Genomic DNA, 131,250 nt, shown 5'->3' on the forward strand with positions numbered 1-131,250 from the left:
GCCGCTACAGTTGGTGACCCCGACGGGTTCAAACATCTTTGAATCCATCATGAGTGGTCTGGGATCAGCGCTATAGCCGTGAAACTGCCAGAATTCTGGGTTCAGGAGCCGGAGACCTGGTTCGACCACACGGAGGCTCAGTTTCACCTCCGCCAAATTTCATCTGACACGACCAAATTCTATCATGTGGTCACTGCCCTGGATCAGGCCACCGCCAGACGCGTGCTGCACCTTGTTCAACACCCACCCACCAAGGACAAATACAAGACCATCAAGCGAGTGCTTACCGGGTCCCTCGGACTATCCAGACACCAGCGTGCCACTCAGATGCTGCACCTCAATGCCCTGGGGCACAAGTCCCCGATGGAACTGATGGACGAGATGCTCGTGCTCATGGGTGATCACACCAACTGCCCACTTTACAAGCGCATCTTCCTCGAACATATACCCGGGGACATCCGCCCGCTGCTGACCCAAGGAAGGTCGCCCAGAAGGCCCGAGAGCTATGGCTCCCATGATTCTCGGAAGGCTCAGTGGTCCAGCAGGTCACGAGGCACGGGCATGGGCACGGCCACGCCAAGCCTGCCCCTAGTGCTGCAGAAGAGCACCTGGCCCCTGCAGGGGCCCCCAAGAGCATGACCAAGGCCACAGCATCCGATTCAGGCTTCTGCTTCTACCACCAGCGCAGGGGAGCCAAGACTTGTCATCAGCCCTGCTCATTACAGGGGAATAACCAGGTTGGCTGCTGTTAATGGCTGCGGCGGCTGGCCAAGGATACAGCCTCCTCTACCTGCGGGACTCAGTCAGTGGCTGGCAGTTCCTCATTGACACTGGACCAGATTAGCATCTTCTCAGCCACGGCCGTCGAGTCCAGGAACCGACCTCGTGGACCTCCCCTCCGTGCGGCCAATGCAATGGCAATCCGGACGTATGGATACAAGACAGTCCACTTCCAGATTGGCCAACAGAATTTCGCGTGGAGGTTCACCGTCTCGTCCCTCCCAACTGCCATCCTGGGTGCAGACTTCCTCCTCACACATGGGCTTCTGGTGGACATTTGAGGTAGGCGCCTGGTGGACACCCATACCTTCCAGGCCATTCGCCTCGACGGCTCCTGCTCAGAGCAACCGCAGATGGCCATGATCAACACATCCAGAGATGAGTTTCAGCGAATCCTGGACGAGTTCCCGACACTCCTCAAGACACAGTTGTCTGCTGCCTCGCCGCGCAACATGGTGTTCCACCACATCCCCATCCAGGGCCCACTGGTTCATGCCAAGGCATGCCAGCTCCCGCCTGACAAGTTCCAGGTAGCACCACCTGTCCCGAAACCCTCCAGTGGCTGGCGTCCCTGCGGAGACTATCGACAGCTCAATGAGGCAATCGTTCCTGACTGTTACTCCATTCCTCACATCCAAGACTTTACAGCCAACCTGCAGAGTGCGAGGGTTTTTTCCAAGGTTGACCTGGTGCGTGGATATCACCAGATTCCAGTGCAACCTGAGGACATACCTAAGATGGCCATCATCTCCCCCTTTGGCTTGTTCAAATCCTGCGCATGCTATTCAGGCTCAAGAACGCTGTTCAAACCTTCCAGCACCTCATGGACTCTGTGGGCAGGGATTTGGATTTCGTCCTTATCTATTTGGACAACATCCTTGCCGCCAGCAAGGACCGGGCGCAACACAAGGCCCACCTACGTGCCCTTCTCTCCTGGCTGGTTGACCGGCCTTACCATCAACCCAGCCAAGTCCCAGTTCGGGAAAGAGTCCATGCAGTTCCTGGGCCATATCATCAATCGCCACTGTGAAGGTTGCCGCCATCAGGGAGTTCCCACGCCCGGACAGCCTCAAGGGGCTGCAGGAGTTCGCGGGTATGGTCAACATTTACAACTGCTTCATCTCGGAAGCTGCACACATCATGCAACCACTATTCGCCCACATCGCGGCCAAACACAAGACACTCGCTTAGAACCCAGAAGTCTGCACCGCATTCAAGGTCACCAAGGAGGCCCTCGCGAAGGCCACCATGTTCGCCCACCCACACACCGACACAGACACAGATACACAATCGGACACTCTCTGTCGATGCCTCTGCCACAGCCGTCAGTGCCGTCCTGGAGCAGCAGGTGAATGGACATTGGAAACCACTGCCATTCTTCAGCCTTCGACCGCAAGTTACTGGGCATGTACCTGGTGGTGCAGCATTTCCACTATTTTTTTGGAGGGGAGGACTTTTATCATCTTCACCAACCACAAATCCCTCGCGATGGCAAAGGATCCCTGGTCAGCCCGCCAGCAGCGTCACCTCTCCTTCGCGTAGGAGGTTACCACCGACCTTCAGTATAAGGCGGGAAAGGACAATGTGGTTGCCGATGCACTCTTGCGACTGGCCATCTGCACGCTGATGCCCGGCCTCGACTTTGACCAGCTCGCCCGGGAACAGGAATCTGATGAGGAGACGAGGGCCTTCAAGACCGCCATCATGGGCCTGCAGTTCCGAGACCTCCCAACTCCGAGCGGCAAAGGCACCATCCTGTGCGATATCTCCTTGGACACCCTGCGGCCAGTGGTTCCCCAGCAGTGGGGCAGGCAGGTCTTCCATCACATCCATGACTTTTCACATCCGTCCATCAGGTCCATGGTCCGAATGATGGCAGAACAGTTCGTATGGCATGGGCTGTGGAAGCAGAATATGCACCCATTGCCAGACATCCAAGGTGCACAGGCACACCAGGGCACCCGTACAGGAGTTTGAGTAGATCCGGGAACGGTTCACCCACATTCACGTGGACATCGTCGGGCCCTTGCCCATTTCCCGGGGAAACCGTTACCTGTTTACGATGGTGGACTGCACCACTTGCTGGCCCAAGGTGATCCCAATGCCAGACGCCTCCACCAACTCCTGCTCCCGAGCACTGTTGCATGATTGGGTCACCCAGTTCAGCATCCCGGGTCACCTCACCAATGATCGGGGTGCCCAGTTCACATCTGCGCTCTGGGCACAGGTCGCCAACAGGTTGGGGATCCAGCTACACCGCACCACGGCCTACCACCCGCAGGCCAATGGACTGGTCGAACATCTGCACCGCCACCTTAAGTCGGCACTCATGGCCTGCCTCACCAGTCCCAACTGGGCGGACGAACTGCCTTGTGTGCTCCTGGACATCTGCTCCACTCCTAAGGAAGATCTGCAGGCGTCATCTGCTGAGCTGGTCTATGGTGCGCCTTTGGCACTACCTGGTGAGTTCGTCAATGCACCTCACAATCCCCAGCGGTCACTGCATGAACTACTTCCTCACCTCAGGGCACGCTTGGACTCATTCGAACCCCCACCCCAGCCCAGGCGTGGCACCTGCCCGTTTCACGTTCCCGGCAAACTGTTTTCTGCGGAGTACGTTTTCGTTCGACCAACCCGACCACGACACCTCTGCAGCGACCGTATGAGGGGCCGTACAAGGTTGTATAGCATTCCAGCTCTATGTTAATGCTGGACATTGGCGGTAAGTGTGAGCTGTTTACCGTGGCCAGGCTGAAGCCAACGCATCTCAATCCCACTGAGCCCGTGGTCATAGCCCAGCCCAAGAGGCAAGACTGCCTGGCAAAAAAGGACATTGGTGCCGGTTCTGAGGGAGCTGTGTAGCAGCTCACCACTAGGCAGGCGAACCGGCCCCGATTGTAAGCCATGCGGTGGGGCAGCCAGCCAAAATGGCACCGTCAGGGGTGTTCCCTTCCTCCCAGCACGGGGCTCAGAAGCCCGCGCTGAGGGATCACGTGACGCCCGAGTGACATCAGCGCCCTCCAGCGCAGTTCTCAGCCAGGTCCGGGCTGGGAGTATAAGTACAGCCCAGCAGCCTGCAATAAACTAGTCTGCTCACTAAGTTCAACCCGTCTGGTGTGTGTGTGTTATTGCAGGAGCATGGAATTGGCTGCTGGCGGTGGAGACAAGAACAATAGGATCTTTGAATAGACATGGAGGTACATGGAGCTGAGTAAAATGAAAGGCTGTAGGGAAATTCGGGAAATTAGGAGTCGGTAAGGAAAAGTAAAACATGGAAAATCTGTAGGTGCTGCGGTTGAAGTTAAAACACAATGCTGGAGAAATTCAGCTGGTCAAGCAGTGACATTTACATGTCTGACTTCGGGCTTGAGAAGACTGTCCTTCTCGAAATGTGTGTAAATCCTGTCCTTAAGAGTCCTTTGCCTGCCACTGATGTAAGACTCACTTGTCTATAACTCCAACGATTCTCCCTTTTCCCTTTTTAAACAAGGGGACCATTCTCCCCATCCCCTGTAACCAAAGAGGATGCAAATATCATTGCTAACGCTCTAGAAATCACTTCCCTCCCTTCCCAACCTTGGGTATATCTCAACCAGTTCTGGGGCTTATCATTTCTAATGTTTTTTTAAGAAGAACCCCCACTCTTTCTTGAAAGAAAGAACTCTTTCTTCATCTCAACATGGTCCAGCACATAAGCTCATTTTATTCTGACCTCACCTTGACCAAGTTCCTTTTCTCTGGTGAATACTGAAGCAAAGTTGGTGGTATGGTTGACGTAGTGGTTAGCGCAATGTGGTTACAGCGTCAGCGATCGTGACCAGGGTTTGAAACCAGTCTCTCTGTAAGGAGTTTGTGCATTCTCCCCATGTCTGTGTGGGTTTCCTCCCACTGTGCGAAACATACTGGAGATTGCAGGTCAATTGGGTATAAATTGGGTGGCATGGGCTCGTGGGCGAAAATTACTGTGCTGAATGTCTAATTTTTTTTTAAACGTAGGACCTACCCAACCTCTGCCTCCAGGTACTTCTGTTCTTCACGGAAGCATAGAGCGCCTTGGAGTTTTTCTTAACCCTACTTGCCAGGGCCTTCTCATGCCCCCTTCGAGTTCTCCTCAATCCTCTTTTAAGTTCCTTCATGGCTACCATATAATTCTCATGATCCTTTCCAGTTGTTTTTGCTTCGTAAATCTAAATTTTCTTCCTCTTACATAGATTCCTAACCTGCTTTGTCAACCACAGTTCCCACAGTATGACTAAGGTTATAAATGTATGATATAGATTGGTACAATATAATTTTTTACATCAATTTTATTTAACTCCTCAAAAATTAAAGAAATTTGAATTAAGTTCCTCAGATTTGTGCTTTAGATGTGGAGAAGAGATAGGTACTTTTTTTCATTCGGACTTGTTCTAAAGTTAATAATTTTTGGTTACAAGTTAAATCATTTTTGGAGCAGGTATTGAAAGTGAGTTTACTGTTTAATCCAGTTATTTTTATTAGGGGATATTAAGTTGATTGCTTTAGGATTGAGATTCACTATGTACCAAATTGAATTTTTATGTTTGGCTGTTTCTAAAAAAACATTTGGCTATTACTTGGAAATCAGATTTAGTTTTAGGAATGCAAAGAAGGCATGCTGGAATAAATCCTGTATCCTTTAGAAAAGAAAACATATAATTTGAGGGATAAATATCATTTTTTTGTAAAAGTATGGAGCCCATACTTGGTATTAAAATTTAATCTCCCAATCTGCTCTGGTGGATGTCTCCGTTTCCACAGCTAAGAAGTTGATTATTGTTGTTTTGAGTGATGATCTTCTTCTTTCTTTCTTCGTAGGTGGGCAGGGGAGGAGGGAGAGTGATATTGGGGTGAATGAGGGAGGTTGTGGGGGGGGGGGTGTTAATTTATTATATCATGTTTGGATTGATACATTATAACTAATATATGATTTAAAATTGTAAATTAAATATTTTTTAAAAACCTCAGTTCCCTTTTCAGGTTCCATTTGGGCAAACCTTACCAGAACCCCACACAAGGGCCTGTATGTTTTATGTACTTTACAACTGCAGGAAATCTGGAAACACAGTATCTACAGAAAATAAAGTCTGGAGGTGGAGTACCTTGGTGTGATTTGACAATGCTGGGGTGAATGGCTGTACATTAACCTCTGATCTGAATGAAATTGTCAAGCACTGATGGTTTAGACTGATAACACTAGACAACAAAGATTTTTCTTCCTGAACACTTTTGGGTGTTTTTAATGGATTTTGGACTGCTGATCACAAAAATCACCTTAGAGTGTGCCAACCACATAACCACTTTTTGTGATTTCCTATCATATTTTTAGTCTACTTCAAGCATTCTCCATTTCCCCTTGGACACCTTCCCTGCTAATCTTGGTGCAGTCAGTGATGAACATGGTGAAAGGTTTCACCAGGACATTGTGACCATGGAAAAGTGGTATCAGGTCAACTGGAATCCATCAATGCTGGCCGACTATTATTGGACACTGACACGAGAGGCATCAGATGCTGAGTACAAACGAAAATCAGGGACAACACAACTTCCTACGTGATGCAGCAAATCTGCAATTACCTTTGTGTTCAGCTTGAAGTTGTCTATCACAATCCCCAATTTTTTTTCAGGAAGCAAATCTTTTGAAAAAATTTGTTGTCCAGTGTAATTATTTTCTCCTCAGAAACTTTGCATCATTACCTTGCTCACTATTCTGTGTACATCTGTCACTTCTGAGAGTAAATAGTAATAATGAAAAATTGCACTCATCACTTAACAAGTCATCTGTTGACCACAATTAGATTTCCTGTGATTATATCCCAGTTCCTGTCCAAGCAAGTATGAGGAACTTACACCTCCGCCCAAGAATACCATTGGATTTCTATAGATGTACTACTGAGAGCGTGCTGACATACAGTATTTTGGCATGGTTCGGGAATTGTTCTGTTCAAAGTAGGAAGTCACTCGAGTGGGGAGTGAAAAATGCCCAACGGATTGATGGAATGCAATTGCCTACTATCGAATCGATGTTTGGTCAGGGCGAGGAATATCATTAAAGATGCAACACACCCTAACGATGAACTATTTACTCTCCTGCCATCAGGCAAACATTATAGGAGCTTTCACTCGTGAACTAACAGACGTAAAAAGGGCTTTTTTCATGAAGTTGTGATAATGTTAAAAATCAATTCACGGCGTTGAGTGGCATTGCACTTCCACTTCAGAATCAGTTATTTTTTAACCATTTATTTTAGAATATTGCAGTCTTATTGAACATGGTTTATTGTGTGCGTTTTTATTGTATGTGTTTATTGTATTGTGTTCTATTTTATATTCCGGTCGATGCTAATCATGTTTCATTGGGTGGTAAAGCAGTATAATGGCAATAAAGTGCATCTCTTCACATCAACATGGTATCATCAGGAACAAAAGGAGGCAATTCCACTGCTCTGTCCTGCTACGGCTTTCAGCATGTATCTGAGCCTCCATCTGAACGACCTTTCGTGCCATTTCTTCTGAGGACATCGCAAAGCAAATCTGCTGAGGGGCAATCTTCTCTCTATAATAATTGATGAGATTTGATTTTGTGCCGGGAAACTTGCAAGCCTTGAATAATCTTTAATGACAACGTACCTGTCGGACTATGCAAATTGACGGAGGAGGTCTTCATGGGCATCCTCAATACTTCACTGTAGGTGTCAAGACAGCAACCATCATCCTGGTGCCCAAGTGGGGACAATAACAGGCTTCAATGACTACACCTTTTTTGGACTGACCTCATCAATTATGAAATGCTTTGAGCAGAGAGATGGTAGGCCCATCTCAATTTGCCTATAGAAAAAGCTGTTCTTCTGACAATGCTATAATCTTATCCCTTCACTCCATCCTCACCCACCTGGAGAACAGTGCCTCATTTGCCACGCTGCTGTTCATTGCCCATTTAATAGGATCATTCCCGGTCTTCACTGGGACACAACACATCCCTCTCTGTAACTAGATTGTGGACTTCTTAATGGAAAGACTGTCCAGGTTAGTAGCAGAAGATCGAGGACTGTCACACTGACCACTGGCGCACATCAGGGTGCACATCATCCTGCTCCTGTCCTCGCTACTGACCCACAACTGCACCGCCAGATCCAGATCCAACAGTGTCACCAAATTTGCAGATGACACAACAGTCGTCAGCTTCATCAGCAACAATGATGAGTGGCCCTGCAGAGAAGAGGTGGAAAATCTCGTGATATGGTGTAAGACCTGAGTTTCAAAGTGGACAAGATGAAGGAGATGATCATGAACATCAGAAGTGACCACCCTCCACTATACATCAATAAATCTGTAGTGGAGAGCAGCAGATTCCTTGGAGTCCACTAAACTAGTGATCTATCATGGACACACTTGTCAGAAAGGCTCAACAGCAAATGCACATCCTGAGAAGACCGAAGTAGACAAGGCTGTCGGCTACCATCAAGTCAACCTTATACAGAAGCTCTATTGAGAGCATCCTGGGCAGCTGCATCACAGTGTGGCACGGTTTCTGCAGAGAAATGGATTGGACATCAATCCACAGGACCATGAGAGTGGCAGAGAGGATCACTGGAATCTCCCTACCCCCTATCAGGATCATTGTCTGAAGAGGGCTCGTAAAATCGTTGAGGATCCCTTCCACCCTGTGATAGTACAGATTCTATCACCAATGTGTATATGTACATATGTACAGATGGTAGTGTAGGATGACTGTGATTGGCTGAGAGTGTAGCCACACCTACTGGCAGGTCTTAAAGGATTGCTCCTAGCCAGACCAGGTCATTCTGGACTGGTTGACCTACTTGTGATATGCTCCAGTCTTTTAGTTAATAAAAGCCTTGGTTTGGATCAACAAGTCTTTGGTTCTTTCGACGCGCTCTACACACCCCACACATAGCATGTTTCAAATACTCCCGATGAGGAAAGAGATACAGGAGTCAGCACCACCAGGCTGAGATACAGCTTCTTCCCATGGGCAGTGACAATGATGAACGACCAAAGGAACTGCTCACACTGACCACCCGAGACTCTCATATTAACGGAACAAGGTTTATTTATTTCTTTGTATATAGGAATACTTGTCCTGCAGATGTATTGTTTGTCTGTATGTGTGTTATGTCTGGTTGTGTTTTGCACCGAGGACCGGTGAACGCTGTTTCGTCGGGTTGTACTTGTGCCATTAGATGATAATAAACTTGACTTGACTGATGGGACTTAATCAGGTAATAAGCTAAGATTATGTGAATGTCTCCCAACCCAGCAACACTTGACTTTAAAATTCACATCTATTAAATCTTCCATCCCTGTAGATTTTACAGGTTATATAGGCCATCAGTATTTCCACAATTCTCCAATTCTGGCCTCTTATGCCACCCTAAACTCATTTATAGTTAACTCTGATCTCCTACCTTAACTGGTCCGGACAATGCCATTCTAAATCTCACCTACTCTTTCTTCTCCATCTCATTATCTTCGTAATATTTCCATTAACAGTGCCAAATTTTGTGAAGCATCTTGGGACGTTGAAGATGCTATATAAATACAAGTCACTACCATGGAACTCCTTGTAGTACAGTACTAACATCCGACTGTATGCCCTCCCCCCCCCCCCCTTTATATCAATAAGAACACTCTGCATGTGCAGCTCACTAACCTGTTGATCCTGTTTGATTGCTGGGATTTGAAGAGCTCTGTGAATAACTGCACAGTATGAATGGATAACAAACTGGTTGCAGAGTACACTCAAAGAAGGGAGGAATGATTAGTGAGTGTTGGATGATGGAAATCCACGGGATTTGTTGCTCAGACACATTTCATCCAGGCAATTTCAAATACAGTAAAACCCCTGTTATCCAGATTTCAAGATACTGGAAGCCTCAGGCAATGGCAAAACAAAAATTGCAGAAAATAAATAGGTAAAAAATAAACAAGTTTAAAATTGGCTGTTAGTTCACCAATCACACAATACGCAATCTCAAGCAACCGGTAAATTCACTTATCCGGAATCTACCAAATCCCCTAGGTGCTGGATAACTCTATCTCAAAGGAGAGCAGGACTAACTTCTCCAACCTATTCACAATAGCGTGCCTCTCATCCCAGAAGTCAACTCGCCAATCCTTTTCTGCACTCTCCATGAAGCTGTCAAATTCCCGCCATTGAGTTGGCTGAAGGATAGGGGGGATCTTTTCTTTTCTTTTTTTTTATATGTATAAAAAAAATGTTCATGTTCATGTTTAATTGCTGTATATGTTTTTTGAACGAATAAATAACGTTTTTTTTTTAATTCCCGCCACTGGACACAGCGTTGTCGAAGCACGGAATCATACAGCATGGGAACGGACTCTTCAGCCCATCACTTTTACATTGACCATCAAAGACCCATCCTCCCCCCATTAACTCTACTCATCCGCATTACAACTACTGACATCTTGTTCTGTCACTCATTTTCACAAGGGGCAGTTAACACTGACCTACTCCACGTCTTTGTCATGTCAGAAGAAAACCAGAGCACTTGGAGGAAGCCCATAACTTGAAGATAACAGTCAAATACTGCCACTGAGGCAATTTTGGATCCAGTCTGCCACTGTTTTATTATTGCTATTTTAACAAGACTTCTTATGGGCAATATTAAAAAAAAAATCTTCCTAAAATCCATATAGGCTAGATCAAAATTTCTCTTCTTGTTAACAAATGAATTTCAACAATTTAATCAAGTTGCTCAGACGCAGTAACCCTGAATAAATGCATGCTGACAAGTTAAAAGAACATGTATATTGTCCATGAGAATGGATTCCACTAACCTGCCCATGACAGAAGTTAAACTAATTTGACCTGTCATTACTTGCATTGGTCCTTCCAAGGACTAGCCACTCATTGTTGATTAATTTAAAAAAAAAGTTTAGACATATAGGTAACAGGCCTTCCAGCACAATTACACCCTGGTGACCTTTACCGCTGGATTGCAATGTCTAGAATACGGAGAAAGATTGAGTAGGCTGGGTCTTTATTCATTGGAGCGTAGAAGGTTGAGGGGGGATTTGATAGAGGTATTTAAAATTATGAGGGGATGTAGTGCGCGTCGAAAGAACCAAAGACTTGTTGATCCAAACCAAGGCTTTTATTAACTAAAAGGCTGGAGCATATCACAATTAGGTCGACCAGTCCAGAATGACCTGGTCTGGCTAGGATCAATCTTTTAAGACCTGCCAGTAGGTGTGGCTACACTCTCAGCCAATCACAGTCATCCTACACTACAATCTGTACATATACACATTGGTGATAGAATCTCTACTATCACAGGGGAATAGATAGAGTAGAGATTCACTCTCCTCGGATTCACTCTCCTGAAGGCTGCACACGCATTATCCTTAGATGCAGATGGGATCATCAGGGGACATGGGGTTGCAGAGGGCTGGTTCTTTCCCCTTTCCTGTACGTACTGACACCTGCTGAATTACACTCTCCACTGACTGTATCTCCTATCCCTTGCCAGGCCACTGAGACCAATTATTCAACACTCTCTCACCCCCCTCCCTCTGGATCAGGCTGGGCTCTGCACCATGGGAATCGCTAACCTTTTGATCAATGTATCATTGGGTGTTGGTGTTAGCGGGCTGTGCTATGTTGACCCAGTGTTGGGGTTGGAAGAATAGTTTCTGTATAAATGTGAGCTCAAGAGACCATTTCACACTTATTTACAGTCCAAATTAATCAATGGTGGCACACATTCAATTCTATTTTCAGGTTAAAACCAACCAGGCACATTTAGCTTAATGCTGGATTTAAATTCCCCATTCTGAGCTTTAATGGCTAACGATAATAGCATCACTGTTAGTTATTAATGCCCAGTTCAAGGTGAAAACTGCAACATAAGGCAATAGCAGAAACGATGCTTCCAGTCATCCCAGATTGTTCAGTTGACTGAAACATCAATTTTTTCCTGCTGTCTCCAATCCAACCTTTTTAATGAAGGCTCTTAGACCTGAAACTCTAACGCCCTTTCCACAGAGGCTGAGTGTCTCCATTTTCTGTCGGGGCTGTGATGTCAACTATCTCCTGACTTGCACCACACTTTAAAGAAACGTGATTTTATGAGGAGGTTTCATGAAGCAAGGATATCTCAATACTTTGTCTTCTGTAATGCCATAACCTCCATAGTCAATACCCTTTCAGAACAGCATCAGGTATGGCTGTAACATCAGAATGCAGTAAAATCCCTGGCATCTGGCATATTTGGGGATTGATGATGCCAGATAAGTTTATTTGCCGGTTGCTTGAGATTGCGTGTTACATGATTGGTGAGTTATCTGCTAGGGGGCACAGATTTTAAACTTACATATTTATATTCTGTGATTTTTTTTTTGCCAGTTACTGCTGGTTGCTTGAATTCCAGATAATGGGGATTTTTATTGCATCATAGTTTATTACCATATACTTAAGAACCATGTACAGATGCACTAAAATTCTTACTTCAGTGCACTTGTACATTGTACGCATGTATTTGACAAAGGGAGGCACAGTTGGTGTAACGGTTAGCACAATGCCTTTGCAACGCCAGCAATTGGGACCGGTCCGGGGTTAGAATCCTGCCCTGTCTGCAAGGAGTTTGTACGTTCTCCCTGTGTCTGCGTGGGTTTCCTCCCGGGGGCTCCGGTTTCCTCCCACCGTTCAAAACATACCAGGGGTGTAGGTTGATGGGATGTAAATTGGGCATCAGATAACCACAACCCCTTCTCCTTCCCGGAGTTGCCAACTTGAAAACTGAACAAAGAGCTGAAATTTTATTTTTAAACAAGGAAGTCTGCAGATGCTGGGGTCACGTGCAATATGCAAAAGTGCTGGAGAGTATTTGTATATTTCATTGAAAAATTCTTAGAGTTACAGGTAAATTGACTGAAAGAAACAATATGTGAACACACCCTTCCTTCCCATTTGGCTCGCTTGCACAACACCACCAATCGGTATCTGTACATAGGAAACACTGTGTGAAACACCTGAATGCAATTTGGGAGATCTCAAAGAATTGGTTCCAGGGGATTTAAATTTAAACATGTAACAAGGTATCAGGCCCTATCAGCCTACAAGCCCGAACATTCTCCCCGTGTCTGCGTGGGTTTCCTCTGGGTCCTCTGGTTTCCTCCCACCCTTCAAAACGTACCAGGATTGTAGATCAATTGGGTGTGATTGGGATAGCAGGGGCTTGTTGCTGTGGTGTATGACTAAAGTTAAAAAAAAAAACATAAATAAAGAAAAAAAACACTGATATTTTCTCAAGCTGCCTTTTGTGTTTTTCTGGAGAGGCCCAGTGCAGAGGTCACACTCCTTCAGGGTAGTGTAACTGGGAAATCATGGCCTACTAATGATGGTACCTTCTGCTTATTACTTTGCCCAAGGTCAACATCACATTACAGTTCATAAACTAATCATTCCAATCACCTCTGAGGCTAATGCACGGTAATAACTAACATTCTTAGGAATACTAATAGCTTACTAATTCTAATAATGAACATTCCAGCATTTTTAATGCTGCAATGAAGCAATTCAGACAGGTTAAATGACTCATTTCCACTCTCCCAGCACATTGTTCAGCTCCAGTCCCAGTGCAAGATGTTCACTCGCATCTCCCAGCCATGGCATAACGGGTGAATGTATCTTCAAGATGCCTTTGAACAGAAAACGTTACAGCATAGTTAATTGAATTTTTTAAAAACCGAAATCCTCCCTACCACATAACTCTCTATTGTTCTTTTATCCATGTGCCTGCCTAAGAGTCTCTTATTTGTCCTTATTGTTCCAGCCTCCACGATCATTCCAGGCACCCACAACTCCCTGCGTAAAAACACTTAGCCTAATGTCTCCCCTAAACTTTTCTCCCTTCACTTTGTGTTTGCTGTTCCTGCCCTGGGAAAGAGATGTTGTCTGCCTGCCCAAACCATGCCTCTCATAATCTTGAAGATCTCTATTAAGTTACCTCTCATCCTTCTTTGCTTTACTTTGCTTTGCTTCTCCTACTTTACAATCCAGGCAACATTCTGGTAAATGTCCTCTGCTCCCTCTCCACAGCTTCCATTTCCTTCCTGTAATGAGGTGACCAGAAATGAGCAAAGTGTGGTCTCACCAGAGATTTGTGGCAACATTACCTCATAATTCCTGAATGCAATCCCCCCGATTAATGAAGCCAGGCATACCATAGTGATACGAGCCCAGAGGACCCCAAAACCCAGCAGCAATAGATATTCACCAAGACAAATGGTTACTTAAGCAAAGGTTGCTTTTAATTATCTTTAAACATGAAAATAGAATCAAACTTTAACTTATCACTAACTTACTTAACCCCCTTCTCATTCTCAGCACACATGTATGTAATGTGTGTGTAAGTTCAGAAAAGTTCTTTGGTTCACAATCCAATCTCACTTCTCATTCCTCCAAGTTCACTGGTTGCAGGCAATTCTTATACTGTGCACAGAATTTAATGTTTATAAAGTTCATCAGGCTTTGGTGCTTGAAAGGTCATAGTTACCACTCAGGAAGGTTCTTGTCAGTGTTCAGAGAGAGAGATGTGTTGTTCCAGGACATCCATAACTGATGTACTTCCATCAGTCATCTTAGTGTCTTGCTGACAAAACTTGCCCCTTCAGGGTTCCCCAGATGATAACCTCTTTCTTTCAGGTCACCATCGAGTTCCTTTTAGTTTCACTTATTCCAGTCCTCTCACTGCTTCCAAAACCACATGACCCTCTCAGAACAACAAGTTCTCTTCCAGACATAGCAGCACCGACATGCTATTTCATACGTTGCCTTTGGTAAATAACAATCCATTAGTGAAGTCACTTGAGCACTCTTCATAGCTCTTGCAAAAGGTCTGAGTAGCCAATATGTCTCGCATGTGGCAGAGCTCCAGTATTTCAAATAAGATCGGTTTTAAAGTGTTTGTATGTGACCCTACTCCAATAAACCTTTCTCAATTTATCTCCCAAAAACTTATCTATATACTCTGTCACTGTAGGCCTTCTTAACTCTTCTATCAACCTGCACGACAACCTTGGCCTTGGACGCAAGGTGCCTGTATTCTACCAACACTGTTCAGAATTCTACCTTTACTATGTACTCTGCCTTCAGGTTTGACCTACCAAAATGCATCATCTCACACTTGTCTGGACTGAACTCCATCTGCCCCTTTTCCGTCCAACTCTGCATCCTTGCAATATTCTGTTGTAACCTGCAGCAGCATACAACACTATCCACAACTCCTCCAACCTTCATATCATTTCAAACTTACTGACCCATCCCTCAACTTCTTCGGCCAGGTCATTTATAAAAATCACAAAGACCAGGGGTCCCAGAACTGATCCCTGTGGAACTCCACTATTCACAGGCCTCCAGGCAGAATATTTTCTGTCCACCACAACTCTCAGCTTTCTACAGGAAAGCCATTTCTGAATCAGCACAGTCAAGGTTCCATGGATCCTATGCTCATGAGTTTTTGAACAAGTCTCTCATGGGTGGCCTTGTCAAATGCCTGAACAAAATCCATATACACCACATCTACTGCCCTGCCTTCTTTTGTTACTTCTTCATAAAAAAACAATTAGGCTTATGATGCGCAACCTTCTCCTCACAAAGCCACGCTGACTATCCCCGAGAAGAATGTACTTCTCTAAATGCTCGTAAATCATCTCCTTAATAATCCTCTCTAATCGTTTGCTCACCTCTGATTAAGACTCACCAGTCTATAATTTCCAGGATTCTCCCACCTTTTTTAAAAAAGGGAACCACATTTTCAATTCTCCAATCTTACCCTGTAGCCAAAAGGATGCAAAGGGCATCACCAATGCCACAGCAATCTCTTCCCTCCATTCCCTAGCAACCTGGGGTATATCTCGTCCAGCCCCAGGGACTTATCAATCCTAATGTTTTTAAGCAGATCCAGAAATTCCTCCTTCTTAATCTCAAAATGGCCCATCATATAAACTTGTTCTATTCTGACCTCGCCTTGACCAAGGTCTTTATATGGTGAATATTCACAAATTAAAGGAGCAGAAGCAACCCATTAGGCCCATTGAGTCTGTTCCATGACTCTACACTAAGCAGAATTATGCTCATACCTACTTCCAATTTCCAGCCTTTTCCTCATATCCCTTAATACCCTTACTAATGAGATACTTATCCTTTTCCTATTTAAATACTCTCAGTGATCTGGCCTCCACTGCTTTGTGCGGCAGAGAGTTCCACAGATCCACGACCATCTGACTAAAGAAGTTCTTCTTCCCCTCTAATTGGATGACTTCTAATTTTAAGACTGTGACCCCTTGTCCTTGATTCACCCACCAAGGGAAACATCTTGTCTGCATTCACTCTGTCAAAACCGTTCAATACTCAAAATGCCTCTATGAGATCCCCCCTCACTCTCCTATATTTCAACGAATACAACCCAAGAGCTATCAAACGCTCACCATACACCAGCCCCTGCATTCATCTAAGTAAATCTCCTCTGCACCCTCTCCAACCACATTACATCCTTTCTAAGATAGGGGGCCTAATACTGAAGCAAAGTATTCACTTAGGACCTCCCCAACTTCCTCCGCCTTCAGGCACGTTGCCTACTTTATCCTCAACCGGCCCTACTTTCACTTTTGTTATGCTTCTGTTCTTCACATAAGCGTAGAGTGCCTAAGGATTTTTCTTCATCCTACTTTCCATGGCCTTCTCATGCCCCCTTCTAGCTCTCCTGTCCTTCCTGGTTACTTTGTCCATCAGGGAGACGTGGTCACCAAAATGGTCCTCACCAAGAGTTCTTTCACCTGACCAGTTTCATTGCCCAGTCCTATATCTAGTATGGCCTCTCCTCTAGTTGGCTGCTCCACAAATTTTGTCAGGAATCCTTCTTGGACATACATGACAAAATCCCTCTCACAGTAAGTTGGGCCAGTCAATATCTGGGAAGTTGGTCCTCATATGAAAACAACCCTGTTATTTCTGCTCCATTCCAAAAGCCTGCTAATGTTCCCTGGTGTCCCAATGTCTATTTCTTCCTATTTCTGACTTCTACTCACACCGACTCAGTAGACCCTTCCCTCCACAGTGTCCTCCTTTTCTACAGCTGTGAAATATCCTTGACCAGTAATCCTATTCATCCCCCCTCATTTACCCCCCTCATCCTATCCCTTTTAACATATCTAAAACCCAAGTACCTGCATCAGCCAATCATGTCCTTGCTTCCACCATGTTTCAGTAAGGCCACAATATCAAATCCATGATCTAAGTTCATATCACTTATTCCTAATACTCTTTGCAGTGAAATAGAAATATTTCAGACCCTCTAAATGACCCTAAATGCCTCGTCCCCTGCCTGTCCTCCCACATAAACCCACAATATGATCCTTTCCATCTTCTGCTCTATTCTCTACACTTACATTCTGATTCTCATCCCCCTACCAAACTAGCTTAAGCCCTCCCCAACATTTCAAGCAAACCTGCGCACCAGGATATTGCTCCTTCCCCAGCCCAGGTGCAGCCCGTCCTTTTTGTGCAGGTTAGACCTTGCCCAGAAGCGATCCCAATGATCCACAAATTTTGCACGAACTCTTTTGCCACAATTTCCTATTCTTACCCACACACTGGAATAGGCAGAAATCCTGAGGTTACCACCCTTGAGAGCCTGCTTCTAAGCTCCCTATATTCCCTCTTCTGGACCTCATTCCTATTGTCTGTCAGGATGGAGGCCGGTAATGAGCGATGTGCCTCAGGGATCGGTGTTGGGTCCCTTGTTGTTCGTCATTTATATTAATGATTTGGATGATGGGGTGGTAAATTGGGTTAGTAAATATGCGGACGATTAGTACCAAGGTGGACCATGCTCTCCCTCCCACTTGAGAATGTAGTGGACTTGATCAGAGACATCCCTAACCCTGGAACCTGAGAGACAACATACCATCCAGGAGTTTTGATCTTGTTCACAGAACCTCCTATCTATTCACCTATCAAAACCCTAATCACTAGAGCTCTCTTCTTCTACCCCTTTCCCTTCTTGGCCGAAACTCCCCACCAAGAGTATCCAAAACAGTATACCTATTGTGAGGGGAACAGTGACAGGAGTGCTCTACACTGTCCACCTATTCCCCCTTCCCTCTCTTAATATTCAACCAGTTACCTGCCCCTTGCCTTTTGGGTGTGATTGGCTCCATATAGATTTTGTCTACTACCCTCTCTGCCACCCGAATGATCTGGTTTAACCAGCTTCAGCTCCAGTTCCCTAACTAGTCCTGTAGGTGTACTCATCAGGGTCAATTGTGTTCCCTTAGGTATCCCATGGCCTCCAATTGAAGTATTCCATGGCCCGTGTTACCACCCCCTGCCAAGATCTTACCTGACCTTAGCTGTTGTACATCCATTGCCTCTGCTCTTCGAATCCACTTGAGCCAAAGCCTCTACATCCCCACTCCTACATGGGCCACTCACAAACTGAGCTATCCTTTTTATTGGCTGCAGCCAAATGACCAATGGAGAGATTGAAACAAGCACCCACCTCTCCCTTTGTTTGTCTCAAAGGCTTCTCCTCCTCTGAATTGAACGGGAGAATTTAGAATGAGCAACACTGAAGTGGTGGAATAATTAAACCAATATTTTGGTTCTATCTTCACGGAATAAATGCCAATAACTATGTCCCTAGTTTTGGGGGAAGATAAAAGCTTAATAGGAAGGAGGAACTGAAAGAAATTAGCATTAGTTAGGGTTAGGAGGGTAAGGAAAAGGAGTGGCCAGATGGGTTCAACAGTGGCTAGAAGATAGGCACCAGAGAGTCATGGTGGACAACTGTCTGTCAGGATGGAGGCCGGTAATGAGCGATGTGCCTCAGGGATCGGTATTGGGTCCCTTGTTGTTCGTCATTTATATTAATTATTTGGATGATGGGATGGTAAATTGGGTTAGTAAATATGCGGACGATACAAAAATAGGGTGAGTTGTGGATAGTGAGGATGGTTTTTTGGGACTGCAGAGGGATTTGGACAGCTTAGAAGAGTGGGCTGAAAGATGGCAGATGGAGTTTAATGTAGATCAGTGTGAGGTGCTTCATTTTGGGAAGAACAATCAAAACAGGACATGGGCAGTGAAAGGGAGGGCAATGATGAAGGCAGAGGAACAGAGGGATCTTGGAATAATGGTTCAGTGTTCTTTGAAAGTGGATTCTCACATAGGAGAGATTGGATTGAGGGGTCATAAGTTACATAAGAGGCAGCTTCTTCACTCAGAGAGTGGTGGCTGAGTGGAATGACCTTCCAGAAGAGGTAGTTGCAGCTCTTATGTCATTTAAGAGGAGGTTGGATGAGTACATGAATATGAGGGGGTTGGAGAGTTATGGGGAGGGAACAGGTAGGTGGAACTAGTGGAGTTCACTTAAATCAGTGCAGACTAGAAGGGCCAATATGGCCTGTTTTCATACTGTAATTGTTATATGGTTATATGGTTAATAGATGGTACTGGAGAAAGGAAAATGCTTGTATCTCCATGGCCTGATAATCTGTGACCAAGAATTCTAAAAGTGATTTATTTCCTTGTTCAAAGTTCCATGGACAGTTATAGAAGTTCTGAAGTAAGAGGATGGCCATCCTTATCTTACTCTTTGCCCTTACAAAGGAGATGAGAACCAGGCATCAAAATCAATGAGGATCATTCAAGGAAAATCTTGCTTGGCAAATGCATTGGAGGTCATTTATGAGGAGGAAACTGGTGGAATAAGCAAAGGAGAACCATTGGATGTGGTATATTTGCATTCCCAGATGCTTTTTGATAAAGAGGTTAATGTGAGAACAGGCATCATCAGTAAGTGGTATGTCCCCTCCACAACCTTGGTGAGACCATATCCAAAACTTTGTGTCGAACAAGAAAGTCTGCAGACGCTGTGATTTTAGTTCAATATATAAAAGTGCTGGAAAAACTCAGCAGGTCATGCAGTGTTCCTTATGTAACTAATTTTGTGGGCTCAGGGCCTCAGGCCCGAAACTTTGATCACATATCTTTCTGCATAAAGAATGCTATTAGTCTGCTTTTGTGCTTTGAGATCCAAAATATTGCATGCAGTTTTGACTTCCTCATCAAGGAAAGGACATCCTGTCCACCAAGTGAATGCCGTGCCAGTAGATCGGTGTAATTCCAGGCATTGCGGGACTGTGATACAAGGAGAGATCACATCAGCTGAGTTTATATACACTAGGTAAAGAAAAATTAGAACAAATCTCATTTCTACATCATCCCATTGTCAGGCATGGCAAGGTTTCCCCAGTTGGAGGGTTGAGAACCGAGAGCCAATGTGTTGGGATATGGGGAATAATATTTAGAACTGAATTCGAAGAAATGTCTTCTCTCTCAGGGATGGTGAACCTGGTGCAGTGACAAAATTGCTGCATAAATGTAAATATATAAATAGATTCTGGATACAAAAGGTATCAAGGTGACTGGGGAAAAGACCTACTGCCGATAATATGGTATGGTAAGGCATCCAGCAAACATGAGGAATGTGTGATACCTCCATATTAATATGGTATGTTTACCAGTGCAGGATATCAATATATAACACTTGGGAATACAGATACATAATTTGCTGAAGGTGGCATCACATGTGGATAAGGTTGTAAAGAAAGCTTTTGGCATATTGGCCTTCATAAATCAGAGAATTGAGTACAGGAGTTGGGATGTTATGTTAAAGTTATATAAGATATTGGTGAGGTCAATTTTGGAGTATTGTGTGAAGTTTTGGTCACCGAACCTCAGAAAGGATATCAATAAGATAGAAAGAGTGCATGGAAAATTTACTAGGATGTTGCCCAGACTTCAGGGACTGAGATCCAGGGAAAGCTTAAACAGGTTAGGACTTTATTCCTTGGAGCGTAGAAGAATGAGGGGTGATTTGAGTGAGGAATTTAAAATTATGAGGGGGGGAACTGTAGATAGGCTTTTTCCATTGAGATTAAAATAAAAGAGGACATGGCTGAAGGGTGAAAGGAGAAAAGTTTAGGTGAAACATGAGGGGGAACTTCACTCAGAGAGTAGTGGGAGTCTGGAACGAGCTATCAGTGAAGTGGTCGATGCAGGCTCAATTTTAACATTTAAGAGAAATTTGTACATGGGTGGGAGAGGTATGGAGGGCAATGGACTGAGTCCAGGTCAGTAGGACTAGGCAAGAAAAAGTGGTTTGGCAGACTGGAGGGGCCGAAGTGGCCTGTTTCTGAGCTGTAGCAAACAACCACAAGAATACTTCAAATAGAATAACACATGACAACAACATTTTCAAAAGGTTTATATTCTGAAAAGAAATTGGGGATTATGATAGACAACTCCAAACTGAACACACATCATGTCAGATTTGCTGTATCACGTAGGAGAAAAATTAAATCAACTTTTATTGGATTTAGCATGTTTAATCGCATAATGATACTGACACATTGTATTAGTTCAACTGACCTAAAAGTGTTTTGCCGCTTATTTTCATTTGTACTCAGCATCTGATGCCGCTCGAGTCAGTGTCCAACAATAGTCGGCCGGCATTGATGGATTCCAGTTGCCCTGATACCACTGGATGAAAGATGAAACCTTTCACCGTGTTCATCACTGACTGCACCAGAATCAGCTGGGAAGAAGTTCAAGTGCAAATGCAGAAAATGAATTTACAATGACATGTTGCCCTTTATGCTTGAAGACCTAAAATATGACAGGAAATCACACAAATGGGTTATACCTATGAACAGTGGTACATGTTAGGAAATTTTTAACGTGATTTTTGTGATCAGCAGCCCAAAATCCATAAAAGTGTTCAGGAAACAAAATCTTTGTTGTCCGGTGTAATTTGTAATTGTAGATTCCATAAGGGGAGATTAAGTGGGGACACATTGGATCATCAAAGCTCCTGTTTCACTGAGGCAGGTTCTTTTCCCATGCAAGGATATTGGGGCTATTTCTTCCATGCTCTTATAAATGGGTTACTAGCACAACGGCAGGCAAAATTATTTATGAAAGAGCAAATTTGGTATCCATTTAATTTTATTATCATCAGACTGTACACAGACAACAGTGAAACAGCATTTCTCTGGACCATGGATCATACATATTCACATGCAATACACAGTACAGGTAAACCCTGCTTTACAAATACTGGAATTACAAAAATTCCTTATATGAAGAAACCCGTGTTCATTTTTACGAAGAAATTACTGACTGCACCAGAATTGATGTGTTTTTGCTTTTACAAAAATTGCCTTTGATAGAAGTCAATGGGTTGTGGCTTAACAAATTTTCAGCTTGCGAACGATTTCTCAGGAATGCTCTGCCTTCGTAAAGTGGGGTATACCTGTACATGATCATTAAAATATGCATAAATATATCATTTTTAAAATATATATATAAATATTTTGGGATGATTTTCACAGATACACGATACCAATCTCACAGCCTGCGGGAAGAAGCTATTTCCCAGCTCGGCCGTCCTGATTTTGATGCTCCTGTACCTCCTCCTTGATCGTAGTCGGTCAAAGATCCTGTGTGCTGGATGGAAAGGGTCCTGTGGTAATACGACCACTAGCCGACTGCAAGGGGCGATCTCTGCACCTGCAGGAAGACCACCAGAGGACAAACTCTACCTGACCGGGATATAGTCCTGAGCTGGCCTCTCCCGTGCCAGTCACTCGGGAGCCACCATCACAGCCACGACTGTAGCAGAGACTTTTAGCCAAATAAAGCCTGTTCTACAGTCTTCAAGTTTGTGTCTGCTCACTGCTGCTGCAGTACATCAAAGCTCCTCAATAATTCTTTGAGCCCTATTTAACCAACGCTCCTGGTTAATGTCATCAATAGAGGAAAGGGAGACCCCAGTGATCTATGTGGCCATTTTGATGATCCTCCGTATCGACTTAAGCTGTTAACCTGATACCATTGCAACAAATCATTCTGCTCAATACTTTTTAAGTGACAGGTTAAATTCAGGCACTTTGAAGATGTATTTACTTGAATTTCCTGAATTTGGCAGGACTGGGCAATATTCCCTGGAACATCTCGTTGACAGATTGCTGTGTGGTCATCACTGGCCCCTTAAATTCATAAACTGACATTTCGCAAATGTCTTTCTTAATTCTTTGCTACAATGTCATTAGAAATAAATATTGATCTTTTAGTCAACCACAGGCATTTAACTTGAGTCAAAACCTTTCTCCTTCCCCATCTTATCGCAAAGATGTAAGTAACTCTTATGTGAACTTCTCTGCATGCATTAATTTTTTTAACTTTATATATACAGCTCAGTAACAGGCCCTTTCAGCCCATGAGTCCATGCCACCCAATTACACCCAATTAATCAACAGCCCTGGTACATTTTGAATGGTGGGAGAAAAGCGGAGCACCTGGAGGAAACCCATGAAGACATGGGGAGAATGTACAAACAGACAGCGCCAGGTTGCTGGGACTGTAACAACTGTTACGAACCGCGTGCAACAAGCAGCAGTAGACAATGAACCAGACAGTGTTTAATTTTAAAACACTACTTTTATTTCTCAACCTTAAACTATAGTCTTAACTCTTAAACTAAGCTTAACACTAAATCTATCCCCAACTACATGCAGGTGCACTACTGTGTGTGTGTGTGTACAGTCCTGGACAAAATCTAGAAAGTTACTTCAAAGTTCAGTCTTTCAAATTCAGTGTTGAAGTGTAGGCCTTTGAAATTTGATGCCCAGAATTAATGTCAAACTGATGGGAAGACTGGAGTTGTGGCTGCTACATACACACGAATTCTCCTTGCGTTGCCGTTGAAGAAATGTCCATCCACATGAGCTGTGGTCATAACACTCCTGGTCCTTTTGGAGGCGAGTCTCGAACTGGGCGGCCTCCACAAAGCTTCCAAAACCCCGGCACCGGTCTCTCCAAGTGACCTCCACTGTTAGTCACAATTAAAATGAAACACTTTGCTTCCCAAAAAAGACCCTCCTGGCACAGTCAATCCTCCGAAGAGGCCCAGCCATTCATAGAGCAGGCTTTGCTCTGAATTACACAAAATGACTGGCCACAATAACTGTTTCAAAAAGCTGTTTTCTCTTCACCAGTCAGAATGGTTCTCCCCTGCAAAATCACAATGTCTTTGCAAATATATTGAATCTGGAACAGACTGTGACAAACCTTCCCTCAGTTCTTCCAATCTATCGAATTGTAACTGGGCTCGTGTTGTGATGGTGCTTGTGTGAAATGTTAAATGTTAATTGTGACCATTCAGTTCCTCCTGTCTATGCTATCCCTTACAGAGATAATCCCATTTTACTAAAATGGGAGCTCATGATTCAACGCTAATTGTGCCACACTTTTAAAAATAGAAGCATCTAAATCAGTGGTTTTCAATCTTTTTTCCACCTACTAACCACAGAGCATTTATGGCAGAAGTTCACATCCTTAAGTAATCCCTTACTAACTAGTGCACTCCTATTCCATGGGTGCTCTGTGGTTAGCAAGGGATTACTTAACGTGATATGTGAGTGGGAAAATAAAGGATGAGAACTACTGAAGACACAAAAGACAAGGCAAGGCTAAAGATAGATAGATGTATGTTGAGTCGTGAAACCCTAAAAAAATTTTCAAAAAAGGGGGGGTCAACTTGAATGCTGGATAGACTTTTGAGACCTTAAATTCAACAAAAAAAAATTAACATGGAAGGCACCACCCCACTGCCGGGGATGCCGCTACCCGACACCTTCCCACCACTGGGCACTGCCATAAACTGCTCCTACCTGGGCCCCTATGGTCACCGTCGTCGCTGCTGCCTGGAAGGCTGAGGTTCCTGCTCCCTCCGGGAGCTCGACGTCACTGCTCCAGCTCCATGGGCCAAAACTGCTCCTGCCTGGTCAGCCGAGGTTATTTGGTATTTATTTAACTTACAGCTTTGTTACTTGCATTTGGGGTGTTTTTAAAAATTTTGGGTTATTCCTGGGAGACCTGGATAGCCCAAAAAATGGGGGTCGACTTATACACCAGATATAACATAAAACCATTAAAATGAGGCTAAAAAAGGGGGGGGGGGTGACCTATCTGCCAGTTGACTTATACACTGAAAGATACGGTAACTTCTTGAGGGTTGTGACTTCCCAGGAATAAAGCATTAACTGGACCCACAGTTTGCATGAAAATGATGGACACGTAGGAAACTGCTGATGTTGGAATCTGAAGATGCAGGGGAAACTCAGCTGGTCTAGCAGCACTAATGGGTGAGGAAGAATGGTTGACATTTTGAGGTGAAACCCTTTATCAAGACTGAGGACTGAGTCTTGGAGAAATGAGCGTAAGAAGGACTGAGTGGGAGGGATGAGGCAAGGGGCCCATGTGGGATGGGTGAACCAGTTAGAGGTGAAGCGTGATAGATAGAGGCAGTAGAATGACAAATGTCAGACCAAGGGAGGGAGAGAGAGAGCCATTTGTAAAGAAGGAGGCTGGGTGAAGAAAGATGCCTCATTTTTGTCCCACATTTGAGGGAAAATGAACGTTAATTCGTGGAGAACAGAAATGATAAACATCGAAGAAAATCTAATTGAAAACAAGGAGCAGGAAGGAACATGGTGAGATGATGTGGTCTTGGTGAAAATTTTAGAGCAGCAATTAAGGTATTGGTGGACCTGTTTCTAGGTGGTTTTGGCAGGTGTGCGTGTAGGAGATAATGACCATACGATTTAGGTTATCAATTAAGAAAAATGTAGCAGAGAAATGCAGTAAAATAATTACAGTAAAACCCCTGCTATCCAGCACCTTGGGGATTGGTTGGTGCCGGATAAGAGTATTTGCTGGTTGCTTGAGTTTGCATGGTGCATGATTGGCAAACTGACCATGAGAGAAGTCAATTTTTCATTTTTGTCTTTTTTACCTCTTTGTTTTCTGCAATTTTTTTTTGCCAGTTGCTTCAGGCTGCTGGTCACTTGAACTCTGGATAATGGGGATTTTACTGTAATTAGAGAAAGTCTAGCTTCAAGAGGATGACAGTGGAGGTGGTCCAGGGAAACTTGCTTCTTCTCTCTTGTAACTTTTCCTGAAGCAGGGCCTTGATCCAAAACATCACAAGGTTTCATGTTCAGGCCCAACCTTAACCCGGGTGGTGTAGAACAGTACTGAGGCAATGTAACTTGGTTTCACCTCTTGACCAAAGCAAGGCCACGCCCATCTTCTCGTGGTATCATTCACAAAGGAACATAGAAAATGCTTGTGCAGAGTTTGGAGCAGTAAAACCATAAAACACAGGAACTTAGCTGGACTTGCAGCGTCCATAGGTGGTAAAGATAGATTACTGATGTATTGTTTCTTGAAACAGGCCCAAAACATTGGAAATTTATCTTTACCTCCTTTGGATGCTGAGTTCCTTTAGCATTTCTGTGTGTTTTTACCACAATCACGGCGTCTGCAGATGTCCATGTTTCATAACCAGCTGCCAAATCAAGGAAATAACCACAATAAGTGTGTATAGGTTGCAAGGGATTAAAGTGCCCCTCCAAATTGAACCTCCTGTTCACACCCTTGACATAAGTCCTCCTGGAATCTGAACAAAGCCTCTCCCTTAACCAACGTGGGCAAAACCTGTTCAACAAATTCCCAGTGTGCTGTACACGAGACTTCGCTGCTTAAAATGGCTCCATTTCAACCTCGGCCGTGAGGCATCGGCACACTTTGAAGGTGTGTTGTAAATTGCAAATAATCCTTTAAATTTTAAACATTTATCTGTGTTCTCCTTCCTCAAAATGAGAACCGTAAACCCAAACCATTCAACCAGGAGATGTCTGAGCATAGATTGCTGTCCTCATAGACCTGATGGACGGATGAATAAACTGAGTCATGTCGCAGCCGACATCTTGACTGAAAATGCTTGCGATAATCCTAAGAAGTGGCCAGGTTGTGCGTGGTACAACAGAATAGTTAAATATTAATCCTTTCACTAAGTATTATACAGGTCAGAGAAACTGACCACCAATTCTTGTAGCACAATCTGATTTATCAGAACTGTATCTTGGTAGAGTAAAACCAAATTCAAAACAAACTAATATTTAGATCTTAAAGATCACTGATACCCAACTAACAATGCGGTGTGAACTAAAATGAAGTACATCACGTTCTGAGGTGTTAATCGTGATACATTTGAGATCGATAGCAGAAGTCTGAGAATCCAGACCACTCGGGGATTGGGTCGGTCCAGTTTTTCAGATTTTCCAATTCTTGGCAGTACTTTCAAAATTCAAATTTAAGGAGGAATAAAGAAGAGATACACAGGTAAATTTTGATATTTCATTCATTAGCAAATACAGTGTGGTTCATTGACCAAAACGAGTAGTCAACAAGCGTGGTCACTTGTGCCGCTGGGCATCTGTGGCACTTTACAGATGCACGCACAGAAGCCCATTAAACTTAAAAAGTTTGAGAGTTTTCAGAAGTCCCAATTTTTGGGTGGTCCGCATTTCTGGCATCCGGATTTTTTGACTTCTATATTTACTCATGTTATTTCTTCAGAAGAAGGGAAATATTTTTGATGGATTTTCGGAAGTGTTTGTCATTTGTAATGGAGTCTCTGCTCTCAGATAGTGCGGAGTTATGGGAGTAAGGTGACCATGGCGGTGGACCGGCGAGGGTCTCAGGCTGCAGACAACATGCGGTCAGGTGACCACGCAGGCTGTAGGCTGCTGGAGACTGGCTTATGGGAACCAGGCATCGGAGCAGGGATCCGAGAGGGTAATGAGGGCAAGAAGGGTTCCCAAAGGGCCTCGGACACTGCTCGTGTTGGATCTGGAGCTTGGGTTCCGATGGAGTCTGTGCAGCTGCAGAAGCTGAGTGAGGGCTGGAGGAGAATCCACCAGCACCCAGTGACTCTGAAAGGACCCTCTTTTCCTTATCTTTCTGGGGGACTATAAGGGCCACCTGGTCACACTAATGCCGACTTTTTGTCTGCCTTATGGCAGCCAGGAGGCAATTTTGTGTAATGTTACATGTTTATTTAGGTGCCTTGCTGTTCGGCATGGGTGATCATGTCTTTTCATCCATCACGATTCTGACCCTCTGAATTGTAGTTGTCGTCTCCCCTGTTCTCCTTCAGTGAATTCTTCATCTTTGAGCTGAGACCGTCCTCGATGCTGAGTTCATGATTATACAAGGGGAAAAATATTGGCATGGTTTCCCGTTGCCTTCTTCAGTTGCAGTGCCCGTACTGGATGGGTCACCCTAGCTATTGATCAGCAGATTCATCTGCCCAGCATTTTTAGTTTTACAACCATAAATTCCAATTTGCAGAACCTTCTTGTAAAAACCATCTGGAATCCATGGCTTCACGTGACCCTGAATGGGAGGCTAAACAGGTCCCACCTCTTGCCCAAGGGTAGCCTATAGGCTGTCGGAAGGGAGGAGTGCCTTACACTTCCTTTTGCTGAGCGATTGTGCAGCACCGACACCGTTTCAGTAATATTACTTAACTATAAAAGCATCTTGAATCTTGAACTTCCCAGCATGCAGAACACAGTTGCCATGATATGATGCCAGATGCAACTCACTGAAGACAAAGGTTTACAGAATAGCACATAAAAACGTCATCGGACAAGAGGGCCATTTTCCCACTTAAATCTGCGCTGTTAATCAAAAGATCATAAACCTATATTGGAAACATTCAGCAGATCATGAAAAGAGAAAGAGAGCAAATGTTGCAGGGTTAAACCATTCCTTTCATGAAGGGTCACCTATTGTGAACATTCACCTTGTTTTCCTTTCCACAGATGCCACCTGACCTATTGAGAATTTTCTGCTTTTTACACTTCAGAATCCCAGCATTTGCTGATTTCTGATTTTCAAAAGATCAACAAGTTTTTTCTAAAGGTTTGCTTCCTGAAAAATAACTAGGGATTATGATGGACAATTTCAAGATGAACCCAAAGATAATTTCTGATTTCCTGTACCAGGTAGGAAGTTGGAGTGTAAATTCTTTTATTGAATTTAGTACATTTAATCGCATCGTGATGCCGACACGTTGCGTTAGTTCAACTGACCTAAAAACGTTTCGCTGCTGATTTACGCTTGTACTCAGCATCTGATGCCTCTCGTGTCAGTGTCCAATAATAGTCAGCCGGCACTGATACTGATACTGCCTTTCCATGGTCATAATGTCCTGGTGAAAAATAATTTTCTGATACTGCCTTTCCATGGTCATAATGTCCTGGTGAAACCTTTCCCCATGTTCATCACTGACGGCACCAAGATCAGCAGGGAAGAAGGTCAAGTGCAAATGCAGAAAATTATTTTTCAATGACATTTTTCACTTCATGGTTTTGTCTGCTTGAAGTCAACTTAAAATATAACGGAAAATCAAAACAATAGGTCATATTTAAATGACATTATGTTTTCGGAAACTTTTAAGCTGATTTTCGTGATCAACAGCCCATAAACCATAAAATGCATCCAAAAGTAAATTCTTCATTGTCCAGGGGAATCTGCCTCAGATCCATATTCTTAATCTATGATTCACTTTGATTCAATATAAACAAAAAATTAGTTTTGAAATGCCTTGTTTCTTGATGCATGCATGGTTGGATCAGGCTCATGTATGGGGAAGTTGTGATATGGACCATTTTCCAGGAAAGCAACCCTTCCATAACACAGGGTTGTCTACAGGTCCCTTCTTCAAATTGAGAGGATAATAAGTCTGAGTTAAATCCCAAGTTGGGCCCCATTTTGTTAGATTTAGGAAAGGATTTATTCAAATTTTGAGAGCACTTTATCATTCCAGAGCTTTGTGAAGTCCTCACAGGTCCCACAGATCCTTTGAACATTACAGCACAGAAAACAGGCCCCTTCGGTACGTCTAGTCTGTGCCAAACTATTATTCAGTCTGATCCCAATGACCTACACCCAGTCCATAGCCCTCCATACCTCTACCATCCATGTACCTGTCCAATTATTCTGCCTGATCCCACTGACCTGCACCCAGTCCATAGACCTCCATACCCCTCCCATCCATGTACCTGTCCACATTTCCCTTAAATGTTAAAATCAAGCCCGCATCTACCACTTCAGCTGGCAAATCGTTCCACACTCCCACCACTCTCTGAGTGATTAAGTTCCCCATAATGTTCCCCCTATATGTGAAATTTTATCTCCTTCAAGAAAAAAAATCTTTATTTTCCATCAAAATAAAGGGAGCTGCATCTGTAATAAAATACAGCCTCACACACTAACATTTCCAGCTCCGATTGTAAAATAAACCCGTGCTCACAATCCTCATTAATGTGTTCGAAAACCAATCCAGGCAAGCACTGGAATATCTGGCAGATCAGCCAGCATCCGGAGAGTGACAAATGCAGCTAATGCTTCAGATCAATGAGCTGAGAACTAGGAGAAGTTTGAAGTAAAATACATGTTAATATGAAATGGGATTCAGAGAAGGGATTTAATGTAAAGAGTGGCCAATTTGTGTGAATTGGTCTTAATCCCCTGAGATATGTGTGAATATTGAGTGCACTCATTCTTTAGCTTTTATTTCATACCCTTTCGTCCAGGAGACCCAAGGAAAGACCAGGTTTCTCACATTCCAAATTACATTACACAAGTATATTAGGCTGGAAAACATTACTAATTAAATGAATAACATAATAAAATGTCATGAAGAAGGCAATTGACAGATATGGTCACAATCAAAGTTATAGGACATTTTCAGAAAGAAAGAAAACTTGACAAGAGTGGAACATGAAATAAAACAAGTCGACAAGAGACAAAATGGGAGAGGAAGATGAGAGAGATGGGAGAGATGGGGGAGATGAGGTAGGGGGAGATGGGGAGATGGGGAGATGGTAAGATGAGGAGCTGGGGAAGGTGAGGGAGATGGGGAGATGGGGAAATGGGGGAGATGAGGGAGATGGGGAGATGGGGAGATGGGGGAGATGTGGAGATGGGGAAGATGAGGGAGATGGGGAGATGGGGAAGATCAGGGAGATGAGGGAGATGGGGAAGATGGGGAAAATGAGAGAGATGGGGAGATGAAGGAGATGGGAAAGATGAGGAAGATGGGGAGATGGGGAAGATGAGGGAGATGGGGATGTCAGGGAGATGGGGAGAAGGGGGAGATGGGAATGTGGGGGAGATGGGGGAAAATGATGGAGATGGGGATGAGGGGGAGATGTGGAAGATGAGGGAGATGGGGAGATGGGGAAGATGAGGGAGATGGGGATGTCGGAGATATGGGGAAATGGGGAGATGAGGGAGATGGGGAGGTGGTGGAGATGGGGAAGATGAGGGAGATGGGGGAGATGGGGAGATGGGGAAGATAGCGGTGATGGGGAAGATGAGGGAGATGGGGATGTGGGGGATATGGGGAAGATGAGGGAGATGTGGAAGGGGACGATGAGGGAGATGGGGAGATGAGGGAGAGGGGGAGATGAGGGAGATGGGGAAGATGGGGATGTGGTGACATGGGAAAGATGAGGGAGATGGGGAGATGGGGAAGATGAGGGAGAATGGGATGTGGTGGAGATGGGGAAGATGAGAGAGATGTGGAGATGGGGACGATTTGGGAGATGGGGAGATGAGGGAGATGGGGAGATGAGGGAGATGGGAAAGATGAGTGAGATGGGGAGATGGAGATGGGGATGTGGGGAGATGGGGAGATGAGGGAGATGGGGAGATGAGGGAGATGGGAAAGATGAGTGAGATGGGGAGTTGGAGATGGGGATGTGGGGAGATGGGGAAGATGAGGGAGATGGGGAGATGGGAAAGATGAGGGAGATAGGGATATGGTGGAGATCGGGAAGATGAGGGAGATGTGGAAATGGGGATGATGAGGGAGATAGGGATATGGTGGAAATCGGGAAGATGAGGGAGATGTGGAAATGGGGATGATGAGGGAGATGGGGAAGATGAGGGAGATGGGGATGTGGGGGTGTTAATGAAGATAAGGGAGATGGGGAGATGCAGAAGATGAGGGAGATGGGGATGTGGTGGAGATGGGGAAGATGAGGGAGGTGGGGATGTGGGGGAGATGGGGAAGATGAGGGAGATGGGGATGTGGGGGAGATGGGGGAGATGGGGAAGATGAGGGAGATGGGGAAGATAAGGGAGATGCGGATGTGGTGGAGATGGGGAAGATGAGGGAGATGGGGAGGGGGATGATGAGGGATATGGGGAGATGAGGGAGATGGGGAGATGAAGGAGATGGGGAAGATGAGGGAGATGGGGAGATGGGAAAGATGAGGGAGATGGGGATGTGGGGGAGATGGGGAGGAGGGAGATGGGCAGTGGGACAATGAGGGAGATGGGCAGATGAGGGAGATGGGGAGATGAAGGAGATGGGGAAGATGAGGGAGATGGGGAGATGGGGAAGATGAGGGAAATGGGGAAAATGAGGGAGATGGGGGAGATTCGAGAGATGGGGATGTGGGGGAGATTGCGATGTGGGGGAGTTGGGGAAGCTGAGGGAGATGGGGATGTGGTGGGGATGTGGAAGATGAGTGAGATGGGGAAGATGAGGGAGATAGGGATGTCAGGGAGATGGGGGACATGGGGATGTGGTGGAGAAGTGGAAAATGAGGGAGATGGGGAAATGGGGAGATGAGGGAGATGTGAAGTTGAAGGAGTTGGGGAAGATGAGGGAGATGGGGAGATGGGGAAGATGAGGGAGATGTGGATTTGGGGGAGATGGGGAGATGGGAAAGATGATGTAGATGGGGAAGATGAGGGAGATGGTGATGTGGTGGAGATGGGGAAGATGAGGGAGATGGGGGAGATGAGGTAGATGGGGAGATGAGGGAGATGGGTGAGATGGGGGTGATGAGGGAGGGGGAAGATGGGGATATGGTGATGTGGGGGAGATGGGGATGTCGGGGAGATTGAGAGATGGAGCAGATGGGGGTGTGGTGGAGATGGGGAAGATGAGGGAGATGGGGATGTGGTGGTGATGGGGAAGATGAGGGAGATGGGGATGAGGGGGAGTTGGGGATATGGGGAGATGAGGAAGATGAGGGAGATGCGGAAGATGGGGATGTTGGGGGGGATGAGGGAGATGAGGGAGATGGGGGTGATGAGGGAGATTGTGAAGATGGGGATATGGTGATGTGGGGGAGATGGGGATGTCGGGGAGATTGAGAGATGGAGCAGATGGGGGTGTGGTGGAGATGGGGAAGATGAGGGAGATGGGGATGTGGTGGTGATGGGGAAGATGAGGGAGATGGGGATGAGGGGGAGTTGGGGATATGGGGAGATGAGGAAGATGAGGGAAATGGGAAAGATGAGGGAGATGGGGATGTGGTGGAGATGGGGAAGATGAGGGAGATGGGGTAGAAGGGGAAGATGAGGGAAATGGGGAGATGGAGGAGATGAGGGAGATGGGGAGGTGGGGGCGATGAGGGAGATTGGGAAGATGGCGAGATGGGGAGATGGGAAGATGGGGAGATGGGGGTGATGAGGGAGATGGAGAAGATGGGGATATGCAGATATGGGGATGTGGGGGAGGTGGGGGAGATGGAGGAGATGGGGATGTCGTGGAGATGGAGAAGATGAGGAAAATGGGAATGTAGGGGAGATGGGTTTTGATGAAGGAGATGGGGAAGATGAGGGAGATGGCGAAAATGTGGGAGATGGCGAAAATGAGGGAGATGGTGGAGATTCGGGATATGGAGGTGTGGGGGAGATGGGGAAGATGAGGGAGATGGGATGTCAGGTAGTTGGGGAAGAGGGAGATGGGGAGATGGGGAAGATGGGGGAGATGGGGGAGATGGGGGTGAGTGAGAGATGGGTAAGTGAGGGAGATTGGGTTGATGGGGAAGATGAGGGAGATGGGGAGATGGGGAGATGAGGGAGATGGGGAGATGAGGGTGATGGAGAAGATGAGTGAGATGTGGATGTTGGGGAGATGGGGAGATAGGGAAGATGGGGATGTGGGGGAGATGGAGAAGATGAGGAAGATGGGGTGGTGGGGGTGATGAGGGAGATGGGGAAGATGGGGATATGCGGATATGGGGATGTGGGGGAGGTGAGGGAGATGGGGGAGATGGGGATGTCTGGGAGATGGGGAAGAAGAGGGAGATGGGGATGTTGGGGTTATGGAGAAGATGAGGGAGATGGGGAGGTGAGGGAGATAGGGAGATGAGGGAGATGGGGAAGATGAGTGAGATGGGGATGTTGGGGTGGTGGGGGATATTGGGAAGATGTGGATGTGGGGGAGATGGAGAAGATGAGGGAGTTGGGGAGGTGGGGTGATTAGGGTGATGGGGAAGATGAGGGAGATGGGAATGTAGTGGAGATGGGGAAGATGAGGGAGATGGGGATTATGGGGACATGGGGATGTGGGAGGGGTGGGGGAGATGTGGAGATGGGGATGTTGGGGAGAAGGGGAGATGGGGAGATGGGGATGTGGGGGATATGGGAAAGATGAGGGAGATGGGGATTTAGGGTAGATGGGGAAGATGAGGGAGATGGGGATGTGAGGGTGATGGGGCAGATGGGAATATGGAGATGTGTGGGAGCTGGGGGAGATGGGGTGATGGGGGAGTTGGGGATGTGGGGAAGATGGGGAAGATGAGGGAGATGGTGAAGATGAGGGAGATGGGGTAGATGGGGAAGACGAGGGAGATGGATATGTAGGAGAGTTGGGGAAGAGGTAGATGGGGAGATGGGGAAGATGAGGGAGATGGGGATGTGGGGGAGATGAGGGAGATAGGGAGATGAGGGAGATGGGGATATGAGGGAGATGGGGGAGATGGGGATGTGGCAGAGATGGTTAAGATGAGGGAGATGGGGAGATGAGGGAGATGGGGAAGATGGCGAGATGGGGACATGGGGAAGATGGGGAGATGGGGAAGATGAGGGAGATGGGGTAGATGGGGAAGATGAGGGAGATGGGGTTGTAGGAGAGTTGGGGAAGAGGGAGATGTGGAGATGGGGAAGATAAGGGAGATGAGGATGTGGGGGAGATGGGGATATGGAAACATGGGGAAGATGAGGGGATGGGTAAGATGAGGAAGATGGGGATGTCGGGGAGATGGGGGAGATGGGGAGATGGGGAAGATGAGGGAGATGGGGATGTGGGGGAGATGGGGAAGATGAGGGGATGGGTAAGATGAGGGAGATGGGGATGTTGTGGAGTTGGGGAGATGGGGAAGATGAGTGAGATGAGAAAGATGAGGGAGATGGGGATGTGGTGGAGATGGGTTAGATGAGGGAGATGGGGATGTCGGGGAGATGGGGAGATTGGGGAGATGTGGGAGATGGGGAGATGAGGGATATGGGGGATATGAGGGAGATGGGGAAGATAGCGAGATGGTGGAGATGGGGAGGATGGGGAGATTGGGCAGATCATGGGGATGGGGAAAATGGGGGAGATGAGGGAGATGGGTGAGATGGTAGTGATGAGGGAGATGGGGAAGATGGGGATATGGGGATGTGGGGGAGATGGGGATGTGATGGAGATGGGGAAGATGAGGGAGATGGGGATGTGGTGGAGATGGGGAAGATGAGGGAGATGGGGATGTAGGGGTGTTGGGGAAGAGCGAGATGGGGAGATGGGGAAGATGATGGAGATGGGGATGTGGGGGAGTTGGGGAGATGGGGATGATGGGGGTGATGGGATTGATGAGGGAGATGGGGAAGATGGGGATATGGGGATGTGGGGGAGTTGGGGGAGATGAGGGAGATGGGGGAGATGGGGAGATGGGGGAGACAAGTCTTTGAAATGAAGCAACTCATACAAACTGTCTCCCCTGGGCCTGCTACAACCCATTGAATCCATTCCAGTTAATCCCCTTTATTGTAAATGTCAGAAACTGTTATCTGTAGCCACCTGCTCCACCTGCTCCACGTGGTCCCTTTAAAAGGCCACAGACACCACCTTGTGTTCCGCATTCCCTGGCCAGGATATCTGAGGCTTGCTGAGCACGATTTAATCCTTGGGTAAGTGTAAGCATATGCTGAGCCAATCTCTATGGCAACTGGTGAAGGGGCCTTTCATCTGTAGATTTACGAACTTAAAAGATTTCATACGTATAATCCATTCTCAATGGTCATGCTTCATTATTGCAGAATTCCCTGCTGACCTTCGCTCTGTTTCATGTTCTCCTTTTTTACTTCATAGATTTACATTTATTGTCACAGTACATACAAGAAATACCACTTATTGGTAGTGCAAAAAGAAATGGTACTCAACTGTGCACATGTAAACAAATAGAGAAATGTAAACAAACTGTGCAATACAGAGAGAAAAAATCAATAAAGTGCACAAGTAAGAGTCCTTAAATGAGTCCCTGATTGAGTTTGTCATTGAGGAGTCTGATGGTGGAGGGGGAGCAGCCATTCCTGAACCTGGTGGTGCCAGACTTGTGGCACCGATACCTCTTTCCTGATGGCAGCAGTGAGAACAGAGTGTAGGTGTGGATCTTTGATGACCACTGCTGCTCTCCAACGGCAGCGTTCCCTGTAGATATTATTGATGTGGGAAGGGTTTTGCTTGTGATGTTGTGGGCCATGTCCACTACCTTTTGGAGGGCTTTATGATCAGGGGTACTAGTCTCCACATACCAGACCATGATGCAGTTAGTTTACATTTCATTATTTGTTTTGTTACGAGCCCAAAGGGCCCCAAAATCCAGCAGCAATTGATATTCACCATGACAAGTAGTTAGTGAAACAAAAGTTGTTTTTAATTATCTTTAAACATGAAAACAGAATCAAACTTTAACTTATCTCCATTCACTTAACTAACCTAACTTATCCCCCTTCTAATTCTAAGCACACGTGTGTGTAATGTGTGTGTAAGTTCAGAAAATGTCTTTGGTTCACAGTTCAATCTCACTTCTCATTCTTCCAACTTCTCTGGTTGCAGGCAATTCTTTTACTGTGCACAGAATTTAACATGTATAAAGTTCACCAGGCTTTGGTGCTCGAAAATTAAATGTTCACCACTCAGGAAGGTTCCCGTAGGTTTGCAGAGAGAGATGTGTCATTCCAGGATTTCCACAACTGAGGTACCACCATTAGTCACCTCAATGTCTTGCTGATGAAACTTGCCCCATCAGGGTTCTCCAGATGATAACTTCTTTCTTTCAGGCTGTCACAGAGTTCCTTTCTGTTCCTCTTATTCCAAGAGAAACATCAGAAAGATACCACTTCCAGCCATCCGCCACTCTGGAGCTTTTGTTTCAGTTCCAACTAATTTCTCCTGCTTGTTTCAGCTGTGTGTGTGTGTCTCTCTCTCTCCATCTAAGATTCCAAACTGCCAGCCACATGTCCTTCTCTCTCTCACTTGCAAAACCCCCTCTGATTCCAGCAAACAATAGGAGCCAGTCTTCTGCTCCCATCTGTTGCTTAAAGTAAACAAACCTCTCAATGGCCTTTGAGTGAGAACTTTGCAGAAAGGTCAGAAGTCTTGTAAAAATGTTCAACACAGACGACTTCAGTCCATTCATTTCATGACATCAGTTTAATTAGCACCTACTTGTGAAACATGCATAGCATTCTCCATAGTTTCTGTAAAGTCACTGAATATGAATTCTTCAGTATTTCAAATAAGATCCGTTTCAAAACGTGTGTATGTACGTTACCTACTCTAATTTTACCCATTTTTCTCCCAAATATTCCATCACAGTTTACATGTGTGCGTTATATACAGTTTTTTTTTGCACTACCAATAAGTGGTAATTCTGCCTGGTCCACAGGATAAGGAATCTCAGGGTTGTATGTGATGTCATGTATGTACTCTGATAATAGATCTGAATTCTGAATCTGAACCTGCAGTCTGATCCTATTTGACATCATCAGATCTGGAGCCAATGGTGAAGACGCTCCTGCCAGTACTCCACTGTGCACCCACATCTGGTGGATGGATGGAGCCAGGCTTTTTGGCCGAACTCCAAATGTCCTATTTACCTGCCTACATCCCTCCAAACCTCTCCCGCCCAAGCACCTATCTAAGTGTCTTTTAAATGTTACGATTGTACCTGCCTCTGGCAGATCATTCCATACCCAACACCCTCACTGGGGTAGGGTACGCTGAGAGTTATGACTGAGATGTCGGCCAGATTTTGTAAGTAGATCTACACTAAGTGGCTTATGTACCACCAAGATTTTGAAGCCCACGTCCCAGTCACAAACCCAGCCAACCCTCAGCAGTCTATTGAAACCTTTCCTCACCCACTGTCACAACCACTATTACCCAGACCTTCAAAGTACTGGCCCTCACCCACTTCGGCCAGTGGTTCTGCCCGTGATAGATTTTCCTAAAGGCAAGACAGACACTAACTAGTTCAAAACTCACAATCCTAATTTCCAGGGCCCAGGGATTTATGGCCTTGCAGTACAGCAGATAGCTTATGAATCACTGATACCACCATGTGGCCTGTGTGGGGATTACAAGCACCTGATAAAACTGCTTGAAAGGCTACCCATTCATTTACTGTATCAGGTGCTCCCGTTATGATCTCCTCTACATTGGGGGTCAGACTGGGAGATCACTTCGTTGAGCACCTCAGCTCTGTCTGCCACAATAGCGTGGATCTACCAGTGGCTACCCATTTTAATTCCCCATCCCATTCCCTTGCTGACATGTCTGCCCATGGGCTGATGCACTACCAGACTAAGACCAGCTGCAAATTGGAGGAACATCACCTCATCATCTGTCTGGACACCCTCCAACCGGATGAAATTAATATCAATTTCTCCAGTTTCCATTAAACCCCCTTTCTTTCTTCTTCCACCCATCTCCTTTCACCCCCCCCCCTCTCTCTCTCTCTCTCTCTCTCTCTCTCTTCCCTTTCCCCTCTGTCTCCTTTCACAGAATCAAAATCAATCGCACCTTTCCTTTTATCATATCTAATTAACACCATTTGTTGTCTGGACTCCTCCCCTAGCATTATTCAGTCCTTATTTTGACGCCTCCTTGTTTTTTGCTTTTATCTTGAAGAAGGGCTCAGGCCCGAAACATCAGTAATATATCTTTACCTTCAATGGACGCTGCGAGACCAGTTGAGATCTCCCAGCATTTCTGTGTGTTTAAGCTACATTCACAGCATCTGCATTTCACCCCATTCAAATCTTACCTTGTAACAATCATCTGGTATCTTGTGTCAATGGATTACATCTGGGTGCACTTGGGACATGCACCCACCAATTCATGTACCTTAACATCCAATGAACAGCAATTATTAGCACAAATGAACAAAATAGCTGGTGTCATTGAAGAGGATCTATTGGCCATGATACCAAGATTCTTTCCTCCTTTATAAATGCAGGACACAGCACCTTTGGTGTTCAGCTTGCTTGTTCATCCACTCTTACCTGTGCAGAGATTTCCATCACCAGTCCCATCACAGGTCCCAGTGCTTTGAAGGACCTTGCTGATTACCTCATGCGGACCTGATGAACAATGTGTCATCCCTTGGCTCACTCGGACATGGGGATAAGGCTGGAAAGGGGTACTGATGGTAGTGATCAGCCATGATCTGTAAAATGGCGGTGCTGGCTCGACAGGCCGAAGGGCCTACTCCAGCTCCTATTGTCTATTGTCTATTGTCTATTGAATATCATCAGTGCCATGGTGGGAAGGGATATCACCCTCTGGCAAAGTAGAAACGGCAAGGAAGGAGAGGGGAAAATTAACTCCAAGGCAACCCTTCTGATGATGATATGCATTATCGAACATGGCATTGTTACCGCACCAGCAATCAGGACTGGGGTTTGAATCCCGTGCTGTCTGTAAGGAGTTTGTACGCTCTCGTCACTTCTATGTGGGTTTCCTCCAGGTGCGCTGGTTTCCGCTCACCGTGTACTGAGCTTGTAGGTTAATTGGGTTTAAAATTTAGAGCCGACAACTCACTTGGTGAAAGGGACTCCATTGCAACACCTCTGGAACCGTAAAACCCCCGGTATCAGGAGTTCAAGCCACAGGCAGCCTCAAGCAACTGGCAAAATAATCAAAAAAATTAATTTTAAACATTTAAATAAATAAGAATAAAATAATATGTAAAATAGATAAGTTTAAAATTGTAAAAGTAAATATTCTCTGAAATAACACATGAATCTTTGATGAAGATGGGAACAAATATTCAAGCAGCGGAGGGCCTTGGTTGAGGCTGTTTGAATAAAATGCTGTCACCCGAGATGAAGAGCTGGTTGATGCCACTCACCGTTGGGGCACTCTCTTAAAGTATCTCCTTATTCCTGCTTAGTAAGAGTTGCCCTGGTCAGAGGCTTTATCTGTAAACTTGGAGGAGGGGGTTGAAGTGCCAGTTGATGAAGTAGACAAAGATGATGTGGTCAAACAGTAATCATGGCTTTTATTAGCAGAAACTCATGGTACAATAATGAAAGACAATAGATGCATATACAGTTATATCCAAGGGGAGTGTCCTTAACAGTAGAGAAAATGGACAGCCAATGTTAGTACAGCAAGGCTAGCCAGAGGAGGCGGGGAGACAGGCAGCTTGGCAGACATTCACCACAGTCTCCCCCTGGCAGAAGAAGGGTTATAATCAAAAGGACAGCTGCTCGGAAAGACTAAAGCAAGCGATACATGGATACCATGTTTGGCCTTGAGATACTCTGACAGCCAAAATATGCCAGTATCCAGTAAGCAATCAAAATATAATGAGATGTTCTATGAATATGTCAGCCTATCAGGTTGTTTATGAATTCTGGTGCTTCGTCTCAAAACAGGTAGCTCCTTTGCATCCTTGGGAACTGGTACAGGTCCTGGGTCTGATTTCTGGACCTACTCCAGAATCGCCAGCATGAGGCAGTGGAGCCTCAGCAAGGCCATCTGAAAGCTTACTAGGGGTCACAGGCTGGGGGGCGGGGGGGGGGGGTGAGTCCAACCTCTCAGGCTCCCTCTGAGTAGGGGAGTGAGGAAGGGGCGAATCAGGCAAGGCCAGATCTCTTAGGGGTACAGTGTCAGTACTCCCATCTGGGAATTTAACATGAGCGTAGTTGGGGTTAGTATGCAGTAGATGAACTGGTTGGACTAGGGGGTCTGTTTTACGCACCCAAGCATGGCACTTCAGCAGCACGGTTCCAGGCTCAGATAAACAGGCTGGTCAGTCCATCACAGTTCCTGATTTCCTAGGAAAGGCAATGAGGTTCATGAGGTGTTTGACTTGTTGCAGTACACTATAAAGACCGAATAGAATGTAGTGCCTCAGGCAGCACCTCCTGTCACCTGTAACAGGGTAACCATGTGTTTTTAAAGCAAGATTAACAGTCTTCCAGACTGTAGCATTAGTCCTTTCAACCTGCCCATTGCCCTGCGGGTTGTGGTATGGCTGGTGGCAATCCCCTTTCGTAGCAGGGCTTGGTGCAGTTCAGTGCTCATGAATGCTGAGCCTCTATCGGTATGAATGTAAATGGGAAAACCAAAAATGCTGAAAATTCTGTCAAGTGACTTAATGACGGACACTGACGAGACGTCAGGGCAGGATATCGCAAAGGGAAACCTGGAATATTCGTCAATTACAGTAAGGAAATATACATTTTTGTTGTTGGAAGGTAACGGCCCTTTAAAATCTAAGCTAATCCTCTCAAAAGGTCAGGTTCCCTTGATGAGAGTGGCCTCTGGAGCTTTGAAGTATTGCGGTTTGCATTCTGCGCAAACAGGGCAGCATTTAGTCAGTTTCCTGACTTCTTCCAGAGAGTAAGGAAGGTTGTTAGCCTTTATGTAGTGGAAGAATCTCATGAGTCCTGGGTGGCACAGTCTACTATGGATCTCAGCTCCAGCTGAGCACCAGCAGCAGATCATGACAATGCGTCAGAGGGATCTCATAATTATAAGTTGAGAGTTCTGTTCGCCAGCGTGCCATCTTATCGTTCTTGATTTTACTTTTGTGTTTAGTACTGAACATGTAGGCTACAGATTTCTGATCAGTGACAAGAGTAAATTTTCTGCCATCTAGAAAGTGTCTGCAGTAGCGAGCAGCTTCAATAATAGCCTGGGCTTCTTTTTCAATGGCAGGATGTTTAAGTTCAGGTCCATGTAACGTGCGGGAGAAGAATGCCACAGGTCTGCCCTTTTGATTAAGTGTTCCTGCCAAGGCACAATCTGAGGCATCAGTTTCCACTTGGAATGGGACATCCTCGTCAATGGACGAGAGTGCAGCTTTGACAACATCAACTTTAATTCTCTCGAAAGCCTTCAAGGCCATTGGAGACAGAGAAAAAGATTTAGTGCCTTCATGGCATAGTCCCGAACCCATTTGCAGTAGTAGGAAATGAATCCCTTACACCTTTTAAGGGCTTTTGCTGAGTTTGGGGGTGGTAACTTCTTAAGCCATTCTTTCTGGGTTGGGGCAGATTTTGCCCTTATGGACAATGTAGCCCAGAATGGGTAGCTCTGTTGCATTGAACACACATTTGCCCTCGTTAAATGTAAGGTTGAGTTCTTTACACCCTGCTACGAAAGGGGATTGCCACCAGCTGTACCACGAGCTACAACCTGCAGGGCAATGGGCAGGTTGTAAGGGCTAATGCTACAGTCTGGAAGACTGTTAATCTTGCTTTAAAAACACATGGTTACCCTGTTATCTGGTGGCAGGAGGTGCTGCCTGAGGCGCTGCATTCTATTCGATCTTTGTGAACTGCAAGAAATCAAACACCTCATGAACGTATGTTTGCTTTTCGATTTCTAGCATTTCACTGGACTGCATGGCACTTCTCAGTGTTTTGGCTAGAGTGACCGCCTGGTCGTAGGTTAAGGGCTCCGTCTCCAGCAGCCTCTGTCAGATGAAACTGGAGTCAATCCTGTTGACTAAAGCATCCAGCTTCAAGGCATTGCGGTGTTGTTGCACATTGACTGCCCTGACATCACATTCATTTGCCAGTGAGTCGAGGGCCAGTGCATAGGCAGCATCACTTTCCCTGGGTTTCTGGCGTCTAATCAGCAATTGGTGTCGAGCAAGCACCACATTCCGTGGCACTGCACAGTAAGCAGTCAGACGTTCCCAGGCTATAGCCAGAGTGGTAGCTCCTTGCGTTATGGTGAAAGGGACCTCACCCAGCAGAGAGTTCAGGTGGCTCCACTATATCGCCTCATCGACCACAATGTTTCAAGCCATGTAGTAATCAAAACAAGCAATCCAGTGGTTGAAAATTTCTCTGGCCCTCGGGGCAGTCTGGTCGATTATCAGCCGCTCTGGCTTGAGGGCTGCACCCATTTCTGCTAATAAAATTGAAGTGCCAGTTGATGAAGTAGACAAAGACGATGTGGTCAAACAATATTCATGGCTTTTATTAGCAGAAACTCATGGTATAATAATGAAAGACAATAGATGCATATACAGTTATACCCAAGGGGAGTGTCCTTAACAGTAGAGTTAATGCACAGCCAATGTTAGTACAGTAAGGCTCACCAGAGGGGAGACAGGTAGCTTGGCAGACATTCACCACAGAGGTGTTAATTGTCTATAATTTTATTGTTCATCTTTCGGGAGGAGGAACCTGCAGATGTAGCGACGGTTAAATGTTTTCAAAGAATGTGTCTGAATATAAAGTAAAATGCTTTACAGTTTATATATTTATGCAAGTGAAGTTTGTTCAGTGTAAGTACAGTCTAGTATTTTTGTCTTTTAAACAGTTCATTCTTAATACAGGTGTATTAATTAGGCATTGCAACTGTCTCAAGTAACTCCGGCATCTACCAATTAAAATAGGTGCCGGATACCAGGGGTTTTACTGTATAAACAAACAGGAAGAGGGAGCATAACCATGTCCACATTACCCCTTGCCATGGCAGGCAAGACAACTCCCAATCCATGTTGTTATCTCAATCAACTGGCCCCAAACGCATCAGCATCCACAAAAGCTGCAAGATTAGTGTTGAAGCTCTCAGCAACCACCCCTCTCCTCACACCCTGAAAGACAGCCCTTCTCACACAGCTTTCCAACTGCCGGAGCATGTTCTCTATTCTTTGTCTGTTCTGTGTCCATGAGTAAACACCACAAAAAAGTGCAAGGAGCAACACAAGCCTCGATATGTGTAAACCAGAACCGAACACAATATTCTAAGTGTGGTCTCACCAAAGATTTGTAGAGTTTCAAGATGACCTTACAATTTCTGAACTTAATCTCCTGATTAATGAAGTTCAGCATTCCATAGGCCTTTTTAACTATCCTATCAACCTGTGCAGTGACCTTGATGCATGGATTTGGATTTGAACGCCCCTGTTCTTTCACACAATTAAGTATCCTACCATTAACCATGTTAATGTCAGGTCACTGGTACCATGTAACCCAGTACTACCTGTTGCATGGTCGGATGGTCGGCGAATAAACCGGCTCACCCATCAGGCTTCCCTGGTGCGGAGGGTGGCTAGACCCTGCAGGATGAAAAACAAGACCTGTCAATGGGCGGATGAACCCTCTCATGGGATCAACAGCTGACTAGCAAACATGAGCCGTGAAGCATGGAAAGGGCATCCCTTGCTTTGAAGGTTGGTCTGGCCATTCACTGCAACAAAAATTCCCCCAACAATCTTGGACCTCACCATGCCCACTGGATCTGGGAGGGGGTGTTGAGAGGGTGGGTCTGGACCCGTTCAACCCCTATTCACCTATATCCATTTGCACACATGCTGTTCCTTTCTGAGGAGTGGGGTATCCTCATATCAAACCCCACAAATTGACTGAAAGGTACCATCAACATCCTATCGGATGGATAGCCAGAAGAAGACTCTACCTTCAAGATTGACCTACCAAAATGCTTCACCTCACATTTAACCAGATTGAACTCTATCTGCCTCTCTTCTGTCCAACTCAGCATACTATCTATATCCTGTCATAATGTAATGACAACTTCCACTCTCCACAACACCTCCATCCATTTATCATCTGTAAACTTACTGACCCATCTCTTACTTCTTCATCTAGAGAAATTGTGCTAGGTAAATTGAATGGATTAAAGACAGATAAATCTCCCGGACCGGACAAGGTACACCCACAGGTTTTGAAAGAGGCAGCTTTGGAGATTGTAGATCCATTGGTGACAATCTTCCAGAAATCATTTGTCTCTGGTGTGGTTCCAGGGGATTGGAAGGTTGCAAATGTGGTTTTGCTGTACAAGAAAGGTAGGAAACAGAAAAAAGGGAACAATAGACCTATAAGTCTGATGTTGGTGGTGGCGAAGATGTTAGAGTCAATCCTCAAGGATGAAGTTATGGAATACCTGGAAGTGCATGACAGGATAGGTCCTAGTCAGTGTGGTTTTTTTAAAGGGTAGATCATGTTTGATTAACCTATTAGAGTTTTTTGAAGAAATCTCAGGTAGGATAGACAAAGGGGAGGCTGTGGATTTTATTCACTTGAATTTTCAAAAGACTTTCAATAAAGTGCCACATATTAGGCTGCTAAATAAGATGAGGGCCCATGGAATTACAGGGAAGTTATTAAACTGGATAGAAAAGTGGCTGATAGGCAGAAAGCAAAGGGTTGAAATTCAGGGATCCCAATCAGGATGGATGCCTATAACAAGCAGTGTTCTGCAGGGGTCAGTCTTGGGCCCACTGCTGTTTACAATTTATATTAATGATTTGGATATTTGCAGATGACACCACAATAGGTGGTGGACCAGGAACTGTTGAAGAAATTGTAAAATTGCAGAGGGATATAGGTAGATTAGGAGACAGGGCAAAAATATGGCAGATGAAGTAGAATGTTGAGAAGGGTTTGGTTCTACATTTTGGCAGTGGAAATAGACAGGCAGAGAACTATCTGGATGGGGAGAAAATTCAACCCTTGGAGGTGCAAAGAGACCTGGGCATCCCTTATGCAGAGTAATCTAAAAGTTAATGCCCAGGTAGGATTGGTAGTGAAGAAGGCAAAATGCTATGCTAGCATTCATTTTGAGAGGTATAGTGTATAAAAGAGTAGAGAGGTCTTGATGAGATTCTGTGGGGCACTGGTGAGACCCCAGCTAAAATACTGTGTACAGTTTTGGATCCCCTGTCTTAGAAAGGATGTGATGTTGTTGGAGAGGGTGCAGAGGAGATTTACTAAGATGATCTCTGGGATGCATGGGCTGGTGTATGGGGAGCTCTTGGATTGTAATCGTTGGAGTATAGGAGAGTGAGGGACATTTCGATTATTGAAGGGTTTTGATAGAGTGAATGTGGATGTTTCCCTTGATGGGTGAATCGATGACAAGGAGTCATAGTCTTAAAATTAGAAGTTATCCAATTAGAACAGAAAGGAGGTAGAATTTCTTGAGTCAGGGGGTCATGGATCTGTGGAACAAAGTAGTGGAGGCCAGATCACTGGGAATATTTAAACAGGCAATAGATAAGTATCTCATTTGTAAAGGTATCAAAGGATATGGGGAAAAGGCTGGAAATTGGAACTGGGGTGAGTATAATTTAGCTTAGTGCATAGTCACAGAACAGACCCAATGGGCCTAGTGGCCTACTTCTGTTCCTTTATCTTGTGAGGTCATTTATAAAAATCATGAAGTCTCAGAACAGATCCCTGTGGAACTCCACTAGTCACTGACTTCCAGGCAGAATATTTGCCATCCACGACTATTCTCTGCCTTCTATACACAAGCCAATTCCGAATTCATGTAACCAAGATTCCATGGACGAGCCTCCCATGGGGGCCCTTGTCAAATCCCTTACTAAAATCCATACACACCACATCTACCACTCTACCTTCATCAATCTCTTTTGTTGCTTCCTCAAAAAACTGAATTAGACTCATAAGGTACGACCTTCCCCTCACAAAGCCATGCTGACTATCCCTGATAAAACTGCACTTCTCTAAATGCTGGTAAATCCTGAAGAACCCTCTCCAATAGTTTGGCCATCGTTGATATGCGACACGCTGGATTCTCCCTATTACTTTTTTTAAACAAGGGAAGCACATTTGCCATCCTCCAGCAACTCCACTGTGGCCAAGGAGGATGCAAAGTAATTTCTTCCCTCCCTTCCCAGGGGAATGTTTTAATGTTTTAAAGAAGATCCAGCAACTATCACTTTCTTAATCTCAACATGGTCCAGCACATAAGCCTATTCTATCTGACCTCATCTTGACCAAGGTCCTTTTATCTGGTGAATATGTCCCCAACTCCTCCATCTACAGGCACATGCTTGTCATCCTTCTGTTCTTCCTAGAAAACCTTTAGGGATTTCCTCATTCCTACTTGCCTTGGCCTTCTCCACATGCCCCCCTCTAGATCTCCTTAGTCCTTTATTAAGTTCCTTTCTGGCTACCATAAATTTCTCATGAGCTCTTCCTCCTTTTTGCTTCCTAAATCTAATGTTTCTTTCCTTCTTCCTCTCGAATGGTTGCCTCACCGGCTTATTCAACTATGGATCCCTTTACGTCAGTAGGGCAAACCAAACCAGAACCCCACACAAATGTTCACTAAACACATTACATCTCTGCTTTCTCCCTGTGAACACCTGTTCCCAATTTTCTCTCCCTAGTTCCTGCCTCATTCCATTGTAATTAGCCCAGTTAAAACTTTCCCATTCTGTCTGCTTTTATCCTTATCCACTGCTGTGCTAAATTTCAGGGAGTTGCGGTCACTGTCACCAAAATCCTCCACTACCAAGAGGTCTGTCACCTGTCCAGGTTCATTACCCAGCCCTAGATCCAGGACGGCCTCTCCTCCGCTCATATATTGTGTCAGAAATCCTTCTTGGACACTCTCGACAAATGCTGCCCCATCTATCCCTGGCAGTGAGGAGATGCCAGTCAATATTTGGGATCTCCAATAACAACAACCCTTTTATTTCTGCCCCTTTTCAAAATCTGCCCATTTATCTGTTCCTCAGTGGCCTGGGGCTATTTGGGGGCGATAGATGACTCCCAGTACAGACTAGCTCCCTTCCTATTTCTGACTTCCACCCACACTGACTCAGTCAACACTCCCTCCTCAGTGTCCACCCTTTCTACAGCTGTGAGACCATCCCTGACCCACAATGCTACTCCCCTCCCCTCTTTTACCCCATCCAATCCCTTTTAAAACACCTAACCCACAGTACCTGCATCCTGTCTTTGCATCAGCCCCATCTCTGTAATGGCTACAACATTGTACTGATCCATGATCTCAGTCCATCTTTATTCCTAATTCCCCTAGCATTGAAATAAACTAATTTCAAAACCTCCAACTACATTTCTCCTTCCTCCCCTGCCTGTCCTTCCTCACAATCCCACAATGCATTGCATCATCCTTTCCACCTCCTGCCCTCACATTTTGATTCCCACACACCACCCCCACACCGCCAAAAAATTTAAACTCTCCTCAACAGCTCAAGCAATCATGCCTGCCAGGATATTGGGCCCTCTCCAGTGCACACATCAGACCTTCCCCAGAAGAGATCCCAATGATCCACAAATCTAAACCCCTGCTCCCTGCACCAACTCTTCACATTCATCTGCTGTAACTAGCTGTTCCTACCCACTCTGGTGCGTGGCACAGGCAGCAATCCCGAGATTAACCTGGAGGTCCTGCTTTTCAGCTTCTTTCCTAACTCCCTATCTTCCCTCTTCAGGACCTGATCCCTATCTATGTCATTGGTACCAATGTGGACCACGACACCTGGCTACTCTCCCTCCTGCTTGAGAAGGTTGTGAACTCGATCCAAGACATCCCTGACCCTTGGAGGTATATCATCTGGGAGTCTTGATAACAGAACCTCCTACCTATGTGCCTTCCAATCAACCCCCCCCCCCCCATCATCATAGTGCCCCTTTTCTCCCCATCCCCTTCTTAGCCAAAGGGCCAGACTCTGTGCCAGAGGTCTATCCACTACAGAAGATCTTAAGAAATAGAGCAGGAGTCAGCCATTTGGCCCATTGAGCCTGCTCCACCATTCAATGAGATCAGGACTGAGCTGGTGACAGGCTCATCTCCACCTACCTGCCTTTTCCCCATAGCCCTTAATTCCCCAACTATGGAAAAATCTATCCAACCTTGTCTTAAATATCTTTAATGAGGTCGCATCCACTGATTCCATGGGCATAGATTCACCACCCTCTGGGAGAAGCAATTCCTCCTCATCTCCATCTTAAATTACTGTCCTGAATCTTGGCGCTATGCCCCCTAGTTCTCATCTCAATTATGATTCGTCTCTGATGGATCATTTTCCCCTCCAAACATTATCGAAAATGATATACTTATTGTTGATGGGAGTGGCCACAGGGGTGCACTGCACTGTCAGCCTGTTCCCCTTCCCTCTCCTAACAGTCACCTAGTTACCTTCCTCCTGACTATCTCTTTATAAGTCCCATCTATCTCACTCTCTGCCACCCAAATGATCCGGAGTTCATCCAGCTCCAGTTCCCTAACTTGTTCTGTAAGGAGCTGCAGCTGGATGCACCTCAGAGGTGTAGTCATTAGGGACAATTGTGCTCTCCCAGATTTCCCACATCCTGCAAATGGAGCATTCCACTGCCCTTCGTTACTATACTTTATTTCCTGTCCTTACCTGATGTACATCCACAACCTCTGCTCGCTGATGCCTCTCGAGTCAAAGTCTCTAAATCCCCACTCCTACACTGTTGTTCCTTCTCTGGGCCACCTCACTTCAGCTTCCCTTCCTTTTATTGGCTAACGTTAATTGGCCAACAGAGAGATTGAAATGTACACCTACCTCTCCCGTTGCTTTCTCAATGCTTCTCCTCCCCTGCACAGCCCCCTCTCGCTCTCCCTGGTGGGATGGATATCTGAGGTGATATTGAGAATCTCGAGGCCATGGATCAAGAGTACAGAAGCTGTGTCAGTAATAGGGGCTCACCACCCCACAACCTACTAAGCTGTAGGCCCATCCATGGTAGACACCGTGTGAAATAATTAGCCACATCGGACCCCAGCAAAACAGAAAGTGAAGTATCAGTCTTGAACCTGAGGGACCACCTGAGAAGATAAACAGTAGGAAACACCCTGACAAATGTATTATTTATTTGTGAATAAAACTCCACAGGAGCTTAGCAGAGAAACATTGAGAAAGTCAGGTACCTGGACAAACAAAAGCCAAGGCAACGACTGCAGACTTGCACTGAGCCGTCATGTAATAGTTGTGCTTCCGAAAACAGTACAAGGCATAAATAAATTCCAGGCCCGTCAAAGGGAAACAACGGACCTGGTTACATGAAGGGTCGCTGCGTTCACCTGAGACAGTGAGGGGTGTTGCACATTCTCAGTTCCTGCTGGTTTCAGAGTCTGCTTGTTATCCAAAAGGCACATTTTGTCAGAACGGTATCGTTTTGGAACTTCTTTGGTCATATTTAAGATGCATAACAGAATGAGTCAAATTGAAGGTTTATTGTCTCATTTTCTCCCCTCACCCCTGGGAGGCCTTATCCGACACCTCATGGACAAAACATCAGATGGTCACCATGAGCAAAACTTTATTTTTCCATAGGACCCCGGGAAAATTTATGAGGCGCTGCTATTTGTTTATTTTAAAGGTCTTTTGGGTGACAGAAAGGAATTGATAAGGACCACTGAGGGAGAAGACCAACTAACAAACCAAGGAACTTGCTCAGGGTCACTACACTGCCTTGTTATTGCAGCAGTAGGCAAAGAGGTATGATCGTGGTAGATGACAGTCAGATCTTGGTTGGAGACGAGGTTGTGGGCAAGGAGTGACAGCAAACATGTCCCAACAAAATGCAGGAAAACAAAAGGGATCGGATTGATCGGCATAGCACACACTTGGCTGGGTGTCTATTATTAATACTGACAACAAGTCAATAGCCCTGAGCTGCAGAAACTGGGAAGTCTGGCAAAACACCACTACATTGTCACATTCCTCAGCAAGTCACCAGGAGAAGGCCAGGGGTCAAGCCTCCAGACGCCAACTATTCTGGCACCGATCGCAGGCTTCCCAGCCATCTACCATTCACCAGCAGGCCTGTATGTGTGATAGAGCCAGGGATATTATGGGAAGGGCTGCGAATAATGGTGCTTTCCCGTATCCCACCTCAGGAGAACTGCCAGTGGTTGAAATGAATTTATTCATGTAAATGAAGGCAGGTAAGTGGATTCTTTCAGCATCATGGTATCAATCTTCTAATCCCTCAGGAGGTGGAAAAATGGCTGAGGACGATGCTTAATGGATGGGATTTGTCAACTTAACCAGTCTCTCCAGGGATGGGGGTTCGTCACTAACTACTACTGACCAAATCCTGCTGGACAAGACTGTGCAAGTGGAAGTGACTACAACTGTGCATGGACAATGCTGAACACAAATGAGTGCATAAATTTAAGTTTGCGTGCATACGAGTGTGAAAATAAATGTGTATGTATGCGTAGGAGGGAATTTTAATAGTGTGTGGGCGTGTGTGTGTATGGGTGCGTGTGGGTGTGGTTGTGTGTGGGGGAGGTGTGTTTATGGGTGTGGGTGCGTATGTATGGGTGTGTAAGAGTCTGCACACATTTGCAGCCAAATGCGTGTCTGTGCGATGAATTGAACATGCACTTAAAGCGGCTGGGATTGGGACCATGTTAACATCGCCACACTTACATCAAGAGATGAAGGACGTCTCCTGGGATGTAAGCATGAGCAGGAACTGCGGGCATGTTACACACACAGCCTGCACAGGGTAACTAAGCATAGAAACACAGCCATCGAAAAATTAAAAAAATATGGAAGCTGAAAGTAGGAACTTCCGAAAGCACGGAGCTGTCTGACCTGCTGCTTGTTTTTATTGGAGATTCAAGATCATCTAACATTCAAAGATTGCCTCTAATGCCTTCGTAACTAGCTGCACCACACACTGCATCATAACTACCAGCTAAGACCCCAGTTTGTTCTGCAGTTATCACACATTTGACAGGAGGCAAGTTCTGAGCCAACTCAGCTGCCCTGCCTGGCAGTAACCTTGACCCTTCCAAGTGGAAAATGATCAGGTAAAGGAAGATAATAAAGGGAAGGCAACAAAACGTCCCCCAGTCTAATAGCTCAACCACCCACATCAGCATGGAGAGGCTTATGGAACATTCAGCAGACGAGACTCAATGTGGAGGGATGGGTGACATTGAAATGGCAATGTGGCACTACCCAGATAGCATAGAAGTAAGGACAGAACATCACAGCAGTAGTTCATTTCAAAGGCCCCGGGCGTCTTGTTAAAGGCATAGGTGGAAATGGGCGTCACGTGTCAGATGGTTCCTCTCCAGCACATGACAAGGTATAGGAGCAGAAGTTGGCCCATCCAGTCTGCCCCGCCATTCTAATCATGAGCTGATCCATCCACCCACTCAGCCCCACTCCCCGGCCTCCTCCCCGTAACCCTTGATGCCCAGGCTCATCAAATATCTCTCAACCACATGCCTACAGTCCGGCGCTCCGACCACAAACCCAGCTGCCACACCGTCCAAGAGGGCGTGAAGAGACACTGCGAACCTGCAGTATCTTCAGGGGGCACGCGGTGGGCAACAGGTGAGGGGAGAAGATCAGGAAAAAGGTGCCAAGCTTGAAGTATCAAAGCAGAGAGAGGAATGGAGTTCCACAGGATGGAGCTCCTAAATCAGTGAACAGTTACTGGGAGCAACTAATGAGGAAAACCACCAGTCACGACGAGTGTCTCCCTAAGTGGGTGTAGCTGCAAATAGTGTTACAATTCTTGTTTCCCAGGGGGTATATTCAGAGCTGCCGAGGTCTTTTGATCTGAAACGCCAGGCACTAACTCCTGAGAGGAGTCCATGGTTTTAATTGTGGACTGAGGGACTCCATCGCTTTCTGCTGTCGGCCCTTCCACCTCCGTCTGTCCAGCTGGAGCCTTTCCATCAGGTTCTGTCCCATCCTGGGCATGGGCTTTGCTGGTGGGCTCAGGGGTTGCGGCCTGGGTTGGCTGGTGGCCATTGGCACTGGGTTCCTTAACGTCTCCCTCATCCGCCAGCAGCTCCTCCTCCATCCCAAACAACATCTTCACCAAATCGTCTGCCTCGATCCGCTCCTGCAAGCCAAGAGAACGAGGCTACAGTTAGGACAACGGGGCATTCAGCAAAAACTGAGAGCATGACTCCCAATATCTCCGCCACGTGGATGTCACAAAAATGGAAGGTTCTAGGCTGAAAGGGAGAGAAAGATTTGAGGGACAAGCAGCGGGGTTACAAAGGTCAGTACAACATCATGGACTTAAGGGTCTGTAATGTGCTGCACTGTTCTATGTTCTATAACAGGGAGGGAAGACCCATGAGCCTGGACAATCAACTGAACTTGACTAATTTTACTAGAGTCTGCCTCATTTGAACTCCTCTGCTCCTCAAGGTAAGATTCAGCACTAGTGGTGGTGGTGGTGGGCGGTGGGGGGTGGGGGGAAGGTTTAGGTTTGTTGTTTCAGATACAGCAAATCCGGAATTCAAGCAAGCAGTAGCCTCAAGGAACCGGCAAATAAATCAAAGAGAATAAATTTTAAAATTTAAAACAAATAAGTATAAAATAATAGGTAAAAAATACGTTGGTTTAAAATTGTAAGTGTTCTCTGAAGTAACACATGAACCTTTGGTGAAGATGGGAGCCAATATTCAGCCAGCGGAGAGCCTTGGTCGGCTTTGCTCATAGCAGCTGTTTGAATAAAGTTGTGTGAAACAGCAATGGTGTCGCCCAGGCCGAAGAACTAGTTGATGCCGCTTGCTGTTGGGGTGGCTCTCTTAAAGTGTCTCCTTATCCCTGCTTCGTAAGAGTTGCCCGGTCAGAGGCTTTATCGGTAAATCTGGGGGAGGGGAGGTTAATTATCTATAATGTTAGTGTTCAGTAGCTCCGTGGAGGGGAAGGAACCTGCAGATGCAGCGACGTTTAAATGTTTTCAAAGGATGTGACTGAAAATAAAGTAAAATGGTTTACGGTTTATATATTCATGCAAATGAAGTTTGTTCAGTCTAAGTACGGTCTAGTATTTTTGTCTGTTAAACTGTTTATTTGAAAGCGGGTGTATTAGTTAGGCATTGTAAGTCTCAACTAATTGGAAAATACATATCCAATAAACTACCAATCCCCATAGGTGACAGATACCAGGGGTATTATTGTACTAAAGTACAAAGGCTCCCAATCCTCCCCTAAACTCCACATTAGGATACGAACAGAAGGTGCCATTTCTGGAATGTGGTCGCAATCAAATTGAGCAGGCAGTCATTACCAGGGACTGGACATGGAAAAGTCAAGAACACAAGATTAGAGAAAGGCAGCAAGAGCAAATATTTGTTTGGAATTAGGTGGGTTGTATTATCATTGAACAGTTACCATCTAAATTCATCAGTGAGAGGCAGGTCTACAGGTCTAAGAGGGGAACACAGAAACGTCACAGAGCTCAGGTGGTGATTGAAATAGCCTTTGGTAATGGCCACATCATACCCCCAAACCATCCTCCCCATTCTACTTTGCACCTCTCTTCCTCTCTGTAGCACAATCCCTCCCAAAACATTGCACCACACCACACTCCCCGCTCACACCACACTCCCTCCACGCTGCCAGTGCCACTGCCGCAGGTTGGACGAGGGTGGAGCTGGGCGAATTGCCGTACCCGTTCCTTCTGCCGGGGATCCAGAGTGAACCAGAGTGCCACGCCACACCTCTGCCCTTTGGTTACGGCCTGAACCCCGTGTGGGTTCTCTGCTCCCGAGGAGAAGCCCACCACACGGCCACACTTCGGTTTCACAGTTGCCTGGACAAGGAGAGATCATTAAAAGTAGTGTCAGCCATGAAAATCAAGAAATTCCACAAACAAACTAAAACCAAGCAGTATACACAGTCAACAAATTTTGGTTTTAAAAATCAGCTCATTGTAGAAGAGAAAACTATTGTACTACACCAAAGTGCTAGAGAAATTCAGCAGGCCACACAGCATCCATTGGAAGTAAAGGATAACCAATGTTTGGGGCCTGAGAGGGAGGGGTTAGAAATGGAAGACAGTTCAATGACTCTTTCCTTCAAGAGAATGTGAAGGAAGTGAAAGAACCAATTACACTGGACAATTTTTTTCTAAAGCTTTGCTTCCTGAAAACAAATTGGGGATTATGATAGACAACTTCAAGCTGAACACAAAGATCATTTCAGATTTCCGGTATCACGTAGGAAGTTGGAGAAACATTAAATTAACTTTTATTGAATTTAGCACGTTTAATCGCATAATGATGCTACTCATTGCGTTCGTTCAACTGACCTAAAACTGTTTTGCCGCTGATTTTCATTTATACTCAGCATCTGATGTCTCTCGTGTCAGTGTCCAACAATAATCGGCCGGCATTGATCAGTTCAAGTTGCCCTGATACCACTTTTTCATGGTCACAATGTCCTGGTGAAACCTTTCACTGTGTTCGTCACTGACTGCACCAAGATCCACAGGGAAGAAGTCCAAGTGTGAATGCAGAAAATGAATTTTCAATGGCATGTGGAACTTCATGGTTCTGTAATGCTTAAAGCATGTTAAGAATATGACAGTAAATCACAAAAATAGAAGGGAAAAAACAGGGAAATTTTAAAGTGACTTGCGTGATCAGCAACCTAAAGTCCATAAAATACACCCAAAAGTGTTCAGGAAGCAAAATCTATGTTGTCCAGTGTAATCAAAGTAGCATTAAAAATATGAGATTAAAATTGATGTGCGAGCACAGATCAAAGAGGCTTTTACAGTGTCAGACCAGAAGCACAAAGAGAGAAGAGCTCCCGTACAGAGTTGGGTCCTCACTGAGGATTGTTAGTGGAAGAACTACAGGAAGGAACCTGCCGCTTGAAGGTAAGGTTAGCAATGGGAAGGGTTGGCGGGGGAATGTGGCAATTCAGGGGAAGTCATATGAACAAGCAGAGCTCTACATTCTCAGAAGACAAAGGAAGTTTGGCATGTTGCCCTAGCCCTCAACACCTCTACAAGTGCACCATCAAAAGCAAACTTGCTGGGTGCACTACAGCATGGGACAGAATCTGTTCTGCTCAAGATGAGGAAGGAACTCCAGAGGGTGGTGAATGCAGCTCAGAGCATCATACAAACACCCCTCTCCTCTGTGGATCCCACTGACACCTCCTTCTGCCTCGGAAAGGCAGCCAACTCACCGTGGGACTATTACACGCCGGGCACAGCCTCTTGTCCCTCCTCCCATCCAGAAGAAGGCTTCAGGAAATGAAAACATTCACTGACAGTCTTAAAGACATTTGCTGCCCTGCAGCTTTCAGGCTCCTGAATGAACCCCATAATAATTCTCTCACACTGCCCTTGCTGGGTAGCTAATTTATCTTCCTCTTCATTGTAATCCCATATACAGCTACAGATACCTGTTCACAGTCTGCTATGTTTTTCATTAATATGAAATAAGATATGAAAGTCTGCAGACATGGTGAATGAGGTAAAAACACAACGCTGGAGAAACTTAGCAGGTCACACAGTGAACTTTATGTACCAAAGATAAAGATACAGAACCAACGTTTTGGGCTTGAGCCCTTCATCAAAATGCAGGCAGGTTCTTGAACAAAATGGTTGGGGGGGGGGGGTAGAGGCCAGAAGGGAGGAGCACAGGAGGTAATAGGTGGATAAGGGAGGGAGGGCACACCAGCAAACAGGGGGAAGAGGAAGGCTCTGTGAATGGAGAGGGAAGGGGCTGGTGGGGGAGGAGAGGGGGCACAGTCCGCAGGCATTTCGTTCAACCTGCCTACATTTTGCTTGTACCTCAATGAAGGGCTCAAGCCTAAAACATTGGTAATGTATCTTTATCTGCGATATAAAGGATACTGCCTGGCCTGCTGAACTTCTCTAGCAATAGTTCATTGAAGTCACTGCTACAAGTGGAGACAACATTTAGAGTTAATTGAAAGTGCCAGATGATGAACAAAATCCCAGCAACCTTGCCAGCCCATTCAGCATTACCTCTCTTCCACCCACTGGACGTCACTGGACACTGACCCAATGGGCCATTCAGGGGAGATAGCACACACCGGGAGATGTCCATTTGGGTTAATGGACTCGCCTAGCTATTGAACCCTTCGTGTGAAATCAGAATGCTGAGAGCCGAAGAGAAAGGCCAACTACAAATAAACAGGGATTGTGCTACAAATAAACAGGAATATTTTAAGGAAGTTGTCTTTGCCTTGAGCGAAGAGCAGAACTGCTGGTTTTCATTGTGTATCTGAGGAACCACCATGGGAGGGAGAAGGAAACATTGAGCCGGGGGACTGAGGTTTCCCCTGCTAAACGCACAAAGCCAAAAATCTTGTGTGAATGAACTGGTTGGAAACTGTCTTGCCCAAAGGGTTAGGCAGAGTGGGGTTTCTTTTATGTCCAGGACCCCCTTGTCCATCTGAAATTAGATGGTATGGGACTCAACTGATTAACCCCTCTCAACCAGAGATTGGAAATGGGACATGAAAGAGGGGGGATGGTTTGAGGCAGTCGATTTGAGCAGAATATTCTTGACCTTTCAGACTGATGGAAATGACAAGAGTTTCAACTGGATGCCTAATGCGCCTGCCACCCACAGCCAAAAACAAGAGTGAAAAACAGACTGAGAAACTTACTGTGATAACTTTAGCATCAATCTCTGTGAAAATGAAGTTCCCCCCTTCAAAATCGTGGTTCAAGTAAAGGATCGCACTGGAAGAAAATGTGGCTGAGGTTATTGAGTATCGGTAACAAACCTGTTGGTGTTTATGGAGACAAACTGTGAGTTAGAACTATAGAACACTACAATAGGCCTTTTGGCCCTTCTAGTCTGTGCCAAATTATTTTTCTGCCAAATCCAACTGACCTGCATCCCTTTGTACCCCTCCCATCTGTGTACCTGTCCAAATGTTTCTTAAAAGTCAAACTTGAGCCTGCATTTATCAATTCAACTGGCAGCTCATTCTACACTCCCACCGCTCTCTGCATCAAGAAGTTGCTCTAATTTTCCCTTTAAACTTTTCCCCTTCACCATTAACCCATGCCCTCTAGTTTTTATCTCACGGTTGGCGTAGCAGCTAGCGCAACAGCTTTACAGCGCCAGCGATCAGGACAGGGATTCAAATCCCACGGTGTCTGTGAGGAGTTTGTACGTTCTCCCCGTGTCTGCATGGGCTCTCCCCGGGGGCTCCGGTTTCCTCCCACTGTTCAAAATGTACTGGGGGTGTAGGTTAATTGGGTGTAATTGGGTGGCACGGACTCATGGGCTGAAATGGCCTGTTACTGTGCTGTATGTCTAAATTTAAATTTAAAATGTAACCTCAGTGAAAAATTCCTGCTTGCATTTACTCTCTTGATACCTATCATACTTCTAAATACCTCTATCAAATCTCCCCTCATTCTTCTACACTCCAGTACCTGTTTAACCATTCCCTGTAATGCAGTCCTGATAACATTCTCTGCATTCTTTCAATTGTATTGATATCATTCCCGCAGTCGGATGATCAAAATGCCACACAAAACTCCAAATTTGACTTCACCAATGTCTTATATAACTTTACCATAACATCTTGTACTCAATACAGTACAACTCCAATTATCCGAAATCGGATTCTCCAAAATCCTCATTTATCCAAAATTTTTTTCAGAGCTGAACTGGCCGGGGATGTCAGGCTTCCAGCGGCAGCAGCATTCCTCAGGCTCCCAGTGCCGGCCCTTGAGCTCCCAGCACCAGCAGCAGCGGTCCTCGGGCTCCTGGTGGTGGCAACAGCTGACCTCGAGCTCCCAGCGGCAGCAGCGGACCACAGGATCCCAGGCAGGAGCAGGATCCTGGGGCACCTGGCACGAGAGGGGCCTCAGTGGGAAAGTGTCGGTGATCAGCAGTGGCCACCATTTTTTTGGTGAGAATTAAACATTATTTTAATGTTTAAAAATCCTTCCCTTGTTGTTGATTCAACACTGTTACAGGTGATTTGCTGTTTCTTCTGGGCTGCTTTTAAAAAAAATTGACCAGTTCTCCGAAAAAACGTTTATCCGAAATGGGCCCGGTCCCGAACATTTCAGATAATCGGAGTTGTACTGTACTTTGATTTATGAAGGCCAATGTGCCAAAACCTCTCTTTCCAACCCTATCCACCTGTGACACCACTTTCAGGGCATTATATATCTGTACTCCCAGATCTGTCAAGGTCGGCGGAGCATTGTGGGCTGAAGGGTCTGTACTGTGTTGTCATGTTCTATGTTCTATGTCAGGTCAATGATGGAGAAGCTGTGTCAGACTCTCCGAGAGGGTGTTGGGACCACGTAAAGAACCATTCTGAGGGCAGATGACACAGGAAAGGACAAATGCCGAGTTTAAGATCTTTTTCTTTCATTGATGTCATCACAGGAGCCTGGGTGTGGACTGGGGATTTTACACAAGAGGAAGTCATGCAGGGATCAGTGGGTCGACACAGTGTGCGATGAGATTACTGGTGAGCTAATGCCCGTTCCCACTCGAGTCATCCTACAATAATGCCATGCTTATCTTCCCAATGTTACACTCCAGGCACAATTTACAGTCAGCACATTCTTTGGAATGTGAGAGGCAATCAAGCACCCAGAGGTGGTAGCAGAGAGAACATGCAAACTTCACACAGGCAGCACTAAAAGTCAGGATTGACCCTGGTCCCTCAAGTTGCAAGGCAGCAGCTCTACTGATCACACCAGTGTGTTGCCCCCAGTTAGTGAAAGAACATGGCAGTGTCCCCTGGAGTGACCTTGCAGGAACTTCCAAGTTTTTTTGCCTCTGAGCCAGGACATTTTGTGTTAATTTCCCATCCTTAGAGACACAAAAGTGTTGATACTCTTTGTTGCATTACCAAGGGAGTGTTACGCTGTCAATTATACTGTCATTACATGGGCAGGTTGAGTCAAAACCCTAACTGTTGAATTTGAGCAGGCAGTTTACTTTAGAATCTTTCCCAACATTTACCTCTCAATAACTAATGGCAATTTCTGTTCATTATCATGTCACTACTCATGGGAGCTTCAGATACAGCAGGAACTATTCCTGAAAAATTGCTCCCTCACTGTCAATACTTTGGAGCATTTTGAGGTTGCGGAAGTGATGTACCATCAAAAGTTCACAAAAGGCTGAGTAATGAAACTATCAGGCTTTTAAGAGCTAAAGACTGGATGACTATCAAACAACCTTTGACTGATCAGAGCAAAAGGAAAGGGGCCACTTGCAAGGACCTCTGGGTAGGATCGGTCTCAGGAGGCATGTCCAGTCGATAGCAGCCAATCATGGTGTAACAGTGGTTGACCACATTAAGAAACGATGCAAGGCTTTCTTTTCACTGTAGTAACGAAGGGTGGCGCTTACCTGTAATCTCGCTCAGTATAAGCCGGGTGCTCCTTCCGACACTCCAGAGCTTCGGAGTTTAAAATGCAGTTATCCACGTGAACCGAGTGGCTCAGGTCATCTCTGTTATCCTGTGTTCCTAATGCAGGGAAGGAGAACAAAAGGATCCAAAGTGAACCTTACACAGCTGTGTCCATTACTAGACACTGATTGATGTCTCTGAGCCATCCTGAGAAAGTACTATGGAAAGTAAATGTGAGAGCAAATTGAAGAGGACATATAATCATCTAGCACATCCGTAGCCAGCTAGGTGGATCCATAGCCATCAGGAGATGAGCCAGAGTGCTCCTGGCAACCCTCTAGCACCTCAGCAGTATCCAATGTCCAGGAACAAAAACATCTAGGTGCCCTAAGCATTGGTAAAGCCTCTACAGATCCATAATACCATGCAACCATCCCACTGGACATTCAGCGAAGACTCTGTGGACCAGAACAGACTCAATGGGCTGAAATAGGACTTGAAGGGGAAAAATAAATCAGCCATGATCAACCTCGATGGGCCAGATGACCTAGTTCTGCTCCTACACCTTATGGTCTTGTGATAAATGTTGAGGGAAAGTTGTTTTGAGCTCAGCTGAAACCCATCAATTATAAACGGGCAGTCTATTTTCTAAATCGAGAAACATTTTAAAATGTCCAGATGCCAAGGAACCTGGGAGTCCTCATGCAGGATCGCCTGAAAGCAAAGTTGCACGTTGAGTCGATGGTGAAGAAGGCAAATGCAATGCTGGAGTTCAGTTCAAGAGGAAAAGAATGTAAGACCAGGGATGTGATACTGAGGGTTTATAAGACACTGGTGAGACCTCACTTGGAGTATTGTGAAAAGTTTAGGGCTCCTCATTTAAGAAAGGACATGCTAATGTTGGTGTAGATCAATCACTGTGTTCATATCCTGTATATCCTGGTTACTGGGGTTCTGGGCCATTCTTTATGCCGGAGCTCTCCAGTGGCCATGTTCTGTTACTTTGCATCCTTGATGTATATTGTTAATAAGCTAGGTTTGAAATTAATCCACTTGCTTTCATTTATCTAAACGTGCAACATAATGTCAGAAGTGGGATATCCCTGACTTATCAAGATTAATGTTTTTCGTCTGGGATTTGCTTTATTGAGCAGGGACAACTAGGCCAAGACTGAGCCAGCCCAACCCAGTCTAAGTGACACTGACTATCAGGATCCTGGACCTGGGACAAAAGATTACAACACTCTCACGAGAGTAGGACTGGAAAGGATGGACACTGAACGGTTTCAGGTTGAGGTGCCTCCAGCTGAGCCACCCTCAAACACAACTGAAAATCTGTATAGAACACGCTCAGGTCGCCAAATCCCAAATACAGAGACGTACACCATAAATATTTGTTTGGCTGTAGTAATTGATGTTCATATTGTTTACTGGAGGCAAGGTGTTTTCTTATGTTTCTCATCTAATCTGGTTGTCATTTCAGTGAGTGAATATGTAATTCTGTGACCCTTTGTAAGCACTGAAGTTTAACAAGGTATTTTGTCATGGTATGGAGTACAAAAGGGGATGTAGATCAGTCACTGTGTTCATATCCTGTCTATCCGGGTTACTGGGGCTCGGTGGGGGGTGGGGGAGGTTCTTTATGCTGGTTCACTCCCGTGGCCATGTTCTGTTTGCATCCTTTATATATAGTTAATAAGCAAGGTTTCAAGTTAATCCACTTGCTTTCATTTATCTAAACACACAACAGTTGGAGAGGATTCAGAGGAGGTTCACAAGAATGATTCTGGGAATAAAAAAGGTATCATATGAGGAGCACTTGACAGCTCTTGGCCTGTACTCGTTGGTATTTAGGAAAATGAGGGGGATCTCAGTAAAACATTTTGAATGCTGAAAGGTGTGGACAGAGTAGATGTAGAAAGGTTGTTTCCTATCGTGGGAGATTCTAGGACAAGAGAGCACAATTTCAGGATTGAAAAGTGTCTACTTAGAACAGGGATGAGGAGGAATTTCTTCAGCCGGGGATGGTAAAACTGTGGATTTTGTTATCACAGATAGCTGTGGAGGCCAGGTCATTGGATTGATAGGTTCTTGAATAGTTGGGGCATCAAAGGTTATGGGCAAGAAAATGGATCAGCTCAAGATTAAATGATGGGTAGACTCAATGGGCTGAATGGCCTATTTCTGCTCCTAGAATGGAAGCCTCCAAATCACAGAGCAGGGAAGCCACCCATAGAGTAAGAGACCTGCGCACAGAGGTGGAGCTCACACTGAGTGGGGTGGGGGTGGGGGGGGAGTCGCACACTGAAGGTAGGAGCCGCGCACAGTGGGGGGGGGAACCATGCATGGGGGTGGGGGAGCCACGCACCGGGCTTGATACATTTGAATCACTCTAGTGTTAAGGCAAAGGGTGTTACCTTCTACCGCAGTCCGACAGACAAGATGAGAGTAGGCAAAGTAGAGCGGCTTCTCCAGTCGGAAGTAAGACTCAATGATCCTTCGAACTTTCTCGCTGACATCGTAAAACAATTTTGCTGGTTTAAGTGGGATCCTACCTTGCTGACTGAGCTGCCAGGAAGGCAGAGTTGTCCAGAGAGAAAACGAGGAAAGAGAAATGGTCACCCACAGTTCATTCGTTACAAGAGCACTAACCTCCCAAATCGTCAACAGCAGACAAAGTAACGGCGCCTTGACTTAAGACAGTGGCCAACTGAAAGCTTGTAATGGTTGAAATTAGAGAAATAGAATTGTTACATTTCTCAGTTCAATTTTATTTGTCTTATATATTGGACAACAAAGATTTTGCTTCCTGAACACTTTTGGGTGTATTTTATGGATTTTAGGCTGCTGGTCACCTGAAAGATTTTCCTATCATATACTTTTTTTTTAAGATATAACCTATTTTTGTGATTTCCTGTTATACTTTAAGTCTACAAAGCAAACTGTTTTGGTCAGTTCAAGCATGCACTCAATGCAGGAGCTATGCAAATGTTGCATTAGGCCTGGGCACACTTAGTCAGGGTAGATGCAGGCAGGCTATAAAAGCAGCTCACATCTACAGATGCTGTGCATTACATGGATTATAGACTGAACCCATGTTGATGCACATGTTCTTCAGGCAATAGCATAGTGAGTGTATTTAACAATAGCATTTATTAGGCACATTGAGTACAGCAGAAATGTCTTATCAATGTTACAAAGGCTGTTGCATTTATGAAGAGTATATGCTTAATGACAATTGAATAAAAGTTAATGTTTCTCCAATTTCCTACATGATACAGAATATCTGAAATTATCTTTGTTGTCTGTCATGATCCCCAATTTTTTTTTCAGGAAGCAAACTTGAAAAATTTGTGGTTCAGTGTATTCAATTAAAGCAGATATTTTTATTTTGTAGCACTGTTCAGCACTGAAATCCTGCATCCACTCACACTAAGATCAACTGTTTCATTCTGGCTAAAATGTATTTACGCAAACTATGCAGAAGTAAAACACACCATCAAGTAACCAACTGTGCATTAAAAACAGAAAGTGCTGGAAAAATTCAGCAGGCTGGACAACACCCGTGAACCGAGAGGTGTCACACACGGAGGGCGAAGCTGTGGACTAGGGGCAGCCAACAGAGAATGGGTGGTGTTTTGGGCTGGAGCCCTTCACCGAGTCCGGGCTCACTCACCTTCAATGCTTTGAGTACAGTCACTCCCTGGAATCGCTCATTGGGTGTGTGAGGAGAGGGCTTCCCGTGGTAGCCATCACCCATAGATGCAGCTGCCTAGAAATCAGCGTGAAGGAAAGAAGGACTGAAAAATGAGTAAAAAGAATACTGGTAATTCACGGCTTAGTAGACCCACCCAGCCTCAGATTATTCTCCTCATAACATGTAAAATTGTCCTGGAAACCACTTCCCTTCCCTTATTCAGGTGAAAATTTCTGTCAGAAAACTCCCTCTGCTATTTAAGAAAGCAGCTCTGTGGTGAGGTGGGTGTCGCAAACTTCAAATCAGTAGTGTACATGTGTATAGGGTTCATGTAGGGATTCACCCAATGCAGGAAACCCCCAGATGCCGTGTTGTGCTGTGGCGGGAAAAGCTGGTACTTTTACTAGTTTAACTGAAAATCTGCAAATGCTGGGGCCAAGTGCAATACACAAAAGTGAAGGAGGAACTCAGCATCTATAGGAAGTAAAAAGGCCCTGGCCCGAAATGTTGATTGCTTTTAGTTCCTACAGGCTGCACGGTTAATGTGTCATGGCTGCACGCCCATGCATGTTTTGCATAGGGCCGGTCGCCACTGGTGACTCCTTGGAGGCGATGATCTGGAGTCCAAATGCGGCTGCTCGGGCTGGCAAGATGAGAGCAGGGACATTGTCACGGCAATGGTGCAGGAAGCAGCGAATGGGGAGGCATGGGCCGGGGTGATGAGGAGAGGGAGGCTTGAATGGGGTCATGTTGAGTAAAGAAGGCACAATGTGGATTGCTGAGCTGAATAGGCTATATTTTACTTTGCGGAGAGATTTAGCAGTTCCTGTTAGTTCCTGTTAGTTCGCAGCTCCTTCCTGACAAAGATGGAAATGATCAACGATAAAATCATCAGGTTGTTAAATGAGGAAGCCATGTTCGATGTCCCCAGCCTTTTTGCAACCAATTCATGCATGTGGTTTACAATCCAAGAGGCATGGTTCCATTCCCTGAACGTCACAAGTCAGAGGACGAAGTTCGCCTTGCTCACAGCCCGCCTCCTGGATCAGATCGCCTATGAGGAAAAGATGCGCTGCTTAATCCTGTCAAAATGATGCCAATATGAGCTGATTAAAGCAGCCATCTTGGAACGAATTCAACATTCAAATCAAGCCCCCATTGCTGAGCTGCTGGCAGATGACAACCTCGACGATAGGAGGACGTCGCAAACGCTGCAGACATGGGGCCGTCTGGGCGGAGGAGAGGGTCGGCGGTGATGTCTGGAAACGCAAGTTCCTCCACTGCATGACCACGCAGGTTCAGGGAAACCTGATTGGAAGGATTTCTCAGCCAATCTACATGGAGAGTGGGTGTTTGCAAAAATCGACCTTGAGCGCGCCTGTTACCAAATCCTGGCTGAGCTAGTAGATGCTTTCAAAACATTGGTGTTACTCCTTTCAGTACGTTTGAATTTCTACAGACGCCATCTCAATTTTTCCAGCGATTCATGGACCACATCCTCTCCAGCTTTGATTTTGTCCATGCTTACATTGATAATATTCTGAAAGCCAATGAAGCAAAGCACAGAAACCATCATATGATACTGTTCCAGCGACTCCACAAATATGGAATTGCAATCAATTTGAGCAAATGTATTTTTTGTTACAACAAACTCTTGTTAGAGGCTAGAGACAGAGAAAGGCTATAGCAGGGAGTGCAGGCCATTACAGCCTACAAAGCAAAGGCAAATAATATAGACAGCTGTGATGCTTCACTACCCAATGAGCTGAACACCTTCTATGCTTTGAGAAGAAGAACCAAACAGTGCCAACCAGAATCCTGAGGACCTTGTGATATCTGTCTTTGAGGATGGCATCAGAACATCATTCATCATTCATCATTCAAGAGGGTGAACCCTCATAAAGCGTCAGGCCCTAATGGCGTACCTGGCAGGGCACTGAAAATCTGTCTCACCCAACTAGCCGGAGTGTTCACGGACATTTTCAACCACCGATTGCTGCAGTCAGAGGTCCCCAACAGGTTCAAAAGAGCATCAATCAACTTGGTACCTAAGAAAAGTAATGTGGGCTGCATCACTGACTGCTGCCCAGTAGAACTAGGGTGATAAAATGCTTTGAGAGGCTGGCTATTGCTAGAATTAACATGTACTTAAGACCCGCTTCAATTACCCTATTGACATATTCGCTCCACAGCAGATGCAATATCACTGGGTCTCCACTCAGCTCTGGATCACCTCAAAGACAGCAATTCATACATATGGCTGTTCTTCATAGACTATAGACTTCAACACCATTATTACCTCAGTGCTGGTCAAGAAGCTTCAAACCCTGAGCCTCTGTACCCCACCCCCCTTAGAAACTGGATCCTTGACTTTCTCATTTGAAGACCACAATCAGTATGAATTGGAAACAATGTCTCCTCCTCACTGATTATCAACACAGGTGCACCCCAAGGATGTGAGCTCAGCCCACTGCTCTACTCATTATACACCCATGATTGTGTGGCCAGGCACAATTTTAATGCTATCTACAAATTTGCTGATAACACCACAGTTGCTGTTGGCAATAAGGAAGTGTACAGGAGGGAGATAGATCAGCTCGTTGAATGGTATACCAACAGCAACCTTGCGCTCACTGTCAGCAAAACCAAGGAGATAATTGTGGAAGTCAGAGGAACAAGACCCAGTCCTCATCAAGGGCTCAGTAGTGGAGAGGGTCAAGAACTTCAAATTCCTGGGTTTTCAACATCTCTGAGGATCTGTCCTGGAACCTCCATGTTGATGCAATCACAAAAAAGGCTCACCAGCGGCTATACATTCGGTATGTAACTGAACACTCTCATAAACTTTTACAGGTGGACCGTGGAGAGCATTCTGGCTGGTTGAATCACTGCCTGGTATGGAGGTGCCAACTCTCGAGAAGGAAAAACTCCAGAGGGTTGTTAACTCAGCCTGCGACATCACAGGCACCAGACTTCACTCAATCGAGAACATCCCCATAAGGCAGTCTTAAAAAAGCACCCTTTATCCTCAAAGACCCCCACCACCCAGGCCAAGCCCTCTTCACTCTGCTACCATGGGAAAAAGGAACAGGAGCCTAAAGACGAGCACTCAGAGACACAAGGACAGCTTCTTCCCCGCTGCCATCAGATTCCTGAATAATCAAGGAACCAAAGTCTCGGCCTCACTTTCCATGCTCTATTTATTTATTTTTATAGTGATGTATAAAAAGATAATATAAAATGGATGTACAAGTATGACGTTGCCGCAAAACACAGAATTTCATGACTTTTTCATGTCAATAAATCCTGATTCTGGTTCTGGTGTTTTTCAGTCATCGTCTGAGGAGGCAAAGCTGCGTGAAATTCGAAACAACCCATGCCCACTTCATTCGCCCAGTTACAACATTTTTTAGGAATCACAAATCACAAGACATAGGAGCAGGTCGCCCCATCGAGCCAGCTCCTCCATTCTAGTCATGAGCTGATGCATCCTCCCATTCAGCCCCGGCTTTTTCCCCATACCCCTTGAAGCCCTGACTCATCAAATACCTGTCAATCTCTGCCTTAAATACACCTGACAACCTCGCTTCCACAGCCACCTGTGGCAACAAGTTCCATAGACTCATGACCCTCTGAGTAAAGAAATGTTTCCACATCTATGTTTTAGATTGATGCCCTTTTAACCTGAAGTTATGTCCCCTCGTCCTCGACTCCCCTACAATGGTAAATATCCTTTTCACATCTGCTCAGTTCAGGCCTTTCAGCGATCGAAATGCCTCTATGAGGTCCCCCCTTATTCTTCTGTACCCCAATGAGTACAGTCCAAGAGTCAACGATTGTTCCTCATATGCTAACCCTTTCATTCCTTGTATCGTTCTAGGAAATTTTCTCTGATAGAAGGAAGACAAATAATCTCTTCAACATGTCGCCCAAAAGTGTACACAGTACTCCAAGTGAGGTCCAACCAGTGCTTTGTAGAGTCTCAGCATCATACCTATGCTTTTGTCTGCATTTCATACCAAACACTGTTGTGTCCCTCTTACCACTGACCAATCCTCTCAAAAGATCAGGAAAATCAACTTCCAACAAACCTTTGTGTTTATGTGGGGATGAGCTTATGGCCTTCAACAGTCTTGCTGACGCCACTATGCTCGTCCACCAGAGGCCCAGTACCTTACTCTTACTCGGACGAGAACTCCTGACCATCTACATTGCCAGCAAGCATTTCCGCTATTTGTTGGAAGACTGTCCCTTCACTATTTAAACAGGCCACGAACTGCTCATATACCTCTTGCACAAGTGTGTAGCACTAGTCACCGAGGGAAATCCGCCAGGTGGATTTCATCCTGCAATTCTACAGTGACATCCAGACTGGAAGTGGAAGCTTAGCACACAACAATTATTGATTTTAATGCAATGGCTCACACACAATGCATTGATCCCAAGCTCATCTACTACCACTACAATACTGGCCTTAGATTTGGAAGACTTGCACATTGACGACTCAGGTGGGACAATAGTGTGTGACACAACCAAGACCCTTTGCACCTGCAACAATGCACCGAGAAATCTTCCGTGCACTCCACAACTTCTCCCATCTGGACAAGAAAGTGACAATAAAGCTGGTTACTGAACATTTCACCTGGCCACACATCAAGTCCAAAGTCAGGTTATGGACAAAGACCTGCTTGCCGTGTCAATGGTTCAAGGTTTGTTGACACAACAAAACCACACTCGGAGATTTCCTGGTCCCGGATTCCCATTTTGATCTGGTTGGTCCACACCATCAAGGGGTTACACTCATTTGCTCATCTGCAAAGATTGGACTACAAGTTAGCTGGAGGACATCCTAGTCGCCAACATCTCTACGGAGACAGTAGAGATTTTTGTTGAAGATTCCATCATTCGGTGTCAATGGACCGAGGATCACAATCTGAATCTGTGCTCTTCCTAGCACTTGCCCATCTTTTGGGTACCAACCAGATTTGGAAAATGGCATACCATCCTCAGACATACGGTCCCATTGAACGTTTCCACCATCAGCTAAACTTTTCGTTGACAGCTGGAGGAGACGCATCCCAATGGAGTCAACCCTTGCCCATGGCATGTTTATGTCCATAAAGGCAGACCTAGGTTGTTCAGAGGTGGAAATGGTCCATGGCACCACTCTGACACCTCCCAGGGAATTTGTCGACCTTGTTCCTACAACTAGACAACTTGCTCCTGCCAATTACATCGAAGAACAACAGCAATCAATGCAGTTACTCAGGCCTACGTCAACACAGCAAGCAACTATTACGGTCAACATGTCAGCTGATTTATTATGCTGCACACATAACGCAGTTCATCATTTGCTTCAGGCATTCAACACCAGCCCAAATATTTAGTGATCCATCGGGACAGAAAGAATGATATTGTATATATTGACCATTTAAAGCCAGCATACATTGAGAACCAGTGATTTTGCCATCCACCAAACCAACAAAGACTGCAGCCCATCCTGTCAACCTCCGCCCACACTTCAGTACCAGATGAAATCAGGCCAGACAATCAAGCCGCCAGACTGTTTCGTGGCAGGACCGATCCAGTCACCACCTCACCTGACTCAGAACTGTACGGCCAAGCATGTTTTGCATAGGGCCGGTTGCCATTGGTGACTCACTGTGGTGATGCTCGGGTGTCCAAAACATGCCTGTGTGGGCCCACCAGTCAAGAGCAGGGGCAGGGTCGCAGTCATATGTGGGAAACAGCGAATGGGGCGGCACGGGGTGGGGCAAGTGTGGAGAGGGAGGCTTGAATGGAGTCACATTAAATAGAGAAGACATGACGTGGACTATTGAGTGTTTAACCCTTTATTTGGCAGTGAGATTTAGCAGTTCCCGCAAGCATAGCCTTTAGCACAACACTGTCACAGTGCCTGTAACCCAGGTTCAAATCTAGACCTGTCTGTAAGGAGTTTGTACGTTCTCCCCAGGTCTGCGTGGGTTTCCATCAGGTTCTTCAGTTTCCTCCCACTGTTCAAAATATACAGGGGGGGGGGGGCGGTTTGCTGGTTAATTGGGGTATTTGGGCGGCACTGGCTCGTGGGCCGGAAAGGGCTATTACTGTGCTGTTTGTGAAAATTTACAATTATTTTTTAAAATTACATTTAAAATTAAAAGGATGCTGCATTGCCTAATAAGTTTCTCCTGCACTTTTCTGTATTGCGCCTTTCACCCACTGTCTCCCCCAGGAATTGAAACTAGCCCTAGAAAATTGTCCCTGAAATAGATCTCTCAGTGCATACAGCAGCAAGGGAGGCACGACTTCAGGAAGTCCTGTCTGTGGCCAGTCCACAGATTCCTGCCTTCAACAGTCACAATTACATCAGGATTGAGTGCAGCCAGGCTCAAGTCTTTCATCTGTTTGAATTCTTCAACTGCACATGTAATGATTCCACAATCTTCTCCCTCTCACAGCTCATTCCATAAAATTGCCACAAAAAAAAGATTTTTTTTAAAAGCCAGAGGAAGTGATAGAGAGGGACAGAATTACAACGTTGAGACTGTTACATGCTTGGAATAGGAATATGGAACAAACACAGGCAACTGGGACAATCTAAGGTGGGGAAGTTGGTCCATGGACAAGCTGGGCTGAAAGGCCTGTTTCAGTGATGTAAAACTATGTTTTATTCAAGGATTGCCCTTTGGACTTCCACATACCTTAGATCTTGGAATTAGGCCATACTGGCCATCGAGTACACTAATCGTCCACTAATCGCCAGATTCCCATCACCTCTCAGATTCGACCACTTACCTGCAAACTAGGAGCAACTTACATTGGTCAAATTAGCCTACCAAGCTTCCCACCTTTGGGATGTGAGGGGAGGAAATGAGAGCCACTGGGGAAAACCCACAGTGTCACGGGGGGAGCGCGCAAATTCAACACAGATAACATCAGAGGTCAGGATCGAACTCGAGGTAGCAGCTCAGTGAGTTGGTCCATGGTGAATGAAGATACTCACGTTGGAGAGGTAGCGCATTTCCTCACACTCTTTGTCCGTGATCACGCCATCAAGCAACACTCGCTGTGTTCCATTCAGCAGCCTTGCATTCATTACAACCTGGACATTGTCATACAGCAATGGCCCCCCTGAAAAAAACCCACAGAACACTGGGAATAAGTCATCAAGGTGAAATCAAAGGTCACTTAATGAGGAGAGGATTATTGACAGGCTGTGAGCAAGATTCAGTTAATAGCAGTCCTCCATATTTTAAGAAAACACATATAAGGGCATGCATGGTTAGTGTTGCGGTTAGCACAACACTGTTACAGCACTGTCGGGAACTTGAACCTTCTTCCCATGTCTCTGTTGGTTTCCTGTGGGTGCTCCAGTTTCCTCCCATGTTCCAAAGATGTACAGATAAGTTGGCTAATGCTGCAGCACAGGAAACAGGCCATTTGGCCCTTCTAGTCTGTGCTGACCATTATTCCACTACCCATTGACCTGCTCCTATTCCATAACCCTCTACTCCCCTCCCATCCATGTAGACATAAGTTAGAGAATGTAGGTAAGAAAGGCCAAGTTTAAACATGCTAAGACAAATGGAATGTAGCCTGAGATCTATCTGCCATAGCAAGCAGTAGAAAAGGAAATAGTTTCAAGGCAAAAAATAGTTCAGTGAACATCATATCTTTACAGACAGGGAACAAGCTTGTTGATAAATGAGAAAATCATAAATAAAAACAGAAAATGCTGCAAAATAGCCAGCAGGTCAGACAGAGAGAGGAGCAGAGTTCATGTTTCAGGTCACAGTGAGTTCAACCTGAGGGGTTAATTCTGTTTCATTTTGCACAGATGTAGCCTGACCTGAATGTGGACATGAGTGTGGCTTCAGTCCAAGGGGATTTAAGTTTATTTGAAGGTAGGATATATGTGTATCAATAGCACCCATCTTACATGATTACACTAAAATCCCCATTATCCACAATTCAAGCAACCAGCAAAAAATGATCTTGGAAACTCAATAGGTAAAAATTACGAACGTTCAAAATTGGCACCCACAGCAGTAAGTTCACCAATCACACAACATGCAATCACACGCAACTGGTAAATTTATTACTTTTCAATGAATGAAGAAAAAATCCAATGTCATGAATAATACTTTTTTTCTGTTATTATCAAGTCTTTTTGATTGATGTTAGGTTGCAATTTGAGATTACCTGACAAAATGAATTAGAATTATTAATAAGTAAGGGTGGTATGAATAAATGTGTTTCAGAGATGTATAAATTACTCCAAAAACAGTTCCGAAATTAGGGATACATAAATCAAGATTAAGATGGGAGGTTGATTTAGGTAGACAAACGGATGAAAATGATGTAAAGATGGCATGATGGAAATTATAAATATAAGGTTCAATCTAATTTTTTACATCAATTATATTTAACTCCCCAAAATTAAAAAAAGTTGAATTTATGTTTTAGATGTGATCAAGAAACTGGTTCTTTTTTTCATTCTACTTGGGAATGTCCTTGAGTAAATCCTTTTTGGTTAGAAATAAAAATATTTTTGGAAAAAATATTAAAGGTAAAACTCCTTTTAGATCCAATGTTATTTCTGTTGGGTGATATTAAAGAGATTAGTCTCAAATTAAAATTAACTCTGTATCAAATTGAATCTTTAGCTGATTCTAGTAAGTGAATAGCCATTACTTGGAAATCAGGTACAAATTTAGGGATGGAGAGATGGTATGCTGAAATGCACTCTTGTATTCCACTTGAGAAGATAACCTATAAATTACATCATAAATTTCATTTAGTTTTGAAAATATGGAGCTGATACTTACAATGAATTGGTTTGAAAATTTGAAGGGCTCTCTGAAAGTTTGTCGCACTGGTAACCCTTAGCTCCAGTATTACGGAAAATGAGATTTACTTTTTGGCATTTTCCTTATCTTTTCTTTTTTTTCTTTATATGTTAAGGTTAGGTAGGTGAGGGAGGGATAAGTGAACTTTTATATATACATACACACACACACACACACACACACACACACACACACACACACACACACACACACACACACCATATATGTATTGTTTTTAAATGTATTCATTAATAATTGTAGATGAGGTTTTAAAATTCTTAAATAAAATATTTTAAAAATCTCAAGCAACTGTAAAATTCACTTATCTGGCATCTATTAATCCTCATACATGCCGGATACTGGGGGGTGTTACTGTATCCAAATTTAGAATGACTCTCCAACCACCTCCACCCCTCCTCAAACTGTGCCTTGGTCAGCCAATAGTTGCTAATGTTACAGATGTTGGACACTCACCCTCTCTCACCATCTTCACAATCTCAGACGATTCCTTGGCTTTCTCATCCACCAGGTTCTCAATCTCTTTCATCAAGTTTCCAATTTCTTCCGAGATCCGGGCAGCTGTTTCCCGCTCTGCCCTATTTCAAGAATCATTGTCTCAATTAAAGAGCAGATGTTTTGACAAGATGCCAGAACCTCTCCATTTCTCTCCCGATTGTACAATTGAGTGGCTCACACTTGGTCTGAGTATAAACCTTTGCCAAGACCTTTACTCCAGTCCCATATCCTGAAAGTCACAAGAGACCAGCTCCTATTTGCACCTCCTGTGCTCAAGGGCAGTCAAACTGAATCGGGGAAATGCCTAACCCAGCACAACCCAGAGGAATATCTGGGGCTTTCCTACTCTGTACAACTCAGTAAACAAGCATAGGAGTTCAGAAAACATTTCAGAAAACATTATTTCAAGATTCAAGATATTATCATGTAATAGAAAGTGTCATATTACCAGTACACAAAATTGCTTGCTGTCTGTAAGGCAGACAGATTCACCATCAGCAGAAATTGCCTGAAGCACCTTTTATAAGTCATAAGCCGCTTTCAGGTGGAATAGCTGGGAGAATGTGGCTCCGGAGCCGGCTACAGGTGTCTGCGAAGCGACACTCAGGTGGCAGCGCTGAAGGCACTGTTCTGGCACCTGAAAGGGCCGCCGCGGGGAGAGGCGCCTCGGACCGAACGCCGGCTCCTGATGACTGTGGCCATAGTCCCGTCTGCTGTCAGGGCTGGGGCGGCCAGTGCGGGTCTTTGGGCCAGGGGCAGCTGGTGCGGGCTGCCCCAGCCCCCACGTATCACGCCGGGGGGGCAGGGGCAGTGGGGAGGGAGTTGTCAGGCAGTGGGAAGGGGGGCTGTTGGGCGCTGGGAGAGGGTCTGTCAGGTGCGAGGAAGGGGCTGCCTGGTAGTGGGGAGGGGGCTGTCGGGCGCGGGGTGGGGGCTGTCAAGCAGCAGGGAGGGGGCTGTCAGGCAGCAGGGAAGGGGGACGTTAGGCGCGGGGAATTGGGTTGCCGACTGATTGACATCAGCCCGCTCCCTAGCAGCCACTTTTAGGGTGCTGCTTTCAGGTGCCTCAGGGGACTGGTCGGATGTGTAGATTACACCTCCTCAAGGAGGGTTGGGTGAGTTCTCCTCGGGGCCAGGTTTTACGCTTTCAGGTGGCCTCCCGACAGCTGCATTCGGGTAGAATATGCAGCTTTACATCAGGGTATTCTGGCCACCTGAAAGCAGCTAGAGAAAGAGAACCAAAAAGAGTTCTCCCCAGAGTTACCGAGTGTCCATGGATTCGCCTCTAGTGTTTAACCAGCCTCCACAGCCTCACAAAATCCAATCCAAAGCATCGGCAACCTGAGCTCCAGATCCAAACCTCCAGCACGATCAGGGACCCTTCAGCGCCCTCAGCACCCCAGTTCCGATATCTGGTACCCCTTCAGCCAGTTTTGAGCTGGTCTCCAGTGGCCCACGTAGGTTCCTCGCATTGGGTCGCAATGGGTCGCATTGGGTCAAATTCCTCGCAATTTGAGGATGACATGACTGTGGCTGGGCTCATTGCAAGGGCCAATGCATCAGCCTCTAGGGGCAAAGTGTGGTGCTCAGCAAACAATCTGGTATTGAATTCCTTGAAGACGAAAGAGCTCATAATAGATTTCAGGAGGAACAGTATGACCTCGGCTCCATTGTATATTTTAATGGGGACTCTACAGAAAGGGTCACGACTTCTACATTTCTGGAAACATATATGGCTGAGGATCTTTCTTGGACTATTAATACCAAGAAGGCACATCAATGTCTCCATTTCCTGAGAATCCTTAGGAAGATTAATCTACAGGGGAAGTTATTGGGGTCCTCCTATCACTATTTGGTTGAAAGCGTGCTGACTTGTTACTTTCCCACGTGGTTTGCCAGTTGTACAGCAGCAGAGAAGAGGGATCTTCGGAAGGTTTTCAATACGGCCCAGAAGATCATGGGGTTTTCCTTGTCCCCTTTGGAGGATTTATTTCGATCTCGCTGCATTGGGAAGGCAGCCAATATTCTCAAGGATTCTACTCACCCGGGATATCATCTGTTTGATCTATTGCCCTTGGGTAGACGGTATAGGTCCATTAAATCACGGACAAACAGACTCAAAAACAGTCTCTATCCCAGAGCCATTCAAGAATTAAACCACCATTTAGTGTATTTGTAGTCTGGATTGTTATAATGCTATTTTTTATTTGTTTTTATATGGTCTTGTTTGCGGTATGACACCACGGTTCCATTTTTAAGTTCGTTGCATTTTTTTACACAAAAACAATACATTCTGGAGCTTTCAATTCTCCCAAAATTCTTCAAAGTAAATCTAAATCTTTCCGTTTCTCTGCCCACTAATTTTTATTCAGTGTTTCCTTTATACTATTATTTTCATCCAACATTCTTCTCCTCCCAGGAGTTGACCATCAGATAAAGGCCCAGGTCAAGACCTCTCACCAATGCAACAACTGCACCAAAACCGCTCTACCAAGCCATGGTCTAGCCCCGCCTTTACACTCGACTGGGACCTATGAGCAGTCTGGAGTCATCCAGGCAGATCAGAGAAATCCGTCAATGAAGGACCATGTTGATCTTGCGAAACCTGCAATTGTCCTTTGCAATGACCAACCTCAGAGTTAGGATCTGGGATAAAACGTCAACCCCACGTAGAACCTTAGGAAGATTTTGAATCTTACTTTTGCTTCTCTTTGAGTTTGACTGGTATCACATGCTCTGGAGTCCACTTGTCCTGAAAATGCAAGAGATATTATTAGCTATTAGAATTGTGATTCTTGGGCAATAATTGAAAAAAGGGAAACATAGCAATAACGATCTGTTAAAGATCTGTCCTAATTTCAATAAATACTGAGTATAAATATATAGGGTTAACTGGTGTGTTTGAGCAGTATGGCTCATGGGCTGTAAGGACCTGTATTTCTAAATTTAAAATATAATTTAAATTTCTGAAACGATTACACCCTGACACACCCTCTTCACCCTCCTGCCATCGGGGAAAAGGCTCAAGTGTGAGAACACACACCGACAGGCTTAAAGACAGTTTCTTCCCTGCAGCCATCAGGCTCCTGAATGAGCCCCACAATGATGTAATTAGATGTAATCAGGCTGCCCTGGCTTGGTGCTGAATGTAACCTTCTGCTCTGTAATTTGAATTAGTTACACGGGAGTATTAAATGTTAGACTGCACTCAGAGAACACGACTCATTGCACTAGGTGTGATGTGATAAATAAACTAAATGACAATTTTTTTTAAACTGCAGATGCTGGAATTAATTTAATTTAAGCATAGAGCATGATAACATGAGGTCCCTGAGGCCCAATAGGCCGTGCTGACCAATTATATCCAATTGACCTACACCGCATGTTTCATCTTGTATTTGTGTGTGTGAGTTCTTAGTTGAAGGAAAAGGTTCTTTACTTTAAAGTTGTTGTAAACAGCACCATGAGGCTGCAAGTCTCCATTACAGATCCAACATTCTGCATGTCAGCCCCCAGCTGGCAGCCAAGTCCAATCAAACAGTAAGACATTGCTAGTTGCATTGCAAACATCATCATTATTATTACATCTCCCTTTCTTAAAACAAAAGTAGCTTACTTTTAACTAACATTTTTTTTATAACTCTGCAATTTTACCTTTAACATCAAGAACATACATTTTCATTATTATCAACATTGTTAACATTTTTAAACTTGTTTTCTGTGTTCACATTTACATACACTAAAACTTGAAGAGTGAAGAAGGTAGCACTACATTCTAGAACAGGAGTCCTGAAATTTGCTCAATGAGTCATGTGTCTTGACGATCTCCTGATTAATGGTCCTTGAATCTGAGTTGTTGCCTCAGCCGATCTCTTCTCAGATGTGCATTCAGATTGTTCAACAGTATCCGTCTTTCCATCTACAGTGGCTGGTCTTGACGATTTCTTCGCAGAGCATCACCTTCATCTGTCTGAATGGTGTATGATCTTGGTTGAACTTCACTCAGAACAGTTCCCCTCTGAGTCCATAAGTTTGTTTTGTCTTTTCACCTGAGTTGGTCACCAGTGTAGAGTTCCAGTAGGTTTTTTGTTCCTCTGTCAAAGTAATACTTTTGCTCTTCTTTCCGTTGTTCTTTGAATTTCCTCACTTTCTCCCCCTCTTTTGTGTTTTGGAAGTTTTCCTGAATGGGTCAGTTTGATCTTAGCCTACGACCCAGAAGAAGTTGTGCTGGGGCATAACCACACTCTAGTGGTGTTGTGTGATATACTAGCATGCTCCAGTAAAAGTCTGTTCCACCGTCTTTTGCCTTATTCATCAGTCTTTTCACTGTCTGTACTGATTTTTCCACTAGACAATTGGACTGTGGAAAATGAGGACTTGATGTGGTGTGTACAAAGTCCCATTCTTTGGCAAACTGTTGGAACTTTAAATTGCAAAAACTGGGGTCCATTGTCTGTGAAGATCTCACTTGCCACGCCATGTGCAGAGAATATGGCTTTCATACCTGTTATTACAGCATCTGTTGTGGTGGTGTTCAGTTTACACACCTCTGGATAAAGGGAGTAATAGTCTGTGACTACAAGATTGACTTCCCTTGACATTCAAATAGTTTAGCACTTACCTTCTGTTAAGGTCTGTGTGGTGCGGGGAGTGGCTCTAGTGGTTCTGCAGGATTGCTTGCTTGATATTTCTGGCATATTGTACAGTTTGACACTTCATTTGTTATATCATTGTTGATTCTTGGCCACGACATCACCTCTCGTGCTCTTTTCTTACACTTTTCGATCCCGAGATGTCCTCCTTGGTTCCTTTTTAGCATCTCTTTTCTCAGACTCTTTGGGATAAGGATTTTGCTTCCTTCGTAGATGATGTCTTCAACCACTGATAGTTCCGTCCTGTAGTTCCAGTACTCTGCAACGTCAAGTGAGCAGTCCTGCTTCATGTTGGGGCATCCATCCAAGATGTTTTTTCTCAGTTGTCTCAGTGTTTCATCTTTGTTTGTCTCTGACTTTATGAGCTCCATTTTTGCATCTGATATTGGCAGTGCACCTGTGATCATGTCCATGAAGGCGTTCACATCTTCATCCATTTTGGTGTTTGCAGGCTTTCCCACGCCAACAGCTGGAGACAACGTGCCTGCTGTGTACATTACCTTACCCGGAGCGTGTAGCGTTGCAGCCTAACCATCATTCTTTGTATTCTAAGAGGACATTCATTTAATGGTTTTGGAACAATGCAATCAAGGGCTTATGGACAGTCTCTACACTGATTACTTGTCCTGACACAAACTGATGAAATATTTCACAGGTGTCTGAGATGCTGAGCATATCGTGTCTCCACGTCTGTCATTGGGCGTGATGCATATGCAATGGGTTGCCAGTCATCATATTTTTGCAGAAGAACTGCACTGAGCCCACTATGTGATGCATCTGATGATATCTTGTTGGGTCTCGCTGGGTCGTAAAACCTCGGAACAGGTTCCTCTTTGAGCAGTTCCTCTTAGTTCACTCCATGATTTTTCATTCATGATTCCACTCCCATTCAATGTTCTTTTCTGTTGGTCTTCTTAATGGAGCCATCTTTTCTGAAAGGTTGGATATGAATTTACCCATATCGTTGACCATTCCCTTAAACTTCTGTATGTGCTTTTTGCACTGTGGCATTGACATGTTCCTAATGGCAGACACCTTTCTGAGATCTGGTTTGATGCCCCCACTGCCAATAATATCTCCTACAAATGTTAGTTCTGTCACCCTGAGCTGGCATTTCTCTCTATTCAGCTTCAGGTTTGCTTTCCTTGTTGCTTCCAGCACTTTCCTTCTTCACTCATCATGCTCCATTCTCGTGGTTCCCCATACTATGATGTCATCCATTGAGGAAGCATCTCCATCCAAGTGCTCATCAACCATGTGGATAGTTTTGTGATACATTTCAAGAGCTGAGGCAATTCCGAATGGTCACCTTAGGAATCAGTATCTGCCAAATAGACTGTTGAACATGCACAGTCTTGAACTTGCTTCATCCAATTTCAACTGCCAAAATCCTGATGATGCATCTAACTTGCTGAAAAACTTTGCATTTGCAAACTATGACATTTCTTCACATGTTGGAAGCTTAAAGTGTTCTTTCTTTATTGCTTTGTTTGGATCCAGGCAAATTCTAAGCTTTCCATTCTTTTTGTCCACAACGACGAGTGAACTCACCCACTCTGTTGGCTCATCTATCTTCTGAATCACGTTCAGGCTTTCCATCCTGTCCATCTCTGCTTTTAGTGGCTTTCGAAGCGCAAATGGAGCTTTTCTGCATGGATGTATTATTGGTGGCACATGCTTATCCACTCAGATCGTGTGTCCTCCTGGAAGACCTTGAAATAGGTCTTTTTACTCCTTCATGAGTTCATTGTCTCTCCTTTGCTTTCCTCAATGAAGATTCTTTTTACCAGGTTCAGCTTCTCACAGTTTAGTATGGCCTGTACTTCCTTTGGTACCACGATGAATGTTAGCATGTGCTCTTTGTCCTTGTGTTTCACTTTGACCATGCATTCTCCTTGCACCTGAATACCCTGTCACCTTCACTTTTGTTCCATACACCTTTGGTTTGGATCTAATCTTCTTAAAATCATTCTCTGATATTAGACTAATTGGTGCTCCAGTATCCAATTTAACTGAAATGTATATGTCACTTTTAATTTCAACATTCAGTCTCTGTTTTCTTTCTTGTTTTCAGTCACAACATCTACATAGAATTCCTTTTTTTTCGAAACTTTATTTATTAATTTTAACATATGAAGAAAGTAAGTAATTCACGTACAGAAAAAATACAAAATAAAGTAATACAAGTACAAAGTAACATAGTTAATACAATACCAATCTCGGCATCTCCCCCTAACAACTAAAAACTAAGACTAAAAAAAACCTATTTTTAACCCCTAAACCCCCCCTCCCCACCCCCACGATGAAGAGTGAAGAATTAATACTATTAGTATAATAAAAAATATATATATATATCTTTAAAAAAAAGATTGATATATATAAAAAACAAAAAAAATTAATTAAGTATTAATTATTAATCCAAAAAATTTTTATTATATAAAAATATATATGAAAAAACAAAAACAAAAAGAACTTAAACGAAAAAAACCCAACTAATAAAGAAAACTAAAAAAGAAAAAAGAAAGAAAAAAAGAAAGAAAAAAAAAGAAAACATATATATAGAAAAAATATATAATAAAAAATGTTTTTTAAAAGAAAAAAAATGATTAATTCAAACTTATTTAAATTGTATCTAATCAATAAATGGGGTCGACTTTAACTCATAAAAAGACATCTTATCTTGTATAGAAAAAAATATTCTTTCCATAACCAAACAAAACTTCATCTCTGAATTCTTCCTTTCTTTGGCTTGGCTTCGCGGACGAAGATTTATGGAGGGGGTAAATATCCACGTCAGCTGCAGGCTCGTTTGTGGCTGACAAGTCCGATGCGGGACAGGCAGACACGGTTGCAGCAGTTGCAAGGGAAAATTGGTTGGTTGGGGTTGGGTGTTGGGTTTTTCCTCCTTTGTCTTTTGTCAGTGAGGTGGGCTCTGCGGTCTTCTTCAAAGGAGGTTGCTGCCCGCCAAACTGTCAGGTGCCAAGATGCACGGTTTGAGGCGATATCAGCCCACTGGCGGTGGTCAATGTGGCAGGCACCAAGAGATTTCTTTAGGCAGTCCTTGTACCTTTTCTTTGGTGCACCTCTGTCACGGTGGCCAGTGGAGAGCTCGCCATATAACATGATCTTGGAAAGGCGATGGTCCTCCATTCTGGAGACGTGACCCACCCAGCGCAGCTGGATCTTCAGCAGCATGGACTCGATGCTGTCGACTTCTGCCATCTCGAGTACTTCGACGTTAGGGATGAAAGCGCTCCAATGGATGTTGAGGATGGAGCAGAGACAACGCTGGTGGAAGCGTTCTAGGAGCCATAGGTGATGCCGGTAGAGGACCCATGATTCGGAGCCGAACAGGTGTGTGAGTATGACAACGGCTCTGTATACGCTTATCTTTGTGAGGTTTTTCAGTTGGTTGTTTTTCCAGACTCTTTTGTGTAGTCTTCCAAAGGTGCTATTTGCCTTGGCGAGTCTGTTGTCTATCTCATTGTCGATCCTTGCATCTGATGAAATGGTGCAGCCGAGATAGGTAAACTGGTTGACCATTTTGAGTTTTGTGTGCCCGATGGAGATGTGGGGGGGCTGGTAGTCATGGTGGGGAGCTGGCTGATGGAGGACCTCAGTTTTCTTCAGGCTGACTTCCAGGCCAAACATTTTGGCAGTTTCCGCAAAGCAGGACGTCCATGAAAGACCCCAACAATGAAGACGCTGTTTACATCCGGTACCGCACGGATGGCAGTCTCTTCAATCTGAGGCGCCTGCAAGCTCACACCAAGACACAAGAGAAACTTGTCCGTGAACTACTCTTTGCAGACGATGCCGCTTTAGTTGCCCATTCAGAGCCAGCTCTTCAGCGCTTGACATCCTGCTTTGCGGAAACTGCCAAAATATTTGGCCTGGAAGTCAGCCTGAAGAAAACTGAAACTGAACTTCATCTCTGAATACCACCTATCTAAAGACAATACATTTCTATTCTTCCAAGTAATCGCTATACATTTCTTGGCCACTGCCAGCGCTAAGTAAATAAAAGAGATCTGGTAATTATCTAATTCTAAATCAATCAATGGTTGCATATTCCCTAATAAAAATATATCAGGGTCTAATACAATATGAAGATTATATAGATTATTAAATACAGATTGAATACCTTTCCAAAATTGTTGTAACCGATCACACAACCAAACAGCATGTAAAAAAGTACCAGAAACCTGATCACAACGAAAACAAAGATCTGACTTACTAAAACCAAATTTTTTAAATTTTTCGGGTGTTAAATATAATTGATGTATAAAACTATAATTAATCATCACCAATCTAGCATTAATCAATTTTCGAACACTATTACGGCAGATTTCAGACCAATCTTCTTCAGTTATTGTTAAACTTAAATCTTTTTCCCATTTCATTTTATCTTTATCCCAATCTACTTTACTTTCACTTTCCAACAAAATACGATACAAACCTGATATATAACCCTTTTTTGGAAATGAGAGCACATATTTCTCAAAATCAGTTTCAGACAGTAAATTCATTTGACGACCGCATACCTGTTTTACAAAAGATCTTAACTGATAATACACAAATATAGAATAACCACTTATATCAAATCTCTTTTGCAATTCTACAAAAGAACAAAAATGACCTTCTAAAAAACAATCAGATAAATTATGTATTCCTTTCTCCTCCCATTGTTTCAAAATAGTATTAGATACCGTGAAAGGAACAAGTTGATTATTATATAATGGTAATCTTCCCGACCACTTATTTTTCAATCCCATTTTATGTAATTTACTTGTCCATAAATTCATTAAATGTTTCAATATTGGTACATCATAAGTTCGTAACAAATTTTTATTCCATCGAAATAAAAATTCATTCAAAAGTTTTTCAGAAATAACTGCCAATTCTATCTGTGCCCAACTAGGCGTATCTTGTGTGGCCATTAATGCGCTAAGAAATCTAAATTGAGCTGCTTCATAATAAAATTGAAAGTTAGGTAGCCGTAACCCTCCAAATTGAAAATCCCACATCAACTACATAGAATTCCTCTACCTTCCTTTCATCTGCTGCATGAATCTTGCTTTATTGCACTTGGTTCGTACAGCAATGGGCATAATGGTTGCTTTGTTGCACATATAGCATGTTTTACCATTATGCTGGAAACTTTTTTGGTAGGTGTTGTGAACCACATTGATGACATGGCTTTCGGTTGTCACTTTCATTTTTGTTCACTGGCCATGCCTCTCTTTCTACTTTGGCTCGCTTTTTGTTAAACGGTTTATGTCTATTCTTGCTCACTGCATCCATGTTGCAGCTAGTTTCACTGAACAGCTCTTTTGCCTGCAATTTTACAGTTTCTGTAGCCCTACAGAGTGCTATGGCTTTTTTCAGGTCTAGCTTTTGCTCTCTTTCCCTTAGATTATTATCCGGAATACCATACACAAGTCTGTCTTTTATCAGTAAGTCAGTTGGTCCACCAAATTCACACGTTTTGCTTCTGTTTCTCAATTCAGTCACATACTGATCAATACTTTCTTCCATTTTCTGTGTCCATGTGAAAAATCTGTGCCTCTCAAACGTCATGTTACACTTAAGTATGCAATATGCCTCAAAATGTTCCATTATTATTTCCAGTTTCATTTTGTCTCCTTCAGCAGCAAATGTGAAGTTATTATACACATCCAGGGTTTCATCACCCACAATGTGTGAGGAAACTGACACTTGCACTTTATCACTTTTCTCAGCTCCAACTCCCACTAAATACAATCCAAATGCTTTTAAATCTGTTCCCGATTTTCAGCCACATTACCTGTCAGCTGAAGTTTCATTGGTGGATGTAATCCTTCCATTTTTCACTGTGTTGGCTTCTCTTCAATGATCAGTTGCTTACTTTAGATTTTACCTTTTAAAGTATTTCCTTCTAATTTCCTTCATCCCACTTCATGTTTCATCTTGTATTCATATGTGTGAGTTCTTAGACAACACATGGATGAAGGAAAAGGTTCTTTACTTTAAAGTTGTTGTAAACAGCACCATGAGGCAGGCCATGAGGCTGCAAGTCTCCATTACAGATCTGCATACAGTGTGTCAGCCCCCTGCTGGCAGCCAAGTCTAATCAAACAGTAAGACATTTCAAGTTGCACTGCAACCATGATCACTATCATTACACCATTGAACGGTGGAAGGAAACAGGAGCACCCAGAGGAAACCCACGCAGACATGGGGAGATCATACAAACTCCTTATAGACAGCGCGGGATTTAAATCCCAGTCACTGGTGCTGTAACAGTGTTGTGCCAAGTGCTAGGCTTACCATGCTGCCCCAGATTCTGGAAACAAAATCACAAAATGCTGAAAATTCTCAATTAAATTTGTTTTTATTCTCTCCACAGATGCTGCCTGATCTGCTGAGTGTATCCATCTTTTCTGAGAGGTTGAATATTGTTTTCCAACTTCAGCTGTGCTGAACTTATTAAGTAACCAAATCAATATCACACATTCCACTGTACTGGATGAAGTTATCCCACCCCAATCCTAATTGATTTCCTTACAGAATATTCTCCTCTCCCCACCTCACACGATGACCAATTTAGCTCCAGGCTCTCTCAACCCCACAGTCAGTTCTTGAGACCAATCACAAAGACAAACACTGGCAAAATCATTGAGGACCCCTTCCACCCCACACGCAGCATCTTTCAGCTGCTCCCATCAGGGAAGGGATATAGGAGAATCAGAGCCAACACCACCAGGGTGAGGAACAGCTTCTTCCCATGGGCAGTGAGATACTGAATGACCAAAGGGATTGCTCCAAGATTCTCATATTCACGAAGCAATATTTATTTATTTATATATATGGGAGGGTAGGTTCAGGGGGGATGGAAGGATATATACCACATTTATAACTCCTTTTGAAATAATTCAGAATTGAATGTAATGTAATTATTATTGTGGTTTAAAAATTTATAAATATATATTTTTAAAAAATTTGAATGTAGCAGCCCACGGCCTATTACCTGGGCCGACACAGCAAACAGCTGTCGAACACAACGATCGGGTGGACACCATGTGGGATGAGATACCCACTCCCATAGGCTGCAGGAACAGCAGTCAAATCGGCCAATCACTGCCAGCAGATTGCAGGGGGTCCAATCCATTCCTGCGCATCTTGGACAGCCAATCAGCAGCCAGCCTCGCTCAAGCCCCGCCTTGGTGGTGTCACGGCCAGCCTGCCTATAAAAGGTGGAGCTGCAGCCCAATAAACCCAGTGTCGATTACATTCCCTTGGTGTGTGAGTCTCCTTTCAACCTCGAGCTATAACCATATATATGAATACAGTTCTTGTCCTGCATTTGTAGTTTGTCTGTGTGTGTTATGTCTGGTTGGGTGTCTGCATGTTTTGCACCGAGGACTGGAGAATGCTGTTTCATCAGGCTGTACTTGTACAATCAGATGACAAGAAACTTGAATTGGTCGGTACAGATGCCCTGGTTTGCTTCAAACATTGAATGGTTTCCTTGAGACCATACTGCTTTCCCCATGGTTGGATACAGGTAGCAGACCGTCAGAGGAAATGGGTTTAAAAGCAAGTCCAACAGTAGTTTAGGAGATCCACAAAACTCAACTAAAGGCCAAAGTCTGCTATAAGAAAGTATGCACTAAAGATGTTAGAGATGTCTCCCAGGTTAAATTTAAATTCAGACCTACAGCAGATAAATAGGGGAGAAAGCAGTATGATTCCAACGAAACCTGCTCCTATGGCATTTTTCAAAAATCAAAGTGCCTTTTGTGTAAGGGCACCATGTATGAAGCAAACTGACCAAGTCCAGTCAAGTTTATTGTCATCTGATTGTACAAGTACAGCCTGACAAAACAGCGTTCTCCAGTAATAGGCACTTCCGGGCCCCCTATGGAGGATGTTCTGCAATTGTTCTACCTTTGTTGTTTGCCTTTTCAGTCAGAAAAACTAAAGAGCTCGTCAGAAAAAACAAGTCAAGCTGATCAGTATGCCTTCTTCACTGCAGACATTCCAAACTGAAGGGGAGCCTGTCATAGCCTCTGAACGGAGCTCGCCCTAGTGATGTGAGATGACAGACTGAATACTCACTGGGTCGATGAAAGTGACTCCAAAGACTTCATTGGCAAAGTAGAGCAGCTCTTTCTCCAACAGCGAGTTGTTGATGTACATCTGAATGTTCTGTGGGGCATGATTAGAAATTATCACAGATGAGAAAATCACAGTAATTCACATGATTCGTGCAGGAACTTGCGGCACAATGGATATGGGATCCCCGTGATCATAGCTGCCATGATCTTGAGTCAACCTGAATGATTCGGGAGGGAGGGGATGCAATTACCCTAGGCCAGTTTCACTTGGTACGTTGTGCCTTTCCAGGAAAAACTCCCCTTCTCCATTTTCTAATGCCCTCATGCTGCTTGGGGGTGGCCTATGAATTCTAAATGTCTCATACACAAAATGTTAAACAAATCCAGTCTACTTACTGTTCAACCAGACTACTCTCAAATTGATGGAAGGTGTCATCATCAGTGCTATGAGACGATATGCATTCTCAGGCCAGGTTTGGCTTCTCGAGAACCTTTGACTCCCAACCTCATCACAATCTTAGTTTAAGCCAGGACAAAAGACTAAAGGGATTAAGTGAGAATGATTGCCAGCGTTTGACTGTGTGAGATCAAGGAAACCTGGCTAATGAGCCCCAAGGGAAATTTGCAGTTCTGCATGCATTTCTTATCTCCTTACTTGAGGAAGGATGGACTGGCTTTGGAGGTGGAACAGAGAAGGTTCACCAGGTTGATTCCAGAATTGAGGGGATTAGCCAATGAGGAGTGTTGGAGTATGGGACTGTATTCACTGAAACTTAGAAGAATGAGAGGGGATCTTATAGAAAGGCATCGAATTATGAAAGGCATAGATAAGATAGATGTGGGCAAGATGTTTCCATTGGTGGGGGAGACTATAACTCAGGGACACGGCCTCAACATTCAGGAGAGTAGATTTAGGACAGAGATGAGGAGGAACTGCTTTTCCCAGAGGATGGTGAATCTATGGAATTCTCTGCCCATGGAAGCAGTGGAGGCGACCTCAGTGAATATTTTTAAGACAAGGTAGGATAGATTTTTACATAGTAGGAGAATTAAGGGATATGGGAGAAAGGCAAGTAGGTGGAGATGAGTGTATCATCGGATCACCCGTCATTGAATGACAGAGCAGGCTCAATGGGCCAGATGGCTGACTCCTGCTCCGATTTCTTAGTGTCAAAGGTTGCAGGAAAGAAGATGGTTGTGGGTTTTGGTGAGTCAATCATCCCAGCCGCAGGATTTCACCACAGGTGTTCCTCCTGGAAGGGTACTGTACCCAACCATCTTCAATTGACTTTCCATCCATCATGAGGTCAGATGTAGAGATGTTGTGTGATGGTTACACTATATTCGTTCACAAGTCCTCAGCTAAATGAAGCAGTCTGTACAAGCATGCACCAGGACTTGCAGGCAAAGTCAAATAAATGGGGGCTAATGTTTCAACCACAGAAGTCCTCTGCAAAAAGAAAGCATTAAACATACCTATGATGTTCGATGGCATTACCATCAGGAACCAGAGAATTGCTGTTGATTGAAACTCAATCTGACATGGCCATCTTGTAGGTCAGTTGGGTGAGGTGGGAGAAAGTGTTTGGCATAGACTAGAAGGGCCAAGTTGGCCTGCTTCTATGCTGTCATTGGTATATGGTTATATCATGGCTAAGATATCAGGTCAAGGTCTAGATAAAAGTATGCATCCATGTCATAGCTTTGATCATTGGTGCCATTCCATAATACATCGACACTGTGACCCCTAAGTAGTCCTCTGAATAGTCATAGTTTATTAAAGTATAATTGAACAAAATGAAATCTACAGGAAGACCATAAACAAGCCTATGTACCTCTCGATGAGTGAGGTGTCGGGAAAGATCGTCTCCCAGCACTGCCTGGTAATATTGAAGATTCTGATTCATGACTTCATCATTCGGATAGAAAAGCAGGTAGGTCTTGGCGCATTCAATGGCTTGGGAATAGTTCTCAGCTTAAATTAGAATAGAGACACAACATTAAGAGCTGAGCTCCCAGAAGGAGAACAACATAGGCAATACACCATTTCTTAAATTTACTGAACAAGTGGATAAAGGGCACTTTATCTACCAGTACTGAAAAATCCAAGTATGACTGCATCGACCACATTATCACGCCGCTGCACACCGACCATTTATCTATGCAGTCCTTGTAACTGTCATCTAATTAGTCCCGCTCGTGTCCTTTTACCACAATCCCACAAGTGTTTCTTTTACAAGTACAGTAAAACCCCTGCTATCTGTAATTCAAGCAACCAGCAACCTCAGGTGACTGGAAAAATATTGAGGAAAATAAAGAAAAAAGAATAAAATAATAGGTAAAAAATGTGTTTAAAATTGTAAAAGTAACTCTGAAGTAACACATAAACCCCTGGTGAAGGTGCGAGCAAATATTCAGCCAGTGGAGGGCTTTGGTTGAGCTTTGCTCGTAGCAGCTGTTTGAATAAAGTTGTGTTTGAATAAAATGCTGTCACCCGAGATGAAGAGCTGGTTGGGGTCACTCTCTTAAAGTGTCTCCTTATCCCTGCTTAGTAAAAGTCACCCCAGTCAGAGGCTTTATCTGTAAATTTGGAGGGGGGTTACTTATCTATAATATTATTGTTCTTTTGGGCAGCTCCGTGGAGGGGGAGGAACCTGCAGATGCAGCAACGGTTAAAGAATGTGACTGAAAATAAACTTTTATATGTTCATGCAAGTGAAGTTTGTCTAGTATTTTTGTCTTTTAAATGATGTTCATGCAAGTGAAGTTTGTCTAGTATTTTTGTCTTTTAAATTATTTATTCTGAATGCAGGTGTATTAGTTCAGCATTTAAAAGTAAGTCTCAAGTAACTGGAAAATCTCTGGAGGTGCCGGACACCAGGGTTTTACTTTATGTCTCAATATCCACAAAATGGTGCCATCCATCTGTACATTTTCACAAAACATATGAGAATGAGTCTTTTTGGTTATTAAAGATCTGCTAAATTCAATCACCTCAACAATCGACTTAAGCGTGATGGATGGGACCATTTTGCAACGCTGCCTGTGGTAAGGCACATGACTGTGTTTGCTGACATGACTCACATTCCAGGTGGATGTGTGGATATGGCCTTTCACCCGGCAAGGGATTGGAGGGCTACAGACAGGACACCGGAGATCGATTGGGGCAAGCAACCTCTGTCTAATCCTTGCAATAAACATTTAAGATATAGGATTATATGGGTGGCAGTGAGCTGCTGTCTCACGGCAGCAAACTACCAGTTCAGTCCTGACCTCAAGTGCTGTCTGTGTGGAGTCTGCACATCCTCCCTGTGACTACATGTTTTCTCCAAGTGCTCTGGTTCCCTCCCACATCCCAAAAGACCTTACTAGTTGGTAGGTTAATTGGCCACTGTAAATTGCCCCTGCTGTGTAGTTAGGAGGTCGAATTTGAGGGGTTAAGGGGGAATGTGGAATAAATAATTGGGTTGGGCCAAGATGGGTGATTAATGGGCATGGTGAGCCTTAGGGCCTGTTTCCACACTGGATTTCTCTATGACTGCATGGGATCGTTCCCCAGAATAGACACAAATAACACTGCACAACTAACATTTTGCTTCCTAAACATTTTTGGGTGCATTTTATGGATTTTGGGTTACTAATCACAAAAAGCACCTGAACATTTTCTTATCATGTACCCTGTTTTTTTAGATATAACACATTTTTTATTACTTCCTGTCATATTTTGTCTACTTACATCAGTGATCTCCTACTCCCTACTCCACTTCAAGACCCCTCAGATCGGCCAATTTAGGGGTTTAGTTGTAGCGAGCTCAAATCGCAAACTCAGGGGAGATTGCTCCTTTGAAACAGCGGCCCCCAAACCATGGAATGACATTCCTCCCTCCATCAAATCAGCCCCTTCCTTTAACTGTAAACCTGGGGGGACCCATTATATACTGTACTTTAAATAGCTGCTTAAGCTAAGATATAATTTATGATCTTTAAATTTGCTATATAAATAAACTAAACTACTTCAAGCATACAAAACCATGACATTGATCTTGGTGCAGTCAATTACAAACATGATGAAAGGTTTCACCAGGACATTGCAACCATCGGGAAGTGGTATCAGGGCAACTGGAATCCATCAATGCCGGCCGACATGAGAGGTATCAGATGCTGAGCACAAGCGAAAATCAGCGACTACAAATTTTTAGGTCAGCCGAACTAACACAATATGTCAGCATCATTATGCAATTAAACAGGCTAAATTCAATAAAAGTTAACTTAATGTTTTTCCAGCTTCCTACACGATACAGCAAATCTGAATGGCTCTGTATTCAGCTTGAAGTTGTCTATCATTATCCCCGATTTTATTTTCAGGAAGCAAACCTTTTGAAAACACTTGTTATCCAATGTTATATGTCATTATGCAATCAGATGAACAATGTGAATGCAGCAATATGTGAGACCATTTGCCTCCTAACATTTTGCACTTGCCAATGTGCCGCTCCAAATTCCTGCATTAATTCCAACCCATAAGACCATAAGACATAGAAGCATAAATAGGCAATTAAGCCCATCAAGTTTGCCCTGCCACTCAAAAGTGGGCTAATCCATTTTCCCACTCTGCCACACCATAATCTTTGAACCCCCCAGCTAATCGAGAACCTATCAATTTCTCCCTTAAATATATCCAATGACGATCCTTAGCAACCGTGAGACTCTTCCTCAGTGAGGATCTAAGGGAAGGAAGGAAACATCCCCAAAAACTGGACCATTACAGGATCTATCCCCATCATGTAACCATCAGAACCAGTCTTGGTCCTTTGATTCTGTTACCCAACTAACTCAAGCAAAGTGACAAAGAAAGGTGAACCACCAAAATACTTACAGTTGTAATAAGCAAACTGAAGGTAGTCAAAATGGGTGGGGAGGACGTCTTCTATGGGTGCTTCTCTGTCAGGCCGAGTCGCCAGCTCAGTCACACAGTTCTGTTTGCAGTTCAGTACCTGGATATAGTGATCTGGAAACAGACAGCAGATGGGCCTCAATGTTCTGTTACACAGATAATCTACATGCATACACGTGTGAGTGGTACCTGGCGTGGAGTTGTTGACAGTAAATGTCCTAAAATCCAGAGTGCTCGAGTATTGGTCCGGATTTTCAGATTTTCCAGATTCTCGAGCAGTACATCTGTGGTGCTTATGCAATGAGTGCACACACTCAATGCACGCACGTACACATGCAATGCAAGCACGCACGCAATGCATGCATGTATCCATACACACAATGCACATACAGTAAAGCCAAGAGTTGTTAGGAAGTCCGGATTTTCGGGTGGTCTGGATTTCAGGCGGGAATTTTTGAGGTCCGAATTCTGGCATCCAGATTTTTGGACTTTTACTGTGTATGATTGCAAATGGTTAGAATTGGGGAATATGAGGCATACCTATCATCGGGACCATGAAGTGAAAGCATCAGAATTGGAATCAGGATATATTGTCACGAACAAGTCATGAAATTCGGTGTTTGCAACAGCATCCTAGAGCAAACATTTATATTATAATCGTCTTGTGACCATATAACCATATAACCATTTACAGCACGGAAACAGGCCATGTTGGCCCTTCAAGTCTGTACCGGTTCACTTGAACAACTCCATTAGCTCCTCCGCAAACTCCCGAGGAAGTAGAGGCTTTCTTCATGATGCCATTGGTGTGTTGTTTCCAGGAAAGATCTTCCGAGATAGTGACGGTCCAGAAACCCAGCACATCTGTATCCCAACCCAGAAACCCAGCACATCTATATCCCAACCCAGAAACCCAACACATCCGTTTCCCAGGCCAGAAACCCAGTGTAGAGCTCATCAAAAGAACCAAAGACTTGTTGATCCAAACCAAGGCTTTTATTAGCAAAAGACAGGAGCTCTTCACAGGTGGCCGACCAGTCCGGAATGATCCGACCTGGCTAGGGACACAACCCTTTAAGGCCCAGACAATAGGCGTGGCTTAGCTCTCAGCCAATCGCTGTAAGCACAGTCTAGATACAGTAACTATATACACTATGTACATTGGTGATAGATCTGTACTATCACACCCAGCACATCTGTATCCTGGCCCAGAAACCCAACACATCTGTATCCAGGCCCAGAAACCCTGCACATCTGTATCCCGGCCCAGAAACCCTGCACATCTGTATCCCGGCCCAGAAACCTAGCACATCTGTATCCCGGCCCAGAAACCCAGCACATCTGCATCCAGGCCCGGAAACCCAGCACATCTGTATCCAAGCCGGGAAACCCAGCATATCTGTATCCCAGCCCAGAAACCCAGCACATCTGTATCCCAACCTAGAAACCCAGCACATCTGTATCCCGGCCCAGAAACCCAGCACATCTGTATCCTGGCCCAGAAACTCAGCACATCTGAATCCTGCCACCCAGTACTGGGAATCCAGGCCCAGGATTGCAGCACATTTGTCTTCAGGATAGCCTGGCACCTTGTCTCCTGCTCTTACACTCTGCATCTCCTTACATCTCCCAGAGGCAGCTACAGGCGAGTTCAATTACCTTATACCCTCAGCAGTGTGATCATCCTGGCAGTAGGGGCCTACGTGAGTGGAAGCTGGAGAAGATCACCCTGTCTCTTTCCCCTCAGACACTGCCTGATGTGCCAATCTGTAATCCTGACCAGGACTGAGAACAATTCCCAGCCACTAACCCCCACCCAATTCTCTGGTGGTATTGCTCTCTCGCTACATTCTCTTTTGCTGCCTTTTTGGTCTCTTTGTCCATCCACGCTGTCCTCCTCAGGTTCTCTTCAAATGCTGCTTTAATTCCGGAAATCATCTCAATACAATAAAATATATAAAAAATAAAATAACAATAAGAGGGCACTGAAAGTAAGGTCTTTGGTTCATTGATTATTCAGGAATCTGATGGCAGCGGGGAAGACGCTGTCCTTATGTCCTCTTTAGGCTCCTGTACCTTTTCCCCGACGGAAACAGAGTGAAGAGGGCATGGCCTGGGTCTTTGAGGATAGAGGCTGCTTTTTTTAAGACACCGCCTCATGTCGATGTCCTTGATGGAGTCTGGTGCTTGCGATGTCACAGGCTGAGTTAACAACCCTCTAGAGTTTATTTTTGTCCTGAGAGTTGGTGCCTCCAGACCAGCCAGAATGCTCTCCACGGTCCTCCTGCAGAAGTTTATGAGAGGACAGGGTCATGTTTCCCTGACTTCCTCCTGAAGTCCACTATTATCTCTATGGTTTTTCTGATGTTGTCATTACACCATTTCTATTGAAGGCCGGGCTGCAGTCGATGAAGAATGGCCATATGTATGAATTGTTGTTTTCGAGATGATCCAGAGCTGAGTGGAGAGCCAGTAATATTGCATCTGCCGTGGAGCGATTGTGACGATAGGCAAATTGCAGTGGGTCGAGATCTTTACTTGGGGATGTGTTAATTCTGACCATGACCAGCCTCTCAAAGCATTTCATCACCATAGAATTTAGAGGTACTGGGGAGTAGTTGTTGAGGCAGCCCTCGCTACTAATGGTTGATGCCCTTTTAAAGCTGGTGGTAACTTCTGACTGTCAAATGAGAGGTTGAAAATCCTCTGAACACTCTGGCTAGTTGGTTGGTGCAGATTTTCAGGTACACCATCAGAGCTTGACGCTTTGCGAGGGTTCACCCTATTGAATGATGTCCCGATGTGGCCCGCAGAGACAAATATCACAGGGCCCTCGGCCTCGACATGCATTAATTCAGAGTTTAGAAAAGGTCCTGGTAAAAATAGAGTTGTTTTAATGGAACATATTAATTTCCTTATAATTTAGGAAAGGCAAAGGAGGTCCTGTCTGGAAATATCTTGAGGGCATTCAGGACCTTCCAGAAGCTGTTTGTTTCAGAGCCAACCAGAAGGCTAACCATGTGGGATATGAGCCATATTTGATCAGTAATTTAAAATGAGGGAAACATGCTGCAGGCATGAGTGGCTCGGGTTCAACCTCACCCTCCAGTGGAGTTTGCACCATCTCCTCTTGTCTGGGCAAGTTTGCCTTCAGGTGCCCTGCCTTCCTGCCACATCAAAGATCTACAGGTTTGCTGCAGATTAATTGATCACTGAAAACTACTCCTCATGTGTAGACTCCAAGGAATGCTGAGCCCAATTCGAGGAAGAATTAAAATGGATTGGGTGCAGGGATGGTCCACGCAGACTTGATGGGCTGGAAGGGCCAGTTTCCACACTATCTCTGCCCTGTATTAAGATGGAGAATCTCAGTGCTACCACATGACATCACTAACATTTTACAACATGACTTTCATTCTGTTTTTATCAGATCTGGCCAATTCTTCCCGTCATTATTTCATATCTATTTCTTTTGGGCTTGTTGGGCATGTCCCACAGACTTATTCTTTGCAAAACATGGCACAAAGAAGTCGTAAAAAATCGTAAAAACTCAATGCTGGAGAATCTCAGCAGGTCGAACAGTGAACTTAATGTAGCAGAGATAAAGATACATAACCAATGTTTCAGGGTTGAGCCCTTCATCAAGGTGTGAGCAAAATGTAGGCAGGCACCCAAACAAAATCAAAGCTGGGGAAAGGGGAGGAAAGGAGGGATGAGGGGCAGGAGGAGGAGTACAGGGTAGAAAAGGAAAAAGCTGATGTGATAGGGGAAGGGTAGATTGATCTCAGAATTAAAAATTTCAAGCTTTATTTAAATTTGGCTTAAAATATGGAAACAGACCCTTCTGGCCCAAGAGCCTGTGTTGCCCAAATACCACCTTTATCTATTTTGAAGGGTGGAAAAATCTGGAGCTCCTGGGGGAAATCTATACAGACATGGGGAGTGATTTCCTTTGTTCCATCCATTCCTTCCCCACCTGCTCAGTTACTGAAAATGAACGTGTTTTCTCTCTTTCCCAGTTCTGGGCCAGGGTATGTAGAGCTGAACCACTCTTCATTTTTTTGATATTTTATTTATAATTTTTTGAAACCCAGGGTCAACAACCCATAATAATCCATAATAATAAAAACACACTACATTTTCCAATTCTTTCTTTTTTCTTTGGCTTGGCTTCGCGGACGAAGATTTATGGAGGGGGTAAATATCCACGTCAGTTGCAGGCTCGTTTGTGGCTGACAAGTCCGATGTGGGACAGGCAGACACGGTTGCAGCGGTTGCAGGGGAAAATTGGTTGGTTGGGGTTGGGTGTTGGGTTTTTCCTCCTTTGCCTTTTGTCAGTGAGGTGAGCTCTGCGGTCTTCTTCAAAGGAGGTTGCTGCCCGCCGAACTGTGAGGCGCCAAGATGCACAGTTTGAGGCGATATCAGTCCACTGGCGGTGGTCAATGTGGCAGGCACCAAGAGATTTCTTTAGGCAGTCCTTGTACCTTTTCTTTGGTGCACCTCTGTCACAGTGGCCAGTGGAGAGCTCGCCATATAACACGATCTTGGGAAGGCGATGGTCCTCCATTCTGGAGACGTGACCCACCCAGCGCAGCTGGATCTTCAGCAGCGTGGACTCGATGCTGTCGACCTCTGCCATCTCGAGTACTTCGAAGTACTTCGAAGTACTTCGAAGATGAAGGCGCTCCAATGAATGTTGAGGATGGAGCGGAGACAACGCTGGTGGAAGCGTTTTAGGAGCCGTAGGTGATGCCGGTAGAGGACCCATGATTCGGAGCCGAACAGGAGTGTGGGTATGACAACGGCTCTGTATACGCTTATCTTTGTGAGGTTTTTCAGTTGGTTTTTTTTCCAGACTCTTTTGTGTAGTCTTCCAAAGGCGCTATTTGCCTTGGCGAGTCTGTTGTCTATCTCGTTGTCGATCCTTGCATCTGATGAAATGGTGCAGCCGAGATAGGTAAACTGGTTGACCGTTTTGAGTTTTGTGTGCCCGATGGAGATGTGGGGGGGCTGGTAGTCATGGTGGGGAGCTGGCTGATGGAGGCTTAACCGTCGAGTCCAATTACCCCACCCCTACTTGTCCCCCCCTCCTTTATCCCAATTAATTTAACCAGAGACAAAATTAAATAGTCAATTACTCTGAAAAGAGAGACAGCAACAATAAATTAGCTCTTGCCCCTTCCTCCTGTAACATTTTCCAGTGCCCCTTTCCCTTCCTGACAAATTAGGGACGCAAGGACCAAAAAGTAAAACGTAACAATTACACAAAAAATGTTTACAAAAAAGTTAAACTCAAAGAAAAGAGAGAGTTCATAGCATTTGTCGGGACCCCACTGCCGGTCTCCTGGTCTTTGAATTTTCGTGACTCAACCTAATTAAGATGGATGGATCCCCTCCCCCCCACCCTCAAGGAGGGGGTAGACAGGAACGAACAAAGCAGATGTGGTTGCCAGATTTTAAGGAAGGTGTCGTATTTCCTCTTTAAGTTATAGGTGATTTTCTCCAGGGGAACACAGCTCTGCAGTTCAATGTACAATGCCTAGATGAAAGTTCGACTTCCAGGTAATCGCTATGCACTTCCTGGCCACTGCCAATGAGATCAACAAAAACTGGATTTGAAATTTAGAGAGCCTCATCGTAAGCCTTATGTGCATGATGTTGGCCAACAGGAACAACTCTGGGTCTTGTGGAAACTCTTTACCTATGATTTTTTTTCTAGGACTTGGCCTAGCTCTACCCTTTACTTCCTATGGACGCTGCGTGACCTGTTGAGTTTCTCCAGCATGTTTGTGTATTGAACTTGACCCCAACAACTTGTTTAACTCTACTGACCATTGAGCACCTGTTTACACTCACCGATATTTTATCCCCAAGTTCTCGTCAACTCTGTACAAGTTCTACCACCCACCTACACACTGTAGGGGGTTTTTACCAACACATTCGTGTATTTCACTTGACCCCAGTGATACAATCACTCAGGAGACTATTGTGGAGAAACCAATAGGCTTTAATGCACTTGAGAACATAGCACATCCCTACCGTTTGGCCGTCCTGCACTGAGTTGCAGGGGGCTGTGGAACAATCACCTTTATACAGGAGCCTGTGGGGAGGAACTGCAGGTACAACCGGCCAATAGGTGTGCTTGACCAGATAATTATACATTACAGTGGTTCACGGAACTCAGCATCTGCATGCTTTCCTGTTTTTCTCTCCACCAGCCACACAGTCATCAAAAACGTCTCACTGAATAGCCCCAGGCAATCACGCAGGAGGTACCAGCCACAGAGCTGAACATGTTTAGGGAGAAGTTGAAGGGAAGCTGCCTGAGCATAGGAAACCCACAAGGGGCAGCACCAATATCAGAAACCCACACCACTGGATAGCGAGCGAAGCAGGAGATAACAAGGGAGCCATCAAACTCCATCTCGTGGCTTTGCCCCATTTCATTCAGAGTCAGGACCTGGATGATCACTAAGGCATGCAAGTGTAGAGTGCTTTCCCCAACCACAGGACACGTTAAAGGTCTGTGCCACTAGCCAAGTACTTTGAAGTACAGTTTTAACGATACAGAACCAATTTGTACTCAAGATCCCACAAGGAGCAAAATGATAATGCCTGGTTTCTCCGTTTTTGGCAATGTTATCTGCAGAAAGATAATGGCCAGGATCTTCTGGTCAATACCTCTGTGCTTCAGGGCAATGCCATGTGAGCCATTTAGTTCACTTGAAGGAATCTGATGGGCTGATGTTTTACTTGGAAAAATGGCACTACCTAACAGGTAAAATAGTGGGGCTGGAGCCCATGACCTTCTGACCTGTAACAAGCTGAGTCACAGTCGACAGGAATAATAAAAGATCTTTAGACCAGAGGGGATTTTCTGAGGAGACAGTGAGAATGAACATACCTGCTATAGCCTGGTACAGGTCCGCGTTATATTCCATATAATTATACCCATCAAAGTTGTAGGGACCCTCACAAAGTGCTCTGCACTCAGCATCTGCCTTGAAGAACTCCACCAATGCATGCTCTAAATAAAATATTGAATGCTTGAACTGCTCATCTGTGTAAAGCCGAACTCCTTTGCGGAAAGATTCCTGAAGAAGAAGACAACAGGTTTGTGAGTGAAGAGTTTTTTCACCCAGCCAACTGCATGCAACACCCAACTGCTTTAGATACCGTGTTTATATTCCCTGTGGGAAGGATTTAGAACAGAGGTTCTCAACTGGGTTTTTTTCCCCCATTCACACACCACCTTAAGTAAATCAAATCACAGAGTGCCCTGTGGCATAAGATGCCATGATTAGGAAGGGATCACTTAAGGAGGGGTGTGAGTGGGGGGAAAATAGGTTGAGACTCACTGATGTAGAATTACATTGCCCTTGAGCTGGCTTTGCCATTCAGTCAGATTATGGTTGATCCCTTACCTCAACTCCATCTTTCATCCCCTTCTCATTAGATTCCAAAAGTCAATCACTCTCAGTTTGGAAAATACTTGTTGACTAGACCTTCTTAATCCATAGACCCAGCATTCCAAAGATTTTTTTTTAATAAATGTGTGACAAAATTCTTCCTGATCTCAGCCCTAAACATCCTTAGTTCAAGATGAGGAAAACATCTGGATATTCACACAACCAAGTTCCTATAGAAACTTTATATCTTCTTGCAATGTAAAAAGAAACTGTTCAGCCCATCAGCTCTCTGCTAGCCTTCAGAGCAATCCCATTGAAACAAATAAAGTGACCCTCTTCTCTCAGCACCCATGTTCACTTGGGGTAAGTTGCTGTGGCATTTACAGGAGGAGCCAGCAAACCGGAGGAAAGAAAACCACAGCACAGCAGTGGGGGGGGGGGGGGGTTCCCCATCTAGTTAAGGGGAGGAGCGTGCAAACTCCCCGTGGACAGTATTGGAGGTCGCTGGAGCACTTTCTGTTAGGCCGCTGTGTGGCCCATCATGGCAGAGGCAGCACCTTTCTGCTCCCACCCTGGGACAGAGCAATCCTATTGCAGTGTTGTCTGGTCGGACTTGTTGTTCAGTGGATCAGCTAGGTCATTACCATATGAGGTTTGGCTTCCAGATCCTTAAAATCATCATCCTTCACGCCAGCCATCATCTTGTAATACTCCAGATTTTGGCGCATTTCCAGGTGATCTGGGTTCACCACAAAGAAGGTGTGCGCTGCAGCGACTGCCTTGTCCAACATCTTTATCTGTAATGTGACAGGGAGGGGTACATTTTAAGTGCTGTCATTAGGGTAAGAAAGATAAAGGAAATACAGTCAGCAGCTGAAAGAGAGCTATATCGGCCATATTCTCATGGACTTTTGTTCAGCTGGAGATGTTCCTCAGGAATAGATGGCAGATGAGTGGGGATGGTCAAGATCAACTTTAATGATCTCAGGCGTTAAAGACCCCACGCATGTGCCCCTAGGCAAGTGGGGGAAAATCTCAGAACAGAAGAAAAAGGAGAAGGTACATCCGGCCCATTGACACTGCTCCGCCATTCAACGAGATCAGGGCTGATCTGATGACAGGCTCATTCCCACCTACCCACCTTTTCCCCATATCCCTTAATTCCCCTACTATATAAAGATCTATCCAACCTTGTCTTAAAAATAATTACTGAGGTCACCTCCACTGCTTCAATGGGCAGCAAATTCCACAGATTCACCACCTTCTGAGAAAAGCAGTTCCTCTGCATCTCCGTCCTGATTCTACTCCCCTGGATCTTGTTCCCATGGGAACAACTTACCCACCTCTATCTTATCTCTGCCTTTCAGAATTTTATGCATCTCTCATGAATTTCATGAAATGACCTTCTAGATTTCTTGGACCAGATGGTCCTCCCATCTCCAGCATCCCTCATTCAACCCCAACCTCTGCCCCTGTCTGTGTGGTGTTTGCACGTTCTCCCTCTGACTGTGTGAGGCACTGCCCTCTCCTCCCACATCCCAACCTTTTCAATTGGCGATGACTGTATAAATTCCCTTCAATGTAAGTAATAAATGGTAGAATCTAGGGGGTGCTGATGGGTACATGGGGAGAATAAGGAGGGACTCATATACATGGATACTTTATGATGGGAGCATATTCAGTTAGTTCTGAGACTCTTTAACTGCAAATGGTGGCATAAATTTGGATGGGGATAGGATGTGAATGAGGTCAGAATCAGAATCAGAACCTATTGTCATGAACAAGACATGAAATTCACTCATTTTAGCGGGAGCGTCAAAGTTCAAACATTCATATTATAACCATCGTACAACATTACTATAAAAAGATAAAATATAATTTAAAAAATAGTGCATGAAAAGTAAGGCAGTGACTTTGGTTCATTGATTATTCCGGAATCGTGTGCATGTGCGTGCGTGCATGCGTGTGAGAGAGAGAGAGAGAGAGAGAGAGAGAGAGAGAGAGAGAGAGAAAGAGAAAGAGATCACTTCTACAATGTTACAACCAATAACAACAGCTGAGATTGGAACAGGACAAGCTGGCAGATGGACTGGTCAAAGCCCTTGTGGTTCATGCAAAAGGAGAGGACTGGCTGTCTAATGTTTCACTTGCAATATAAAAAATAAAAAGGAACTCTGTGGTGACTTGAAAGAAAGAGGTTATCCTCTGGAGAACCGTGAAGGGTCAAGTTTCGTCAGCAAGACACTGAAGTGGTCGATGGAAATACATCAGTTGTGAATGTCCTGAAACAACACATCTCTCTCTGAAAACTGACAAGAACCTTCCTGAGTGGTTACCATTCACTTTTCAAGCACCAAAGTCTGGTGAACTTTATAAATGTTAAATTCTGTGCACAGTATAAGAATTGCCTGCAACCAGTGAAATTGGAGGAATGAGAAGTGAGATTGGTCTGTGAACCAAATAACTTTTTTGAACTTACACACATGTGCGATTAAAATTAGAAGGGGGGTTAAATTAAGTTAGTTAAGCCAATAAAGATGTTAAAGTTTGATTCTATTTTCATGTTTAAAGATAATTAAAAGCAACTTTTGTCTTGGTAAATATTTATTGCTGCTGGGTTTTGGAGTCCTCTGGGCTTGTAACAGCAGTGGTGTGTGACAGATGATGTTATATTTTATATTGTATATGTATATGTATATATGTTTTAAATAAGATAAATTGTAGCAGGTTTTTTAGTGTAGGTCACATACAAACACTTCAAAACAGATTTCATTTAAAATGCCAGAGCTCTGCTCAAGCCAGACAGTCCAGGCTCCGAGTGCCTTGGGAAAAACATTGAAGAATGCCTATAAGGACTTCACAAGTAGGTGTTAATTGGATGTGCTGTGGAGTAAAGGATTATTGTTTTGGAAAGTAACAGATGAACGGACTTGGAAGATTAGGTCAGGAGCTGCAGTCTGTCTGAGTGGACTTGGCTGTTCTAAGAGGGTCATGTGGGTTTTCTCTGAGAGAGAGAGAGAGAGAGAGAGAGAGAGAGAGAGAGAGAGAGAGAGAGAGAGAGAATTCAGTTCTACAGTTCAGCAGCTGCAGCTGGGACTGGAACAGGACAGCTGACAAGCTTGTGGAAAAACCCCATTTTGAAGATGGGTTGTGACTGCTTAGTTCAGCCTGGTCAAAGCCCTTGTGGTCCACACAAGAGGAGAGGACTGTCTGCACAATGTTTCATTTGAAATAAGGGAAACAAAAAGGAACTCTGTGGTGACCTGAAAGAAAGAGGTTATCATCTGGAAAATCCCGATGGGGCAAGTTTCTTCGGCAAGACACTGAAGTGGCTGATCTGAAGGCATCAGTTGTGGGTGTCCAACAAGCAACAAATCTCTCTCTGAAAACCATCAAGAACCTTCCTGAGTGGTAACCATTTGCATTTCAAGCACCAAAGCCTGGTGAAATTCATAAATGTTAAATGCACAGTATAAGAATTGCTTGCAACCAGTGAACTTGGAAGAGTGAGAAGTGAAATTGGACTGTGAATCAATTAACTTTTCTGAACTTACATACACATTACACACATGTGCACTTAGAGTTAGAAGGGGGTTAAGCTAAGTGAATAGTAACGTTAAATTTGTTCCTGTTTTCATGTTTACAGATAATGAAAAGCAACTTTGATTAAGTAACCATTTGTCTTGGTGAATTTCTATTGCTGCTGGATTTTGGGGTCCTCTGGGCTCATAATAGATGCAACCAGCCAGGATGCTCTCTGTGGTACAAGATAAATTAGCATGAATTAAAGAGGCAGATGGCAGCAAGCATACTTCCTCCCAGCCTGGACTGCTTCTGGAAATGGAGCAGTTCGACGTGGCTGGGGAGCAACCCCAGGTGAATGGCCCCTCAAAGCCCAGTAATGGGAGAACTAGACTGTGATCCTTCCCCACAGTGCCCCTGTGTAGTAGGCTGTTCCAAGCCTCAGCCTGTCCCTCAGCATGTACTCCTACAGCCTGGAATGTACCAGTTTGCACCATTTCCGGACCAACACTTCCATGTGGTGAAAGAGCAACGGGTTTCAAGCTGACCAACAAGCGTCTTTCACCAAGCTGATGGTCTTCCAGTGGTTCTGGATGTCTGACTCTGTGTGCGTCCCTGGAAACAGCCCGTAGATGAGAGGGTCCTCTGTCAGACATGCTGCTTCTGGGTATGAGCCATTGCATTATTCTCCACACTTGGAGAGTTACCCTTGGCAACTCTGCGTCCTGCAAAGAAATGGGCGACTGTCTCCCTCTCCACCACAGTCATCTCGGAGACAATGTCACGCAGAATGCAAGGACATCCCCAGTTTGTACACACATTTTGGGTAAGGAGAGAGAAGAGTAGGCTCAAGGAAGGGTACATAGGTTCAGGGGACCTGGTTCAGATTAATGAGGCAGCCAGTTCCGTTCTGACGAAAGGTCTTGAACCTGAACCATTAATATTTTTCTCTCCACAGATACTGCCTGATGTGCTAAGCATTCCCCACCTTTTCTGTTAATATTTCATATTTACACCATCTACACTTTACTAAAAGTTTCCTTTCATGATTACAAAAGACTGACAGTAAATCTCGGGTGAAGTTAGATGAAATTTGTAGGGCTTGAGAAGAGTTTTAAAAGTGAGGAAGGTAGGGAGAAATCGGAATTGTTCGGAGGAAGGGAGTGCTCAGTGAGAAGATCAAGATGTCAGGTTAATTCTTCCATGCCACCAACAGAGAAAAATTCTGTAAACAAAGATTAATTCCAAAAACAGATAGCTAAGATTTATGTTGAACAGGTTTAGACAGGAACCCAGTCAATGACAGAAATAGAAGCCAGACTGATTACAGTGTAGGGTACAACAACTTAAAATCTTGTGTAGTCAGCTCTTGAGAAAAGGTTCTTGTTAGTACCAGCCCAAAGCATCCTGCTGTTATATGTCCTAACCCATCTCCATTATCAACTCTACGACTGAAGTCAATGACATTGGTTCGTGGGTCAAAGGTAAGCAGGTGGTTAGCATTTAAGTGTTTTTACCAAGGGCTGTAAATGGATGGATATGAATGTCCAAAAAGACTATTCTAATTTCGGACTCAGAAGGCTCACACACGAGACCATGTACGTTTTATAGTCTCAATGCAATGGGGGCACGATAGACAATAAATCATTCCTCTCATGGACAACCAACCAAATACAGTTCTTCTCAGACCTGGACTTCTCAAAACTAGCTCAGACTGTTTTTCCAGAAAGCAAAAATTTTGTAGCAAGAATTTTCAACAATGCTTTAATCATTATCTCTGGAGAGAAAAAGATGAATGGTTCAGGTCCAAGACCTTTCGTCAGAACAGAACTGGCTTCCTCATTCATCTGAACCAGACCCTCTAAATCTAAAAACCCCTCCATGACCTTTTCTCCTCTTCACCCAAAATATCTGTCTGTCCACTCTCCTGGCTCAAATTATAGACTCAGTACAAACTGGGGATGGTACACTTGACCTTGTGTTCCATGTGACATCAATATCTAGTCCAATACAATGAACCTCCATGATGTTGTGATGTCCTGCAGCTCTATAACCCTTTGACATGGCTGCATGCCTCCAGGATGCACTCTGGTCTCCCATTGATAACGCTATGACCAGATCTGGAGTTCTCTCTCTTATCCTCTCCATCTCTAGTCTTTATATTTCCTTTACAGTGCTCCTGACACACCAAATCTAGCCAAGTATTTGATCCCTTCTGGCTTTGGTCATTCCTGTTGGAGTTTTCCTTGCATCCGTCCTTTCTGCACTGTTCGCGTTATCCTTCAGTTCTGGTGGTGGAGCAGGAAGAACTGGAAGGAATTCCCTGGTCCATTATTTCATTTTGCACATGGACAGGATGAATTAGCATGAATTAAAGAGGCAGATGGCAGCAAGCATACTTCCTCCCAGCCTGGACTGGTTCTGGAAATGGAGCAGTTCGACGTGGCTGGGGAGCAAACCCAGGTGAACGGCCACGTAGGAGGTTGATTGAGCCCCACTCAAGTGATTTCACCACAGTGTCTAAGGTGCTTTTCCAATGGGGTAATGAGAGTGGGAAGGGAAGGATGAGAATCACTGCACTAGACCCAAATGGTTACTGAAATATTTTGCTTGAGAAAAATTGTCAATGGCCCATTTCCCTAGGAGTTATGAAACCGTGCACATAACAAGTCAATGAGGGATGATTACAAGAGTGGTTTTCAAACTTTTTTCTTTCCATCCACATCTCACCTTAAGCAATCCCTTACTAATCACAGAGCACTGATGGCATAGGGGAAGTGGTATGTGAGCGGAAAGAAAAAGGTTTAGAATCATTGGGTTAGCCTATGAAGTGAAATTGAATTATCTGGGACTGTTCTTGCTGGAATTTAGAAGAATGAGAGGGAATCTTATAGAAACATATAAAATTATGTGATGAGGGAGACCTCAGGAATCGGTACAGGTACACAAACCTTTATCCAGACATCTAAAATCCGGAAAGCTCCAAAATCCGGCATCTGGGGAGAGAGACGGCAGTGCGAATTGGGTGAGCGAGAGACTGGCAGCGCAAGTCGGGCAGGTGAGAGACCGATATCGGCAGTGCAAGTCAGGCAGGTGAGGGGAAGAGACCAGCAGTGCGAGTCGGGCAAGTGTTGGGGGGGGGGTGGAGAAGGCAGCGTGACTGGAAGGGGGTGAGGGTGGATACGGCAGCACAATTCGGGTGGTCTTAAATCTGGATTTCCGAAATCCAGAAAAATCCGAAATTCTGAACACACTATCGCCCAAGGGTTCCGGATAAAGTATTGTGTACCTGTAATAGATTTAGGACAGAGATGAGGAGGAATCTGCTGCCCATTGAAAGAGTGGAGGTGACCTCAGTAAATATATTTAAGACAAGGTTGGATAGATTTTTACAAAGTATGGGAATTAAGGGAAAATGCAGGTCGGTGGAAATGAGCCGATCACCAGAACAGCCATGATCTCATTGAGTGGCGGAGCAGGCTCGATGGGCCGGATGGTCGACTCCTGCTCCTATTTCTTATGCTCTTACGTTCTTGACATCTTTCCATGAGATCTTAAATCAATACCATGGCTCTCAGATAGATAATTAAATATCTCACGGTCAACTTTGAATAAGTTCTCCCTGACAGATCAAGGGGAGTGGCATACAAGAGCATGAGTCATTCAATCAATCGTCTAAAGGAGAATCTCGAGACTGGAGTTATGGGTAGCTGTATGGGCATGGCCCATTGCCATATCAAAATGAGTATAGTTGCCCTTCCAAAGCTGACAACATTGCATTCCTGGGTACAAAGTTAAAAGGGAAAAATCTGCAGGCACCGTGTTTCTCATATAATACACTCAGCAGGTCACACAACATATAAAGGAATTAAAATGTCGAACACATGTACTATCAAACCGAAGCTACCCGCAAACTGGGAACCAGAGACCGACTTCTCCAGTTTCCTTAAACCTTCTCCTGATCCTTTCTCTTTGTCTCTTTTTCTCCAGCTGCTTAGAGAAGTGGTTAGCGAAACGCTATTAGAGCGCCAGCAACCTGGGTTTGAATCCAATGCTATCTGTAAAGAGTTTGCATGTTCTCCCCATGTCTGTATGGATTTCCCCCAGGAGCTCCAGATTCTTCCACCCTTCAAAATTGATAAAGGTTAATCGTGGTATTTGGGCAACACAGGCTCTTGGGCCAGAAGGGTCTGTTTCCATATTTTAAGCCAAATTTAAATAAAGCTTGAAATTTTTAATTCTGAGATCAATCTACCCTCCCCCTATCACATCAGCTTTTTACTTTTCTACCCTGTACTCCTCCTCCTGCCCCTCATCCCTCCTTTCCTCCCCTTCCACCAGCTTTATTCAGGCACTTTCCTGCTTTTTACTCATAACTTGATGAAGGCCTGAGGCCTGAAGCGTTGTCCGCCCCTTTACTTCTTATAGATACTGTGTGTCATTACATATTAATTTTAGATATATTAAATTTAGACCTGCAGCACGGTAACAGGCCTTTCCACCCCATGAGCCCATGCTGCACAAATACACAAGCGTGGAAGGATGAGAGGTGACTTAATCGAGGTTTACACAATTCTGAGAGGCATAGACAGGGTGGATGGCCAGCACCTGTTTCCCAGGGCAGGACAAGTAAACATCAGAGGACATGCGTAGAAAGTGAAAGGAGGAAGGTTTAGGGGAGACGTCAGGGGTAGGTTTGTTTACACCAAGTTCTGTGAGCTTGGCATGCATTGCCAGAGGTGGTGGTGGAAGCTGGAACATGAGGGGCTTTTAAGAGACAGGCAGGTGGATGGAAGAAAAATAAAGGGTTATGAGGTAAGAAGGGTTTCATTTTTTTAAAGTAGGAATATATAGGTTGGCAGAGAAGTGTGGGAAGTGAGAGATGAGACAGCTGAGGCATAACCGATCATCTTTGAATCCTCTTTGGCTGCAGGGGAGGTGCCGGAGGATTGGAGAATGGCAAATATGGTCCCCTTGTTTAAAAAAGGATATAGGGAGAATTCTGAGAATTATAAACCGGTGAGTCTAACGTCTGTGGTCACCATCACCCCAGGTCATCTCGGCAGCTTCTCCCTCTCCGCCTGGGGTTGATCTTCCCATCCTCTGGTGCCCTCCTCCAGGCCTCCGCTTCTTCGGGGTCTGTAGTCCCTCGCGGCTGCCGCCGATTAATAGGCACTGACATTTTGGCCGCAGACTCGTGGTTGCGGGATTTCAACTAAAACCACCATTGGCTCCCTCAATGGGTCGTTCAAAGCCTGTGTGGAGCCAACAGCAGTCAACTGGGCAGCTGGATCCCATGAGAGAGCTGCATCTCCGCTCCCTCACCAGCGGCAGCCCTGCTGCTCCAGTGGCTCCAGCAGTGCCCCCATCATGTAGATGTGGTCTACATGGATTTTAGCAAGGCATTTGTCAAGGTCCCCCATGAGAGACATCCTGAAAGCCATGAAGCACGGGATCAGTGGAACTTTGGCTATGTGGATAAAAAAAACTGGCTTGCAGGTAAGAAAGCAGAGAGTAATAGTGGGAGGTTGAAGGTCAGTGAAAAGTGAGCACCACAGGGATCTGTTCTGGGACTCCTGATATTTGTGATTTTTACAAATGACCTGGATGAAGAGGCGGAAGGATGGGTCAGTAAGATGACATGAAGGTTGGAGGAGTTGTGGATGGAGCTGAAGGTTATCGAAGGTTACAAGAGGATATAGACAGAATGCAGAGTTGGGCAGAAAGGTAGCAGATGGAGTTCAATCCAAATAAGACAAAACAGAAGGCTGAGTACAGGGTTAATGGTCGGTTACTTAAGAGTGTGGATGAACAGAGGGGCCTTGGGGTTCAAATCCATAGATCTCTCAAGGTGGCCCCACAGGTTGATAGGATAGTTAAGAAAGCCTATGGGATGCTGGGATTCATTAATCGGGGGACTGAGTTCCAGAGTCGAGAGATTGTGTTGCAACTCTACAAATCTCTGGTGAGACCACACTTAGTGTATTGTGTTCAGTTCTGGTCACCTCGTTATAGGAAGGATGTGAAAGCCATGGAGAGGGTGCTGAGGAAATTTACCATGATGTTGCCTGGATTGGAAAATAAGTCTTATGAGACAAAGGTTATCAGAACTGGGACTTTTCTCTTTGGAACATTGAAAGATGAGAGGAGACTTGATAGAGGTCTACAAGATTATGAGAGGCATAGATAGGGTGGACAGCCAGCACCTGTTTCCTTGGCCAGGATTAGCAAATACCAGAGGATGTGTGTACAAAGGTGAAGCGAGAGAAGTAGAAGATTAGGGGAGACGTCAGGGGTAAGTGTTTTATGCAGAGAGTTGTGGGTTCCTGGAATGTCTTGCCGGGGATGGTGGTGGAGGCTGAAACATTGGGGACATTTAAGAGACTCTTAGACAGGCACATGGATGGAAGAAAAATAGAGAGTTAGGGGGTAGAGTGGGTTTAGTACTTTTTTTATGGTATGACACAACATCAAGGGACAAAGGGCCTGTACTGTTCTGCAGTGTTCTATGTTCTATAGTACAGCACTGAGGGCAGAAAGGCCGGTCCTTTGCTGTATTATTCTATGTTCTAACCCACCTCCCCATCCCCCCATAACCTCTGTACATTTTGCATGGCAGGAGGTAACCGGACGGAGCAGCAGGGAGGAAACCCACGCAGACCCAGGGAGAACATACGAATTCCTTGCACGTAGCACTAACTGCTACACTGACCATGACCTGCTGAATTTCTCCAGCACTTTTGTGCATTGCACATTTCTGAGGCCTCGACCCTTCTCTCCAGTGCCCTGGATGGACTACTTTACTGACAGAGATTATCTGATCATTTCCTTCCTGCATGTTCGGTGCTATTAGATGTCTGGTCTTCCTAAACAACAAAGGTTGCTACATTTCTGAATGACCTCCCTGCCCATTCGGGATTGTAAAAGGCATGACACAAACACGAGTTCACCTTGTTAATATATGATAATCGGAAAGACAGTGCTAATCTTGGAAGAAAAGTTGAGGGAGAAAATTATTGTAAAATTATAAAACATTATGAGAAGAAAAAATGTAGTGCCATCAAAAATTTGTTGTTTAATTCAGGTCACAACAATCAATGTCCCGACCATTTACAAAAAGTTTCTGTGATAAATCACGATTAACAAAGAGGGCTGTTCCTGCAAGAGGGATAAGGAGATTTATTTCATTTGATTTTTAGACATGGAAGCCTAAATATCTAAATTGTGATTTTAAACTCTGCTTGCTGCAGCCTGTACAGTGTAGGTTGCCAGCAGCAGGAGAGAGAAAGAGAGAGTGAGTGTTTGAGCTGACACCCGATTCCTACGTGGCACTCAGGAGGCTGGGGGCTAGACCGGGGAAGTGTGAGGCCCAGCTCCAGCTCTTCTTGTAAGGATAATTAGGCAGTGAGAACCCAAGACACAGTAAAACTGGCTAAGCACATTGGTGGAGGAATGCAGCCGTTCCCTTTGAGTTGAAGAAAATTTTAGTGAACTGGGTCTTTGTGTCTGCAAGGACCCAGACCTACCAGCTGATGTTCGAGTCTGAAACGTGAACTGTGTGCAACATGGCAGAAATCAGTGTTCAACATTCCACAGGGTGGGGGTGGGGGGGCTTGGAATGAAAGTGAGGAGCGAGAAGTGCTCGAAACTAGTATTGGATACTAATTATGTTAAAGTATTTACTGCTACTGAATGGGGCTAAAACTACTACGAGATTTTGTTTTCTCTGTAGCCTTTCTGGTGCTCGAAAGGTGAGTTGATTAATTCCTGACTTTCTCCATTTCTACCCACTTTGGACACCGTGGACATCTGCTGAAGATAAAGCATCTGGGTAGTTCAGAAAAGACACTCCACCCTAACCAGAATGAGCACAGGTAGTTACAGTGTTTTACTTAATGTGGACAAAGGAAAATAAATGAGGCATATCAGAATTGCACAGATACAATTACTGTGAGATTTTATAAATAAAATCTACTCTTATCTTAAGCTGTTAATCAGGAATACTAACTTGCAGGAGTTTAGAAACAAAGAATGCTTTTGCTAATTACAACCAAACATGGAACTAAGGTTTGGAACAGTGATGAGTTTTTGCCCATCTGAAGGTGGACGATTGATGGTGATTAATGTTACCTTGAAGTAGGCCACTTGCAAGTAGTTATAGGGGGATCTCTTCTGGAATTCGAGCTGCAGCTCCTCGGAGATCTGATAGATGGAGTAGGGCCCCAGTTTCTTCTCCTCGCACTTCTTCAGGCAGTCCGCCCTCCTCAGCACTGTGTCAAAGAAGTTTATGTCGAAGAAGAAGTTTTTGCTGCAGTTGGAGATGCTGAACATCACCTTCTCGCTGCACTCCAGACGGCAATGGACTTTGGCCTGGCGGAGGGCCACCTTGCTTTGCAGCGCCCGCTCCATGTTGAGGATCACCCCTTGCCAGTCGTTGCGGTAATAGGCCTCCACCGCCGTGCTGAACAGCTGGTCGTATGGCTCCAGCAAGGGCCTGTCCGCCCTGCTCCCTCCGGATGAGATCAGAACAAGAAGGATCAGCCAGAGAGTCATGTTAGCTGGGAGGAGAGAGCAAGAGAAAGAAGACACCCCTGCCTTGTGAAGAGTTAGTTGGGATGAAATTTGAACTGGAGAGAGTGCTTCCTCTCTGAGGGAGGAGCTGAGCCTGTCATTTCCCTGTTGCCCGTTAACAGACAGCAGGCCAGCGAATGAAGCTCAGGACCCTAAACGTGGAACGATACCTTGTAACTGGGTGTCAAATCCTGAAACACACGCAGCCAGAAGTGCAGGATTAACAAGCAGCAATGATTTCGGGGAAAATCAAAAAGTTTTGGGGGCAGTTCTTCCCCTGCCTTGAGTCTTTGTGTTCAGCACACTTCTTTCCATTTTCAAGATCCTCTTAAAATTCCACCTCTCTGTATGTTGCTCATGGTCTGATTCCCTTTGTCGACGCCCTGCTCATTTCAGGGCAGCGAAAGTAAGTGTAAAGGCTCTCGTTTTGAAAGCCTTTTCCTAAAAGAAAATTCTTTTGCTGTCCTGACTTCACAGAGCGCTCACTCACTTAGTAACCCGGTACTTGTCTCCTCAGCTGTTCAGGAAAAGAAAGCAAGGTAGATGTTCTGCACAAAGGATGAATTTGGACACTTATATCCTCTGATCCCCTGCATAAAGGATGTGAAGGGGTGTTTCACTCTTTTTCTCCCTCATATATACACACACAAACACACACATATCACATACAGTTTGCATAAATCCTTTTCACACTAAGAGGATTAAGAAGAGCTTTAAGTTAAATATCTAACCAGTTTTCTTTTTGAAGTTTAGTTTACAGGGCTTATGGTTGCCTTCAATGTGCAGTGGAGGAGGGGTGTGTAACCCTTTCATTACCAGTCTCAACCACCAAGATTTTAATTTGTGCCTCATACTGTGTGGTTCAGATCACCAACACATCAGGAGTGCCTATGTGAATGGATGCGAAAGAAAAACCAGATAATGCAGGAGAAAGAAATACAAAGAAAGAATGAGTCGACTGGGTCTTCGTTCATGGGAGCGTAGAAGGTTGAGGGGGGATTTGATAGAGGTGTATAAATTTATGAGGGGGATTGATAGAGTAGATGTGAATTGGCTCTTCCCTTTGAGGGTAGGAGAGATTGGAACGAGGAGTCATAAGTTAAGGGTTAGGGGGCAAAACTTTAGAAGTAACATGAGAGGAAGCTTCTTCACTCAGAGAGTGGTGGCTGAGTGGAATGACCTTCTGGAAGAGGTGATTGCAGTAGGGTCAATTTTGTCATTTAGGAGGAGGTTGGATGAGTGCATGGATGTGAGGGGATTGGAGGGTCTTGGACAGGGAGCAAATCGGTGGGTCTAGTGGAGTTCACTTCAATCGGTGCGGACTAGAAGGGCCAAGATGGTCTGTTTCGGTACTGTAATTGTTATATGGTTATCAAAGTTAGGGGGGGGGGGGGTGAGTGGCCATGCAAAGGACATAGGCAGATGTACTTTGATTGAGTTCTCCATGAAGAGTATAAAATCGACGGTTAAAATCTCAAAAACAAAGATCTTTTCACCAAAAATGGATAAAACAAGTACCAAGAGATTGTGATGATATATCACGAGCCGACTGCAGGGGGCGATCTCTGTACCTGCAGGAAAATCACCAGAGGACAGACCACACCTGGCCAGCTGTCAATCAGCCGACCTGAATAGACCTAACTCCACCTAGCCGGATGTCAATCAATCGCCCGGGATATAATCCTGAGCCGGCCCCCCCCCTCGAGCCAGTCACTCAGAGCCACCAGTACAGCTACCACTGTAGCAGAGGCTTTTAACTGAACAACGCCTGTTGTACAGTCCTTCTCAAGTTTTATGTCTACTTCCTGCTACAGCTGTGCATCACAGAGACCAAGGCAGCAGGAACCAAAAACTAAGGAAGTTTCCACTCAGCCAGGAACAGCAAGTGAAAGGCCAAAAAGGAGCGGCAGAAAAATGACCTCAGGACTGGCGGATCCCGGGGGAGTCGGGACAATCCTGGAGAAAATTAAAAATCTGTCCAACTGCTTTGCAGGCATCAAAACTGCAATGAGAGGCATGTTAGGTAGGATAAGAGTTTAAGACATTGTTGAAGATTTAATGCAACAAATGACCCAAGTGGAAATTGACTTGGCGAAAACACAAGAAAAGTTAAAAGCTATGGAAGAAGGTGCAAAGAAATGGGATTCAGACAGACAAGGTCTGCTCGACAAGGTCAACCACATGGAGAATTTCAGCAGGTGTAAACAATGTCCCCAATGACTGGGTTGAAAGAAAGGATCAAATGGAGAGACCCGACGAACTTCTTTGAAATATGGATCCCGCAAATGCTGGGAGGAAATAAGTTCCAAAAAAAATTATAGATATAAATGGCTCACCAGACAAACTGACCCAGAAGAGCCAGTGATCAATGACCACGGCTCATCCTGATAAGACTTTTGAGTTGCTGGGAACAGGAGACAACTGTGGTTTAAATACTCTAAACCAAACAATGGTCCACCTGAGATTGACCATGAAAAAGTGCTAATCTTTCAAGATTTCAGTCCTACTTTGATTAAACAAAGAAAGGAGTTTGATGATGTAAAAAGACAACTGCATTTAAAAATTTGAAATATACCATGATAGAGTATTGAGAGGTGATTTGGGATGATTGTTAGAGCAGGTTGCACACAAACATTTTAATTTTGCAGTGCTATTTTGCAAAAGGCAACAAAGTAGCAACATACAGCAGCAGCTTGTCTGGCAGAGCATGTGATTTTTGCAGGGAGGAGGCAGAACAGCTTTGCTCTCAGAGAGGGAGGGAGTGAGAGAGAGGAGAGACAGAAATTTCAGTTCCAGAGGGACAAGCTGGCAAACTTTGGAAGACTGCCTGGTCAAAGGAGAAGATTAGCTGTCTGAAAGGAACCCTGTGATGACCTGAAAGAAAGAGGTTATCATCTGAAGAACAGGCAAGTTTCGTCAGCAAGACTGATTAAAAAGGAATCAGGTCCGGATATCCTGGAACAAAAGGAATCTCTCTCTGAAAACCAATGAGAACCCTTCTGAGTGGTAACCATTTGCCTGGTGCACTTTATTAACACTCACTTCTGTGCACAGTACAAGAATTGCCTGCAACCAGTGAGATTGGACTATGACTATGAACCAAATAACTTTTCTACACTTATATACACATTACACAAACATGAGCTTAGAATTAGAGGAGGCTTAAGTAGGTTAAGTAAGTTGATAGTAATAAGTTAAAGTTTGATTCTATTTTCATGTGCAAAGATAATTAAAAGCAACTTTTGTTTAAGTAACCCTTTGTCGTGGTGCATATCTATTGCTGCTGGGTTTTGGGGTCCTCTGGACTCCGTAGCAATACCCAACGACTCTGAGGGCCAAAGTAGCAGAAGATAATGTGATTTTTTTCAAAACTAAGAATGAGGTGGAAGATTTTTTTATGAAGATTATGAAGAGAATAAGGTTGCCAAGTAAGAAGACTGAGAAAAATGTTTTTGATGGGACTAAGTAAATGTTGTATTTTTGAAATATCTTGTATATATTGTCAAAAAGGAAATATTATCGAAATGATCCCAGGGTGCTCAACAAAAAGAGCAAAAACTTGGTAAATGTAGAAGAAGGAGGGGGCATCACGTAATGTCGTGAGGGACACCACAGACCCTGCAAACTCCCAAGAGATTTACTAAAAAAAGTTAAAGTTACAAAAATTATTTTAAAGTTATTTTAAAGTGCTTACGAGAAAGAAAAAAATGTCACCAAAGAAAGAAAACCCTGTAAAGACCACACCAAAGGAACATTGAGAAGAGAGAACTTGGGCCTACCTCTTCATCAAAGCAGGCCACTGAAGTTGGATCTGGATCCACTGGTGAGGGCCCTTCTGAAGGGCCATTCTCTGGAGTCTTCTCTGCAGTTCCCCACAAAGATGGCGCCACTGCTAAGTCCAAAGCCTTGATTCACATGCGCGTGCATTGTTGAAGGCAAAAAAATCACAAATTTTAAAGGACCACTTCAGAGCAAGAGGGAGACACATCTAATGTGAACGAAGATTTAGATGAATCTGGCAGTGCAGAAAAAGGAACAAGGTTAGGAGAAACAAGATTTAAAGGCAAGAAAAAGACAATAAGAGAATGGATAAAATTGAAACTAAAATTAAGACTCTGGAAAGCAATTTAAAGCTTTTAACTGTAGAATTAAAGCAAGTTGGAACTGATATGACTGTATTTATCAATAATCTCACCAAGAGTTGATACACTGGAAGAAAAAATCCAAGGTGTGCGTGAAGAGATACAACGTGTTGAAGACAGGACAAATATTAATGAAGACTGTGACTGCTTTGGTTTCTATGAATGAAAAATTGCTTGAGAAGATTGACATCCTGGAAAATTACAGTAGAAGAAATAATCTTAAAATTGTGGGGATATCTGAAGGTAAAGAAGGTTAAGTGATACGTTTTTTTCAAGAATGGATACCTAAAATGTTTGGAGAAGATTTTGATCAAGAGAGCACATAGAGCTCTAAGACAAAAACCGGGTCCTAACAGAGATCTTGTTCTATCTTGATCAGATTTTTGAATTGCCAAGATAGGGAGACGGTACTTGGTTTGGTGATGAGCATAGCTAAAGAATATGGACCTTTGATTTATGAGGGGGATAAGATTTTTTAAAATCCAGATTTGAGTCAGGCTCTTTTGAAGTGAAGAAGAGTTTAACCCAGTTAAGAAAGCTTTAAATGATAAAAGGTAATAGATTTGTTCTTTGTTATCCAGCTACTTTGAAAATATTTTTGCCAGATCAAAAGAATGTGTTTTTTTACAAATCATGACCAGGCTGAAGATTATGTGAAGGATCTGTCTGGAACCCAATTAATAAGGGTTGATGATCCGAAATGAGCTACTGATGTACAGATGGGTGTATTCCCTCTTTCTTTTTATTTTCTTTTTTTATTGATGGATGAAAAGAACTGTATTGCGAAGTATTGTTGTTATACAGGAAAGTGTTTTCTCCCTCGGGGTCGGGGGATGTGTCTGTTGATTTCTGATGACTATGTGTGTTTTCATGGCTTCACCATGACCTATAAAATGGAGGGTGGTGATGTTAGCATTTTTAGCATTTGGGTGGGGGGGAGTTTACTTTATTTTTTTCTTCATTTTTTATAATACTCTTTTATAATGTTTATTTTGAATAATTTTGATGTTTTTGGATTGCAGATGTTGAGGACCAAGGTATTGCATGGGAGTTCTTCCTGGATAGGAGTGTTTGATAGAAATGTTTTTTAATGTATGAGTAAAGCAGTTAAGATTTTGAGTTTTAATATTAATGGGATCAACAGCCCCATAAAAAGAAAGAAGATTTTTATCTTATATTAAGAAATAAAGAGTGGATATTGCCTTTTTACAAGAGCTTCTTAACTAAAAATGAACATTTAAAATTGAAAAGGGATTGGGCAGGTCAGGCAGCTTTTTTCACATTTAATTCTAAGGCTAGAGAAGTGATGATTTTATTTAAGAAAAATCTACCAGTTGGCAAGGAGCGAAGAGGCAGGAGCGTGCTGTGCTGAACGGACGTGAGTAGAGTGGTCCTAATTTATCTATTTATTTTAAAAGTCAGGTGTGTATTTATTTATTTAAATTGTAAGGGGAAGGGTTTGTTGGTGTAAATTTAAAGTTAAAGTAGTTAATTTAATTTTAAGTTAAAATTTAAAAGGGGGAGGGGGCTAGTGCACAGGCGTGTGGTGACGTCAGCAGGGAGGGAGTTTTAAAAACAAAGAAAACCTTACCTCAGTTGAGGTCCAGTTGGCAAGGAGCGAAGAGGCGGGAGCGTGCTGTGCTGAACGGACGTGAGTAGAGTGGTCATTTAGTCTTAATTAAGAATTAATAATTTAGGTGGGGATTGCTGTTCAGTGCAGAGACAGTAATTGAGTAGGGAGTGCAGGTGGGAGTAATTAAAGGAAACTGGTTAGGATTGGACAGTGCTAGTGGTCACATTGGGTAATATATTAAAGTAAAGGAAAGGATTTTGGGAGCGGCAGCGAGTGAGCGGCCCAAGCGAGTGAGTGGAAGCACAGCTTGAGGATGAGTCACTGCACATTAAGGTAAGATAGTCTTTATTACTACTTCATTGGGGTAAAGGATGAGTATTAGGGCTGTGTGTTGTTGGGAGTGCCAGATATTGGAGGTCCTGGAGTCTTCCAGACTCCCGGATGTCCATATCTGCACTAGGTGTGTCGAGCTGCAGATTCTTAGGGACCGTGTTAGGGAACTAGAGCTGCAGCTCGATGACCTCAGGCTGGTTAGGGAAACAGAGGAAGTCATAGACAGGAGTTACAGCCAGGTGGTCACGGCAGGCCCACGAGAGGAGGAAAGGTGGGTAACAGTTAGGAGAGGGACAGAAAAACGTAAAGTGCCAGAGAGGAGCCCTATGACTGTAACCCTCAGCAATAAGTACGCCTCTTTGAGTACTGTTGAGGAGGACATCAAAGTTGGGGGGAGCAGCAGTGGCTGTGCCTCTGGCACGGGGTCAGCCCCTGTAGCTCAGAAAGGTATGGAAAGGAAGAGGAGGGCAATAGTGGTAGGGGACTCCATAGTTAAGAGGACAGATAGGGGATTCTGTGGACGCAGCAAGGAGAACCGGATGGTGGTTTGCCTCCCTGGTGCCAGGGTCCGGGATGTTGCTGCTCGTGTCCCGGATATCCTAAAGTGGGAGGGACAGGAGCCAGAGGTCGTGGTACATGTAGGTACCAATGACATAGGGAGGAATAGAGAAGAGGTCCTAAAAAGTGAGTACAGGCAGTTAGGTAGGGAGTTAAAAAGAAGGACCACAAAGGGGGTAATCTCTGGATTACTCCCTATGCCACGTGACAATGAGAATAGAAATAGAATGAAGTGGAGGATAAACATGTGGCTGAAGTGGTGGAGTAAGGGGCAGGGTTTCAAGTTTCTGGATCACTGGGACCTTTTTTGGGGAAGATGTGACCTGTACAGTAAGGACGGGTTACACTTAAATCCCAGGGGGACCAGAATCCTGGCAGGGGTATTTGCTAGGGCTACTCAGGATCCTTTAAACTAGAATGGTTGGGGGAGGGAGCAAAATAGTGCAGAGCAGTAAGGAGAAGGTTAGAATGCAAACAAAGTTTGTAGTAAGTATTTGAATATGGATGGGCAGGTGATAGAGAAAGGAAATGCTCTGGAAGAAGATGAAGGGCAATTGGCAGGAAAAGGAAATAATGTTATTAAAGATGAGGGAAAACAGGGATTAAGAACTGGAAAATCTCTGAAATTCATATATTTTAATGCCAGGAGAATTGTAAAAAAGGTGGATGAGCTGAAGGTGTGGATTGATACTTGGAAGTATGATGTGGTAGCGATTAGTGAGATATGGTTGCAGGAGGGATGTGATTGGCAGCTGAATATCCCTGGGTTTCGTTGCTTTAGGTGTGATAGAGTCGGAGGGGCAAGAGGAGGTGGTGTTGCATTGCTTGTCAGGGAGAATATTACAGCGGTGCTTAGGCAGGATAGATTAGAGGGCTCGTCCACGGAGGCTATTTGGGTGGAACTGAGGAGTGGGAAAGGAGAGGTTACACTTGTAGGGGTGTATTATAGACCACCCAGAGGGGACCGAATCCTAGAGGAGCAAATCTGTAGGGAGATAGTGGATATTTGTGATAAGCACAGGGTTGTAATTATGGGAGATTTTAATTTTCCACATATAGATTGGGAAACACATTCTGTGAAAGGGCTGGATGGGTTAGAGTTTATGAAATGTGTGCAAGATAGTTTTTTACAACAATATGTAGAGGTGCCGACCAGAGAAGGAGCAGTGTTAGATCTACTGTTGGCAAATGGGATGGGTCAAGTGACGGAGGTTAGTGTTGGCGAGCACTTCAGGTCCAGTGATCATAATGCCATCAGCTTCAATGTCATTATGGAAAGAGATAAGTCAGGGCCAAGGGTTGAGGTTTTTGATTGGGGAAAAGCTAGATTTGAGGAGATGCGTAAGGACTTACAGGCTGTGTGTTGGGACAATTTGTTTTATAGGCAGGATGTAGTAGAGAGATGGAAGTCTTTGAAAGATCAGATTTTGAGAGTGCAAAAGCTTTATGTTCCTGTTAGGTTAGAAGGAGGGGCAAAAGGTTTGAGAGAGCCATGGTCTTCAAGGAATATTGGAAACTTGGTTCGAAGAAAAAGGGAGGCGTACATTAGGTATAAGAAGCATGGAATTAAGGATATGTTTGAAAAATACATTGAATGTAAGAGGAATCTTAAGAGAGGAATTAGGAAAGCTAAAAGAAGGTACAAGGAGACTATAGCAAGCAGGGTGAAAATTAATCCAAAAGGGTTCTACAAATATGTTAATGGTAAAAGGAAAGCGAGAGACAAAATTGGTCCCTTAGTGAATCAGAGCGGAAAAATGTGTGTGGAGTCTAGAGAAATGGGGGAGATATTGAACAGTTTCTTTTCTTCAGTATTTACCAAGGAGAAGGATATTGGGATATGTGAGATTAAAAAAAAGCAAATTGGGTAAATATGAAGAATATAGTGATTATGAAAGATGTAGTGTTAGGGCTTTTGAGGAATATAAAGGTGGATAAGTCTCCGGGACCAGACGGGATCTTCGCCAGGACATTGAGAGAAGTAAAGGAGAAAATAGCAGAGGCTCTGACGGTAATTTTCCAAATGTCATTAGAGATGGGGATAGTGCCGGAGGATTGGCGTATTGCTCATGTGGTTTTGTTATGTAAAAAGGGTTCAAGGAGGAAGCCTGGCAATTATCGGCCTATAAGTTTGATGTCTGTGGTAGGTAAATTAATGGAGAAAGTTTTTAGAGATAGTACTTATAAATATCTGGATAGGCAGGGTCTGATCAGGAGCACTCAACATGGATTTGTGGGCGGAAGGTCATGTTTGACCAATCTGATTGAATTTTTTGAAGAGGTGACTAGGTATGTGGATGAGGGTAGCACGGTGGATGTTGTCTATATGGACTTCAGTAAGGCCTTCGATAAGGTACCACATGGAAGGTTAGTTAGGAAGGTGCAGTCTTTAGGTATAAATTTTGAGATAGTCAAATGGATTGAACATTGGCTGAAAGGGAGAGGCCAGAGAGTGGTAGTGGAAAATTGTTTGTCACATTGGAGGCCGGTGACCAGTGGTGTGCCTCAGGGATCTGTATTGGGCCCATTGTTGTTCGTTATATATATTAATGATCTAGATGATGGGGTGGTGAATTGGATTAGTAAATATGCAGACGATACTAAGATAGGTGGAATAGTGGATCATGAAGAAGGTTTTCAAGGATTGCAGAGGGATTTGGGCTGCTTAGAAAAGTGGGCTGAAAAATGGCAGATGGAATTTAATGCTGATAAGTGTGAGGTGCTTCATTTTGGTAAGAAGAAACAGAACAGGACTTACGTAGTAAATGGGAGAGCATTGATGAATACAGAAGAGCAGAAGGATTTAGGAGTAACGGTACATTGTTCCCTGAAGGTAGAAACTCACGTGAATAGGGTGGTGAAGAAGGCTTTTAGTATGCTGGCCTTTATCAATCATTGCATGGAATATAGGAGTTGGGAAGTGATGTTGAGATTGTATAAGGCGTTGGTCCGGCCTAATTTAGAGTTCTGTGTGCAGTTCTGGTCGCCTAATTATAGGAAGGATATAAACAGAGTGGAGAGAGTGCAGAGAAGATTTACCAGAATGTTACCTGGGATTAAGCATCTAGAGTACAGGGAGAGATTGGGTAGATTAGGTCTTTATTCTTTGGAGCGTAGAAGGTTGAGAGGGGATTTGATAGAGGTATTTAAGATTATGAAAGGGATAGACAGAGTGGATGTGGATAGACTATTTCCGTTAAGAGTAGGAGAGATTGAAACAAGAGGACATGAGTTAAGAGTTAAGGGGCAGAGGTTTAGAGGTAACATGAGGGGAACTTCTTTACTCAGATAGTGGTACCGGTGTGGAATGAGCTTCCGGGAGAGCGGCAGAGTCAATTTTATTATTTAAGAAAAAGCTGGACAGGTATATGGATGAGAAGAAGGTGGAGGGGTATTGTCATTGTGAAGGTAGGTGGGACTAGAGAGGAGTGTTTGGTTCAGTACAGACTAGAAGGGCCTAATGGCCTGTTTCCATGCTGTAATTGTTATGTTATGTTATGTTATAATTCAAAGTGTAATTATGCACCCAGTGGGAAGATATATAATGGTAAATTGTGAATTATTTTCTGAGGAATGGACTTTATTAAACATAAATGCACCAAACACAGATGATCAGCACTTTATACAAGATACTTTTTTGAATTTACTAAATGTTCACAAAAATGTTTTAATAGGTGGTGATTTTCATTTTTGTTCAGAACCTTTGTTGGATAAATCATCAAAAACAATAGTTAAATCAAAAGCAGCTAAAATATTGTTATTTTTAATGGATGATTTTAATTTGATTGATGTATAGAGAAGGATGCACCTTAAAGATAGGGACTATTATTATTCTAACAGGTTTGATACATATTCTAGAATTATTTTATTTTTTGCCTTCAGCTCAAAATAAGTTTAGAGTTCTAAACGTTGCATATAAAATAAGGATATTATCTGATCATTCACCATTGTTGATTGAATTGGAATTTTCTGAAAAGCAACATTGAGTGTACAGATGGAGATTTATTTTTTTATTATTGAAAAGGGAAGATTTTGTGAGGAGTCAGGTGATGGAGTAGTGGCCGGTCAGGGAATTCCAGCCCTCGCCCGAAAAGTTTTAAAAAAAAAACACACAAAGCACAAAGATACAAGATTAAAATTTATAAAAAAGTAAAAATAAAGGTGAGAAGAAAATGGCAGCGAAGAGAGAAAAGTCGAAAACAATGGGAAGAAAAGAGGAAGAAAGAATATCGGAAGAAGAAGGTGAAGGCCTTACCTGTCCGAAGAGGCCCGCCACGGAGAGAGAAGCCTGCTCCCGCAGGTCAGTGGAAGTCACGGGCTCAGGACTACAAAACTGGCTCACAGAGCCGAGTAAAAGTGCGCAACCGCGCATGCACGAGGAGTCGCACATGCGCGATGCGCATGAAAAAAAACACACTGATAGAGGGGGGGGAACAGCTGCGGAGTCTATCTCCACAGCTGAGAGAGACACAGACAATAACGACAACAAGAAAGAAGAGGGTAAAAAGAAAACAAGGAAACAACAGATGGTCAATCAAGAGGAGGAAGAAGAAGAACAGAAAGAAGTGGAAGAAGAAGAGAAAGGCAAGACAATGGATGTATCTTTTTTTAAAGAATATATGGAATCAGTGAAAGAATGGCAATTACAAGAACTTAATGAAATAAAAAGAAGAATTAAGAATGCAGAAGAAAAAATGAATAGGATAGGAAAAAGAGTGGGAAATATGGAAGAATGAGAAACAATTGTAGAAATGGAAGTAGAGGAATTAAAAGAGAAATTAGAAAAATCTAATAAAAAAGTTAAAGAGGCACATGAGCTGTTAGCTCAGAAGATAGATATAATAGAAAACTATAATAGAAGAAATAATATAAAGATAGTGGGCCTTAAGGAAGATGAAGAAGGCAAGAATATGAGAGAATTTATAAAAAGATTGGATCCCCAGGGTCCTAGGAAGACCAGAATTACAGGAAGAAATGGAAATAGAGAGGGGACATAGAACTTTAGCCCCAAAACCACAACCACAGCAAAAACCAAGATCCATTTTAGTAAAATTCTTAAGATATACAACAAGACAAAATATATTGGAGAAAGCAATGAAGAAAGTAAGAGAAGACAAAAAGCCACTGGAATATAAAGGTCAAAAATTTTTTTCTATCCAGACATAAGTTTTGAACTCCTGAAGAAGAGGAAGGAGTTCAATACAGCAAAAACGATCTTATGGAAAAAAGGATATAAATTTATGTTAAAGTACCCAGCGGTACTTAAAACAGTTATTCCAGGGCAACAAAACAGACTATTCTCGGATCCAGAGGAAGCAAGGAAATTTGCAGAACAACTACAAAACAAGCAGAGAGATGAAGACATGTAATGAGAGTAAAAATGAGCACGAACTATATGTATGTGTGTAAAGGGGTATATGTGTGTATATATATAGTGTGTATACATGAATGTATCCGTATTTAGAGGAAAATATATAGAGTATAGACAAGAATTAATAAGGGAGGGAAAGGGAATAGAGGGAATAAGGAGGGAATTAAAAGAGTGACCTTTGTTACATATGAAAATTGAAATCTTTTCTGGGGGGTGCTGGGTGGGGAGGAGTTACGGTCACTGCAAAATCAGTTGACGTTTGCAAGTGAATTCGCAAATCCAAATAGAGAGGGGATATGTGCTTGCCCGACAAGGGATAAAGGGCAACTCAGGAGGGGGAGGGGAGAATGGGGTTAAAGAAGTTTTAAATAGGAGAATGTTTGATGTTTTAGAAATATTGTCTTATAAAGTGTTCAAAACAAGAAAGCAGAAATGGATAAGAAGGAAAGGTGATGATGGAGAAACGGAAAGGGAAGATAAACAAAGTATGAAATGGCTATGCTGAACTATATGACTTTAAATATTAACGGAATACATAACAAAATTAAAAGGAATAAACCACTAAATTTACTGAAAAAAGAAAAAAATTGATATAGCATTTGTGCAAGAAACACATTTAACTGAATTGGAGCACAAGAAATTAAAGAGAGATTGGGTAGGACACGTAACAGCAGCGTCGTATAATTCAAAAGCAAGAGGAGTAGCTATATTAATTAGTAAAAATGTGCCAATTAAAATAGAAGAGGAAATAATAGATCCAGCAGGGAGATATGTAATGATAAAATGTCAGATATATTCGGAGTTTTGGAATCTACTCAATGTATATTCACCTAACGAAGAAGATCAAAAGTTTATGCAAGATATTTTTTTGAAGATAGCAGATACGCAAGGGAACATATGAATAGGAGGGGATTTCAACCTGAATTTGGATTCAAATATGGACAAAACTGGAAAAAAATTAACAGAAACAACAAAGTAACCAAATTTATAATTAAATCGATGGAAGAAATGCAACTTTTGGATATCTTTGGCTTGGCTTCGCGGACGAAGATTTATGGAGGGGGTAAAAAGTCCACGTCAGCTGCAGGCTCGTTTGTGGCTGACAAGTCCGATGCGGGACAGGCAGACACGATTGCAGCGGTGGCAGGGGAAAATTGGTTGGTTGGGGTTGGGTGTTGGGTTTTTCCTCCTTTGCCTTTTGTCAGTGAGGTGGGCTCTGCGGTCTTCTTCAAAGGAGGTTGCTGCCCGCCAAACTGTGAGGCGCCAAGATGCACAGTTTGAGGCGTTATCAGCCCACTGGCGGTGGTCAATGTGGCAGGCACCAAGAGATTTCTTTAGGCAGTCCTTGTACCTTTTCTTTGGTGCACCTCTGTCACGGTGGCCAGTGGAGAGCTCGCCATATAACACGATCTTGGGAAGGCGATGGTCCTCCATTCTGGAGACGTGACCCATCCAGCGCAGCTGGATCTTCAGCAGCGTGGACTCGATGCTGTCGACCTCTACCATCTCGAGGAAACAACACCCAAATGAAAAGGAATATTCATATTACTCGGGTAGACATAAAACATACTCAAGAATAGACCTATTTTTGTTATCAGCTCGTATGCAAGATAGAGTAAGAAAAACAGAATATAAAGCTAGAATATTATCGGACCATTCACCCTTAATATTGACAATAGAGTTAGAGGATATCCCTCCAAGAATGTATAGATGGAGATTAAACTCCATGCTACTGAAAAGGCAGGATTTTAGAGAATTCATTGAAAGACAAATTAAAATGTATTTTGAAATAAATACGGAATCAGTGAAAGATAAGTTTATACTATGGGATGCAATGAAAGCGTTCATCAGAGGGCAAATAATAAGTTATGTAACCAAGATGAAGAAGGACTATAATCAGGAAACAGAGCAGTTGGAAAGGGAAATAGTAAATATAGAAAAAGAATTAGCAATGAAGGAAGACACAACTAAAAGAAGAGAATTGGCAGATAAAAAAATAAAATATGAAACACTACAAACATATAAGGTGGAGAAGAACATAATGAAGACAAAACAGAAATATTATGAACTAGGGGAAAAAACGCACAAAATTCTAGCATGGCAGCTTAAGACAGAACAAGCTAAGAAAATGGTATTGGCATCAAGGAAAAAAGACAAACAAATCACATATAATCCAAAGGAGATCAAGGAAAACTTTAGAGAATTCTATGAACAATTATACCAAACTGAAAACGAAGGGAAAGAAGGGAAAATAGATGAATTTTTAACTAAAATTGAACTACCAAAATTACAAATAGAGGAACAAAATAAATTAACAGAACCATTTGAAATAGTAGAAATACAAGAGATAATTAAAAAATTACCAAATAATAAAACACCAGGAGAGGATGGATTCCCAATAGAATTCTATAAAACATTTAAAGATTTATTAATTCCTCCCCTCCTGGAAGTAATCAACCAGATTGATAAAACACAAAGCTTATCAGATTCATGTAAAACAGCAATAATTACAGTAATACTAAAGCAAGGGAAAGATCCACTCGCACCAGCATCATATATACCAATATCATTACTTAATACAGATTATAAGATAATAGCTAAACTATTAGCAAACAGATTAGCAGAGTATGTACCGAAAATGGTAAATCTAGACCAAACTGGATTTATTAAAAAAAGACGCACAACAGACAATATTTGTAAATTTATTAACTTAATTCATGCAGTAGAAGGGAGTAAAGCGCCAACAGTAGCAGTTGCTTTAGACGCAGAGAAGGCCTTTGACAGAGTAGAATGGAATTATTTATTCAAAGTATTGCAAAAATTCAGTTTACCAGAGAAGTATATTAATTGGATTAAAGCATTATATAAGGGGCCATTGGCGAAAGTGACAGTAAATGGATATATATCAAAGCAATTTAACTTAAGCAGGTCAACACGGCAGGGATGCCCACTATCACCCTTATTGTTTGCGTTAGCTATAGAACCACTAGCAGAATTGATAAGAACAGAAAATAATATAAAAGGGATAAAAATAAAAGACAAAGAATATAAAATCAGTTTATTTGCGGATGATGTTATAGTATACTTAACAGAACCAGAACTATCAATAAAAGAATTGTATAAGAAATTGAAGGAATATGGAGAAGTGTCGGGTTACAAGATTAACGTAAATAAATGTGAAGCAATGCCAATGAATAATGCAGATTTCTCAAAATTTAAGAAGGAATCACCATTCAGATGGCAAATGCAAGTAATAAGATACCTAGGTATACAAATAAATAAAAATCTCGGCCATCTATATAAACTCAATTATTATCCACTAATGAAAAAATTACAGGACGATTTAGAGCATTGGAAAGATTTACCATTAACACTAATAGGAAGGATAAACTGTATTAAAATGAACATTTTCCCAAGGATATTATACCTATTTCAGGCATTGCCAATACACTTGACAGAGAAATTCTTCAAGGAGTTAAAGAAAATAATAAGGAAATTTTTATGGAAAGGGGGGAAAACCGAGGATAGCACTAGATAAATTAACAAAATGGTATAAACAAGGAGGCTTTCAACAGCCAAACTTTAAAAATTATTATAGAGCCGCACAATTAAGATACCTATCAGACTTTTATCAAACAAGGGAAAAGCCAGATTGGACTAGATTAGAATTAGATAAAATAGGGGGAAAGATACCTGAACACATATTATATAAATGGGATGAAAAATTGGTACAACGTAGGAGTTCTCCAGTATTACATCATCTACTCAATATTTGGAAAAAGATTCATGTAGAAAGGAATAAAACAACTTATCAATTACCAAAACTAATATTGACGCAAAATAAGTTACTCCCTTTTACAATAGATAACCTTTCCTTTAGAGAATGGGAGAAAAAAGGGATCAAAAGAATAGAAAATTGTTTTTCAGGAAATAGATTATTATCCTTTGAACAAATGAAAGATAAATACAATATAACTCAAGATACAGTGCTGGCATATTACCAATTGAGATCCTACTTGAAGGACAAATTAGGAAGCAGTCTGAGGTTACCAGAGGGAAGTAACTTTGAATATGTGATTACAGATACAATGATAATCAAAAGATTTATAACAAATATGTATATTAAACTGCATGAAAAGGAGAATGAGGAAACAAATGGTAAAACTAAACAAAAATGGGAACAAAATTTAAATATAAAGATAAAAAAGGAAACATGGGAGAAGTTATGTTCTGGAACAATGAGAAATACAATAAATACGAGGTTACATATGATACAATATAACTGGATACACAGGCTATACATTACACCTCAAAAGTTAAATAAATGGGACCCAACAGTATCTGATAGATGTTTTCGATGTAAAAAAGAAATGGGAACAACAATTCATGCAATCTGGACATGTGAGAAAGTAGAAAAATTTTGGGAAGATCTAAACCAAATATTAAATAAAATTACAGAAAAAAATATACCAAAAAAATCTAGAGATCTTCCTCCTAAGTAACATAAAAAACAAAGAATTTGGACTTGATTTGGATGGTGCACAAAAAAGATTTGTTAAAATAGCTCTAGCCATAGCAAAAAAATGTATTATGTCAACCTGGAAATTGGAAGATAATTTGAAAATACAACAATGGTATATAGAAATGAATAAATGTATTCCATTAGAAAAAATAACATATAGTTTAAGAAATAATAATGAAATATTTGAACAAATATGGGAGCCTTACATGAAACACAATAGAGAAAACCTACTGGGGACATTCACTACCTAAATTAACGAAAGGAGAAGGAAATGAAAAGAATTGACTCAGTGGAATTTCTTGTTTATTTTTATTGAATGACAACATTGTTTGACTGTTTTAATGTATCCTAGATTTTGTACTTTAAATGGATGGGGGGGGGGAGGTAGGGAGGGTGGGATGGGAGAAGGGAGAGAAAATGGCACTGTATATATTTGAAAAGGAAAAAGTATGTATCATGGTCAATGTAGTGTGAAAAATAAAAAAAAATTTAAAAAATAAGAAAAAGGAAGATTTTTGGTTTTTTTAAAACAGCAACATATAGAATTGTTTTGTGACACTAACTTAAATTCAATGGAAGATACGTTTATTATCTGGGATGTGTTAAAAGATTATTTAAGAGGGAAAATTATAAGTTACACATCAAAACTTGAAAAGGGGTATATGAAAGACAGTTAAATTGGAAGAAGAAGTAACAGTATTAAGAAAAGATATTCAAAAATCATCATCGGAGAATAAATATAGAATTTTAATTAATAAAAATTAAAGTATAATATAATGTTTACATATAGAACAGAGAAAATGATATTACAGTCTTAAGTAGAAATATTATGAATTAGGAGAACAATCACATACAGTTTTATCTTCACAACTAAAAGCAGAACAATCTTCTAGAACAATTCATGCAATACAACAGAATAATAATGAAGTGATATTTAAGCCACAGAAAATAAATGATGTATTTAAGAAATTCTATGAAAAACTATATACATCTGAATCATTCCACGATGAGGAAGCCATAGATGAGTATTTGTCACAAATGGTATTACCAAATTTAACTGAAGATGATAAAAATTACCTGAATAGTCCTTTTACTAAACAAAAGGTTTACAATACACTTAATTGTTAAAATAATACATCTCCAGGAGAAGATGGGTTTCCAGTATTTTATAAAGAATTTAAGGATTTATTGATTCCTTTATTTACGAAAGTAATAGAACAAGCTTCTAAATTGCATTATCTTCCAGAAACTTTTTCCAGTGATATAGACCTATATCATTATTAAATGTTGATTTAAAAATTATAGCAAAGGTATTACCAAATAGAATTAATGATTATCTTCCTGAATTAATAAATATGAACCAGATAGGTTTTGTTAAAAATAGACAAACTTCAGAAAATATAGTAAGGTATAATTCATTTAGACCAGAGGGGAAAAGATTTGAGTGTGTTTGTAGCTTTAGATGCAGAAAATGTTTCTGATAGGTTGGAATGGGAATTTTTGTTTAAGGTTTTGAGTAAATTTGGTTTTGGTGTAAATGTTATAAATTGGATCAAGGCAGTATATAGGAATCTTAAGGCTAAAATAATAGCAAATGGGCAGATGTCTCAATCTTTCAGTTTAAATAAATAAAGTAGACAAGGGTGTCCTCTATCACCAGTCTTGTTTGCCTTAGCTATGGAACAACTTGCACTAAAGATTCATGATGATCGACAGTTGAAAGGGTTTACAATAAATCAAACTGAACACAAAATTAGTTTATTTGCTCAGCCACAATTGTCATTATCAAGATTATATAATCAGTTATTAGAATATGGGAGAATTTCAGGATATAAAATTAGTTGGGATAAAAGTGAAGTAATGGACATAATTCACAATGTCGACAAAAAGTTAAATTTAAATGGTCAGATAAGATTATGTATGTATTGATAATAATCTGAAAAAAATTATATAAATTAAACTATATTCCAATATTTAAGAAAATACATGAAGAACTAAAAACAAATGGGTGGATATAGTCTTTTTCTTCTTCTTTGGCTTGGCTTCACGGACAAAGATTTATGGAGAGGTATGTCCATGTCTGCTGCAGGCTCGTTAGTGACTGACAAGTCCGATGTGGGACAGGCAGGCATGGCTGTAGCGGTTGCAAGGGAAAATTGGTTGGTTGGGGTTGGGTGTTGGGTTTTTCCTCCTTTGTCTTTTGTCAGTGAGGTGGGCTCTGCAGTCTTCTTCAAAGGAGGTTGCTGCCCGCCGAACTGTGAGGCGCCAAGATGCACGGTTGGAGGCGATATCAGCCCACTGGTGGTGGTCAATGTGGCAGGCACCCGCCTGAGGTAACGGCCGCATCACGGGGAGAGACAGCCAGCCGAGACCGGGCCTGCCCGCACCGCTGCCCGAGCACCGAACACAGGCCACCGTTGCCAAGCAAACCCTGGCAGCCCGCACATCCCAACCATTGGCAGCCGAGCCCCAGGCTGGGAGCAGTCAATGAGAACTGTTTAGTGTATTTCACACCTCAAAAACCAATAGTCTAAACACTAAAAACTGTGAACTCCATTGCAGAGTTCTCTCCAGTCTTAAAAAATTTTCTACTAGAACTTTTCTTTCTGATCCTCAACCAATGCTGTATCCCCTTTACTCGGCCGTGGCAGGAGTAAACGCACGCAGGCCGATTCCAGGGCGCACCACTTCATAACTGGGGACAGCGGTCGTAGATCTCCAAAAATGGTTCGACCTAAAAGGGGAGGCAGGCCTCTTCAGCCCGGTTAAGCAAGCTGCATAGGAGAAGGTCACTCCGATATAAAACCTACGACCCAAGGACCTCGCTGCCACATCCTAGCTTGCTTGGCCACAGCACACGAAACATGGGTGTAAAGAGTGGGGCCAATACTGCACACACTGCACTCCACCTAAAACCTTCTTTGTGCAGGCCCGAGGACAGGTCCACGTGCTCCCCCTCAGAAGATGCACACAAACTCAAGCTAGCATGTTGGAACATCAGAACCATGCTAGACAAGGCTGACAGCCACCGACCTGAATGTCGGTCTACCCTCATCGCACATGAACTCCTCAGACTCGACATCAACATAGCCGCTCTCAGCGAAGTTCGCCTTGCGGATGTAGGCAGCCTCCAAAAACACGACGCGGGCTACACACTCTACTGGTCTGGCAAGCCTCAGGCTGAACGACGCCTATCTGGTGTTGGCTTCATGGTCAAGAACTCCATTGCCTCCAAACTCGAAAACCTCCCGACAGGCCACTCTGACCGGATCATGTCCATGCGACTCCACCTTCAAAACAAGCGTCGCATCACTCTCATCAGTGTCTATCCTCCAACTCTTCAGGCGGAACCAGCAGAAAAGGACAAGTTCTACACTGATCTGCGCAACCTCATCCAACGCATCCCTACAGCCGACAAGGTTGTCATCCTTGGCAACTTCAATGCTCGCGTCGGTAAAGACTCAGAAAACTGGCCAGGAATCCTTGGCAAGCATGGTGTCGGCAAGTGCAATGACAACGGGCGCCTCCTGTTGGAACTCTACGCAGAACAGCGGCTTGACATTACTAACACCCTTTTCCAGCAGAGAGACAGCCTGAAGACTACCTGGATGCATCCCCGATCCAAACACTGGCACCTCCTGGACTATGTTCTGGTGCGAGGAAGAGACAAATGAGATGTGCTACACACCAGGGTCATGCCCAGCGCAGAATGCCACCCTTACCACCGGCTTGTTCACTGCAAGCTCAACCAACTTCAAGCCAAAGTTCAAGAACAGTGGAGCCCCCAGAAAGAGGTTCAATGTTGGAATCTTGCAGTCAGACGTAGTGAGAGGAAACTTCCAGGCAAACCTCCAAGCAAAGCTCGAGGATGCAAACTGCCTCACAGATACGTCTCCTGAAACCCTCTGGGATCATCTGAAAATGGCCATACTGCAATCCACTGAAGAGGTACTGGGCTTCTCTTCCAGAAAAAAAACAGAGTGGATATAGTATATTGTATTAAAATGAACATTTTTCCAAGAACTCAGTATTTATTTCAAACTCTACCTATGTCTATAACTCAAAAGTTTTTTCAAGATTTAAATAAACATGTTAGGAAATTTCTTTGGAAAGGAAAATTGATAAGAATGTCTTTGGAGAAATTAACATGGAAATATGAACTAGGAGGATTATAACTTCCTGATTTCAAGAGTTATTTTTAGTTTCTTTGTTTGTAAAAACTAAACCATCTTGGGTTGAAATTGAATTAAATAAAATTGGAGAAAATATACCAGAAGAGTTTATCTATAAATGGGAACCAAAATTAATAACAGTGGATAAAGATACCCCAATATTAAAAACCTACTTATTATTTGGAATAAATTTAAATTGTAAATTGATGGGTATTCTCTCTCCTTAAAATACCATCAATTATTCCTTTATTAATCTTTTTGAAAGATCTTTTTAAAAAATATTTGGAGTAAGAAAGGAATTTTAAAATTGGGAAATTGTTATGAAATCATTGATGTCCTCTGATCAATTTAGAATTAAATTTGATATTCCTCACAA

The 131,250-nt window shown here is 43.8% G+C and overlaps 1 protein-coding gene across 1 annotated transcript; it reads right to left on the bottom strand.

Annotated features, from left to right (window-relative positions):
* Positions 1-49,701: 49,701 nt before the first annotated feature.
* p3h1 (prolyl 3-hydroxylase 1) lies at positions 49,702-110,272 on the bottom strand. The gene is made up of 15 exons (XM_069919116.1): positions 109,763-110,272; positions 98,755-98,907; positions 97,606-97,795; positions 90,684-90,815; positions 87,643-87,782; positions 85,809-85,898; positions 75,756-75,808; positions 73,018-73,139; positions 70,698-70,825; positions 63,674-63,769; positions 62,415-62,565; positions 59,997-60,114; positions 57,268-57,343; positions 54,287-54,427; positions 49,702-52,720 (listed from the first exon to the last, which is right to left on the bottom strand). The coding sequence occupies exons 1-15, from the start codon at positions 110,183-110,185 to the stop codon at positions 52,379-52,381; spliced, it is 2,355 nt and encodes a 784-aa protein (XP_069775217.1). The 5' UTR covers positions 110,186-110,272; the 3' UTR covers positions 49,702-52,378.
* Between the last annotated feature and the right edge of the window lie 20,978 nt (positions 110,273-131,250).

This window comes from Narcine bancroftii, chromosome 2 (genome assembly GCF_036971445.1).
Source record: "Narcine bancroftii isolate sNarBan1 chromosome 2, sNarBan1.hap1, whole genome shotgun sequence".
Classification (NCBI taxonomy): domain Eukaryota; kingdom Metazoa; phylum Chordata; class Chondrichthyes; order Torpediniformes; family Narcinidae; genus Narcine; species Narcine bancroftii.

Coding starts and splice junctions, on each gene's coding strand:
- p3h1 (XM_069919116.1), bottom strand. CDS start 110,185: ATGACTCTCTGGCTGATCCTTCTTGTTCTGATCTCATCCGGAGGGAGC. Junction 70,826..73,017: donor TGTGAAGATGGTGAGAGAGG/GTGAGTGTCCAA, acceptor GGTTTTTTTCAG/GGGGGCCATTGCTGTATGAC. Junction 62,566..63,673: donor CTGTACTCAAAGCATTGAAG/GTGAGTGAGCCC, acceptor CCTTCCTGGCAG/CTCAGTCAGCAAGGTAGGAT.